The sequence below is a fragment of the Notolabrus celidotus genome, chromosome 19 (assembly GCF_009762535.1).
Source record: "Notolabrus celidotus isolate fNotCel1 chromosome 19, fNotCel1.pri, whole genome shotgun sequence".
NCBI classification, from domain to species: Eukaryota; Metazoa; Chordata; class Actinopteri; order Labriformes; family Labridae; genus Notolabrus; species Notolabrus celidotus.
The window spans coordinates 10,341,806-10,483,202 of NC_048290.1; the positions used below are offsets into that span (position 1 = coordinate 10,341,806).

Consider the following 141,397-nt stretch of genomic DNA (forward strand, 5'->3'; position numbering starts at 1 on the left):
TGTTCTGTACATTACAAGTGTAGCTGGTGTAGCTGGAGTTCTGACCTCTCCACTCACCTGCCTACCAAGCTGCTGTGTGTTTGCTATTAGCCTCAGTCTATACACAGAGGGTCTCAGCCAGGTCCATCAAACTTATGCTGTCCATGGTCTTGTGTTTATGTTGTGGGCTTACTTTCTCTTGAGGGAAGCAACTTAAAAACACAAAAAGTAATATCTAACTTGTGTTTGTAAAAAAGACACTGCAAGTGAAGTGTAGCAGCAATGCTTAGCTAAGTTGAGGACCTAAGCTAAGACCTAAATCTAGCTATGGTGAATACAAGTACAAGTCATTGTTTCAGTTGGATGTTCATTACACAAAGCAATGAAGAGCATGCACAATGTGAGGTAATGAAATCAAAAAGTCTGTTTAAGATGTTTACCTAAATACAAAAAAGAAGTTTGACTATCCTTCCAGCCATACAGTGTAACATAGGTCACACTTTTCCAGAATGAAAAGAAGAAATCAGAATTAAATTAGAGGGTCTAATCCACATTTGGAATTGGTCCAGTAAAATCAGTTGGTTGGACACACTTGAAAAAACATTTCATTTTATTGAAGCTGTGTACTAATTCAAGGGCTGCATCCTTCGGAGGGGGCATTTGAAGACTGACTACATCACAGTGGCACATCGAAGGCTGTGCTATTTTGAAAGCTCCTTGAATGCAATCAACAAATGTGTCCTATTTTTCCAAGGCCGCACAGAATGCATCCTTCACGGCACAAAATATTTTGCAATTCTAAGCACGCCAATTCAAACAAGGTCCTGGATTGTAATACACTTTTAAATGGAAGTGTGTAGTTTCAACTCAATGGAATAGCTGACAATACAAATGTTAAAAAAGAATGCCGCCTCGAAAAATGAAGTTATCTTCAAAATAATATGTGACGGTAGCTATATTAGCTAGATGGCAAGCTGGTTACCCATTGCTAGGTGACAGGGGCGGCGCAAGGTGATGAAAGGTGGGAACAGGTGGTGACCCAAGCATAGACAAGAGTGTCTCAGCCTGAAGAGTCTTTGCATGTTGGCCAGGTCCTTCCAAGGCTGGCTTAATTAGTACAAACTAATTAAAGACCAGCACTGACGGCTAGGAGCTAGCATGGCTCTGTCCAAACCAAACACAATGTAAACACCTCTGAAGCTCATTAATACACATGCTTATTTCCCTTTCGTTAACCTGTACATGTACAGAAATGGGAGCAACAGTTTTAGGACAAGCATCTGGTTGAAACCACCTCTGTTTCTTCCCAACTCAAAGACTAACTTTAATAACTTCTTTAACTTCACTAAGTGCATTCTATAACTTAGCCACAGCAGTCTTTAAAAAGCCTTAGATTTGTAATTCTGGAAACAAATCAAGTGAGAAAGTCAGCTTAGTTGTGTTTTTAAGCTGTGACATGTTGCGTACAATCTGTTAAAGTCTCAAACTGTGTAAAGAAAATTAAAATGAAATCCTGACAATGAGGGACATTTTCTATTACCTGAAATTGAGCAAGTGTGCAATGCATGCAATGCTTTTTAGATATGACTAGATTTGACATATTAAATGACAAGAAAGCGGTGTTGCAGGCTTGAAAGGCAGCTTTGGTGTTCATGGTGCAGCATTTTAATGTTTTATGTTCTGTTTCAGTTCAGCGTGGTTTCATTCACCTGCCAACTCACACTTTAAGCTTTAAGAAAGAGGGTTGAGGTTTTTTTTACATTATAATATCGCCCTTTTAAGAGCATCCTACTTTTTACTCCCAGTCACGCAGACGGTTCACATTTACATAATTAGCCCTAGTTGCTCAGCATCTCATTAGTTCAACCTTGACATGCTTACCGTGGCGGGAAAGTTCAGATTAAGGATGTGGACCTCTGCCTTGTCCTCTGTGATGAAGCTGGTCCAGCAGCCAATTAGCGTCTTGCTCACATGCACCCACGGGTTGTCATTAACCTCCTCTGGAACACATGTTTGACTTGAGGCTGAAAGAAAGAATCAAGAAGGAATGGTGAGGCAGCGTCAGCACAAATAATCTTTTCCTCAGACATTAAAGTGAAAATTCCTGCATTAGCTAATCTTCTGTGTCAAATGCCAGGTATTGTGGGATTATAACTCAATCCTCAAACATCCTGATCATTTGCACATAGATGAAGACCTATAGGTATGAAGGCCAAAGAGCCATTATTTAAGAGACAGATGAGCCGGCTATGTTATAGATACCTTGTCTGAAAGGAGCTAAATTTGGCATTAGTCATTCTGAAAGCTTCCCCCCTGGTCTCAGAGTATGGGTGTTAAATGTGTGGGTAGGACTACATTGTTTAAAAACGAATCTGCGGGTTCACGTTTATCAGACGTGTCAGGACACAGGGCTGCAGTCATCCATCACGCCTGCTCGCTCTGCTCCCTGCTATGAGCCTGCTGTTTAACCTGGGGATCCGTGTCTCTGGAGGCAGAATTAATCAAGCCAAGGCTGTGCGGTCATGGATGAGGTTGGGTATAAATGCTCAGTGTTTGACCTGGGTGATGTGTGTGTGTTCTTTAGAGCTAGATTAGCGTGAATGTGCGTGTACACAGGCTCAAACCTGTCTGAAGTTGGCAGGGATAAAACATTGTCCCGCTTACTTCCTCCTTCCTTAAGAAGAACAGTGGGGAGTGTGGTTTAAGAGGTCAGATGTCTTTTCCAACTCAATCAAGGGTGTCTTTTCTGGCCTATCTCCCACCTTCAGCTCATTAGAGATGAAAGGGTCCAGCTGAGGCATTGTGTGACACGTCTGGTATTGTAATTTTAGTGTTAGGAACCACAGCGGTCAGGGTCACTGGTTTGGATTTACTCCATGACAAAGCCTTAAAGCTATTCACCTCCACTACTGAGGTTTTTACCATTTAAATACATAAAATCAGGGTGTAACTACCATTTTGTAAACTTGCATCTTTGGGGGCCTGGCCATACTGACTACTGTGTACAAACACATTAGTACAAAAACACAGCCTTATTAGTTTGAATAAGGTATGGAAAAAGCAAGTTAGCTAACTTAGCTAGCCAATTAGCTACAGTTTGCTACAATTAGCATCAGTTTCAATGCAATTTATGCAACAAAAACGCTATCTCTGCAACATGGTCATTCAATGAGTGTTGTTTCTCAGCAACAAAGTGACAGACAGCAAACTATAACACTGTAATGATATATATGATTAAATCTCACCTAATACATTTCTAGAAAATGTAAGCCTAAAGCTAGCTTGGTTAGATAGCTAGCTAACTCCTTGAACAAAAAACAGTGCTTCAATTTGTGCTTCTTTACTAGTTAAAACACTCAGAAAACACTTCAAATTGAGCACAGTATATTCAACCCAGATAGACACAGTACCACAAAGTCTGCCAGTTAAAGATGTCGAATTGGTTTGCAGAGTGTGGTCAATGTTAGCAGAGCTAGCACCAATTGCCTTCAGTCCTCCTTGCAAGTTAATGTCCACATGCCTTGGCTAGTTACGTATTGCTCCTGTCCAGTGATTATATGCGAGACACGGACTAACTCAAACATCACCTTCATTCTCTTGATCAAAATACTGACAAACCATCTAGCGGTTACAAGATGCCACCTGTCCTCTGTGCTTGTTTACATCTGGGTAGTAGAGCTTTATAGCAGTAGGCATTTCATATGGGAGCAACAGTCCCCAGGCTAGGCCAGTTTGGACACATCATATAAACTGCATTTTAATTTAAACGCCAAGTAATTCTGGTGACAATATTTAGGTCAGCCTCAGGAAAACTCAGCTTTGGTGCCATCTCAACAGAAATATCTTCCAGCTCAGTGCTACATGTCGTATTTTTCAAGCTACTGTAACTGCCTTACAACCTGGGACGTAATGGATACAAATATAAACATACAAGTTTACATAGTTATGGCTATGAATCTAAATCCCTATTTTCGAGTGCATCTTTTTGAAAGATAAAATATTTCACACTCTCATGAAATCAGTAAGAACTACTCTGTCTGGCACTTAAATATTAGATAAGCATTTCAACAGTAAGACGAATGTCAGTAATATATGCCGAAGCATCTACCAAGCATGCTTCAATCAGCCCTAAAACAGCTGGTGCTGAAGCATATAAGCCGGCAAGAGTGATATCACAGCAGACAAAACTAATTTAGTAAGCAAATGCTGCATGACGTACCGGTCCACTGACTTTTATGATATATTTGGTCTGTTTACCCAGTGGGCTTCAACTGCTCAGAGGGGAGATGTGCTGTAAAAACAAGCCAAACAAGAGGGAAAAAAGAGAGCAGAAGATAGGAAAGGGTTAATAGGAAATTACAAAGTTTGGAAGGTCAACAGGATGTGCTTTATTTAGAAGCGGCACTAATCAAAAACCTTGGCTGTGGCAATGTCATCGCCAGCGGTGGCGGAGAATGGACAGAGATAGAGATAAAATAGGATAGAAAGTGATGAATGCGATGGAGAGTAAAAAGAGAGCGCTAGAACATGTTACACAACCAGCTTTTTCTCCTGCTTTTGTTGTAACCACAATGAAGTGGCTTGGTATGATGGGCTCTTATTGATTACTTCAATGCATTTATTTGTTCATAACATCTCTGACCAACAGCTTTAATGGTAGGAAAAGTGCACCTGATTTTATATCATCCTAATTCACATAAAAAGATCCCTCAGTTCAAGAATAAAATCTTATTCTCATGTCGGAGCACGACTACATTTAGTCCTATTCAAAGGAGCTGTGTTAGGAGCGTTATGACATCTCCTCTCTTTTTTTAGTCAGCTCAGCTTGGACTGCAGCTTTTCTTGCAAAACAAGATGGAGAGCCCTCAACACTCCTTCACCATCCCTTTTCTCTCCCTCACCCCAGAGGTCAAGGCTGGTTTCCTGTTATTCTGGCCCTCAGTGTTAATGTCTGTTGCTCAATATCCACATCCATAAAGTTATTTCACTCTTGTTCTGCGGTGACAGAGTCAACGGCCCATGACTGTCGCCCAAGAGGTTCTGGTATAAATCACACGGACTGTGTAAGACTCTGCGAGCTTGTGCGCTTGTGTGTGTGCATGCCTGTGTCACTGGTTTGCGGTTTTACGAGTCACCATAGGATATGAAGAACATTCATTTTGCCCTCTTGACCCCGGAAATGCCAATGGCTCCGCTAAGCTGTTTGCTGGTAAATGAGGTATAGAAGAGCCGTTCCATTCGCTGTCCTTTTTATCAGCTTATATCAGTCCCCTCCATTTCCTATTCCATGAGAAGACATGTTTATGGATGCTGGTGATTTCCATTTAGATTTTAGGTATGACAGGCAGATGTGAATGGGAAACATTGCAGGACATTAGGAGGAAATGAAAATGAGTTTAATGTCTGATAAGTGCCTGCAATCAGAATTGATCTTAAAGTTAGGTCTAATTCTTGATGAAAACTCCTCTAATGTTATAATAGATATCAAGAGCTTCTATGCCTGCATAGACTTCTTCTAATTACCATTTTAACAACATAATATTGCTCAAATTGCCTAACTTAAAGGCTGCTTTTATTTAACGAGAAACATTAAAAGATGTTATGGCAAACTGATCGAATGCTCATAAAATTAAGACCCACGAGTCTGCAGCCAGGATCAATAAGAGCCAAATTGCTGGTAGCAAGCCAGCCTTTGGAGAAAACCCAGTGTTGTGGACTGTGCCAATATGTGGAAGTGATGAACAACTTACAGTATGATGCACTTTAAATTGCCTTCAGCAATTCTCTGTTTTTCTGCTGCAACTTGAAGTCTACAAAATAACAAGGAGGACTCAACTTTTGATCTGGTACCCTCACACGTCTTAGGTCTGTCTCTTTTTTTCTCCTGTTACAACACTGGCATTCCAAAAAAGCATAGATTTGTTTTCTTACTAAAGACATTAATTTGTGTTCAGCTGTGCAGAGTACTATTGAATCAGTACCACTACTCTGACAATTTTAGAGGATCTTAGGATAGGATTGACAGTTACTATCTTTTGCTAGCATCAGTCTACAGACCTAGATGCTAGGCTCAAAACATGCTTATCTTTTGATTATCGTACATTGGTAGTTAAAGTTAGCTACAACATATATATGTTTATTAAAGAGGTGGTGGTGTGCATTTTGATATATTGAAATATCATTCTATCGTACTGCAGCATACAGTATTGTCTTTGGTGTATGTGCTCCGAACCTCATTACTCCTCGTAGATTATTCAAATGCAGACATTGGGGAGTAATGAGATAGGACTAACCCCCAGAGCCTGCGGGTGGATGCCAGGGAGAAGGTGGGTATGACGTTTGCACACAGCACTGAGCAGGACAGCAGGAGCACTGGCAAAGCAGAGGCAGAGACAGGGAGACTTGCAGCTTAAATAGACCACCAAATGAGAGGATGTTGAGATCAGCTGATAGAGACAATGACATGTCAGTATGAATCAGCGCAGCTCGAGTTGTGTGCCTGAACTAGCTTGCAAGCGGCGGTCCATTTAATGCCAGAAATATTGTTTCATTATTAGTCCATGTAATCACCCAATGTGGCTCCTGGCTGTCTGTTACTCAACAGAAAGCAGAAGGACAAGTAACAGAATCTCTTTTTTAGTTACTGTATATCTGACTGGCTGAATTATCACTTCTTGTTTTGAACATTTTCTTGAGTGTCAGCCTCTCATCACTCAGCAGAAGTAATAGGGAACTCAACTAAACTCCAAAAATGACAGATCTGCTGTGACCACTCAAGTCAAAACAGGCAGGAAGCCTGAATCCTGCCAAACAGAAGTCAGTAATCAAGGAAATAACATGTCTTCATTAAGCTTTTTAGAACATCCATGCACTAATACACTCTTTTGAACGGCTTCAGACCATTTATTTTTTCCAGATTTTTGCTGAGACTGTGGTGGCTTACTGAGAGTACTCTTTTTAGTTTTTCACAACATGTGTGAAAACGGTGGGTTTGTGGAAAAGGTTGAATGTGAGCACTACTGCAAGTGTGGTTTGCGTTAGCTTAATACTTTTAGCAGCAAATTACAGATATCGGTATTTGGTTGGATGGTTTTGGATTTTGTGAAATGTTCAGTAACATCGTCTGGGACAGGGGTGTCCAAACTTTCTTCAAAGAGGGCCACATTTTATGTTGTCAGAATACCTCAGGGCCAGTGGCTCCTACTGAGACTTAGGAAGCCTAAAAGTTATATATGATATCTCTATTTAATACTTATTTTAATTTTTTTCTCAATAAATCAGTAACTAGGAAGTCCTCAGTTCTCCACAAGCCATGTAAAGATAAGCAAACTTTATCTTCTTCTGGAGGAAAATGTTTTTCATTCGGGTCAATGTGGGAAAAATATTGTCTCATTATTTTCCTATGGCAGGATCACAATCTGGATTTCATCACTTCTTTTTCATGTTGTTTTTAAGACCTTTCTGACCAGCAGACAACATTTTCCAATTATTTTCCTGCGTTCTTAACTATTTCTATGCATCAAATTTAGCCTTTTCTGTACGATTTCATAATTTTGATCTTGTCTTGTGTCCTCTTTTGTGTCTTGTGAACTTTTAATGTTCATCAAGAACATTTTCACATCATGATAAAAACATTAATTTGAAAACCTGTCAGCTTTCAGAGTTCTCATGTTTCTTCTTTATTGCTTTCTTGCAGAATTCACAGAGCTTTGGCTTTAGACAGGGAGTCCATATGAAGCTTTTTGAGATGTTTATGGATTGACTTTAGTTTAGTTTGTGCGCTTGAAAGAAACTGCAAATGTTCAGATGATTCAGAATGTGATTAATATCTGTGCTATAAATAACACATTTTAAGATGGAGGTTTGGGGCCATAAATAAATGGACCTTGGGCCGCGATTGGCCCCCGGGCCGTACTTTGGACACGCCTGGTCTGGGACTATCAATATTCTCACAGTTTTGCGGCTAATGTAGAGATGGCCAAAATTTTAAAGCGTAATTCTTTTACTGTTAGCAAGGCTGCTTTTGCTCTTTATGCTAGCCTACTACTTCTATCAGAGAGTCAAGGATACTAGGATTCAGAAAAGTGTGTCCTCTTCTATAAATTGTGTTATCTGTATTCACAGTATTGTACAGAATGTGGGAAATGGTGCATTACGTGGATAAGGTGTTAGTACTTCTGCCATTGCTGTTCATGTTTGCTTTCTACTTTTACCAGCAAATAAAAAAAAATCTGATAAGCCTTTTAAAATTTTATTGCAAAGATTGTTGTTAAATTCCAAGGGTAAGCGCTCAATAATCAGCATGTTTTCCAGACATTTTCAAAAGGTGGAATGTGTGGATGATTTCTGCTGCAATTTAAAGTCACACATTCACAAGCTACCGCAAACAGCTATTGAGTGCTGTATACATTAGCTTGCAATTTCTGCTACTGGACTGAAGGTAACAGGAATTATGTTTTTCAATCTGTTCTCAGATTATTATATGCAGAGAATGTTGTCTATGTTTACAGGGATTTTCTGGACATGTGCAAATAGTGGATTGTGTGGATAAGGTTAGCTGTTCGCTCTGCTGCAAGTGTGGTTTACATCAGCTTGCTACACCAGCCAGTAAATTAAAGATGGAAAGATTTTTTTTTTTCTCTTTGGGTTTTTTTGCAAAATTTATTTTGTCTTATTTAACTTGCCGTGACATGTTTACCATATATATCTTTTTATAATATGTGTAATTGGCAAATTTTGTGTTAAAGGTTCGTTATTAGCACTATTAGTGCAGTTTGTGTGAGGTCGCTGCTTCTGCTTTTAAATTAAAGATCTCAGGAATTCTCCCTGTATGTAACACTGTTGCCTCAGCTTTCAGTTTCCTTGATGTACTGAGATTGCTGAGAACTAACAGGCAGTGGGGAGCCCTTGAATTTTTTATTTTTATCAAACCTGCAGCTAAATGTTGATTTGGATTCAAGGCATTGAGTGCTGACGGTCAAATAACTAGCTGCCTTTTCACTCACCTCAGGCTAGCAAAAGGGCAGACTTGATTTCACACCCTGACTTCATGCCTTCTCTAATTGTGAGTCAATGTGAGGTATGAGCTCAAGTTAGCTGTCTAGAGTTTAGATGCAAAAAGCAGACATGTCAGACATGAAGCTGGAGCACATAGCTGCATTCGAAAGAGAAAGGCGCAAAAGCCAGAAGGGGAAGCCCTGGCAGCAGACAACGTCAAGCCCAACTGTCTCCCTGGCTCCCTCGGGGGGAGAGTAAACTGTTTGTGTCCAGGGTCGGATGGTGGAGTCACGATGGGGGAGGCAAAGCCAGAGGCAGGGAGGGGCCAAAAGTCCTATCAGAGTTAGTTAGAAAGGGAGAGGGAGCGCTTCAAGTTTCTCTCTCTACTCCACATACACACACATATACACACACACCTATTGTCCTGGTGTTTCCGCAGCTGCAGATTGAGGCCTGACCATCCACAGGAAGGTAAACAAGCTCTTATCAGTGCTCTGCAGGGGCCTGCACTGTCCCCTGGCCTCTCACCCCTGCATTACTACACACTACACACTCCATGCAACACATGCTTCCTGACCATCTCACCTCCTTCTGCTGAAGTCCCAACCCCCCCCCCCAAAAAAATGCTGATTAGTCTTGTCAGTTTAATGGCTGAAGATTTTTCGTGTGTCCACTGTTTTCTGAAGAGGATGTGATAGCAGGTTTTGGAGACAGCCTGTCTTCACACTAGGTCTGTTTACACCTCTGGGAGCCATTCGTCCGTCGTCTCGTTGTTGTCGGAAGCTGGCGGAACAACAAGTCCGACAGTGGCGTATGGAAGGTCTATGGCTCACTTCCTCAGTTATTCACTCAATCGCTTTATGTCCTGTCGGCTGCTCATATTCAACTGTATACTAGTCTCTGATGCAGGTTAATCTGATTAAATATATAGCTATTTTACAAAAGATGGACCATCCTTTTCAATTGATGCTGAAACATACCTCCAGATGATGTCATAAGTCTTAGCTCCTGTGAGGAACTTTGATCTGTGTCGATTTTGGCACCGTCAAAGCAGGTGGTCAAAGCAGTGCCTCTCTTTGCTTTCTTTTAAAATGTATCACTCATCAAGAACCTTGGTGAAAAATCTGTGTCTGTATAGTGATGTTATTGGCTTCATGTGACACCTACCTTATGGCAGGATTTTTAGACATTGAAAATAACTTTATAGAAAGTATTCATCTTAATGCTGATGGATTTGTGTGATTTTGTAGCTCATAAAGAGGCATCAATATTCATTTCTGTCTGTTTTATAACCAACTAAAAACTACTCACTGGAGCTTTAGTGTGTAAAGTCCTCTTTTCCACACACTCAGGCTTACTTTTTCCCAAAACTACACAAAAAAAGCCCTAGAAAAACACAATTAATCATCTGGGAGTTAATTGCTGGATGGACAGACTAATTTAGCGAGTTTTATGCTAACTGTGAGCAACCAGAGCAGATTGAAGCGTTAGAGATTCATTGCACGCCAGTTGCTTCCAATCATTCAAGATTAATGTAGCTTTGCACAACATATGCTTGGTGTAGAACCAACAGAGATTAGCTCGTTTTTCTTGACTGGTTTTTGCCAGCAAATATTAATGGTTTCCGATGTGAGGGTGGCATACTAATGAAGGCTGTGTTCTTTTTTTTATAATGTTTTTAGAGTGACTGAAGTCAAGAGGACAATCAATGATCCACTTAGATTTACCATTATGATCCAAGGAACGCAGGTCTGCAACCCAGAAAAGAGAAGCTTTCAGTCCTCTATTCGATTCACCGCTTTTTTTAAAACTTCCACACAAGAGAGAAAAACTAACACTGCTTTCTAGTGCTGCGAAAACCACATGGCAGAAGAAAAATAAAATGTTTTATTTCATTTGATGACATGAAAATGGAACTACATGAACATTAGAGTTTTGAATTATATCCAAGAGAGAGATCTGCGAGCTTCAAGTTTATGATTTCATTTTCACAATTTAGGTAATGGAAGTGTCTGGACCTGGGAGAGTCATTTGACAAGTGTTACTTTATTCCCTCTGCGTGCAAAGAGATTATTAAGTATCCCAAGTTTGACTGTTGGATTTGTTGTAGTTACAGTGTGTGAGCAGATTAAAATAATCTGTCAAACGTCTCTGGGCTTTTACTTTGAGTCGCACATTCTGCTTCTGACATATCACAGAAATAAGAGCAGATGAAAAATCCAATGTCCAAATCCAGCGAGGATAGTCTCATCGCATCAAAGATACACACATATTGAACACACACACACACACAGAGTCAGACATCAGAGAGATATTTCAGCTTTCTAAATACAGATTGACTGGTGTGGCACCTGAATCAACAGGAAAACTACTCACTGAGTGCTTAAATCAAGAGGCTGTGGCGTTATTCAGCGCTCTGTTGCACACTGAAAATTGTTAAGCACTGACTGGTTTTTAAATTAGGGTATGTTTGTGCAAAAAACATCATAAAAAAAGACCTTAAAAGTTTCCATTTTGCTTGAGTGCAATCTTTGGGTTTCTTGGAACTTCCTCTACTTGGAGAGAAAAGTTCAAAGCAATGGATCTTCATTTCTTAAAAAAGATGACATGAAGAATTTCAGAAAAAAATTGTCCAAGAACAATTGTTGGATACGCCAGTGACAGATTAAGTGTCAGCTTCTGCCCTGAGTAACTGTACCCTCATCAATAAAAGTCACCAGCGAAATTAAGTTTCAGCATTAAGAAGACAGATTCCTGCTTTGTCTGACATCGGAAATCCTCCCAGAAGTTCCTCTCACCCTGCCTCATGCACCTTTGACTTCAAGTCATTGGTCACTTCAAGTCAGCCAGGAGTGCCCCCGCCCAATTCCGTCCCACTACACAGGTACGTTTCCTGCGTTTGTGCAAACCTATGTGGGGGCACACCATGGGCAGACAGACCTCAAGATAAGCATACATAATGCCATGCCTTATCTGTGCAGACAGCAGGCATGTTGAAATGAGCACAAGTGGTCGCCATGCTGACGAGGCGTTTATCTCGCCCACTACTAATGAGCCATTCAGAGCTCAAGCTGCTGCAGAGTGAACAGCATGGAGCCTCAGGGTGCCGGACCTTGTAGTCCCACAGTGATGATGGTCATGAGAAGGTCAGACGAGATACAGGCGAGCTATAATCTGGAATCTGTAATGATCTATAATGATGGACATTATGGTGTGCTCTGCTTCTCAGGCATGCTACAGTTTCTGTAGGTGAACTTTAGAACCAAAGCTTGGCTGCTGAACCAAAGCTATAAAGCACTTCTAGAAGAAAAAAAAGACAGTTATATAACACAGAGGTGAAGCTCTGGCATTATATAAGTATAAAAAGGTTATTATTTCATACTTTCAACCAAAAAGGTCAACTTCTTTTAGCTTTTTGTCTGCATGAGGACACAGTTTAACACAATTTACAGAAACCAGGGTCCTCTCTCAGCAAGGGGAGCCTAAAATATGTTTCCGGTAATAGAAAGTGAAAGAAAAATGGGGAGATAACGCTGGAGAGTTGCTGAGTTTGCTACACAGAGCTGCAGCGTTGGTCTGAGTAATAAAAATGAGGGTAAAACTGAAACCAGAGAGTGCACGATTATAATATTTTCTCGTTATTTTTTCATTAGTCAAAAAAAAAAAGTTCAATTTTAAAGATTTTAAATTAAAGAGGGAAAAGTTGAACTATAAGCCCACTTAGAATAAATGACCATGCATAAATGCGAATAAAAAGTTTAAAAAATCGTCATTAATTTCTGTTCCTTTAGTATCCCATAAACATCAACCCACCATACCTATCACTGTATGCAACAGTATTGATAAACAGAGCATTGCAAGCCAGTGGAAAAAGATGTGGGAACTATCAAAGGAGAGGAACAGAGTGTCGTAAGGCTCTCTCACACTGAGTTCTGTATTCAAACAGAGGAAAAGCAGCGCAGTCAGAAATGGATTGTTATTTGGGAGGGGCATAACATTGGAGGAGATTGAAATCGGTCTGAGGCAGCGACAAGTGGTCGCGTCTCCCTGCCACCCAGTCTGACTGCAGGCTGAGCTGGCTCACTACAGTCAAACAGGGGAAGTGGACTGTTTTGACTCTCAACGCCATTTTTAACATGAGGGGCTTTTTTTTTTCCTCTCAACTTATTCTGCTTGAGCATTCCTTGTGGGAAACCTTTGTCATCTCGCACTGATCGTTTGTTCTTCTTAAATCCCTTCTGTCAGCTAACAAATTCGTTTTAGACTCTTTTTCTCCTGTTTTGGTTCAAACCTGAAACCCTTTAGTTTCCTTTTTCCCACTTTTAATTTAAATGGATCTCCATATCGCCCTGCATTCATCCCTGTCTTGTCCTTTTTCTATCCCTCTGCCTTTTTTAATCTCCTTTTTCCTCACATCTCCCCTCTTAACTAACAAAGAGCAGATCTGCTCTTTGACAGTCACACAACTTTGACCCTCCACTCCCTTACTGTCTCCACGAACCAGTCTTTGTGAATTCTGTTATCTCAGTTCGTCTGTCGGTCTGTCTCGCTCTCTTTCCCTCTTTAAGATTCCTCTTCAGACAGACCCCCTTCCCTTGCTCCCTCCTCCCACCAGCGGCTACACTAATCACTTTTGTGCTTTTCCTCCAGCCCGTGGAGGGAGACTCTGGGGTAGGAAGAAAATGCAGCAGGAGGTCTGGCGGCTGACATCATGATGCCCGGCTCCCACTGGGAAAGTTGCTGCAGCGGGGGGCATATTCAACACTACTTCCCCGCCAGGAAATGCCGGGCACACAGCGGATAAAATCGCTAAATACAAAGACTTCAGTCAGACGCATGGATAATTGTTGAAATGACCGACTGCTACAGGCAGCCTAAGTGGCAGCGCTTGTTGTGCTTGCCGTTATAAAGTGGTCTGGAATTGAAGAAATTGAAAATCTCCTCCTATGGAGGTGCTAAACAGCTATTTATCCATTTATTTGCATCTACTGGGAACCCATCATTAACTTAGCATTGCCAGCCAGAAGAAAATATAAGCTACAATTTAAAGATTTTAAAGACTTGGAGGGACACTCAATCAACTTAGCAAATTACAGATAAGTTTACTTTTCAAGGGGGAGTACTTTAAAAAAAAAGGTTGCATAATGCTTGTGTGTGTCTGGAGGAGTTTGAGGGAAATTTACTCTAATGATGTGATAGAGGTTCTATCAATATACTGTTTGAGAAATATACCAGAAGGCTGTGTTACAGACAGAGAGTTATTGGCTAGAAGATCTGATGAAAGAGGATAATGAGGTTGCATTATGGGAAATGTAGTTATTTTAAGAGCAGTTTGGTAGTTAGAACTATGAAACCAACTGAAAATTAGAACATCATGGCCTCTGCAGTTCCAGTTAGGGGCCAATCGATTATTATCCAATTAAGCCAATTATCAGAGCAGATATTTAACATGCGGCTGATTATCAGTATCCGGGTCCCAGGTCTAACTTAATGCCCCTCTTACATCATTATCTGATTGGCTAGACGTCACAGGACTGTGTGACATAAATTGACTTTTAGTGTAACTAGTTAACGGTTAACTCCTGTATATGATGTTTAAGGTTTCGGTTTTGATCAAACATTTGAAAAAAGGAATTTAAACAGTCTTGAGTTGGAATTTGTCAGCCCCATGTTCAAATTGTAACAACTTTCTTGTCTTGAATAGATTAATACCAATTCAGTAAAGTGAAATTCTGACTAACTGGCTACTCTAAAGATAAGAGGAAAGTCAGATAGCCATCAAAATTGGGCCAAATTTATTTGACAAAGCTAAAAGTGGGATCACTGAGTCTTCAAGTAAACAATATCAGGTTGTTCTGCTGAGTGTGGCTAACATTAGCAGAGCTAGCACCACAAGCCTTTGGTCCTCCTTGCAGGTTAAAGTCCACATGCCTGTGTTTGTAACACATAGTTCTCGTAAAATAATGATACAGCCTACATACAACATTTCTAGATACAAATACAGTCATCTGTCATCTGTGCTTGTTTACATTCAGGTAGTAGAGAATCATACCATTGAGTGCTACAGCCCCAGCCAGTGGTGAGTGGCTGCACTACATCTTACACACAACATATCACCAGCATTACGGGCCTACAATTATAAAAGTATTCCTAATTAGTCTAACTGACTTTTAATTATGGTGCCAACTAGAGAGGGTGATGATGCTGTAATTGTTTAGTCAGTTAAAAGCTCACGTCTACAGTCCTATATGAAATATATGACATCTATAAAGACAGATGCATGCCTCAAATCCCTCCGAACAACAAAGTTGCTAGAAAGCGTTTAAACTGCCTAGGAGCAAAAAGAGAGTGAAACAAACAAGATAAACAATAGTGATGTCCAAACAACAAACAATACAACGGAAGGCCTGAGCTGACCAAACACAGACAGAGAATGAATTCCACCATTGCACAAGCAACTTCGCCTGTATGATCTTGGCACAAACAAATACCCCCTGTTAAATGACTAAAGGGATTTAGACAAATCGAGGCACCACAGGCACTCGGAGATAAACCCGCCGTCTGGACCATGTAAGACATTCAAAACAAGCAGCAGAAAATTTTAAACACAATTAACCTCACTGGGAGGCAGTGTGGTGAAACTAAGACCGGTGTGATGCTGTCTGTTTTACTGAAGCCTGACAGAAGTCTGTCCAGAGATTATGGATGAGCTGTAAACAAAAAAACGAGGCCTGACTGATCCCAACACATGAGGAATTTTAATAACAAGGAAGGATGACGTTCTCTGGGTTTGAAGAGAGAGGGAAGCGGTAGATGTTAAGAACAACCTAGAGGTGATGCAAAGAGGTTCTAAGGATGTGTTTGTTCCTTTTTGGGGGCAGAATTAAGAAAAGAAAGTGAGTGTTGGAGGTTAAGTTCTGAAAGCATGTGGATTAAAAAAGAGAAACACGTTTTACTCTTACCAAACAGCCTGCCCCATCATAAGTGATCATGATATAATTTTTCTCAATAAAAAATATGACAAATGTTCAATAAAAATATGTTATATTTAAACCTATAATTACAGCCCCCAACCACTGGAAAGGGGAGGGGCCTTAAATGCTAGTTGCCATCCAACATCAAAGAAAAAATAGATTCTACAAACAAAAACTTCATTAAAATCTCATCTAACACAAAAGATCTGCTTCCTGTTAGCACCGTCATAAATGAGGGTTTCAAGAAGCCTATCAGAGTACTAAATCCCAGACAAGCCAACAAACCATTTGGTTTCTTCAACTTTCACTCAGGGGCAAAAATCTGCCTTTAAATTTTAATGAAATAATGATTTGATATTTATCGTGATAATTATTGATAACACCTGATAAGAAAAATGTTATTGTGATAACATCTTTTTCCACACCGCCCAGCTCTACCCATCATCAATACATTCTTTCACTTTTGCAGGATTGTTCAGATTGTTTTGCAGCAGATGTGCTCATATTTCTATCCCTCAGTGTGAGGAAACTTGGCAGTTCTCCTCAGTAAGAACACCTAAAAGTTACGCAACATGCAGCCATGAAAGAATTCCCAAGCACTGCCGAAGTTGTGCTGCACAACACAATTTTTTACATTAATCGGGCAGTTTATATACTGCATTTTTAAAAGTGTGTAAATACATGATAGCAGAACACCCAGGGGAGTGCTCGAAGGAAGAATTATGTTTCCAGTGGCAGGAAATGAAGTGGGTAAGTAAGCACTTGAGTCCCTGACGAAGACTGAGACATAATCCTCTGACTTTACTGAAGGTTGTGTATCAATCACACATTATACAGGGGAATATCTTTTAAGTAGATCTGGCCTTGGAGGATATTACGTTCCTTTACTTGTCAAAGTTTCACCTTGCTTCAGACGTCACAGATGGATTTAATAAGCCTGATACGGAGGAGTGTACGGAGGGTTAATCATGTAATAAGTTTCAGTGAAGCTGCAGCAAAACTGAGCCCAAGTGAAACTCAATATATTGTCGCCTGCATCTGGCAGAGGGTGTCGTGGGATTTGCTGCAGGCCGCAGGCTGTTTTTGATTCACTTTTTGTGTGTTTACTTCTTCTTTTCAGGAACTTTGACACTGTGGCTACTCCCACGGAGACATGCAGCTGGCAACGGTGCTGTCGAACTAACAGAGCTCAAATCACAATGTAAATATATGGGTGTTGATTTGTTCCGCAGCGCCTTATCCAGTCTGCGATTTCGCAAATCTGACTTATCCGTACTGTTTGCTTCAGCCTGTCACACCTGATTTTTGTGCATCATTTGTTCGACAACACAACAGGACTAAGCCCAGGAGACAATGTCAGAGAAAATGACACATTAATGTGACAATACTGGACAATATGATGATGAATAAACAATGCATTCTATACAGGAAATCCTACATGTCACAGCAATGTTTTCATTAACGCTTCAGCGTTCAGTAAACAAGGTCAGGGTATAAACTAAGAACAAAGTCACAGCTCCTCCTGAAGCTTTTTCTACTAGAGCTGCTGCAGCAGAAATAAGAGGCAGAGAAAATGCTTAGAAAATCCTTCGAAGAAAAAATATAGTGTATTCAGGACTATGTATCACAGAGGCAATTAAGGGCTGAGCTAAACAGCTCCTCACAGACTCCAGCAGCAGACAGAGAGAATGATCCCCTGCAGTGGAAGCTACAAGAGGTCAACTCTGCAAACGTCTGCCATTTGGCCAAAAAACCCACCTCTGTATCCCTGCCACCCGCACCCTGCTGAGAGGCTGTTTAACACTTGTGGCAATATTGTGATTTGTCATACAGAGGGTCAGCGCGGAGGCCAGGAGAAGAGAACAGGCTTGTTTTTCTGGCACAAGTTTTGTTTGCTTGTTAGTTTGGCTGCATTCTAAAAGGAGAATATATTTGTCTGATGAATATGTGTTCACCACAGAGTGAGAAAAAGGTTATCCGGCACTTTAAAGTGCTTCTTTTACCTTCAAGTGCAGCATTATGGAAGTAATGTGGACTCTTATTTCACAGACAGGTCATGTTTAAACTGTATTACATAACAGCGGGGTGCATTATGCTTTCTTATTTGACATTTAGAGCCTCGGGGGGGGGGGGGAGCTGTGCTTTACATATAGTTTGCTGTTACTTAAGCTTTCAATATACAGTATGATCAATTTAACTCTTTCTGATTGTAGCAGCAGTTCATATGAAAAGTCAATGAAGTGCAAGCTCCACTAACTAATAGATATCAAACTTTATCTTTTTACTAATAGAACTACATTACATTTTGATGCTAAAAGCTAACAAATATTACTCTTGATGCTAAGATTTTTTAATAAGATCAGAGGATTTGGAACATTTTGTTTTGAGTAAGAACAAATAAACCATTTTGAGCTATATAAGGTTACTTTTGAGACTTTCTTGTGCAGGTTAAAAGGCAAAAAATGAGCTTCAAACTGAGAAATGTTTAAAACTGAAACCAACACGCAGCTTGCAAAGAGTTTTGATTCCAAGTCAAATATATTTAGGGATATAAATATATGTATGCATGCCTAAAACTTAAGTCCTTTGCGACTCAAAACTTTAGTTTCTGAGTCTTGAGGGTGGCACCTCCGCTGACATATGTCACACATTCATCTAATAGGCAAGTCTCACTTTTCGTGACACCGTGACGACATAAATGGCAAACACCAGGCTCTGACTTGAAGTCCAAAGCCTTTGTTTTGGCATTATAAGTTACTTTATAGTCTATCAGTAATGCCTTTAACTTCCAATACAGAATATTTTGATTGCAGCGTTGATGTTTTGCTCCTTTATCCATCTTTTTATTGTAGTTCTTAAAGTTTTTCTCAGCATCATCAGTAAAAAGTAACCTCAAAGAACGGTTGTTTTAATTCAAAACCATGCGGCCACCCCGTTTGAAAGATAGCTGCAGGGAAGTTAGCCCCCAACACCCCGAAGCAGCAGAGCGGACCAGGAGTCTGGATTATAGCCTGAGGGCGCAGAGAGGGCTTCACATCTTTTTACCATCTTGTATGGATTACAGGTTTGAATTTGTTATACGCAGACACACATAGCTGGACTTACGGGGAGAGGAGAATCACTTCAAATCCAAGAGCACTCCACTTGTTTTCTTCATTTTTCGTGACTGGACTAACTTCAATAAACTCCTCTTTGTTGCAAAATAAACCTACTCAAACAAATGCTTACATAGTGGTGGAATAGTCCTTTCTTGTATGGACATATTTATCTCCCTGCTCTTTAAAAATGTTACAAGCTTCTTATTATTTCACTTGCTGAATGGATAAACTATTTTGTCCAGATCTAACTCCACAAACCAGCCATAAAATCCTGATTTAGAGCGCAGAAACAAAACTCTGGAGGAAACAACATTCTTTTATGTCTTGATAATTAAATGACGTCAGAGCGGAGTACAAGACGAGATTAATATCTGCCTTTGAACTTGCACGAACAGAAAAATGCCCCAGAAGGTCCAGAACCTGCTATTATGGGCAATGAATGCACATTTTTGCATGAAATCCTGCAATAAAAAACCTCAAATCAAAGAAAAATGCTAAACATCAGCTGGTAGACTTACCAGAGGCTGCAACTGCGATGCACAGGAGCAGGACAAACCGCGTCATGTGACTCTCCATCTCTGCTAAGTTTGAGCTGGAAGTTTTGGTGAGAAGAGGCTGAGTCTGGGTCTTTGGGGGGATGTGAGGGTAATCAGGTGGAGCTTGAGCTGTCCCGGTCTGATGGCAGAGCAGCAGTGACTGTGGAAGCCGAAAAGCACACAATTTATACATCTACAGGTCAAGGGTCAGGGAAAGAAGGGGGCGGGGTTGATGAGGAAATGGTTAATGAGGTAGAAAGACGACCCCGAAATCAAGAAGACGCCTATCATTCTGAAGATGTGATATTGAAACACGCTGAAAGTTTATAGCACAAATATATCATCTGATGCTAAATAACAATAGATTGTCATTTATTAACATGACTTTTGAAGGTGGAGTACATCTCATTGATAAAATGGTGCTTCAATCAAACATAAATGCTAACAAAAAAGGCCACCGGTCATTTTGTACCACCCATTTGACAATGCTATGTTGATCAAATTTCTTAAATTCCTACACAGGGATGACAGGATTTTCCTCCAGAGACAGCCCCATAACATTTCTGTCCTTCTTCCTGGTGCACAATGAGGGTCAGCACCCAAGGGTTATCTGCTGGTCACTAACTTCTGGCCGACTCAGTCAGGAAGCACTACAGCATGGCTTTCTTTAAATAATATCACAATGCAGGGATCAGATAAGACAGAGGCTGCTCCTGTTATATGATTCATATAGAGGGAGAGGAAGAGCCTGTGTAAACTGTTTATGCACTTTCAAAGGAAAACAAAAAGTCACGTTATTTCCTTGAACTGCTTACTAAGAGAGGGAATTCTCTTTAATGAGTAATATTATGACTTATTGGGACAGTATTTTCAGTAAATTCGGTTTTCAGTGACAAGCAAAACGGGCTGAATATGTGAAACATGCATGTCAGGGTTAAGTGATGAAAAAAATGTAAAAGTCGGTGTAGAAAAAACTACATCTCCTTTTTGGTCACAACTCTTTGTTGTTAAAACTGAAATAGTTCTCACTCTTCACCGTAATGCGGACAATATAAGCAATAAAACAGTCTGTTCAAGTTCTATGGGAAGTGTTATAAAGCTACCTCTCTATGCCAGGGGTTCCCAAACTTTTCAGCCCACGACCCCCAAAATATAGATGCCAAAGACTCACGACCCCCACTGTCCCTCAAAGTGATAAAATGTGGCTTCATTTAGCTGGTCTGCAGTAAATTAGCCTACCTAGATGAGCATGTGGCCGTGTTTCCTGTGCCTTTCTGAATTAACCTACTGCTGCTGATGCTTTTGATAATTACCTGTTGACTAACCCTAAACTTAGGAGTCGTCTGGCAAAAAGAAAGGCAGAAAACTCATTACATTTTATATTTTCAAGGTTTTATTTCAGCTTCTTATTATTTACTGTAATGGATGAAATTTACTATTTTTAGATAACTTTAAAAAGCAACATTCTGGAAGACATCTCACGACCCCTCATTTGTGTCTGCGGCCCACAAGGGGGTCCCGACCCAGAGTTTGGGAACCCCTGCTCGCTCTATGCTACAAAGGAAATACAATTGAGCCTACCACACGTACATGAGACGACATGAAAGTGAAAATAAAGTATTAAAACACTTACTTCTCCGATCAGATGGCGCTTTTTCTTTTTCAATAACGCAGGCGTTGGGTTATAATCCACGGTACAGGGTTAGACTGCATTCAGCGGCGTAACGGTGTCAGGACTTTCCAAACTTTGTGCGCTGCCTGGGCGGTGCAGATTTACTTTTGTACCCCTCCCACCGGCCCTTTTCTTTTTTCTTTTCCTGCTGCCTCTGTCAAAGCATTGTCTAGATTCGAGGCTATAAATAAAATTAAATAAATTCCCCTTTAATATGATTTGGTTGCTTATTAAAAGTAACCTACAGCGCTGCATTCCCTTTTATTTTAAAATAAGAATCCACTTAATCTAGTTATAATCTATACTGTAGTTGCTTTTTTTTTATATATAAAAAAACTTGTTTTTTCATTTTTAGAGAGCAAATATGTTACCACAAGGGCCACTTAAATGGTCTACCAGAATATAATGAATTTCTCATTTTGTTTTCTATTCAGGGTTCCCACTCTTTTCCAGAGTTCATTTTCCAGAGATCATTTTCCAGGACATTTCCAGGATGATCAAGCTGGTATGACAGGCTAAATTTAGTTCCTAATTTAGTTCCTAAATAGTCTAATATGTTCCTCTCAGTGGAAGTCTACATTGAAAGACGTGCAGTCTATGGCTATCAATGAAATCATCTCTTGCATGCTTAAAAATTATGGCAAATTAATTACAGAATAATGCAACCACAGATGTACAGCAATTTATTAGTGCAACCAAGTAGCAATGATGGCCAACTCTCATCTCAGCTTTCTCTTTTCTCAAAATATATAAATTAGCTAAGTAAAAAACAAAAGAGCCAGCAAAGGAATCTGGAAGCTGCCTTACTGAAATAAATGATAATAATAATAATCAGAGGATCAGTGCATAAATTGACCTTCGTAGAACTGAATGACAAAAATGGCCACACATGTTGAATGGGGATGTGTTTTTTTTTTTTCCAGGTGTTTTCCAGGTTTTCTAGGATACGTGGGAACCCTGTCTATTGTACTGGTGAGTCTGTTTATGTATTCATCAGTCTGCTATCAGGGTTCATTTAAAATTTTATCTTAGCTGTTATGAATAATTAATTGTTTGTTTATTCTGTCTTTGTGCAGGCTGCTCTGAATTACTTGCCCATAATAAATGGTGGGCATTTAAAGCTCCTGTGAGGAGTTTTTGAGTGGTCATGAAATGGACTGAAATGAACATTGATGCCTCTTTATGACCTAGAAAAGTAAACAAGATTGTTAGAAAAGTTATTAATAATTTCTGTTTTGTTATTTTAAAGCCTGAAATCACTGAGAGGGTAGGCGTCAGATGAGGTGATTGACAGCGTGTCAATAAAAATCCTTTATCTGCAGTAAATATTCTTAATGAGTGAAATAGTTGATTGTTAGTTGAACGCAGGAGGCGATAACATAATTTACACATGTACAGGACAAAATAAGCAAGATCACTTGGGCGCCAAAGTCAACACAAACAGAAAGTTCCTCACAGGAGCTTTAATGGAAACGTGTGCTTCGTTTCAAAAGAAACTTAACTTATATCATATTTACCAAACTGTTCCTTACTTTTATACCCAATACTCGTCGGGATATGGTCACAAGCAGAAGATTGACATCAACTGAAATAAGCAATGACCACAACGGGTCTGTCAAACAAATCATTCTAGCAAACACGAGAAATGTTACCTGTCTGCATCAGTTGGAACAGCCCATCTGAGCAGGGGCCACAAGAGCTGAAATTGATAATAAACAGCAGGTGCAGACAACCTTACCACCGTCGTCCCCTCAACGTACCTTCAGGTTGAATCGTCCGTATGATGTAAAATGCAAGCGGGGAAGTCAAACTGAAACAAGGGCTGAATTGAATCACTGATGTCACCTGTTCAAAAAATATAAGTACAAAACAACTCATAAATATTTGTCAAAGTTACCCAGTGTCAGGGGTAAGACAGAGAGGAAAATGTTGCAAAACCACATAATGAAGAGTAGACATACTTACAAAAGGAGCATAATTTAATAGGAGAACCCGGAAGAAGAAGGTTGGTTGCAAGAGAATTATTCTTCACTCCTTGTTTAGATACTGGGTTTTTTTTTTGGGGGGGGGGGGGGGGGGGTTCTAGCTTTCTTGGCTACTCTTGGCTTTAAGTGCTGCTTAAATGTTGATATACTTTCTTGTTTGAGACAGCTGAGTGCTGCTGGCTGCTAGTCTGTGTGGGCTCACTGTTTGAATGTTAAAACGACAGGTGTTTTCATTTATCCTGATTAGCAGTACAGGGAATTATGTAACCCTTCCTTGGTTTTGTTCCAAATCTGTCCTCACTGTGTGTACAGTTAAACCACCCACCCTTGAGTGTTTGCCATGGGGCAATATGACAATTATTCATCAGTGCCAGTAGTTGTGATGTATGTCTCACTTTGGAGTTCACTATTCAGTGTACATAAGAATAAAAAGGGTACAGAGTGACAGCATAGGTGTACATGATTGAAAGCTCTGTTTAGTTCAGCTCTTCCAAGTAAGATATTGGTCGTCATGTTTTCATGAAATCCTGTACATGTTTCTATTATTTTCATAAAATAACAAAAAGGAACTATGGACATTATACTTTATTTAACATACTAAGTACTGAAATATTGAAGTTGATATATCATTGCACCCCTAAATTAGACCATTGAAGAAGTCTGACCAGCAAGACATAAAATGTAAATGTTGGACCTTATACCAATAAAAAAATCTTTAATTAACAAGTATGGATTTGACTGTTTATTTTTACATAAAGAACATTCATTTCTTCTAATTGGTACAGATGTTTTGCCTAGGTGAGCTCAGCCCCTTTAGTGCGATAGAATTCAAGCCATAGGCTTCATGTACTTCAAATGCAATTTTTCTACCGTGTTTTAACCAGCTACTGCTACTCACAGCTACTCACAATTTTCCAACTCAACTAAGTGTAAAGACATTTTCAGCAATGTTTCACAGTTCTTGGCCTGATTTCAAAAATTTCCACTCAGTTTATTTTTTATTGGAAAATTATGAAAAGGACATAAAAATGATCGATGCAGTAAACTTGTGTGAGCGAGCATGCACAATGAACCCTTTTACAACAGACATTTGGAATTGTCACAGCAGGTAAAAGCACAGATGACACAAATTTAATTTACGATGGAGTAAGCAATGCCAGCAAGCCAGCATGCACAATACCAGAAACCTGGAGCTTGATAATCTAAATGCAGTGCAGTTTATGTTATCAATCACACCTGTTCTTTTTCTGCTATGACAGGCCGAGATGTCTGCTGTGAAAAATAACAGGTCCTGAAACAACTAAAGTAGAATCCAGCCATCATTAATTCTATTATTTACACCTGTGCTTTTCCAAAGATGACTTGCCAAAATGTTTTCCTCAAAATAGGTCTATCAAGCCATGTGCCCACACAGTCCTGAGAGGAGGGGTAATAAAACATAATAAGTAAAAACATCTCTGTGGGTGTTCTGTGGGTGTCAAGGCCCAGTAAAGTCAGAGCTACAAATAATTATAAAAGAGATTTATGTAATTTCTGTGACCTCATTTGAAGTTTCTATGTGTATGGGTTGAGAACTGAGCAATCAGTCAAACAGCACCTCACATGGACATTTATAAATTATCATCAACATGGAAGATTGGCAGACAAAAAGATCTGACTTCATTATGAGATATTGAATGATTTATAATGGACTTAATTTATCCAGACATAAACTGAAATTGAGAGAAAAAAATAGAACTTGTCTCTGGAGGAACAGGATTTGTCTGTGCCTTCTGCACCACTGGTACTTTCTCAGGGAAAATAGACTGGCGCAGGGAGTAGACACAACATCCTTTCTGTGCAGACCAGACTCACAGGAGTCATCATTACATCAAATCAACACTCCACACAAAGTCTATTGGTCTGGAGGAGCAGCAGAACGGAAAAACACACATATAGGCTTGAGGATAACAGTACTGGAAGTTTAAGAATAATTGCAAAAGTTCTGTTGCAAGCAAATTTCACAAACAACAACTCAGTCCATTACCCTCTATGTTTCTGCCATATATTATACTGTATTAACACCAATAAGAGAGCAGAAAGAGGCTCTATTCAGTACCATTTGCTCCCAAGTGAAAGAAGCCAGTTAAGCTATTTTTAGTTAAATGTGTCCCCAATCTATTAATCCACTCTATTCTTTTTGAGTTGCAAAGAGACGGATTTTGGATTCACGAACAAGCCTAACCAAAACTAACCACACTCATTTTCCCGAGGTACAACTTCCAGTTTTAGATCTAATAATGCTGTGACACAGTGTCCCAGCATGAACACAGGAAGCCTGTGAAACTGGTAATGTGTGATACATCGCCACCATCACCACACAGGGTTCAACTTATTGTGAAGTATTGGAATCATTTCGATGTAGTTAAAGGGAAAGTTTCAAAGTACAAAAAGCTACCAGCTTTTGGGAAATGTCCCTAATATGGTCATCTGAATGTGAAAAGCCAACTTGTCTAAAGGTGAGAAAACATTAGGACAACAGTCATAATTGAGCAAAATTAATCCAACACAGTTAACACAGTATCACAACTGTCTGCAGGTGTTTGCTGTCGAACTGGTTTGTACACATACCTGTGCTGGTTATGCATTGCTGGTGGTTATGTCAGTATAAGAAGACACAGCCTATTTACAACTTTATTTCAATTGTGTAGATCAAAATACTGCCAAACTGTGCCATGCTATAAGATTAGCTATAAGCATCAGGAAACGCTGGAGAGAGGGGCTATGAAATTGAGGTTGTGGGCGCTGCCAGCACAAAAGCAGCATTGAAGGACACAGCCTCTTTAACCCAAACATTCTTAAATTGCAAAATATCTTAGTAAAGTAAGCAAATTTTTCTATGCAATTAAAACAGTAGGAATTGTGTGAGTGTTTATTACACCTGTAACAGCTGCAAACGTATCCCTTTTTTTGATGGAGTGTAAGAAATACCATAAAGTTTGCCTACACCAGTGCAAAAAAATAAAGTCTTAATATGTGAAATGATGCTAAAGCCTGATTTATGCTTCTGCATAGCTCCCGTACCTATGCCTATGCACGTATCCAACGCGCACCTCCTCCAAAATGTAATTACAGGTTGAATCAACGCGAACCGCAAGCCCTGGGATTGATCCACTCAGCGGCATTATATATCCCGCATTTACAGCACCTTCCGGGATCCTGGACATTGGCCGCACATGGGCCCTGTATTTCATCTCCTCTGACATGTCCTCTCTATTCTTCATGTAATCATTGCTGTATGATAAACAGCAACATGTACCAGCTGTAAATTAACATATTACGCTGGGAATCGCTGGGAAGGGTCGACGCAGAAGTATAAACCAGGCTTAAGAAATTGCTAAAGTGTGTTTGAGAATTGATAAGGTATCACAAAACATAATATAGCACTTGTTGTATATTTTAGAACTCTTAGATGTGTACAGTTCCAGGGCAAACCATGGATAACCTTTAACTCTGAAGACTCACTAAAAAGGATGAATATCAGTCTGTTAATCTATATAACAGACCTGCATTGTAATGTAAAACATCATCACTACTAGCACCACATCTCAGATTTGAACTTTTTGTCATTGTTCTAGAAAACTGATTAAAACTTCTTTTAGCACAGAGTTTAGAATTTCTCCAGCTACAATTATTGAGACCATATCGACACCCACTTGTATTAGAGTTCTAACTTTATTTATTCACTCACAAATTTGCATTCACCAAGCTACTGTTAAATAATAAATATGACTCAATGATTATTTTATGAGTGTATTGGCTTGATTTGCAGCAACTCTAGAGGCCTCATCACTTTTCATCATGACTGCAGATCACAGGTGCTTAATGACTAAATGGACTAATTGACACATCTGAGTGTTAAAATCCCACAGTGCAATCTTCTGACAGAACTACACTCTTACAGGAACACGGCCTTGTTTTCACAGACTATTTGACATTCTGCACATCGACTCTGAACTTGTCTGGACCTCATTCCTTCAGGCAACATAAACAAAGAAATACACACAGGATACCACACTAAGTACAGACAGTTTCACTCTACTTGTTCTCTATGTTACTTAAATGATTGCAATCCTGGAGCAGCTGACACAGCTTGGATTAAGTCGCCGAGGCATTTGTCACACTTGGCATTCATTTCAGGTATTCCATCACATCTGAGGCTGGCCAAAAGACACTCCTACAGTAGCGCTCTCCTTCAATGGCTTTCCTTTTTTTATTGAAGCATAGCCCCGACCCTCTACCCCCGCCCATGAGTAGTGTTTCAATAACAGGAAACAATCGGCCATCGTCTTTCATCATTGGTTGACGTTGGTTCCCGCACGGTGCCACCGGGGTCTCTGTGGTGCCAGCCAGCCAGCCTGACACAGTACACAGCCGAGGAGAGAGAGAGAGAATAACGTGTATGAGGCAGCTTAGTCGTTTCCTTATCGTCCTCCAAGGGGGATCTGACGCATGGCTTTGCAGCACTAATATCCAAGACTGATAGTAGATGAGCATAAGCCTGCCAGCCTTAACATTGTCATATGAAGGCAACCCATTTAAAAAATGTATGTCTTACTTTTAAGTAGAGTTTTTGAAAGTGCTGCACTTAGGAGTTAGTTAAGTGAGTGATCCTTAATGTGATTTAGCATTCAAGTCACAAAGCTCCATCTAATTGTGAGTATGAAGAGGTTCATTTTCTCAGCTTGCCAGCTGTGTGTAAAGCTGTCTGTCCATTCACATATCACCCAGGGGCAGAGCCAGACCTTTTTTACTGGGGTGGTCAAACTGCCGCACTGACCTTTCCTGGGGTGGCATGGAGTATTTTTGCACATATAAATACATTTATTTACCCTTTCTTTCTGGTAATGGCTATTTTAAAGCTGGGGTTAGTAGTCCGATTTAGATACACTTTTTGTTACACTGGTTAAAATGATCTTTATGTCCTGGTGGCAACCAATATATAATGTGTTCTTAAAAAAGAGCGAAAAAAGCCGCTATCTACAGCCGGAGTAAACCTGGGAAAACACCAACCAATCCCTGCCTTTGGGAGCCAAAATATGAAACCAATCAAATTTCCGGTAAATGCTACCTTGAAATTCATGCTAGTTTTCCGTGACTACCAACCCTAGCTTTAACTGCTAACATTTAAGTGAGTACATTTACAACAAAGTGACAGCACACAAATCTTAAGGGACTCAAAATGATCTATGCCCAAAGTCACAAGTATTGACGAAATGGGGAGGTGGAACATTTAAATGCAAGGAAAACTGTAGCAGCATGTTGCCACCAAGCGGCAACGTCCGGCCGCGAAAATAGAAGCCAATGTGGAAGTGCTAAAAACATCAATTTCTCGAGTGTCCGCTTGAGGTTGGCACCGGAAGTACTGGAAACCACTTACACACCCATTCAAAAAGTACGATCTTTACAGCAAAAAATAAACATGTTTACAGCCTAGTACAAAAAAACGAGTGCAGTCTGGATAGCTAATTTCTTGATCGGCACACACTGTACTGGGGGTTGAATTTTTTCATAACGCAGCAATTTCAAAGATATTTATATTACGAGTTTTCCAGGCACAGCTGACTTGTTTGACAGGCAGGAACACTGTAGCTGTTGTCTAGGAGGGTCAAAGCCTGCCTCTTTACCTCACACTAGCTCGAAAGCAGTTAGGTTGAGTGTAGTATTTCCAATATGGCTGCCGCCGACAATTGGCTTCAAAACAGCTTCAGAAACAGATGGGTGACGTCCCCGATACTGCGTCCATTATTTATACAGTCTATGGTTGCCACACAGCCTAAATAGTTGCTTTTAACATAAGTTCTGCCTTCGACAAGGTCATATAGCCAAGCACGATTTATGATACTGGTGTGGCCAACCAGACTTAAGTGCATGGGCCATGGGCACCCTGGGCTTCATATGAGACCCTGCTTGAATAGGTTATATTTCCGGCCTTCAGGCAAACAAGCATTTATTATTTAGCACAGGCCACAATTCAAAATACATTTTTGGTGGTCATAATGTGACCTCATTTAAAAAGAATTCAGAAAAGACAATGCAGCTCATCTCAACACTGACTTAACTAAATGCTCATTGTGTGTATGAGACTTTTCATTGTCTGAGTCACTGCTGGCTATTAAACAAATTGCCCCTCAGGGATATAGTTCACCTTTGAAGTGACGATCTGTGTTATGAGTCATGTGTTTCTAAGTAAGACATTACTGTACATCCACCATTATTTGTGATAATCAGGGGCTTTTCAAATTCTAGTAAAATTATGTTGCAATGACTGAAATTAATTATCCTAAGAAAAATAGTATCACACATAGTAAACGCACACAATGGCTGATGGTCAGGCCTGAACTGTCTGTCTTGTTGGGGGACCAGGATCATTTTTCACTCATCAAGCTAAAGGACAAGATTATTAATGGAGTTGTTGTTTGTGTGCAGGAAGGAAAACTTCATCCACTGCCAAGACTACTAATTCTTATCTCAATTAACTGATAAAAGTATACTTGTTATTTAATCTGTACATAGCAAAAATAGTGTTGTTTTTTAATTCACTCTTCTAAAGGACTTGTAAATCTGTCAAGGCTATAATAATAATTCAAAATGTCAAAAGTTTTAAAAGTTTTTGTCTCTCTGTCATCAGTCAAATTCTATCTTTCATCGTTTTTTGTATAAAAATGATGTGTTTTTGAAGGTTTGGTAGTTTGGGGCCAAACTTGGTGGCCACAGAGGGCTACTGGTTAACTTTTTGTAGCCACTACCCATCAGACCATGGCTAATGTTGAGACCTGTATTTAGATTACCAGCCTTTCTTTAAAAATGAATGGATTTATAGATAATTTATTAGTTGTTTGCAGAAATACTAGTATAACTGGTGCATAGCAGACATGTCTGATTTTCATGGATCCGTACAACCTGTCTGTGAAGTGATTTGGATTTAATGTGCTGCTACACACCGCAGAATGTTTTCAATTTGAGTCAGTTAAGTATTAGCAGCTTGGTATGTGATGCTCATGGCTGATTTCACATGACTATCTTTGTAATTTAGTCACACTCTGTAGCTACAGTAAGTGCACACAGCTACGAAGTGTAATCAGGCACAATTTTAGGTTAATTGGAAGCCTTACATATCTGCAAATTTGCAAATCAACCCATTTGTATGGCTAATAAACCCAGTTCAAGGGTTCACATCTACCGACTTCATAAAGCTTTGTATTTATAGAAAACGATGATTGAATAATTCCGCCCTTGATCTTGTGCAAAGTTATAATGAGCTGATTGTCTAATGTTTATGTTGGATTCAGAATTAATATATATTGCTGTTCCTGTGTTGTCTGGTCCTTGCATTGCTGCTTTATTTTGATGTGATCATACAGACTAGAATATTGAATGTATGGTGAGAATTGAAATGCAGGAGTTGCTTATTGCTGTGTGCTGTCTTACCACAGGGGGTCAGAGCTGTTCCAACATTCAGAGGCTTTAGTAATAGTCTTATGTTTTGAATGCTTAAACAGTCTATACTATCATTTAAATACTTGTCCTTGACCTTAATTCATTACAGGTGAGCTAAAGTTCAGAATTCCTGGATTGCAGGACCTTAGGCTCGTAGTTTCCTCTCTCCCCACACTCACAGACATGTCTCTGTCTTTTTCCCTCTCTGTTGTACGTGATAGAAACCACTGCCACCTCCTTTCTTTCCCTTTGTTTTCTACCTTTATGAAGTCAGCACAGCATTCCAAGCATTCAAGCAGTGTCCTCGATGACTCTATGAAAGTGCTTACAGACGCCTTTTCATGATTGACTTTCCGCTGGACACATCCTGTCCCCCCTCAGGAGCCGCTTTCCTTTCCCTCATCCCTACGGCGCAGAGTCATGATCAGAGCACTCCTTGGAGGGTAGTCCGGATACCTGCAGCCGTGTTTGCTTGGCTAGATGTGAATGTGTGTGTGAGTGTGTGTGTGTGTGTGTTTGTGTGTGTGTGTGTGTGTGTGTGTGTGTGTGTGTGTGTGTGTGTGTGTGTGTGTGGGTGTGTGTGTGTGTGTGTGTGTGAGGAAGGTGAGTGGTAAAGGAAGACCTGTTGGTCATCATGGGCTCAAAGGAAAAAGTTGTAATAACAGGGGTGAACTATGGCTGTAGCCGTGTGTCCTGTATCCTGTTGTGTCTACTGCTCCAGCACCTTGACTGTGTTTTTCTGCATGGAGAAGCGTTTCCTTTTAACTTCACAGCATTGTCAGCATCTCTTGTTTGTTCGTGTGTACGTGGTTGTCCCAGATTGCACACACAATGTATTCAAAACTCTATTTTGGTAGGAAAACAGATTTCCTGTCATTGGATGATGCATCTGTAAAACATCCAAAATTAGTCACCACTGATGAAGAAATTAGAAATGTAAGTTTTCCATATACTTTAATTCTCTTTTAGTTACATAAACCACTTTATGACATGTGCTTACCTCTTGATAAAAAGAACTACATTGTCTCTGTGCTTCAGATACAGATGTATGATATATATTTAAAAATGTAAATTTAAATGTCTGATAATGCACATGGATGCAGAGTTTCCCCAGTTTGTCCACAGCTGGTCATCTCTGCCAATATTCAATGGCACAATCATAAAGATGTCATATTCACATGAACTCAGGACTCTTTATGAGAGGGTTAGAGAAGGGGAAGGATTGTGTAAAGTGCAGTTTTCCCCAAAGTTAGCATGGTGCATGAAAGGTAAGAAAAGCTACAGTGTACATTACTTGAAATGTCACAAATATATCCACATACATGTTGAGCTCAAATACGTGTATAAAGGGACAAATGGTTCTTCATATGCTGCTTTAAGCAGGTTTGTAATTGCTGGAGCTTTTGACTGTAGGTTCATGTTGCTTAGTTGGAGTACGGTTAAGGCGTTGTTAGTCCTTAATGGCCCTCAGTGTTTGAAGAGGGCGCTATTTCTGCTGTTGTTCCTGTTTTTTTTCTCATGAAGTTGGTGCAGAGAAAATAAAATGAAACAGCAAGAACCAGACACAGCTCATCCAGTTACGTTGTTTTACTACAGTGCATCAATAGCCTTTGAGACTTGGCCGAAGACCTCATCGACAGGCAGCTCAGAGTCCACCTAGGCAGAGCAAGGAAACACAATGCAGAAATATGTCAGACTTTGCAGGATTTATATTTTGGTATCAAATCATATCATTTAATATATCTGATCCAGTCACAGTAGTTGAACTCACTTTCCTGACGATGCCACGGCCCTCATAGAAAGCGATGACTGGCTCAGTTGCTTTGTAATACAAGTCCAGACGCTTCTTGATCGTCTCCTCGTTGTCATCAGAGCGGCCGCTTGTCTCACCGCGCTTCAACAACCTCTTGACCATGGTCTCGCCTTTGGCATCGACGTACAGCAGCAGGCAGGGTTTGCCGATCTGTGGTCAAAGACATTTTCATTGGAATTAAATTTTTTCTTCTGTTGACTGTTGAATGAGTTATAGCACAACGTTTCATGCCCTCGCTTACCTTCTTCTCAAACTCCTCGCCTTGCTTCACCTCACGGGGGTAGCCATCAATAAGGAAGCCCTTGGAGACATCAGCCTTGGCGATCATGGCGTCCTTAATCATGTCGAGGACTGTGTCCTGAAAGCAGACCAAAACAGTGTAATCAACCTTCACGATGGCACGGCACATCTACTAGAAAATACACTGGGCTGAGAGTTTTATTACACAGACAGGTGCTTTTGTTATTTTGTCATCCATAAATATCAGGAAGTGCTTGAAAAATTACAACTCTCTGTAAAATGCAATACACTCGAAGAGAACCACAAACTTTACATCCTTCAAAATGATCTTAAAGGTGAATCAGCACGTACCCAAAACAGTTTCATCAAAAGCTTAGCATTGTAACCGTCATAGGAAGTCTTTGATTGGGTAGTTTTAGCTACAGTGTGATTGTACACAATAAACTAAGTACACCCTGTAGCTACTTAAATCTCTCTTTCTCATCCGTGCACACATTCCCAGGTTTATTTGTCTATTTGCATACCCATTGCTCTTTGATGTAAGTTGCAAAAGGTAACTAAACTAAAAACAAACATCTAAAATGAAATTCTTCTTACCAGGGGAACAAGCTCTCCCTTCTGCATGATGGCCTGGAGCTGCTTGCCCCTCTCAGAGCCAGAGCCCACCTCAGCACGGAGCAGATCCCCAGATGACAGGTGGGTGTAACCATACTTTGCAACTATCTTTTCACACTGGGTGCCCTTTCCAGAGCCAGGCCCACCTGAAAATAACACAAAAAGCATCTGTTCAGCACAGGAAGGACTTTGAAAGAATGTGTGGAGGGCCAAAATCCAGACTGAGATTACTCACCCACTACAAAGATGATCTTTGCGTCTTTAATTTTGTCTGAAAAACAAAACAAACAAAGTTAGGAGAGTGTGTATGAAGACAAAGCCTTCCTCTTACCTATGAAAACCAGTTAAAGTCATACACAGTCATTTGTGTAACAAACCTTCTCCACAGACACGTGTTGACTTATCAGCAGTACAAGTATTTCCCATTTTGTGGCTACAAGTGAATGTGTCGCCTGGTCCACTCAGCTGTTTTGACTTTGTATTCTGTGGTGCAGGTTTGTGCTACTTTTCAAACAGTGTTGCCATGAGAACTGTTGTCATGCATTATTGTTATGAAGCAGGTAAAAGTGTTCACTGAACACAAAGTGAAGTGTCACTCACAAATGAGCACTGAAAGAAAAGGGAACATATCTAATCTTAACTTCACTGTATCACAATGAGTGCAGCTACATCATTTGAAAATCACATTGGTGTGTTATCTATTTATTTTGATATCATAATCTATTTATTTAATCTCTTAATGGTCTTGCTCTTTCTTATTTATCAGATTTGCTTTTATCATATGAGCCTGTGAGAGCCCTCAGGTCTTCGGGTAGTGGACTTTTAATGGTACCAAAAGATAGAACAAAGGTCCACAGTGAGGCAGCCTTTTATCATCACGGCTCACACCTGTGGAACACCCTCCCTGAAGATCTGAGGGCTGCACAGAGCATAAACAAAGCAAACTCAAGACCTACCTTTATAGTCTCGCTTTTAACCAAGTTTTGTTCTTATAACGTTTTTATTTCACCTTACTTTATTTATTTATTTATTATCTTGTTCAAATTGTAGTCACTTTTTTAAGAAAAGAATCTTTGTTTCTTTTACTGGTTTAATATTTTAGTGTTTTATTATCTTAGAAATGTATTTTATTTTGGTGAATTTAATTTCCTGTGTTGAGTTTTGACATCTTATCTCCAGCGTTTCCCCATTAATATATCATGACAGGGTTCCCTCAGTTTGTTCAGCAACTTCTATTAATATTTTTCAGTTATCAATTTATTCTATCATGAATTATTATTATTACTATTTTTGCATATATATTGTGTGTGTGTGTGTGTGTGGGGGGGGGGGGGGGGGGGGGGGGGGGTCTTTTTACTTCATTTGTAAAAACAGATAACTCAGTTTTTATATATATTGTTAAAATCATATTTCTTTTTAATATATATTTTAATAAAGTTTTATTTTTAAGATGCCTCTAATTAGTAATGTAATTTGGACTTGGGCAAAGCCACCCAACTTCAGTTGATTGATAATACCTAAAGCTAGTAATAGAAAAAAATTGTTTTTTGAAACATTTTGAAAAATTTTCAAATGTGAGTTATCTGTTTTTGCAAATGAACCCTTCAATTTGTATTTTTATATTTTATAAATATAAAAATGTTTTAAGTTGTTTTTATGTACAGCATTTTGTGTTTCAATGTCCTTGTATAAAAAGTGCTTTATAAATAAAGTCTAATTGATTGATTGATTGATTGATTGATTGATTGATTGATTGATTGATTGATTGATTGATTGATTGATTGATTGATTGATTGATTGTCAGTAGGAAAGAATGTGATATCTCTGCAGCATAAAGACGTGTACAGTAAAATGTAAGACTCCAATTGTATTCTCAAAAACAACCAGAAGAGGGCAGTAGAGAACCACATTTTAACTTCTACTTTTTTGTATTAATACTCAAATTATAACAGCACCCGTAACAATGATAAATCAGACATCAGATTTAAGATGCAATTTATTTACCTGCCATTGTGTTGTGTTAGATGAGGGTTTTCCTTTAACTCTAGGAAAGGACACAGAAAAGTAAATACATTACATCACAGGAGAATGTTCACAAAATCAGAATATCAATAAAACTGAATATTATATTATACAAATAACAAATATATGGTTTTTTGGGGGGAGTTAGTTTGATTCCCATTTTAATTCCCCAAACGACCACTCCAACACTTAAGTATTCCCATGACAGCAGGGTCAAGATCACACCATTATTTTCTCCAGAGCATTTCCTTTGTTACATAACTGTGAAATCTAAATGGGCTTGCCCTGCAATAATCTGCCTCTACAGAGAGATTCACGTCTTCAACAGTGTCCTTCTCTTTGAGGCCTGGGTCCGTTTCAATTTGTGACATTTTGAGCACATAAAAACAACTGTAGAAATACCTGTGATCAAGGGAGCTGCCAGGGCCCCATGATTGAATATAATGTTGTGTATATATAATGTTTTCTACCCCATACAGCATCCTGCCTGTGATAGCAGCAGGACCATATTTATGTGCTGTACATACCAAAGAATGCTCAACAGAAGTAGATCTTGTACCGTACGTGATCACTTATAGAAACGTATCAAACGATGCACATTCTAAATAAGACCATGACTCCTCTGGTGCCTAAAGATTTCATCAGGAACGGAAATGCTCATCGTGTCTGAATATATCTAAAACAGACAACAGCGCATGGTTTCCTGTTTACACTTTTTAAGCTGACAGTAATGACAGAAGAATGAGGAAGCAGGCTGGAGGAGCCTTCTGTGCTGGTATTTGGAAATAGATACCTTCAAGTAGCTGCTAATGCCTCTGGTGGAAAATGGGTTTGAAAGAAGTGACTAAAATAACTTAAAGATTTGGTTAACAGGTGCCTATAAAAAAAAAAAAAAATTAAAAACGCCTACTTTTGCATCTACTTTAACTTTAGAGAAGTTTTCTATCTGCAGAATTCAGTTTGAAAAAAGTCTATCTCTTCATACACTGGATTTCCAGGTGTTTCTGTGGTATTTGCTGGTCCCCTGGTTACTTACATCATTACGCACTGTGGTAATCGAGAAAACTGAGAAGTTGCTGGCCTGAGTTTGTTGAACAAGAGTTATGAGGAAGGGCAAAGGGCCCGTTTATTGAGTTACAAGTTGAGTTCTAAGCTTAGATTTAATTACCCTGGCATCGTCACCAGGGAGGAAAGAACATCCCGATCAGAAAATGAATATATTTTAAAATATCTCAACATTTAGTGGTCTGGGAATTTTGACAGTTTGGGATAAAAACTAATGCTGAAAAGCAAAAAGTTGCGTTAATAAGAAGACATTTATTTAAATTTCTCTCTTTAAAGACTTTTTTTTCAAAGTTATGATGTCTGATCCTGTTACCTGTTGATTTTTGATAAACACTACTTCTCAAAAACTACTTAAAACCAGGGAGATGCATTGGACTACAAGACTTTAATTTGACCTGGTGAGAATGTGGCTGATTGTTTACCTGTACTGGCTTTTTGTTCAAGCAAATCTGTCACTATAGTGCAAAATCAATAAATAAAATGAAGGTACCAAGGGGATCTGAAAGCTGATGTCAGTGGTTTCACTGTAGCTAGAGTGCTGCTGAGTAAAACCAAAAGTTTAGTCATACTGTTTCATACATGTTTCTTCTGAGACACATACAGAGCTAACATGTTTCACCATAGAGATGTTTTTAGAGTATTTAGTAAGGCTGCAAATGCCATTATCTTGTTAACTGATTCTCACATGTGGCAAGCCAGTGCTCCCAGTGCTGCTTCTCAGGTGTCCGTTTTAATGTCAGCAGCCGTTCACCCTGTGGCCTGTGTAAATGTCACAGTGAGGCTGGCGTCTGAGTCAGCACAGAGCAGGTTTAGGAATCCCTCTGTGGCCTATTATGGTGCCTTCATCGGGGTCCCCTGCTTATTTGGCATGTTGGATGTGTTCTTGTTCCAATGTGGTGCAAATGTTGCAGGGCTCTTGTGATGAAGTTGGACTAAACAGTGCATTAAATGATGGAAAAGTCATATGCAGTGAAATGTGACATGGCTACAGTGCAGTGTAACCGGTGACACATGCCCAGCAGAGGCTGTATCAGTCCTGGAGGTGTGGGAACGTGTTGGAACTCGACTTTATCAGATGTGGAAAAGGGCATGTGGAGGCTGAACTAACACTGGATGCATTCTTCCTGTTTTTACCCAATCATGAATTTTAAGATATTCATGCATTCCAGTATGCCACTCTTCATGAAACTAAATGTATAGAGAAAATGTCTAAAATTGAAGTTTGGAGTCTGGACCCACTACAACCTTTATCCCTCTTGCCTGACCCCTCCTCATGTCTTATTCCTTTTTTTTTACCTGCTAAAAAAAGACTCAGTCAGTCTGCAGCTGTTAAGGGATAGCATGTCAACCATTCTCAAACAGCACATGGAGCTGGTGCTTTAACTGCTGGCCTGTTAAGCAGCTGCTGTAAAAACAAACTCCTGAGCACAGGATCTTTTAGTGCATTCTCTCTGTGCAGCATTGGTTACTTAGGCACTCTGCAAATTAATTGTACGCACTGTCCCTTTAAGAGAGAACAGGGGACCCTTTGACGTCAGTGCAGTGGGAGATTTTCCATGTTGTTTGTGAGGATGGAGCTGAAGCTGTAGTGGATGTGTTTGTGTTCCCAAATGCAAGCTTTGGTTCACTAATGTGTATCGTCTACTGACAAGAATCAATAGCACTCAGACTCCAAGCCAGTCCCTAATGACCATTACAGGAGCTGGAAGCATTGGTGTGGAATGGAAAGGCAAGAGCAGCTTGAATGAAAATGGCCTTTAATGGATGTAGGCGGAGGATCATACGTAGTGGAGTGAAGGCGAGACATCTGTAGGGAAGCAAATGTCTGGGGGAATAATAAGATTCAGTGATCATTTTTCAGCAAAACAGTAAAGTCACACTTTGCCATCACTTTGAGTGACACACTAGCTACATGCTTCTGCACCATGCAGAAAATGCATGATCTTCTGGTAGCTTCAGCCACTCTAAACAGACTCCGACCACGGTGTCTGAAGAAACCAGATGACAGCTCACCATTACAGTCTCACTCCCCATCCTATTAAACAGTCCTGCCCACTCTGACTGCCAACGCTCTTTCTCTCTGACATCTCTCCATTCATCCCTCCCTCTAATAGAGCGAAACCCTCACATTTCCTGCTCTCCCCTCCTCTTTGGAGCCTTTGTCCTCTGTACTGACCTCTCTGTCGTGCTGTGGCTCTAGATCCCAGTGCAAGGGGGCTGCTGTCCCTGGATCCCCGTGTGTGTATCTGCACAGTTCCTGCTGCACGGCAGCCCTCCCTCCCCCTTGCTATGCCTTTTTATAGCTCAGCTGAGCCTGCTCAGCCCGCGTTGCACTCTGGGTAAGAGGGAGGAAGAACAGACATGGAGAGGGAGGGAGGGGATGATGGACACGAGGAGGCAGGGGTGAAATTAGAGGCAGAGGGAGAAGGGGAGCAGAATGTACGACTGTAAGATATTACCTTCTTGCTCACTTAAATTTTGTGCTTCACTTGTTGGAGGGTAGGGATCATGGAACTTATGAAGTTTATTTTATAATAATACAAGTAGTTGTCACTATAGTTTGTGATAATAGTAGAATTAATACAAATACATGCATTAGAATTGAGATGTTTTAGAAGGAAATATCACTGATTTCATAAACTGTTATTGTCTGACTAAATCTCTGTTAAGCAACCAAACTCAAAGTTAACCAACAGGTTTGGTTAGGTCTTTGTGCTTTGTTTAACTACAGATTAGTGACCTAGAAAATCAAGCCACTGTTTGTTTAGTTCAGTAGATCCAGGACTCAACGTCTTAATGATTTTTCTACACTTCAGAGTGTTATTCATGAAATGGTTCCATTTAAAAAAAAGAGGACTTCTTTATTTAACCTGAACAAATATAAACAAAGCCCAAAGAAACATCTGAAACATTTTATTAAAAGCATGAAGGGACATATTCATGTCCTCAAATGGAACATAAATACAAAATATATTTATATGTACAAATTATGGCAGAGACAAATAGAAGCGTACCGAGTACTGTCTAAAAATGTTAATTCACACAAAAACAAAAACAAAACTGAAGAAAATATCAACGTTAGCTCCCAATGTCTTGTTTATCAAAGATAGATGAATCAAACAGAGAAACTTGGACCATGATCCATCCTGGTTCAGAATACTAAGGTTAAGAAGCTTAGAGGTACAAAATGAGGTATGCACTACGTCTCATTAAAAAGCAAACCCAAAAGGTTAGGTCAAGTACTTTTTTGTACCGTTCCATTTTACAGAGGCAAGTTTCCTTTCTCATTACAAATAGCTTGACTTGATTTTGATGATGCACTCTAACCTTTACAAAAGAATTCACAAAAATCTCCACAAACGTGGTCCATGTTGGCAAAACTCTGATGCTGAAACCAGACAAAAAAGACAAACTTGTCTTCTTTTCAGTGTGTCATAATACTCTCATGAAGTGTGGCCAAGAGGATGGAATATTTGACCAACTGAATAGTCTGCACGGTGTTTCAGAGGTAATACCATGTTTTGACCACAGGGGGGCAGCACAGCCTAGAATAAGTGGGTCAGTATTGTTCATGATATTAGATTCCACCTGATCCATCTGCTTCTATTTCTATGTTACGTGATAATGGCAGTAAGCAATGGTCTGTTATCAGACGTTGAGAGCATTACGGGCAGCAGTTAGCGTTACTTCAGAAGCTAAGCAGAAACATTAATAGGAGCTTGAAATATCCCAGGACTCTAATCTTGAGTCTAAAAGAAAGCAGCTGTGTTCGTATCGTTTGCTCGGTAACCTTGGATCCCACACACTGTGTGAAGCTCTTCATTTTAATAAAAGCACAGAAATGATCAGATTTCACTGAGTCTGCCAATTTACAGGAATCACATTGTTTTGTCTAAGCTGGAAAACATTGAACGTGATTATCAGTCAGCGGAGAGTTCAACTGATCGGACAGTTAAACACTGAATGGAAATCCCTAATACTGTTACTGCACAAATAACACCAGTTCTATGAGTGGTGGAAACCACGAAATAAAATGATAAAAGCAGCATCAATCAGAATGAACTGATACATTTTTGAATTCAACTTTTTTGATAGAGAGAGACAATTTTTACTAGAGACGCACTGAGTGTGAAAATCAGGGCCGATTACGATTTTTTGGAGTTACAAGTGAGCCAATAGCCAAATCTGACGTAGACTTTTTTCAAATGAGCTATTACATTTGATGTATTTTAAGTGTTGCTAGAAGTCCCTTCTCTTGAAATGTCACTGGGATATCTCACAGACTGCTGATCTTTCTCAGAGACGATATATAGGTCCCACATTGCCCACATCGTCAACAGGGCCAATACCGATGCTCAACTGATTCAGAAATGCATCCCTAGTTTTTACATCATCGATCAAGCTTTTATGAAACTGGTACCGGTTTCAGTCCAACTTTATCTCTCTTAAGTTCTCATCTTTTCTGTTTCTATTATTAAATCCTTGTAAATTTCCACGACTCCAGCACAGGTTTTCAAATCCTCCATCTTTATAACACTGCCCCTTGTGTGCTTTCAGGAAACACGTCTGACTCCAGGGAATACAATCTTGAGTCTGAAAAAAATGCGGATTAAGGCATTAGATTGGAAATGTATGTCGTTTTTGTCGTTATCATGTCCCCTTGAAACTTTCTCTTGTCCTCACACCGCCAAGCTTAAATTCTGTCTGCTTCTCTGTTATATTTACACACATATAGCAGAATACACTGAGCGAACATTTGACAGGGCACAACCTATTGCACATTGAATTTGTCTTGTTATTTAAAATCTTGTTAGTTCACCCTTCAGTGCCATCTTTAAATGTTGGCTCATCCTTCCTTCTTTCCTTTTCTTTCAGCTGTAATTCTCTTTGACATGAAGTTTCGCAGTATTGATTCACAAAGTCCTAGCTGGAGAAGCCACCAGGGGAGTCTGGCTCAGGGGATGGAGGGCTTTCCTGGTCCTCAGGCAGCTGGACCCGCTGCTCATCCATACGCTTTGCTTGCACCCTTTGGATTAGACTGAAGAAGTCTTCATCAGGCACTGTGGGGGCGTGGGGGCCGGCCTCTGGTGGGGAGCACCGCTGATCATCAATCCTTGAGGACTACAGTCAGAAAGATGAACAAATTAATTACCAGGAAACTCCAAGGCTTATTAGATTGATAATTACAAATCTGAGAGGCCTGGAGATCTTGTCATGTGTTTACCTGGCACTTGATTAGCATGTTGAAGAAGTCATCACTGGGTTCTTGATGATCTCCTTCCCCCACCAGGTGTCCAAGGTTGTTAGAAGTAATCCTCAAGCCTGGAAGATTACCAACATTAACCCGCTGATCATCCAAACGGCGGCTCTGAGAGCTGGCAATCAAATCAAAGAGCTCCTCAGTCTGGGGTGAGGTTGTGATCCCAGCATCTAGAAGAAGAGACAAGAGCCTCATGAGTGCAAAGAGAATTGATTCTCTGAGGTTGTTCTAAAGAAGTACAGACACCATTCGACACCAACCTATCCTCTCATTGAGGGAAGGCATGACATTTGCAGCACCTTCTCCATGGTCTCCGTTCTGAGGCTCATCAAGGTCGCAGCGCTGATCATCCATGCGGCTGCTCTGGAATTTACTGAGGAGGTCAAAGAAGCAGTCTTCATCGGAGGGGTCACGGCCCAGCTTCTGAAAGAAAGAACACGGGTTAGAGATGGTTTTAAAAGACTTGACATTTAATTCGAAGGTTATTTACTGGAAATTGGCCTAACAATGCTATATTGTTCCCAGAAACAGAGTCATGATGGTCAGTTAAAAAATAAAAGTTGATGCCAGTAATAGCCGCATGAAGATGACAGAAGAAAAAATAATCTGATCAACCCACAGGGGATGGCCTTCCTGATGAGGCTACTGTGGCCTAGTTACTGAAGGTGGTCCAATGCCATAAAGTGTCAAGTAAAAATAGACCATCATTGTCTTGAAACCCGATTGCAATACATTTTTAGTTTACACAATCTGAACTGGATTTGTTTGTTTTGGTAAACTTATGATTTGTCTTGGGTTTTTTTTTGCATAAAGTGAAGAGTTCTTCAAAGAGCAGGTGAAGGGTTAATCATCAACTGTGTTTACTGCGTGGTATATATTTGATCGGCAGTGCTAAACACGGGCAAATGCATACAGTCTCTAATCAATGATCAGCCAATCAATGATTCAATCATGCTCTCTCTGCATTACATCCTCACTACATGTCACCTACTGACGGGGCTTTGTCCTTTGTTTGCTTTGAGATACCGCCAAGAGGTGTTCTCACTCATCTATCCAAGCATCACAGTCATTATCCCAACATCACAGTCCACTTTATTCTGAAGCTTTGCTACTGACGTTAATAATAACAATATAATAAATGCATGGAAAATGTTAAAGCTACCAATACATGAGCTAGCATAGAAGCTATGGAACTGCTTAGGATAGACCAGATTGATCAACTGGATGCAACAAAGCTAAATATAAATGAAGCTCTGCACACATTCAGAATTGAACATAGAACTTATGGGACTATTAACTATCTCCTTTAACAACACTGACGTATACTTCCTCAACCCTGTAATCACATTTTATCCACTCAAAAAACAACCTAAGATGAAGTTCAGCGCTAAAAATAAATCTGATGGTTTTGTTTTCAACATGGATCTCAAAGCAGGGAGTTAAAATCTACATATCGTTAGCCTCATAGCATAATTGTCTAAGTCATATTATGGCCAAATTGTGAAATCTGCCTAGCTCTACTCTCCTAACACTGCTGATTCACTGTGCCTTAGTGGCTATATCCTCAGCCAATCAGAGCGCTTGTTTACACTCATTGTAGTTACTCTCTGCCTAAGTTATCTATTTGACTTAGGAATTTTGGCTTTAAATACAAGATGGTAGAATCAGAAACACTTTATTTATCCTGGGGGGAAATTCAGTAAATTCAGTAAAGTACCAATTACTTTCAGGGAATTCAACGAGGTGCGGGCAATGAAGCCAGTACTACCACAAGTGGCCCACCAGTACCATGACAATCTCCCTCATCAATAGACGTTGTGAAAATAAGATAATAATAAGTAGGAGAAAAAAGCCTGAGTTGTGGCATATTTTCTGGAAGAGTTGCCAATGTCATTTTTATTTGATATGTAGCCCTTGTTGTGTCTTTTCTTTTTTAAGAAACTTGTTCACACATCTAGTCTAGCTTACTGTTGCAGTATAAAGAAAGAAATCGTATGTGCTTGCAGAAAAAAAATTCTGAAAACCTTAAAAATATGACTTAGGCAATTATGCTATGAGACTAGTGATAATAGGCTATGAACAAAACTTGAAAAACAAACCAATAATGTCTCAGAATTAACTAGAAAAAAGAATCTGCACTGTCTGTAGTCTCTCAATTGTTAAATCATTGATAACTAAGTTAAAGCTGCAGAAAGGACCTTTTGGTTTAGGTAGATTATGGCGCCCCCTGTGAACCATGCCAAAGCCTTCCATCTGCTGATTCTTTCCTTTTCATGCACAAGTCCTGTTTTTTGTTAAATAAATATCATGCTGCTTTCTTAAACACAAATGTTAAATGCCTCACTTATAGAGAAACTTTGTTGTGGGAAAAGTAGAGAGTTGCTGTTCATCACAGTGTCTGACACCTAGCTGGTTGCAGCTGTACCAGGCATTAAATATTAATATAAAGATGCAATCAGACTTAATGCTAATTGCCCTGTTTGCTATTTTAGGTCATAAAGAGGCATCAGTATTGATTTATGTCTATGAAAGCTAAAAATTCCTCACAAGGGGCTTAAAGTAAGAATCTCAGTGTTGTTTTATCAAAGTTATAGGTTGAAAGAGGATAAAAAAAATTATTATTATTTTTGTAATGGATGTCACTGTTCAACAAAGATTTTTTTTAAACACACAAACTTCAAATAAAGTATGTCAGATTAAAGTATTCATATTTGACAAAACATCAATGCTTACTAAGTAGGAACGCATTAGAAAAGAAAACTGAATTGGAGCTAAGAGTACGATCAAAAGTCTGATAAAGTCTCTGATATAAGAGCTCTCTCTTCCTCCCAACACACACCAGCCACAGTCACAATGCACCAAATAAAATTCACGACTTAATGTATGCCCAAGTACCACAAAATCAGAATAAGGTTCATATAACTCCAACTAGTGGATGAAATTAAAATCACTTTGCCTCACAACAAAATGTGAAGTAGGTCACCGTCAGAGAACGCTGAACAACTTTTGTACTCGAAAATCAAACTATACGTCGACGACACTGAACTTTTAACATTTTTACAAAACGTTCTTCACTTCCTCTGCATTTAATCACTAAAGAAAACATTTCTTCACAAACGATAAAAACAGGACGGACAAATTCATAAACATTCCTGCCTGATAAATACTGAAATATGGCACAAGGTAATTGCTTATATCTTTTGCACCATGTTTATATTCAAGCTGTTAAACATAAATGAAACATCTTACCAGCAGCACCTCTTCTATGTCCTCTAGCTATTCCACTCTCTCTCTTTCTCTCATGTCTCCCTGAGCTCTCTTCCCCTCTCGCTCTGTGCACACTCCTGGCTCACACCTCCCTCTCCCCCACCTCGCTTCACTCCCTCTCCCTCCTCCCCAGCTGCACTCAGCTCCCTCCCTCTAATTTCTAATTTCCTCTCCTCTTGTATCCCTTTATTCCTGTCTTCTTTGCATCTCTATCATCTTCTCTGTTCTCCTCCTCCTCTTTTCTCTCTCCGTCTCGGTCTCTCTCTCTCTCTCTCTCTCTCTCTCTCTCTCTCTCTCTCAGCGCGGCTGTCCTGAAGGCCATTTTTGTCCCGTTCGCCCACTGTGGGAAAACAACTCATTATCTGAGGCAGGGGGGTTGACCCTGTGGGGAGGGTAGCAGCTCTGTGATCAAGGTCACATTATCAGCAGAGAAGAAGAGCTGGGGGGAATGATTGGGGGAAAGAGAGTGGAAAGATGGGTGCAGGGCATAGTCATGAGCAAATTGCATGCCAACAGTGGCCGCTGGCAGAGATCTACTACCCTGGAATGACAAGAACCACCAATGTTTAAGCTTGAATCTATGAAAACTCTACTATCTGTAAACCATTTATGCTTGTCGTGGTGTCGTGGGCCTAACCTGACAAAACACCATGGCACTACGGTCTCTTGACAACCCTGTTGATGTGTTGGGTGTAGCTGCCTATCTAGTTCCAAGGTCAGATTTGGGGGCCATTAGGGACCAAGTGGTGTAAGGTAGGTAGTATCAGCATGGTCAATACCAGAAGCTCCTGTGGGCCTGTTAAGGGTGGCATTGTTGTCTGGGTTGCAGTGACCACAGGGCAAAAGCATGAGAGCGCAATGGGGGGAGACTCACTGAGTGTTTATCCCTCTTGTAAGAGCACAAGTATCTTCCATTTATTTCAAATTAATGAACAATGAGCATGTGCACATAAAACCCTCTATATGATTGTTGTTTACTCGCTCTCTGCACATTTCATCAGCTGTCCTCTGTCCTTGGCCTCATGGTCTCTGTGTGGCTCTCCTCACTTCCCTCTCTGTGTTATCCAATTAATCAAGTAGGCCAAAGAGACAGAACAAGAGTGAAAGGAACACGTGATAACGATGACAGAGAGAGAGAGAGAGAGAAGGAGAGAGAGAGAAAGAAAGGAAGTACAGATATCAAGTAGAGTGTGACAGATAGATGGGGAGTGAGTGTGTTAAGGGAGGTAGAACCGATCCTATTTGGCTTTAAGACTTCATTGAGTTGTTTCCGCTTCATCAGAAGTATGGATGTAACAGTAACACTTGCAAGCATATGAAAACGGGTGCACATAAAAGGACAATTCAAATCAGTGAGATAAAAACATTGTGAGACCCAGAGAGCGCTATCTGGCTTTGACTACTCTTGTTCGACATCAACTGGAATAAAACAGTTGGGCTCAAGCTTCACCCTCTAGAATTAGAAATCTGTCACCATTATATAACCAGACCCTGAAAGTGGAAGCCATATTGGAAATGTTGAACGCAACCTAACTTCTGTCGAGCTGGTGTTAGGTAAAGAGGCGGACTTTCTGGCTCCTAGCCAACAGCTACAGTGTTCCCGCCTGTCAATCAAGTCAGCTGTGCCTCATAACAGAACATTTGTAATCGTAATATCTTCTGAACTGAGAAATGAGCTATCCAAGCAACACTCGTTTTTTGAACCAGGCTGTAAACGTGTTTATTTCTGCTGTAAAGATCGGCTTTTTTGAATGGGTGTGTATGTGGTTTCCGGTACTTCCGGAGCCATCCTCAAGTGGACACTCAAGAAACTGCAGTTTTTAACACTTCCTCATTGGCTTCAATTGTCGCGGCCGGAGGTTGCCGCTTGACAACACCACTCCGCTGACATCACTGCCTCATACTAAAGAACAACAAAATACTTAATTTTGAGAGTTTCAAGCATTTATGTAGTCTTAAGCTAGCTTTCAAATGTTTCAGCAATTTAGCCCCTGAATTTCTTTGCAAATACGGACAAGGACAGGGTAGTAACAGAGAAACAAGGAGAATGCTGAATGGAAACTTAACCAAACAACATCTTGAGAGTACAATAAGACAATCAGCTGTCTCTTTAGATGGCTGTTCACTCTGGAACAACTTACAAGCTGGAGTAAAATGTATCAGAACTATTACATCTTTCTCAATAGGTGTTGGCGGAAAGCAAACCTGATATGGTATATAGAATGTGTATTTTATATTATATTAGCTTTATAATATGCTTTATTATTGTCTAAATATCTGTAGCTACATGTGATTTCATGATATTGAATGTTGTATATTTAATTATACTTGGGACAAGAGTTGAAAATTAAAGTAAACTATAAACTCTGTGCAATATCAGAATAAAATCTGTTTCATGCTTTGTATTGGAACCATGTTAAATTACATCATCTCAATCCATCAATTAATTCAACCCATTTCATTTTGTTTATAGCTACATAGATCCGTACAGACATGGTGATTTAAGGATATTCAGTTGAGGATGCATCGCCAGTGTTTCCCACAACCTGGGCGGCCCGCCAAAGTATATTTGCCAACCATTTAAGCATGTTCCTATTTTTATCCATATATGATTGCCATCCGATATAACTAGTGGAATATCTCTCTCTCGCTACCCGTTGTGTATGTGTCACAAGTACTGCCTCAACACCTGCTCTGCAGATAAACGGCAGAGAGAGAGATGTAACTCACAGCGTAAACAGCGCTTTTGTTTTTTCAGAGATAATATATGGAACATTTTTTACTGTTGTTTGGTCTTCATTTACTTTTGTAGCTTTACAATCCAGTGGTAATATTTTTTAGCAGCTTTCAAAATAAAAGCATGTTTGTTGTCAAATACAGTAACCTTGGCTTAAGGCAGTAAAAAAAGGCAACATAAAAGCATATAACAGTTATAAAGAAATATCTTCTCTTAAGACTGGAAATTAACTTGATTACTTTTAACATTAAAAAAATGAAGAGGTAGCCAGATCACTCATACAAAAGTTAATCCATGTAGGGGTATAGACTGAGTTTGGATAAAGATTGTTGCTTGTTTCTGATTTGTCAAAACTCCTTGACAAGGCCTTGAGGATGTTTATTAACTTTCGCCAACATGAGCAACACCAGAGGCAGACTGATTATACATCATGCAAAATCAATCTGTGGAAAAGAGTTCCGGCACATTTTGCCTCTGCTTGTTGACACCATAGACCGTAAGGTTAGGGAAATCCGCTAGCTTCCGTTCGCATCATAACAATGTAGCTAAAAAGTTAGTTTCGTTCGAGCGGCAACCTCCAGTCTCAAAATATTAAGCCCATGAGGAAGTGTGATAAACTGCAGTTCATTGAGTGTCCGCTTGAGGCTGGCTGCTGAAACACCGGACACCACATACAATTTTTTTTTTTAAAAAGCCGATCTTTACTGCAGAAATAAACATGTTTACAGCCTGGTTCCAAAAACAGCTTCGGTCTGAATAGCTAATTTCTCCATCGGCACACACTGTTCGGGGGGTGAATCTTTTTGTAAGGCGACAGTTCAGAAGATATTAAGATTATGAGTTTTGCTCAAATAAGGACATGACAGAATTGACTGACAGGCGGGGACAATGTAGCTGTTGGCTAGGAGGCTCAAAGTCCACCTCTTTACCTCACACTAGCTTAACAGAAGTTAGGTTGCGTTCAACATTTCCAACATGACTCCCGCTGATAATTGGCTTTAAAAACAGCTCTCAGAAACAGATGGGTGACGTCACGGATACTACGTCCATTAATTATACAGTCTATGGTTTCGGTTAGCATGCTAGATCAGCAGTCTATACAACATGGATATGGATATATACATATTGGATCCTGTCCAGCAATACTAGCAATGGCAGCAGAACAAGTGAGTGAAACTTTAGGTTACTGGTCACTACAAAGAAACGAACTATGACCAGTGGTGACGATAGCAGCAGGGTTCAAACTTGTGACATTTGCTTCTATATTTTTAAAGGTGCTCAGAAGAGAAGGAGAGCTGAATGAGGACAGTTTCATGTTAAATTGACCACAACATGTAGATAGGAATCCATCGCCATAAGAATAAAATTATGTTTTAATTCATGTTTTTAAGCCAACATGTTTGTGTTTGAAGCTAGCAGCCAGGTATTAAGCGGGTGCATGGTTAGGAGTCAGGGTTTCCCATAACTACCTGCTAACCACACATTATCCCTTACACGGTATCATAATGCTTTCTTTCTGATTTCCAGCTTTGGGAATAAGTTCCAAAGTTAACAACAAAGTCATCAGGATGTCAAACATCCAGCTCTGGATGCTCTTTCCGTCGTGATTACTACAATTAGGCAGTTCAGTCATTTTTTTGTGCGTCTTCATGTCCGCTTACTGATTACAACAATTATCACTGTCACAGTCAAAAGCAGCACTAAGTGGTGTGAAGCCCGACATCTTAAGGATACACAGCTGTGACATCAGATACTCATTAAGAATCTAGTTCACAGCAAATGGAGCAGCAGTGTAATCTAATGAGAAGACACCTTTACACTGTGTCTGACTTCTTACATCACACCTTATAACCTCATGGGAAATTACAGGATATGTTCCAAATTTAATCTCACTCGTTTCTCATTTTGTCTTTAAAGCTGAAGCCCCGAAGACAGTTTTGATCGGGGATGAACAGACAAGAATGGAGGAGTAGTTATCCAGCAGTCAGCATTTCAGGACCCTTTGATGCTTTCTATGAACAAAATTGAAACCTATCTTCCCTCAGGTTGGCTTTCAGTGGGTGAATTAAAAGGCGACATTTATTAGATATAGGTTTATTACACATCATTTAACACATGATTAATGAAGAAATGGGAAACAGTCTCAGAATGAGCTACAATTAAAAACTTTGACACATGCTGCAGGTGGTCAGAGAGAGAGTGGGAGAGAAAGATCATCAAGTTTGTATCTCCCTGTTAATGCACTGACTGAAATGCGAAGTCTCATGTTTAAATGAACTTTCTCATACCGACATTTTAAAAGTTATGTGCACATTCTGCACTATTCAATCTAGATTGTTGCAAAACTCTGTCATTAACAAGCCTCATCCATGTGTGGATCACCTGTTATGATAAGGAGATAGCTAGTGATAGATAGATAGACATATTAAAAACGAGTTATGCTATGTTACGTAGGTGTGGGTGGGTTGTAGATGGCAGGATGGGACACACGACTGTGTAATAGCTGATAAAAAAATCTATGGTTAGCTTTAGCTTTGAGAAAAAAAATCACTTTTCTGGTGGTTAGCTTATAGCAGACACCACATACATAGCATAACTAGGTCACAATTAGAAGTACTCACTGGCACTGGAGGGGGAACTTGCAAAGTGATGTCATCAGTGTCCAGAGGCGAGTCCAACCACAGCCTTTCGTCTGATGACTGACTGTCTGGATAGCCTTTTCTTTTACCTGGCTGGGACAGCTGACTCTTAGGCCTCCTGGGTATACTCTCCATGTCTTGGTTGTCACCATTCTGCGGTCACAGAACTCAATGTTAGAGTGGGAATCACAACACTTTAAAGAGATTTGTTTGTGTTAATATTTACAGGTTGAAACGTGAGACAGATCTCACCTTGTCTGTAGAGTACTTCCACAGCTCTACACTCTCCATGCTGTTTCTCTTGGTGAATTTTGGTCTCGCTCCTACAGAAAAAAAATACACAAGTAAATAAACATTACTAAGTAGTAAAATATTTCACAACTGTTGAGCTAAACTCAAATCAAGCTTGCAAAGCTCTCTTTGTCTCTTCTGTGCTGCAGCCAGTCATATCGGTGCTGGTCTCATGATGTTCAGTGTGGATACGTGGTTTAGTCAGACAACCAAGCAAACAATCTGAATAAGAGTCTGTTTGCCTTCTCTGCACTGGAGAGGGAAATGTAGGACATGGGTGTGAGTATCTAGCCCTGGAGGAGAGATCGTGACCACAAACATCACACTAAAGCTCGCCTGACTGTACAGATACACTATGTTGTATACGTTTCACATGGTCCCTATACAGAGAGACAAGTATTATCTACAGTAATCACTACTTTGGTTCTTCAGGATCATTTTAAGAACAGACTTTGCTTGTGAAACAAATCTTCCATTGATGAGGAGCAAAGACCTTCATCTTCTTAAATGTACTCCAAAATTGCTCCCACTCTTTGGACATGCTCACATTTAGCCTCAGCTCAGACATAACACGGACATGGTTGGTCTGTGATGTCTCACTCAGGTTGGTTTAACATTTAAATGGCCACCTTGTGTACACAAACAGTATTTCAGTCAGTTTGCTAAAGACCACATGCTAATTTCATCAAACACAGTTAAAGAGCTACATTTTAAACACTCAAAGTCTATTATTTGAAGTTTAAAGATGACGGATACACATTTACATAACCTCTGAGTCAAGTTATTTTATATTAATAAATACTCATGATGTATTAGGATTATTGGAGTGATTTATGGCTGTAATTTAGTCTCTATTTCTGTCAGAGAAGAGGGCACATGCAGCTCAAACTCAGTTTACCCTAACCACAGTTTGCAAAGTGCAAACAGACAGGCAACGTAAAAATAAAATACATGTACATAAATGAAGGCACACCCAAGGAAACACAGCAACTTCCTCACGATATAAAGTAATCGAGTTACCTAAGAAGACAGCAATAACCCAGAATGAATGCTCGAAAACTCAACTTCATTTAGTTAACGTTTAAATTCACAGTAAAGGGGAAATAATTTCTTCTTGTGCTCCCCAGCATGGATATATATCAAAAATTCTATAAATACATTTTTATGAGTAAATCTTTAACTTAAGCACATTTTAGAAGTGTGATTAAATAATTACTCTATAGCTAAGTAATTCCTCCATCAGGGACATTTACTGTATGTTTCCAAGATAGCATCAAAACCTTTTATATGATAACCAATATGCCCTACTAATGAATTAAAACATACTATTAAAAAAGCTTTTGAAATTACAGTTGTGGGATAAAAGCTCTTCATTAGCACCGCCGCACAAAAAACCTCCACTTCCACTTGAACTGACAATTGAAATTACCCTGACACTGCTTCTAACCCCCATTATCTGAACAACTGTAAATGATGGAAAAACAGTGACAATATGTTCTAACTACATAGTTATAATATGAGGCCTCAGAATCATTCCATTAAAAACATTCAACAGAGTATGTGACAAGCATATGTAGTATTCACACATGCACCACACTGCAGACATTTTTCCAAAATATTCAGGGCGGGCTGCATGTGTGAACGCAAATAGCTGAATTTTTCACCGTGACATTTTCCTGCAATCCCCAAGTACAATTATTTCAAGAGGTTTAAATGAGCGAGTAAAAGTTAGGAAAATTCAGAGTGTGTAAGCGTTGCAATTTATTTTACAAATAACAAAGCTGCTTCATACTTTCCCACTCATTCATTGAAACCACAAAAATATATTTTTCTATTCATTTCTTGCGTTTTCTTGCGTTTTAGTTCTGTAAGATTTTTTTTCTTTTACTCCTTTACTTTCTTTATCTCCTGCAATTTGATCTTGCCCCCTTGTAAACTGCCTTTTCCCTCTTTTCTCCCTCTCCTTTTTCCTTGTATCAATAAGGGCTCTCTTCCAAGTTTAAAACCAACAAGCCTGCACATTCAAGAACAATCCTCCCATTCAGCTAATCAGTGTAAATCAACATAGGTGTGTAAACCACTACTGACAATGACCCTGGTGAAATCCTGAGTAGGTTGTAACATGTCTGCTATTTCTAAAAGATGGGGCCCGATAGAGGGGTCCTCCACCTGAGTGCTTATCTTTTTTATAAGGGCACAACGGGGGGTCTTGAGTGTGTTTCAAATTTAGAAAATATGTTTATTTTGGGGGACACATCTACTTTGTTTCTTGCTAAGTGTTAGATGCAACTTTCATGTTGTATGAAGCTCTGCTGAACAGCTGCTAGCTTGGTGTTGTTTAAAGACAACAAAATATGCCTCACAGCTTCAAATTAGCGCAGAATATTCACATTACAAAGGTCAAGATATATATTTTTTTGTCACCTTGCATCTCAAACTCTGAACTAGAGGGTGAAAGGTCACTCTCATTGACTCCAAGAGCCTCCATCAGCTGCTCCACATTCATTCTGGCTGTCAGCTCCCCATGTCTGTCTCCAATCTGAGAAGTAAGACAAAGACACAGGGATAAAGTGACAAACTCAGACATGTGGATCAAATATAAAACCCGTAACCTTTCTTTAAAAGTACTCTTAAAAAAATGTCTCACTTCCTTAGAGATGTCCAAGTGCTTCCGGGAATAATGAAGAGCTTGTTTGTGGTTCCCTAAAGACACATAGGCATTTCCCAGACTCCAGCAGGCACGACCCTCACCAACTCTAATGAGACACAAATCACACAGACAAATGTTCATCAGATATATTCCTATACTCATGCATGTTTATGTCAAAGGAGAATGTTTGTTCTACCTATCAGTGAGCTCCTGGGCGATGTACAGGTGTTTCAGGTGATAGTCTATGGCCCTCTCATACTGCTGCAAAAGGGTGTAGGTGTTTCCGAGGCTGTAACAGGCCTGAGCCTCCATCACCTGATCCCTTAGCTGCCTGGACAGTTGTAAAGTTTTCCTGTAGTAAAGGAAACCCAGAGAAAGTGAGTGAAGGGAAAGAGAAGGGAAAAAGTGGAATAAGAACAATAGAAGAGAACAGGTGAATACAGTTTGAAGGATAAAAGAGAAGGTTAAAAAAAAAAGCATATTTTTAAGAATATTCAGAGCATGCATCACTTTTCATTTTCTCCACTAGATGTCAGGCTCCTCTTTTCTCACCTGTAGTGTTCTGTTGCTGTGCTAAACTGGCCTAGGAATATCAGGGCATTGCCAAGGTTACTGTAGGCTCGCCGTTCTGCAGCTTTGTCCCCAAATTCTTTGGCTATGGATAATCGCTGCAAACAAAAGAAGACAAAGATCACACATAATAACACGTGGTTTTTAATTAGCCTCTGGAATTGCCTCGGTTTGAAGACAGAAAAAAATAAAGCGCATGTTTAATTTGCAAGCTCTTTCTTGCCACCCTACTGCATGAATAAAAAGTGCTGCTGCAGCAGTGGAGCACCAAATCTTATTCCCTTCATAGCAGTGTGCTCCCCTACATTACACACTGGTTTATAATGAGACAGAGGCAAAGGAGCAGCCTCTCCCATGAGGAAACAAGTTGTTTCATGATCTAAAGTGACAAGAATTGTAGGAAGAGAGAGCGCCTTAGGCTACGTTTGCCAGTGATTCACCAAGAAACTAATTTCCGCACTTTTTTTTTTCTGAGTCCCTGCACACTGAGCTTTTTTTATTTTACTGTACTGGGGAAAAGAGGATGAGCTATGTGTGCTAGTAAACTGAAAGAAAATCAAGATTTGATCAAACATGTATTATCTTTGGCTCTCTTCATGTCTCTACACTCTCCGTTGTCCCTTCTGCTCTTCCTATTTTGCATGTAAAATTTGTGCAAACTAAAGTCTGTGCTATCCAAACTAGTTGAGATGTTTTTTATAACCAAATGCTTATAACCTGCTTCTCCACTGAAATCCCATATTTGAATCACTCTGTGTGCTTCTCATACTGTGTGTGCTCATAAAAACCTGGTGCAATTTTATCGTGCACTAACTTGTCTGACTATCAATTCATAAGATAGAAGTGTAGAAGTGTACATAGTGTTTATATCTGTAATATTTGCTATATTTTATTTGATCTTATTTTTTACTGTTTTATTTGCTCTTTATTTATTATGATTATGATTATTATTATTTTATTTTAACTATGTAAGTACATTGTTGTACTCTCCTGGCCCATGTTGTAAGCTGCTGGAGCAAAAACAATTTCCCCCAATTGGGATCAATAAAGTACATCTTATCTTATCTCATCTCTTATGACTGATGGTTCAGTCCGACTGAACCTAAAAGCTCACATCGTTCAAACATGTTCGATCAAATTGTCAGTGAACCACTTGTTTGCCTGTGGCCTGCCCATGACAGACCGACACCCAAGAAGGGAAATATGATGACAACAACTCCCTGCAGATGTTTTCATGTGGCACTGTGGCTTCAGGGCGGACCTTTATAAGATCCCTGACTGAGATTTAAGGGCCACACAACATGTGCAGGAGCCACCAAAACGCCCTAAACCACACTGTGATGTGTATGTAAATGGTCTGGACCAGTTAAACCAAACATATACTGTACATAAATTAGAAAGACATGTTCACATCATATTCATGAAACCTGAGCTGAATAAGAAGAGGTAAGAATTATACTTCCGTTCTATTAAGCACACTGGAAGGGGATATCATGGCAAGCTTCAAATTTTCTGAATAGCTACAAGGTCGACGGCCTACAGTGGAAAAGTCTGCTGCTCTGTTGCTCTGGTGACACAAGGTCACTGCTCTATTCAGGAGCTACAGCAGGGCGGATAACTCTCTTTTCTATGCGCCAGTGATATTACAAGGATGCAGGCAAATGTTTTGAATTTCTCACCTGTCGGTGAAACTTGATAGCTTCAACAAAGTTTCCCAGCAGATAGTGGGTGTTGCCCAGGTTTCCATAGGCCCTTCCCTGTGCAGCTCGGTCTCCAAGTTCTTTCACCAAACACAGATTCATCCTGCAGAGATGCCCACATACGGATTAAGTAAGCAGCAGCATAACGTATAAAGCAACTAAGAAGGATGTCTGACAAATGACAACTCATACATTATATTAAAGATAGAATGAAGTTTCCAATAATATTGTTAAAATGTTGAAAAAACAGTGTTGATCAGTTTTATTGAAGGAACACTATCATGTGACTTGGGTTGTCCTATGTTACCCGTACAGCATTATGGGTAACATAGCACAAGACAAGTCACATGATGGCAGTATTTAAGTTATTCCATATGTTTGATATAATTAGATTAGTTATAACACAAAAAGCTTCTTGTTAATGTGATGGATATTCTCATAAACATGAGTACAAGGTATATCAAAGGCCAGATTATTCATATAATGCTGTGTTGCCTTGGGCTTTAAACAATGTCTAGATAATTGCTCTGTGAAATATGTATTTAGAGTAGATTTATATTGCCTTTATAATCCAGAAAGCACAAATTATTGATGCTTTCTTTAAGCCACAACAAGCTTTGCCCTCGTGTAGGCAAACAATATATAATAATGTGTATTCTGTATATATAATTTAAAGTTTTATGCAGTAATGTCACATTCTGTTCCGTTGTAAACTGAAACGTTTTATAATACAGTCTCACAACATCCCCGTTTTGGCGAATGAAAGCAGCAACATGATCTGCTGTTGATTTTCAGCATTATGAAGCAAGGACACTGTGACAACAAATGGAACAAATTACAGCTGCAAATTCAAGATAATGTTTCGAGTATGACTCAGTCAGGCTTGATCGAATACACTGGCAAAAAGCCACATCATGTCTAGTATACAGCTTGACAAGGACTGTAGTTGAAAAGAAAATGCAGCATAATCCAAGGCTGAATTATCAGCGGAATCTGCGTATTGTCTTTAAGTTAGCATTTTTCACTCTTTTTCTCATCCATGTTTACTTTTACAAATCAGCAGATATGCCACGCAGGCACAGACGTGTTCAAAAAGAACAGAGGGCCTAATATTAACCACAGATGAGACAAAATAGGGCCAGAATAAATACCATAGGCCAGCTGAAACAGGTTTTCTGCGTGCAACTTTGAGAGAATAAAAGGAAAACAGCCTCAACAATATTGCATGTTCTCTATTAAATCCATAAAATCACAAAGGCCTGACTGCATTTTATGGTATTTCCCTGCTGTATCCATGTAATGTGTGTGTGTGTGTTCAGTGTTACACAATACATACTCATAAAATCCAGTAGCCCTTTGCAGTGTGTCTCTGACATCAGGGGGGAGGTCTCCTGGTTCCTGTGAGCAGCCCCATAACTGCTGTTTGCCCTTTGCATGAAACACGTTCCCTATATTATACAAAGCTCTGGCCTCTCCAACCTACAAACAGAAACACAGACAGAGAAAAGGCTTGACAGAGGTACACAATGATTCTTTATTTGATATGTCTCAAACATTCTATCAACTGTTTTGTCTTTGTATTACAGCTTTTTGACTTGTAGGGAGATTCTATAAACAAAAACATTACCTTGTCCCCTTGCTCTTGAGAGATATCCAGATGTCTTTGACAGCACACGACAGCCTCATCAAAGCGCCCCAACACTTTTAATGTGTTACCGAGGTTACCACTGGCTTTCCCTTCTCCAATTCTGTCTCCTATTGTTCTGAGAAGGCAAAGAATCACATTTAGCAACGACAGTAAAGACGACAGTTTCTTTACATCGCTGTCATTTAGGTAAACGACTACCATTACGGTACTGTACACAGATTTAATAGTGAGACGCTGCATAGTGCATTTTTAATTAGCTCCCAGGAGGTTGACAGTCCCTGAGGACCTGCTGAGCCTGTAATGTAACAAGGTAAATCTCCCTGGGGTCTTTGATGGCTTCCCTGCTGAAGAACCAGCTGCACTCACAGTAGGGGACTGGATTACTCGTTCAAGCTAAATAACCAGCTGGTGGTGGAAGACTGTTACTATATGAAAGTCCCCTCACTTTTCTTTGAATTCCATTACCTAATGTAGTGCAACACATTTTGAAATCCCTGCTGCTCTTTGTGTGTCTGATTAAGTCCATAAAACCTGTCAGGGATGATATGTTCAATGATCTTTCTCTTATGAACTGCCTGTACATCAAATAACAGACTCATTAGCACATCATTCCTGCAGACCGCTAAACAGCTCAGCACTGGCTGGAGCTCTGACTCTATAACTTGGCTTGAAAGCTTAGCTTTGTTTTTAATTAAATTGCATTCAGGCTTCATGGGTAGCCACTACAGATTTTCTGTTTTCATTTGGTATGAATTGTATTTTTGGCCGGCTGCAGATCTAGCTTTGCACACTGGCCTCAATAAATACATAAAAAGCATGTAACAGATAACATGAAGAGCTTCTCTTACAGGTGATGATAATCAATTTGGGGTTTTGTTTGTAAATTCAGAAACAAAATACCATTATATTAATCAACCTTTAATTAATTAAAGCTGCTGTTGGTAGGAATGGTGTAAAAAACTGTACTTTTTTTCTGCTGGGTTTACAATGTAATTAAGCAGACGCTAAAGGGTTTGGAGAAAAGGTCATAATACCCATTGGTACTCATCGGTAAATGAAGTAATTTGAGACTATTGCGAAATCTCTGCGTTTTCCAATGCCTTTGTATCAAGCAATGTTATTATTCCCCTTGTTCTCGTTATGAAGGACCAATCACAGCGAATCTCCAATCCTCTGTCCTGATTGGTTAAGGGGCGGCCCCTACTACATCCTCCGATTGGTTATGAGTCCGGCACTATCATGATTGCGCACACCAATCTGTGTGGGTGAGCTAAGAGAGAATCTGGTTGGAAGGGGTAGTGTTGACATTCGAAGTCCCTCTATCTGACAAATATGTTTTAGCTTTAAAATACATTTTATTCCTTTATTTATTAAGTCATTTTAAAAGTTCAGACTTTGTTAAATACTAAATTCTGATAGGTTAAAACCCTTATAACGACAGTAATTCATTGCATATCAGTCACATCAAAAATCATACCAAATCCACAGAAAGGGGTCAGGTGCATTTCACCTCTGCCTGTTGACACTGTGGCAAAAATGTTAGTTTCTGTAAGCATTCCAAATTGTTATCATCGTGGCAAAAAAATGATATTTATACTAAGGCCTTGTTTCATGTGAACGGCTCATTAGACATGGAAATGTCTTTCTTTAGACTTTAGAAAAAAACCTGGGTTCACATGGCAATGCAAAAACAACTGAAAACACTGGAGTATGTCCGCCAGACCAGAACTTGGTGGTATAACTTTGTAATGACACACCAACGAAGAACACGATGCAAACTGCGCACAAAGCCATTCTTCAACAGAGTGGTGAGTACAAACAAAAAGACAGAACACATGATTGAAAATTGTTGCCTTTGTCTGGAGAAGCATTAATAAACTCAGTAGAGTCGGCAGTGCAAACACAGCTTGGCAGTCTATCATTGTTATTATTCGCCGCCTAATTCGCATAGCCACCCATTGACCTTACATTATCCCTTACTTACTTACTTACTTATCCCTACTGTACTACCAGTGCCTATTACATGCTTTTAAATAAAAATAAACAGGCAGTCGGTGCTTAATAACTACGCTTTGTAAAGGGGTTTCATGTGGTTTAGCCGAGGGAAGTGATTCTCAACAGCTCCAAAAAAGTTTTGGCAACTTGACGTCAGCTTTAAAAATTCAATGGGTAGTAACTATGAAAAACTATATTGCTCACCTTGCCAAAGTAAGGTCATGTTTGTGGTACTCCAAGGCCTTTCCATACTCCTTGAGGTAGAAGTAAGCATTGCCCAGCTGGCTGTAGATGGCACTTAGGGTCTTCAGGTCCTCTGTACCGACCTGCACTGCTGCTTCAAAAAACGCTGTTCCCCCTTTAAAGTCCCCGGCCTTGCACAGCCGCTCTCCTTCCAAAGCCAACTCCAAGCAAGAGGCCTCCATCCTTAATGGTACAAACACACAGATTCACACACATATACACACACATGCAGGGAGAGACAGACACACTGTATTAACATAATGAGCACTATAAGAGACAGAACAATGTATAGGATCAGGGACTCCATCACTGTTACACTGGTAAGGAACAAATTTCCAGAATCACCATGACAACAAGATCTATAGCCATATCTGTGGACGGTTGCCTTAGCAACTGAGTCTACGGCTCCAAGATGAGCACCTTGAAAAGGTGTTGCAGTTTTTGCTCATTACTGCTTTTATTAGCCAGTGATTAGCCGTTTTTTTAAAGTCCCAAAATGTGAAGTTCTCTTGCACAAATGTTGACTAGTGTCCATCTTTAAAAAGTGCTCATTCTTCTACCTTACTTTCTTCTCTTTTTGGTTATATGACATTGAAAGCAACTTAGCATTCTGTGCACAGTAACCCTTCCTCTGTAAAAACAAAAAAAACTGTGCTGTAACTCATGGTTTGATTTTGTTGATATTGGGTCAAGGATCCAATTGTTTCTCTGCTTCCCTCCATTGCTACCCTGAATCACAACATTTTCCAGAAATAACTATTAAAAGCCAAGTCAAGAGGAGTCTTCCTACCACTTATACGATGCATTTGTTCCCATGGCAACTGCTGGATCAATGACTGTGTGTGTGCCATCAGGGAATGTAAAAGAAACATTAACTTTGTGTCTGTTGGAAACTACCTTGTCTTTAGGGGAACATATCAATGGATGGAACCATTTGAAGAGTAATCTTATTAGCAGTTTAAGATCTAGTTTGTTGTAAATCAGAAATAAAGTGCTATGTCCAAATACTCACAAATAGAAAATATCGAAGCATCAGGGCAAAAGTGGGATTGGGATCATAGGAAGCCCAGATTCATGATTTAATCCAGAATAAACTCAACCAACTAGGTTGCAGCTCTCAATTCCAGGTAAAGTGTTAGAATAAAGAGTTAAGCAAGGATTATCCTTGAATCTTGTCTGTTTTACAAATAGCCCCATTCAAGAAAGACTTGAGTACCATGTGTAGTTTGCAGGTTAAGCATGAAACTTCAAAGGTAGTTTATTTAGTTCACTTTGAATTTATGAAAAAGTTCTTTACACTCCTCCCTTAGCTTCAGTGCATCATATTTTTATCTTCATTTATTATATACCCTCTACTAGCTTTTGATCTGTGCATTGATTAAAAGCCAGTTGGTCCTTGATTTCTAAAAAATAATGTCAGATGTTGATTCATCAGACCACAGGTCGGTTTTCTACTTTACCTTTGCCCATCTTGAATTTGGCTTAGGCAAAGATAATTCAACCAGTATCTCTGGATCCTGTTTATCTATGGTTACCTCTTCACTTGGTACAGTTTTGACCTGCATTTTTTGGATAGACGAAGATTATTGGAAGTGATTTTGAGGTCATGCAGTGATATCCATGACAGAGTCATGTCTGTTTATCATCCTTGTCCCTTTTGTACCATGATTTATCCTGATTTTCTGAAACTTTTAATGATATCATATACTATAATAAAATCCCCCTTTTTTTCTCCTTGGCATTTCCTTAGTTTTCCAGTGTTTTGTATTCCCTGCCTCAACATTTTTTAAATGTGTTGCTGGCATCAAATTCAAATAAAATATTTTTTAAACAAACAATTACATGTTTCAGTTTCAACATTTGACATCTTGTTTTTGCACTATTTTCAATGATATCACGGGTTTAAATAATTTGCACATCATCAAATTCTGTTTTTATAAACACACTGTCCCAAATTTGGGGAACTGGAGTTGTCAAATCACTACTCAAATGGTCTGGTTTGCAAAATTGTGCATGGCAGTTCAGTAAGTGTTGACAGAGTGGGTCCTTTCAATACCTGTGTTTTTCCTTAGTTCTTGTTTTGTTCACATATGTCTGTAGCTCCAAGCGTAAAGGCCTTAGCATGGCCTGAGGTCGGGGTCCATGGTGGACCAATTTACATACCGCTATCTCAGCTCCAGTCAGAGGGCAAGGCTCGGATTCCATGCCAGTAAGGGATAGCAAGACTAGCTAAGGCAAAAGACACATTGCAGTTAACTCGAGCTGTATAGGTATCGCTGATAATGCAGGGCTAAGACCTTTAGCATTATCAGTTGATCTGGCCAGTTAAAGTGGAAAATCCAGTTAATCGTTGCTCTGGCGTCTCAAATTCCAAGTTCATGTGGCCCATTGAGATTCTACAGAAGAATCCATAATGTCAGCCATGTTGGAGCAAACCTGGACACAATCCACTGGACTTTCTACACACAGTCCAAGAGCAGCCAAGAATCCCATTTGCTTCCCAAGTCCTCGAGAACGTTCCAAAAAATGAATGGTGAGTGAACTCTCTACCCTATTAGCCGAGCAAGACAGAAGGGGGCTGTAAAAAAAAAAGTATTCCACTGTAGTAGAGTAGTTCCAGATACTATTGTATTTCTCAGCAAAAACATGTTGATCTAAAAGTCTACACAGGGCTATTTTCACCGCCTACCAGTCCAAGCCAAGAGAATGAAGCCAGATAGTCGAGATGTCAGTTGTTATTCTGTTATTCAGCTCTTACTGTCCTCAACAGGAATGTGTCCAGTGTCCACCCTTGATCCTCTTCCACATCCTCAGTAATGATCCATTGGTCAGCCTTGCCTTAACAAGTCACATTTTACAAGGGGGTGCTGCTATTCTGGGTAAGCAAGAAGACATCCTATCATTCAAAGGAAGGACATTACTTCTTAACTCAGCCTTTGACCAAATGAGAGTCGGAAAGGAAGGATGAGAGAGAGACAATTACTAATCCAGGGACATGCACCTCCTTGGTTAGAGAGCACGGTGCACTGATTGGCTATCACTAATCCCACTATCTGCTGACATTGGCAGAAACATTTTTAGGTCACCACCAGCCAAGACAAAAGACTTAGTCTAGAAGTGGTAAGGGATCGGTGAACATTGAGACTGTGAGGGTATGAATTTTTAGTTATTTTGTATGAATAGACAGGTATTGATGAAAAAAATCTTAAGTCAATCCAGCAGTCCAGATAGGTCATGATTTTCACCACAACTCGCTTAACTTTAACTCAATGCATGTGCCTTCACTCATGCAGTCCAATGAAGCTTTTGCTACTGCTCTACTATTGTGCTACTATTAAAGTCGCTCCTGTTTGCAGTCATTGTAAGGACATTGAGACATTAATGTATTGAGAGGCTTACCCTAGGTGCATCTAATAACATTACAATTACTCTGTTCCATTAAGGCATGTCAGTAGGCCTCGATGCCATGCACCACAACAAAGTGCCTCCATTGCAATACCTAAATTGAATGCAATGTCTTGTAGACAAAGTGACAACATGACCATGTCTTCAAAGGAGGGCCCTCAAAGTTGTAGATAGTGCTGCTTTCTCCAGTGGCAACAAGAAAAGGAAGCTGGTGCCAAAAGCAGCAGCCAGAGGGAAAGGTACACAGTCAAAGTGGTTACTAAGACCACAAGGGGAATATACAGAGAAGTCAAAAGACAAAACAACATTCATTGTCTTGGTAGATGCTGGGCCACCGGGTGAAACCAGAACACCTTCAGTGGGCCTTGGCAATAATTCCTAAACTCTCTGGGACAGTTGGAGCACCAATCCTCCAAAAAAACACTTCCCCATTTGGTGTGTTTTTGATGATGGCAGTCCAACATGTTGGTCAAATACCTCCAAAAGGTGGTATTAAAAGCTGATGACTGCAAAGGCCACTGTGTAAAATTGACATCATTTTCACACTCTTCTATCATATCCTTTATAAAGACACTGTCATATTTGAAACCAGTCCCTGTGTGAATATTTCATCATAGTATCAAGGTGATGACTTAGAACTAGTTTCGTTGATTTGTAGTTACCCTTCCAATGAGGTTACAAATTGATCCAAACGTTTTTAACAAATTGCCCCCTCATCAGTACAAAGCCACTGGATCTCCTAAAAAGGGTTCAGGAATTCAGGGGGGTTTTCTACTTGTCTCTTGACAACATTGCGCAGTTATTATAATAAGGCAGGCATATCTTTAATGAAACCAACCAGCCAAAATATACTTTGTTACTTTAATTCGCACCAAGGCTTTGGCATTTAGCAAGCCTGATGCTTGATAGAAAAGAGACAAAAATGAGTTTTTCTTTGTTTCCTTTGCTTTTTATCTTCATCTGACAATAAACGAAAAGCCATGGAAAGAATCTTTATGACTGTCACGGACTGTGTCAAAGAGAACAAGATGGATGTTGTATACAATACAATATATAAAAGGCAGAACTGTTTCTGTCAAACAACAAAGCATTAAGGATTAAGGATAGAACGCTGGCATAAATCAATGATGAATGCTTAGGCTTTGCAAAGACTTTGTTGCAGTGTCTGTATGGGAACGTGATAGTGTTAAAGATTAGAGAAGCAACTTCAGAGGTTCTAAATTGTGCTGTTAGAGTGAAAAGACAAAAAAGACAATAAAAAGGGGGAATTCAGCTGCAGATGGTGCAGGGGCTTCTGGAAACCACTGCTGAATTGTAAAACCTTAAACTTTAAAACAGATTGTGGAAAAAGGGAGTAGCCTTAAGAAAGCCAGGCGACATGGTTAAATAACAAAAGCTGTGCAGTTGTAAAGTTGGAGGCCACAACATACCATCACCCATCTTGATCTACGTCTGTAAATTCAAAGTACAGGAAGCAAACTTGGGGGTAACAATAAAAAAATCTACTAAAAGAATGACAACATGAGTGATAGCAGGACACTTATGGACATTCCAATAAAGGAAAAACAAATGGAAAACAATGCAAAGGAAAATAGTACCGCCCACTTAAATAGAGGACTGACACAGTGACTTTCATTCAATGCATGTGGTTGGCGTAACAATGGATCTTTGCAGTACATGAATGTAAAAGTCTTCCATTCTCTCCTCTGGTTGCCACTTTGATTGCTCTGTTTGGAAGACCTTCATCCTATAATAGCCTGCCTGTGGTCAGAGAGACACAGTTCCAAAATGTAGTTACCATGGCATCACAAAGAATAAGTTACATGTTGGAATTCAGGGGGTAAGTATAGCAACATATATAAAATACAAAGAGGTACAAACCAAAGGATAGGGATATTGGAACAGTTGATTTAAAAGCCATAGTATCATCAGACTATACAGGATAAGGGCCTGTATCAGCTAACAGTAGTTTTTCCACTGGCAGCGCCTATTTTCTGTACAAAACCAATGTAGCTCAGCCTTTTTCAGTGCTCAGCATCAGAAGCTTCCTAAGCAAAAACACAACCTCATCAGCATTCGTCACTTTTTGGAGCATGGCCGCACTCGTCAATGTTGCAAAATCAAAAAGGGGTCAGCTTCTGATATTTTTGTCAACAACAATGGCGGAAATCCCAACCGCAAAGAAACTAACCACACTTGTTCAAGGTAACAATTTCAAGTTCAAGCTTCTAATGCTTTGACATGATAACTATTATTTTCATGCTTTCTTTGCAATAGTTCTATCAAATATAAGCAAATACCGTTCAGAGCAGCTCAATTTTCATCACATTGCAACAATAAGCACCAATTGGAAAGGCTCTGAAATTGAGGTTGTTGTGGCCAACAGCACAAAAACACAGAAAAATGCAGTTAGTGAACATAGAAAAATAAAACAAAACTGTCAAAAGATGTAAGCTTGCTCCTTTATGAGACAGGGTTACACCTGGCATAGTTACAATACCAGAGACACTGCACATGAACAGGCACTAACAGGAAGACCTTCAAAGACCACAATTTGGTTCAGTGTACATAGTGCACTGCGCTCATATTCAGATTTTTTGCAAGGACTTTTTGAAACACATTTTCCTAATGAGACAAAAAAGACAAGATTATTGATGATAAATCAAGCCTAGGTCATTTTTCAAGCAAAGCCAGCAATGGTTGGATGTCGCATCTTTAAATTAGAATGATGGTTTTCTTGTCTTTCATGACTTAATAATGGATTATACACCTGCTATGCACTGTATACAAGATACTCCATGACATTTCACAAAAGAAAAAAGTAAGCCAGCTTTGGTTCACCATCTGAGACATTGCTCACTGTTTGAAATACAAACTCATGTAGCTCTAGTGAAAGTTCAGACAGGAAGACTATAAAAGCAATCACAGCAGTTGTTTAACTGTCCTCTCCCTAGTTCAATAGCTCACAGTCCGCTTCCAGCTGCACGCTCCGGAGCTGTCATTGGTTAATCAGCGGTGGTTGTCATCCAATAGCTCAGTGGCACGCCCTTATTGTCAGCCTATCAACTTTCTGCTGTCTTTTTAAATGTGTCCCTCTCTCCCCAGCTAGTTCCTCCTTGCATTGATGGTGTGCACCCCTCCGCCTCCCCATCTTCACCTGGTCTCTGCTAGTCTTCAATTCCTAGAATTCATCAACCACCGCCACCAGTGTCTGGACTCTAGGGGAATTTCTTCTGCTGCCAAATTCATGCATCCTAGGCTCACAACATTATCCCCATAGAGTCCTTACACCAAAGATTTCTGTCAAGTTTCATCATTCATTAAGTTGTAATACATAACCTTTAGTCTTCAAACGGTGTCTCTCCTGATTGAAATAAGATAGTCTGAGTTTTCCATAATGTCACCCTACTGACATTTCTCCTAAGTGCATGTCTATAGCATGTTTGCATGTATATCAAACTATGTGCATGTGCAGCATGATCAAAAAAAGAACATGAGTGAAAAAACTGAATTTCCCCCAAGGGGATTTATAAAGTACATTTACATAACATTCAACTGTGTTATTATATGTTATGTATCTATTACATTTGATTGTATATGATATTTAAAATACTAAAGATATTTTTCAGCCCGTAAAAGGTATAAACATTTAATCAAATACAGTTTTACAGGTTACATTTTGGGGTTTTTTGGATGTTCAGATTTTAAAGTTCAGATAGGTAGTGACTTTAAAATAAGATCCGACCACACAAACTTGATCTGATTTAAGCAACATCTATTTCTTCATTGAAGTAAAATAATAATTCAATTATTGGTCATAAAAATAATGAAATGATGAAGTCTCTACTAGGAGCTCTCCTTTAAATTTATGGATCCTTGTCCCACATTGACAGTTCTACAATACTATCCCCATTATTCTTGGCTTAGCTAACAAACTCTGTGCTCAGAGTAGTAATTCTGGCCATAATTACAGAGTGCCACGGCCAGTTGTCAGGGAAACCAAAGAGAAACTCTCTAGGAATGTTTTCTCCTCTTGCAGCGCATGTCGTTTTCAGTTAGAGCTGAGCTGTGTCCTTTTTTCTTACCTTTGTCTGATTCTCTTGTAGGACCACATCTATGAAAAACACTTCCATATATGTATCATCACTCAGATTGACTTGATCCTGTCTTTTGTAGCACTATTCATGACTAGGGTTGCGAAATCCCAGGAATTTTCAAAATTGGAAACTTTCCAACGGGAATAAACCAGGAATTGACTAAACTGAAGGTTGGCTCTTAATAGGGAACTTAAATATAGTTGGGGAAAATATATTTTAGCGTAATCCTGACTAAAACAACCAGATTTCATGCAAGTACAGTTGAATATCTATGCTATTCCTCCATCACAAGCACATAGCACACCGCTTACAGCAGGGCTATTGAGACCACGCCCCCTACATGCACTGTGCATTCCTCTATCACATGCACACATGATTTCTAGAAACCTGCACATCTATGCTTTTTTATTTGGATGTTGAATGGGACTTTGTTGGGATTGTATTTTTGTTAATTTTTGAATGGGTTGTGTTGGAGGGATGAGTAATATTTAACTCAACATTAATGTTTTGGTTCTTCAATGAAAGAATTGATTGTTCAATAATATATTTAACACTTGATAAAGTTCTACTTACAAATAAATCTGTTTTAATTGTATTATTTTGGATGGATGTCTGCTTACAACAAAACAAATGTTTATGCTTGGATATGATACCTTTCCATTAAATTACCGTTAATTCCCATAAATTCCCATGGAAAGTTTCCAATTTGGAATATTTCCAAAATTCCCCAGCTTAACTTCCCATGGAAATTTTTCATCCCTTTGCTACCCCATTATGCCTATGTAATAAAATGAATATGTCAGGAAAAGTCCCACAGATGTTTTTCAATTGGAGGTGGACTGATCATTTTTAATATTGCTTATTTTTCAGGCTTTTTTACAAACAAAATTTGACCAAAGTAAAAGAACAACAACAGAAGAATAGGTTTAATATTCAGCTGCCATGCTTATTGTTCAATCTACAGTGAACCATTGCACAAGGTACTGTTATTTAAGTTGTTCTGAATGCAATGACACCAAGCATTTTACAGCCATTTCTGTATTAAAGAAAAATACCTGTTGAATATCCCTGTGATACAACGTTTAAAAACTCTTCTAAAAACTTAAAGGCCAGACAGACCAAAGTAAATAAATATATAAAATATAGTTTTCCAATCAATAATAAGGAAGTAACAGAGAGAAACAGGGCTTCATAACCAGACGTTTCTTGCAGGGCTTCCTTTCACTTCAGTCCTCTACCTTGACATGCGTGCGGCTCATAGGCCAATTGAAATGACTGGATTTTGATTAGCCAAAGACCTCTGTTGCCCTTTGAAGTTTCCCAACCACCAATCAACATTTACTCACAAATATGTGAAAAACACAAGGTTGGGTTAGGGTTTCAGAGGGCACTTACAAAGACTGTGTACATTAGTATAGAAAATTGCACAAAGGTCTTCAAAATGTGAATACTAGACCAATAGATCACCATAATTCCTTTTGTATATGGATTTCAAGAGTCCAGACTGTCTGGGAATGAATAACTATGATGAACAGACCCTAACCTTTTGATTTAAAGGTTTTTCTGGCATTTATAGTTGAAAGAAAACACAGAATTTATATATAGGAGAGCAGAATAGCTACTTGTTGCAGCTGTACCTTTGAAATACCTTATTAAAGAGTCATTCTACTGATAGCCTTACATTGTTTACAATTTGGTGACACTGAATAACTAGAATCAATGTCTGTAACCGACAAAACAGCAGCATTTTACTTTAATTGCTAACAAAGACCCTGAGGATAACAGTCTTTTGTGTGGGTCAACAAAAGCACACACAGAAAAACACACACGCATATTCCCAACCCTCATTGCAGAAAGGTCATGTATTCAGGTTATGTGTTAGTTAAATAGAGGGAAAACACTGAGAGGGCAGACCTGGCTATATGATCATGACCAGCACTGTGAGTCACTCCATGTATTTATCTTTGTGTTTGTCTGGGACATAACAACCTTGCAGGGCTCATGAATGTCATTTCACAACTCAACAGTTATTAATATTCTCTGCAGCCACAGACACTGTCTATCAATTACCCACAATACACTATGAGGTCTTTTATATGAGCGAGTAATAAACGGTATGTGCTGGTCTCACAGTATGCAGTATAACAGGGATTTAACTGGTCAACCTGTTGCTTTACACAGCTACAGGACAAATCATTTCCCTAAATTTCTTCTCAATCCGTGGGTTTGATATCTGCTTTATTCTACTTGACTGATAAGCAAAGATGTGGGGGCGCCCTTATATAACCAGTGTTGTTGTGATTAGTAATGTTCAAAATGTCAAAATATAAAACACAGTGACGTCATTTTAACAAGTTCTACAAAAAAAACATGATCAGTGGTGTCAGATATCTGGCTTGACACAAGAATCAGCAAACAGATAAAACTGTCCCACGAGTCAAATGTGCTACTGTGAATATAATATATAAATATGTTGAGCTGAATAGATTAGTCATTAAAGGGGTTAGTTTCATAAGACTAATTATCACACGACTGTATCAACTACTTGATTCTGATTGGTCTATAATCCTTATCGATGGTCTGTTATTTCTCGACAGCACACCCTTGCGCTGGTTATGGCTCTAATCGTGAACTCAAGTTGGCTGACTGTAATGATATCGATTTCTGAACAAAGTCCAGTTAATGTCAATCTCTATGTTTATTTATGATGGGCAAAATAAAAGAGATGAAAATAGAAGAGAACAGGCAGGAGAGGTTAAAGACACAAACCATGAAGCCTTTGACAGAGAAATCAAGAAAAGTCTCTACAGAACACTGCATGGGATTTAAAATGTAGAATGCAGAGTAAGTAGGCGGCTATGCAAAATTAGAATCCTGACAGGGTGAGCAGGACCTTGATGCAAAGCGGATGTGTCTCATCTCAACAATTTGGTATACCAATGTAATGGATGTTTTTGCATAACTGTCAGCAAGCAGAGTTGAAATGTGACGTAACTCTTTTCTGCTGAATAATAGACCCTTCTAGTGTTTGTAAATAGTATGGTATGTTTTTGTAGACAGAGCTTAGGAAGAGACAAAACAATCCTCTAGACCTGTTAACCAGCGCTAGCTTATAGCAAGCTGTTTTTGGCTTGTTTTTCAGGGCCAAGTGTTACTTCAATAAGTTAACAAAGACGAACAGGAGTAGACTACATTTAAATTTAACTGTTTGAAAAAAACTACCGTGTACAGTGAAGACTAGGGATGTACACACTTAATCAATTATCGATTAATTGATTGTTAAGAAATTACTCGAAACACGCATTTTTGTTTTCAATTTCCCATCACGTGGAACAAACATCATGTGGTCTCATATTACACTCAGCTATCAGGCAGGTGTTTTAATTTTAAAGCATGTTTCGATGTGAAACAGCTGTTAAAAGGTGTTGTGTACAGCGGAGACGCTCAGCTGACGGCTGTGCAACAGGTGTCCACGTTCACTTTTTAAAGAGGATCAATGCGCAACTGCTGCAACAACGACACGGACACAAAGGCTGAAAACTTCAAACAGGACATATCCCCACCTTTGGATACAAAGCCAGCAGACTGGTGGGAATTGCTAGTACGCCAAGTTTGCAGAACAGCAACATCAGAGCCGTCTGAGCTTTTCTGCCGCTGGACTGATTATGACCCGTTTGCGCTCCCAGCTGACAGCTGACCCAATACACACGTTTATTTTTCTCAATAAGAACAAGTAGACTGAAAACTGGACTCTGTGAGTCTTAAATACTTTTCTGTTATTATCATGAGCCTTCACATGATAAGACTATGTCCGCGGAGAATATTTTTATGAGCCTGATCGTTGATAATCAGTGTCAAACACGTACCTGTATTAAATACCGTCAGTTATATGCACTTTGTTGCAGTAGAAAATATAACCTAGGGGGAAAAAAACACATTTGGCCTTGTTTTTGACATAAGAATAATAATGTTTTTTATTGTTGACTAATCGATAATTGCTCGTTAACATTTCCAAAAATCGATCGCGGAAAATACTTAAAATGTACATCCCTAGTAAAAACCAATTGAAGGTATACAAGTCCTAAAGGTATCTATTAGTGTTTGATAGTTATGGCACAAATTTGGAAGACTAATAAACGGGTTCCTTCATTTTGTTTTGCTAAAGAAGTCAACGTTAGCATGTGCTGACCTACAACCTGTAGCGGTGGTTCGTGTTTGCCTCCAGTTTTCCCTTGTTTTGCCTCCAACTAATACCGTGACATCATCGAGATGTTGGCCCGAAAAAGGTCTATTTGATATGACGTGTATGATGTGGTTGTACCTGGTGTCGGTCTTGTTATTCAGAATTGATTATCATTGTCATGGGGTTTTGACCAATCAGAGTCAGGTTAACACAGCCAGGTGATAAGAAGGACAAATAAGAAAGCTGGGTAATAATGACATTTAATAACATTTACTAAGCAAAAGAAACAAATGTTTGAGAAGGAAAAGACGATGAAATGTGAGTATTAGTCGCAATGCTAGTAAAAAGTATTATCTCTAATGTTAACTTCAGGGTTCCCACTCTTTTCCAGAGATCATTTTCCAGAGATCATTTTCCAGGACATTTTCAGTGATGATCAAGCTGGTATGACAGTCTAAAATGAGTTCCTGATTTAGTTCCTAAATAGTCTAATATGTTCCTCTCAGTGGAAGTCTACATTGAAGACATGCAGTCTATGGCTGTCCATGAAATCATCTCTTACATGCTTAAAAATTATGGCAAATTAATTACAGAACAATGCAACCACAGATGTACAGCACTTTATTAGTGCAACCAAGAAACAATGATGGCCAACTCTCATCTCATCTTTCTCTTTTCTCAAAAAATATAAAATTAGCTAAGTAAAAATCAAAAGCACAAGCAAAGGACTCTGGAAGCTGCCTTACTGAAATAAATAAACAATAATAATAATCAGAGGATCAGTGCATTAATGACCAAAGTAGAACTGAATGACAAAAATGGCCACAAATGTTGAATGGGGATGTGTTTTTTTTAACCATGTCAAGTCGCACACAGTCATGTTGGAATAATTTTCCAGGACAATCTGTGATTTTCCAGGACTTTTTACTTTTTCTCCCATTTTCCAGGTGTTTTCCAGTACTGTAAAACTGGTCAACTGTTTTTCCAGGTTTTCCAGGACATGTGGGAACCCTGAAACTTGCTGACATTTTTACATTCATTCTGAATAATTGATGGAAGGAAACTTGAAGTTAAAACAGTTTTATAACATGCGAACAGTCTGATAAAAATGAAAATAGTGAGGTAAGGAAAATTGTAAATGAGTGGGAGCATGCTTATCAGATAAACACTGACTATGCAAATGACAGGGCTGAAAGAGAGTTATGACAGCTACTGTTAACAGTTCTAACTACACAATATGCATCTGTGTTCACGTGATCATATATTCAAGTATGGAGTGATTTTACACCCACATGGCACGTTTTAAACCCAATCCATGTGTCAGACTTGCACACTTTAACACTCCTCGCTGTATCCCTCCTACGTCCACATCTCATGAGGCTCCTCTCAGTCTGTACTTCCAGCCACAGCAGCTCAATGACCCGAGCCAGGAATGAGGCTTGGAACCGGGCTTTGGCTGCAGCTGTGGCTGGGTCTTGAGCTTTAAAATCAGTGAAAGCTGTGATGGTCAAGTTCCGCCTGCCTGGCTCCTCCTCGGTGAGAGAAAACCCCCGAGCTGGCAGCCTTTTTCTACCCTCTCTGTCCCTTCAGCCGCTCCCTACTGTGACTTTTTTCCTCTTTATCCCGGACAGCCATCCAAGGACACATTACCAGACTGACCCCCCATGTTTAGTGATGTACCCCCCCTCGGGTCATACCTTGAGTGTAGCCTCTTGCTGGCCAGATCCTGCTCCACACCGTTGGAAGCCGACTGAGCCATAGAACCGCTGCTAGTCTGGCTGCTTCCACCCGCTACGAAGCCCCTTTCACAGTTTCTCTCCTCCAGAGACAGCTATTTTTCTTTTCTTCTTCCTTAAGCCGTTCCGCCTTTCTGTCACTCCCTCCCCCTTTTTATTCTCTCCTTCTCCACTACTGTCTCTTATTCCCCTCCCCTCTTTCCTCATATGCCACAGCAATGGCAGCTGCCGAGGAAGTGAGGTATTGTGCAAATAAACCATAAAAAAACACACGGCCCCGCCCACAAAAATGACGTCACTGTTCGGGGAGTTGCGCGAGAGCATTGATTGCGCTTCCTCGTGGGGAGGTTTACGATTATATGTTTAATACTTGATGATAACACATTTTATACATACTGAAGATTATTTTTTTCTGCTGCATGTTCCTGGGTCAACTTGACCTGGGGCATATGATCCAAAAGTGTCAGACCCCCAAAAAAATCCCAATAAACATTTTTTTAAATCTCACTATTAATTTCATTACTAACCTTTTAAATCAATAATCAATCGAGCTTTATTTATATAGCACATTTCCTACAAATCAAATGCAACTTAAAGTGCTTTGCAGCGATGGAAAAACACGAAAGAAGCAGAAGTAAAACAACGGCAAGACATATTAAGGGATAATAATAATAATAATAATAATAATAATAATAATAATAATAATAATAATAATAATAATAAAAATAGTATTCATAAAATAAAAATAAAAATAGAATTCATATTGTTAGAATAGTTTTTAAAAGGGTAAGGATAAGAGTTGAAAATAAAACTAAGGCTACAAATATCAATAAAAACTGAGTAGATAAATAAAATAAATATATGAGTGAATAGATAAATAAAAATAGAATAAAATTACAGTTAAAATTGCTAAAATAATAAAGCAGCATTTAAATCAATATTACAGTAAAAGGTAAGTAATACAATTGTTAAACCCTACATAAAAGCCAGACTGAATAAATATGTTTTTAGTTTACGTTTAAAAGTTTTACATTACATAGAATTTTGTTTGTTTTGTTTCACATTTTGAATTTTTTTTTTTAAAGGCACTATGAGGAGTTTTTCACCATCTGAGAAACAGACTGAAACCAACACTGATGCCTCTTTATGACCTTCACAAGCAAACAAAACAATAAACAACAACACTGATACCTTCTCTGTTGTCATTTTTAATGTCTTAAACCACACAGTGGGGTTAGGTGTCAGACCACATGATTGACATTTGGCTTTAGAAGCATCCTTTTTCGTCTGTTTTCATGGCAAATGATCACATTGAGTGATAAATCTGGCTGTGAAAAGACAGCAGGGTGAGGTTTTTGTTGAAAAACTTTTGCATGTACAGAACAAGAGATAAGAGGTATCATTTTGTCCACAATGGAGCGCCAAAATTGATATAAGTCAAAAGTTCCTCAAGGCAGCTTTAATGTAGTGATGTTGATAAATTAACATGAGACATTTCTTCTGTCACATGCTGCCCAGATTTTTATGCTGTGTTTAGCTGGTTTGGAAGGCATATATTACCTAAGATGGATGGAACCTCTGAATACCACTAGCCTTTTATCCACTGTGACATAAGAAATCCAAAATAATACTTTGAACATTTTTTTTTAGATTTCTGAACTTTAGAATGGGTCAATTTGACCTGCAACATAACAGGAGGGTTAAAAAGTAATATCTAAAAACTCTCTCACTGCCCTTTTGGATTTTGCTGTGGGGCCTGTTCGACCATGGATGGGATGTATAGTAGTTGGGTGTAGCCAGATGTGGTCGATATTATTCAAGAGTTAAGGTGTTCATATACAAGTAGTAGAAGACAGTAACACATATAAATCAAGTGAAGACAGATTAAATAAAATAAACATATCATACATACAGAAGACAGGACAACTATACAATATATATAAAGTAAATACACTTATGACAACAACAACTATGTATATATAAAGTAAATACACCCATATAATAGTTCATGAATTTGATGCATTTTTATGTCATTGACTAAAATAAATGATTTAGTAAAGGACTTGAATTCTAGAAAGAAAATTGAAAAATTCAGAAGTGACTGAGAATTTCTGTTTGTGAATGAAAAACTTGGCATACAGTATAACAAAGTTTATGATATGTTCAAGAGCAATATTTTAGTAACAAACAACATCTTTGACTTTTAGAGAATAAACATAATTAGCAGCCGAGAAAAAATGAGATTCAATGTCTTTCCAGAATCTTTTGGATAGTTCACATTAAAACAAAAAGGTGAGAAATTGTTCCTGTATCGTTTTTGCAAAGGTTGCACTCATCTTTAAACTTAGCAATGAGGCTGTTAACAGGGCAAATTTGATGTATTTTGAAGTGTACCTCCTTAGCTTTGTTTGTTATACAGTATCTATAAGGTTAAAGCCAGGCCCTCCTCCAGTTTATGTTCTCAATCTCAGATCTCCAGAAAAATTTGGTGGTCAATATTACACCTTTACCCACAGTTGACAATGATGTCACAGGATCCTAGAGTAGCCTACACCTGTGCATCAGTACAGCGGGGGGCACTTCAGGTCAGCAAAAACTAGACTTTCAGAGGGTGTTGGTTACTTTATGGTAACCTTTAATAATACATTAAAGTGCGCCCAGTCTCTTTTTTCCCCCTTCAAGTACCCACTCATAAGTACTATAAGTTACTTTGGCTAAAACTAGAGCCTACTCAAATACTTTGATCAATACAACTCTAACCAGAGGAAGAATATGACTTTGTCCCTTGCCTTTAAAGTCATCTTTATTTCAATTGTAAGTCAGGTAGGTTTTTTTTATTTTATTTACTTTTCAAATATATAACTCAATATTTTACATTTTCGGAGGACTGGTTCTTCTTAATGGTCTGTTGCGTTTGTTATTATTTTTATGCTGCCTTCAAATGGAGTCCATTAAGTGATGTAGTCGTGTTGTGAAGTTGTGTGTAAGGCGTTCAAGTGGTAAATGAATGGGAACACCTTTGCCAGGCAACAGCAACATGGACACCTAAAGATCGATTGTCCACCTTGCTTTTTATGTGGAAATGCTAAAATTCCCATTTTTACTTTGCGCTGAAATTCCACATGGAGGGAAAAAAGACAAGTTAATAATATATATTAACACTTATCATAATTCCTTTCAGTCCCACACATGGCTAACATCAATCAAACTATGTTGTATAGGCTGCACTCTTGCCAAAGTTGGCTAACTTAGGTCCTCTAACTACAGACCCTGTCAGTTACACAATAACACAATGGATTTGTATATGAAACTGGATTCCATGAGTTCTACCTTTTCTGGGAACATCATCAGACACATCACAACTCAAGAACCGGAAGCTTTAAGAAAAATTCAACTTACGATGTCGCTGTGGTCTCTTCTCGTGAACACTGTAAACATGATCCCATTTGAAGGCACCATTAGTCTGTGTCATACAACTGAAAAATTCCTGACAGGAGCTTTGAAATCGTAACAATATTTCAAAAACCTCTGGTACCTTAAACTCTTTGACCTTTAAAGCTCCTGTGAGGAACTTTCTGTTTGTGTTGACTTTGGTGCCCCCCTGTGCACTAAGTGATCTTGCTTATTTTGTCCTGTACATGTGTAAATTATGTTATCTCCTCCTGCTTTCAACTAACAGTCAACTATTTCACTCATTTCACTCATTAAGAACATTTAATGCAGAAACAGGGTTTTTCTTGACGTGCTCTCAATCACCTCATCTGACACCTACCCTCTCACAGCGATTTTAGTCTTTAAAAATAACAAAACAGAAATGATCAATACCTTTCCTAACAATCTTGTTTACTTTTCTAGGTCATAAAGAGGCATCACTTTTCATTTCAGCCCATTTCATGACCACTCAAAAACTCCTCACAGGAGCTTTAAGGAAAACACCCAAAACATTGTTCTTGATCGTTTCACTATTTTTAGAGTCTCTCAAAAAATGTGCTTATCTGCTTCTTATTTTATTCATATTGATTGATTTTGGTATTTTAATAATTGCAGTACTAAAATGTCAGTCGTATGTTGTGTCTGAGCTGTTAATGCAGCCAACCACCACTAGCTGGAGCTGTAGCTCCAGTTGCTAAAGAATGCCTTAATGCTATAATGCTGTATGGTTGTAAACAAGTCCAGATGACAGATGGCATCCTGGAGCGCTACGCTGTTTGGTAATTTGATTTAGAATGGAGATAAAGTTGTAGGCTGGTTAACTCAATCAGAGGTTAAGAAACACATGCATGTATCTGTAACCTGCATGGAGGACTGAAACTGGTCGTATTAGCTAACGTATGCCACACTCAGCAAAACCATTAACATCATTTAGACCCATGTTAAATAAATTGTGATCAATTTTGACTCTTTTTTTTTTTTTTTTTACTTTAGATTAGTTAGCTAGTTGTAATTTAAATTAGTTAGTCTCTTTGGAGCATCCCTAATAGAAAATGATCACAATTTCAGAAAAAAATCACACATTTCTTTCTCCTACTCAACCACGGGCCCTATATTGAGAGCGAAGCTCGTATCAAGGGAAAATACAGAAATAAAGAAAAACTTCTGGATATAAGAAAATTATCATAATAAGAAACTTAGTCCAAAAGAAGGTTTGTATGTGTTAATCCTCTGAGAATCAACTAAAGAGTGTATAGCTTTATTCAAATATCAACTGCTTTACAATGGCTTCTTTGTACTTTACAATTTATTTGAGTTGAACCTTTAATTATGATTAATTTTCTCCTGATTCACTCACAAAAGTTGGGTTCTACTCTAAAGTAACAACAGAAGAGAAACAAAATCCTCTTAAGGTTTTTCTTTGTGTAAGAGAGGACATAATTTTAGCTTGTCCAGAAACAGAAACTAAAATAAACAGTGTTTAAATTCTATTATTCTTCTTCTTTCAAAGCCAAACAAACTGCATACATGTAACAGCATTCCTCACCGCGCTTTTGAGATATTGTCAACACAAAGCTGTCCAGCTACTGTCGCATGCCCCTCCAGTAGCATTCTGCATACACACTTACTCTCTGTCATTCAAATTTAAAACACACCTTAATACAACATGAATCTCAAAATACACTGTTGGAGGGTGTTTAGTCTGAACTCCATTTAATTCAGAGGTATCTGCAGTACCTCAGGTTCTCCATAGGAGAGCAGCATTGTATTAATGAATGACAAGCCTCAAGGAACAACATTTGTTTCCCCATGATGGAGGGTCTCGGACACACGGGGAATCATGACAGTTAGATACTATAGGGTTGGATGCCATTGCATAAACACCTAATATGAAAATACAAATAAATTAATAGAAAGGTAATAATGATAATGTGACTGCATAAAGTCAAATTTTAGTTGATGGTCAATTTTGCAACCCGACCTGGAAAGAATATTCAAACAGGGTCACTATTTCTATCTTTATAATGTTCAAATTACTTTTATTGATAGTAATTATTGTGTCATTTGCCTCATTGTTCTAATTTTCTCAATGTAATGCTGTCACATCCTTCAGTTTAGTAAGTAATCCTGTGTTTGAATGATCAAAACCAAACACTTTCCAGTATTTATTTATTTACACTTTAATTTATACCCAACATCATCTGCCTCATGCTGCATTTCTTTTATATGTTTATATTGTCACTTAAACATGGCACACAAAACAAGCACAATACAATTCTCCTATTTAGAAAATGCAATGTTAGTCCTTTTTAGAATGCATGTATGTAATCAAATTAGTGTATAATATACCCCCTCTTTAAAATGATATCATATTCTTTCCTCAGACTTCTTATCAGAGGATTGTCTGTCACTCTGATCTGCAGCACAGTTGTACAGCGAGGCTGCAAGCTGTTGATGTTTACAACCCTGCTGGATGTTGACAATCCTGTTGTTTTGGTTGCAGTGTATCAGGTCTTTTGGCTTTTCAGGACTCCTTAATGCTTCACTTAAATGGCATTAATATTCATCACTTCTCCAGCATTATTATGTGCATCACCATATGACAATGTTTAATGAGATTCAGATGCGTGAAAATGCTTTTAATGTACAGGGCCACACACCCATGTGGTCCCCAGCCTCTTTATTCTTGCAGAGCAGAAAATCAGGTGTGTACTATATTAGAATAAAGATAATGCAAGAATATGCAAGGTAGACTGTCTGTTCAAGCAGGTCTTCTGGAAATTTTGCAAGTACATTAAATATATGAAGATAGACAGTTGCGAGAATTCCCTTAAATCTGCATGTCTTCATCCACTTCACATCATACAGTTTTTGCTATGATCTAACCTCTTTTACATTAATTCTACTGCTAATTTCAATGATAAACATTCACTTTTATTGTTTATATCATATATATATTAGTTAAGTTGTTTAATTTAATAGCATATCTTTGTTATTTCAACCTGCAGATGAAGGATAATAAGAGAAATGTTCCTGTAGGACAAAGGACCAGCCACTAATCTCCAGAGTACTGTATGCTTATACTGTATTTGTTTTGTATTGCTACTATATCATTGAAATGGAAACCACTTATTTTAATGGTATTGTACTCCTACATTTGAAATAATGAGCTCTTCAAACCATATTATATTCTCAAATTCAGCTGTTGTCTTTCACAATAAAAGCGTGTTTTTCCCTTGCTTTACGTTTTGTTGTGTTTTTGCCTTAATCCTCCAGCCGTATATCCTGTGCATCGCAACGGCTCATTACAGACAACAAGGAGCAACAAAAAAGCAAAATGAGATTGAGGTAAGCTGATTTCAGATTTAGACTGAGCAACCAGTTAGAAAACAAAACCATCTGCCTGCAGCTGAAAGGTACTCTTAAAATTGTTTTTCACATGGTTAAAAGGAACTGCAGCCAAAATGTATGTTATAGAGGTATATGCATTTTTTCACTATGTGGATTTTTCTGTATTTATGCAGACAATATGCTGAATATATCCTTCTTCATCAGTTTTACAGCATAAATTAAATTTAAAAAAACATGGTGCATTTTTTTTTGCATAACTTACAATGGTCACATTTCAACCTCTTTTGAAAAAGTAAAACCAGTTCTATATTTTTATATCATGTGAAAAAGTAATATATTATTTCTAAAGAAAGGTATGTTGCAATTCTATTAAAATCAGGAATATATTTTTCGTATTCCTACCTTTTGCAAACTCAAAAGATTACAAAGAATGATTATCTAGAAATTTCTGATTGTCACTAGAAAGTGTGCAAAAGCACAGTTGGGCAGATGTCCTCTCTGCTTAAAGCACTGAAGAGTATGGCTAATGTTTAGTATTCCTTTTTCTTACTTTGGCTTACATTTTTTAAAAGTGTGAGGAATTTCTGTGTGGCAACAATTCTGTAAAGACACAGAGACAATATTGAGAATTTAGGAGTTAGTCTAGCCCGTGACTTAAACTCTGCACTGGTCTGTTTTCTGCTGCTGTCCTCAAGGGAACAAACAGTCCTGCCTCTGTTGGTGCTGATAATCCAGAGGTGGAAACATCCTTGTCATCTTATCACAGCTTTGACTGCATAAGCTCTTGTTATAAGTGAGACAGGAGGATAAAATGAAGTGTTTGTGATGCTGTTGTTTTGATCATGGTCTGCATGCACATTAAGAACTGCAAAAAAAAAAAAAAAAAAAAAAAAAAGACAGAGTGTTGCAGGTTAACAGTTCTCTGGTTCATAGTGTTTATATCATCAGCCACAGAAGAGAAAGGTTATTTTCTCGTGAGACCTTTTTGTTTGTTTTAAAAAATGTTGGTTAAAAAAACGCTTGGATAGTGATGGGATTTTCATTTGGAGTTGGTTTAATTGACCAAGACCTTTAACAACTAGCTACTGGTAAATTGTCTTGACTTGAGTCTGAGATTCAAGGTTGTTATTTGTCATCTGCTCATACAGAGGTGCAGTGACATGCAATGACTGTACTCAAAGCCTGGGCAATGAGAACGCTTAGCATAAATTCTAAAAACACATAAATACAGTTACAATGTAAAACATAAAAAAATAAAAAATAATTGAAACATTTAAAAAAGAAACTGCTCCTCAGAGCCTAAGCTCCTTTCTTGACACTGGCAAAATGTTTGATAAACTGCAACAGTCTACTTTCTCAGAGAACAGTGTTGGAAATAAGAAGATCCAGTCCCCATTTGATTCTACCCATACATAAACTTAATGAAGACAGAGGGAAACACTGCTGAGTTACACACATCCAGGTGGGTATTATCCACATCAAATGAGAAGCTGTGCTTTGGCTTCCAACTGAATGTGCTTCTGTTGTGCAATGATACCAAGAGAAAACATCCATCTGCTTATTTTAGTTCATAAATAATCAATAACTTGTAGGTTGTTGAAACCAAAGGATTTTTGCCATGAGAAATTAAAGATTTCTTCATTCAGGTGGTTACAGGAATACAGTACGTGTATGAAATAGGGATGTGTCTGTCTAAACAACTCAACAATTAAACATTTTCAACCTCACTAGACAGCATCAGAATTACTAATTGGTTTAACTCAATATTAAAGGTCCATTCATATGTTGTGTCTAAGCTGTAATGCAGCCCCCTGCCACTAGCTTGGGCTGGAGCTCTGGTTAACAGCTACTGCTTTAATGCTATAATGCTCTACAACCCAGATGTAAACAAGCACAGATGAAAGTTGGAATCTTTTGATCTAGAAAATGAGGTTGAAGTTGTATGGAGGCTGTGTTTGGTTAAACTGGCATATAAACACTCAATCGGAGCAATGTGTAACCATCACAGGTTTGTGGGTCTTAACTTGCAAGGAGGACCAAAAGGTGGTGGTGCTAGCTCTGCTTTTGTTAGCCACACTTGACAAATCCATTTGACATTGTTAAGTTGCAGACTCTGTGGTCTCGTGTTTTGCTCTAGAACATCTAGAGAATTAAATAGTAAATTGAAGGTCCACACGAAGAAGAAGTCAGGCAAATGGGGACAAAAACATGTCCCAATTTTGGTAATGAACAAAGTAAAATAAGGATTTTAAAGACTACAAACTTAAACCAATGCCCTCTGCCCTTAAGGGCTGCAATTGAAGTTCCAAACAGTTAATCTGAACAGGTACCAAATGGCGTAAATAATTAATAGTTCAGTAAGTGTAACATGTGCCCCTCATTATGTGCAAACTGCTAAATATGTAAAGCTCGAGCTTATGTCCTTTACATATATTAAGCCTGTTTGAGAACACTTGACCTCTCATGTGTGACAGTCTGAAGATTACTTTTAATCTGTGCCCTCACTGATGTAACCAAAGAGATTTACACTTTTCTGAAGACATGTATTTTAAACCTTTTATATTTATATCCATTTAAAACTAGTTGTTTTTCCATTGCATACATTTGCTCCCATGCGATCGACTTTCGGTTACTTCGGGGGGCTTAAATAAACCCCCTTTGACAGAGTTTATTTTATGAATACCATCTTTATAATCATATCTGTCATAGTTTAGAAATAACAAGACATGCATGGTGAACAATACAAAGGGAAATCTGTACAATTGGATTCAAAAATCCTGCAGTAACTGCAATATGTCAATAAAAGGAGGCCTACACACCCAAGAAAGGGTTTCTACAGGCATATTTTACTGTGCCCATATGAAACAATACTCTGAAATTTCATTAGAACATTTTGAAAGTCTACATTATTTCAACAGATTACATTTTTTTTTTATTAGTGTTATTTGGTAAAATATATCAATGAACTGTAAATGCAGGATTAGCCTGTGACCACTTTATGAATTCATTACCGTGACTATTATAGTGTCGCTTCTCCTCGTTTTATGACTACCTGCGAAAACATCCGGGTTTCTGAAAGCAGAGCATCATGTCTATGTCTCTCTTTGTAATACACTACCAAAAAAAAGAGGGGTTCATTTTTGTCCAGTTCTGTACTAACAATAAAACAATCTAAGTGATGACACTGAGCTGGGATGGAGAAAACAATTTGCATAATGGAAAAATCTGACCTAATCTTCTCCAGATCTCAGCTTGAGGGCTTGTAGAGAAGATGAAGGGAGGAAGGGCAATGGGAAGAGGCAGATGAGCCTTTAAATCTGAGAATCCAACAAGAGCTGAAGCATCTCAGCTCTGTCCTTAAACCTCTTTGGATGCTGGTTATCTTACAGCAATCCCTAAGACAATGCTCGACCTCCGACAATCCCCTCATTATAGAAGCAGAGTTGTGTGGCCTCAGTTTTCCAGGTTATGGAGGCCTGATTCTGTTATGTGAGGTGTGGTTTCCAGGAAATGATGTAACAATGAACAGTAAATCTACACTAAGCTGTATCCGATGTACCTATTGATAACAGTAATGCAGACTGGATTGAATATTTTTACAGTTGTTTATTTTCTTTACTGAATATATTCAGGGTGAATATGTTCTGTATATCTTATCTCTATACTGAAACCTCAACATGTGAGGGTTTATTCTCTCCTGATGTCCAAAGGGGGGCAGTGTTGTGTACCCCTCATAAGTGAACACAACACTGAGGTTTCGGGTGCAGATGATACATTAACAGCTTGCAGACAGTAAGCAAATGAAGACGAATTCTAAAACTGAACTCACCAGTGCACACATTAATTTTATTTTTTATTTCAGGGTCAAAATAATTTGTCTGACTCTTTTATTTACTGACTCTATAAATCTCTAGTGTGAAAATAATTCTAGGTTTTGAGGGATTCAATCCTCGGTTCTGTGAAATGCCCTCCTTTATTTTCTAAAGACAGTGATCTGATAGAGGGCGACACTGCAAAAACTCAAGCCTACTTTTAAATACACCTGTGTTAAGGAGTACAATTTTGAGCAAACATGTGGGTTTTCTCATGAATTTGGAAGACATCACGTGGACAGAACAATAAGAACAGCAACCAAAAATGGTGTCTGTGTGGATTACCATCTGAATGAAGCTTTATGGCAGCTTTGTAGAAATACAAACCTTTCTTTTAAGAAGCAGACTGTGAAGATTTAATGGAAACACCTGCAACTTTTCATTTGATATGCTTTGATCGCCAAGCCATTGGTCTGGCATTAGCATGAGTTTGCAAGATGCATTCATAAACAAGTCCATGTCTGATTAGTTTATAATAGATTTAAGAAAGTTCAACTGTCCTTTTACAAATGTTGTCCAACTTAGGGGTTCACTGTCCATATGGGATGGGTGATACCAAACAGTTGAAATCTAATATCACAGATTTTCTATGATGCATTTTATCTATACCAATAGCAGTAGTGATACCAATTCTTCTTAAATATCTTGATTATTCTCATGTTAAAGCAGAATGTAAAGTACAGCCCCAATTGATAACAATGTGAGTGGACAACATATCAGATGTTGAAATTGAAAAATTGTATTGCTTTCTGAAAAACATATTTACATTTTAAATTTGATGCCAGCAGGACGTTTCAGAAAAGTTGTGACAACGACAACAACTATCTGAAGAAGTTGTGTGATACTGAAAGGTCGAGGCTGAAACCTGTCCTCTGGTTTGACCAATCAATATTTGACATTTTAAGAAATCATGGACGCCATGTCCTCCGCCCCAAAGAGGAGATGGACTACCTGGCTACTTATCAGTGCATAGTTAAAATGCCAGCATGCACGATGTTATGGGGATGCATGAGTGCTCATGGAATGGATGCACATCCGGGACAGCACCATCAGTGCCTTTTTAAGGGAACACCCTGCATATATCAGGAAAACAATGCCAAACAGTACTCTGCACAAATGACAACAGCATGGCTCCGTAGTAGAAGAGTCCAGATACTAAACTAGCCTGCAGTCCCAACTTGTCACCCCTTGAAAACCTTAGACGCATCATGATATAAAGAAGACGTTATACAACAAAGGAGACCCTAAACTGTTGAGATGATGAATTCTATGTCAGGCAAGAGTGGGACAATATTTCACATTCACAATGCCAGAAATTGGTCTCCTCAGTTGCCAAACATTTACAGAGTGTTGTTAAGAAAAGAGGTAATGCAGCACAATGGTAAATATGCTTCTGTACCAACTTTTTTGAAACATTTTGCTGGAATCAAATTTAAAGATATATTATACTAATTTTACTTTCTTATCAGTGGCAAAGGATGCAATTGGATAATTTACTTTAATAAAAGTTCTACTAACAAGCTGAAAAATACCTCTAGTCATTCTAAGTCTTGCATTTGAAATGTTAAATTAACAAAAGAGATGATTAGTTTGCAGTGATGAGAAGACTGAGGTGGAAGTGTCACTCAGTGCTCGTTTCTCATGTCTGATTGGTCTCCAGAGTGTGAAACGATCGTCTCCACAATAATGACAGACAGTGCCTGAAAACAGTGTTTCATATATGTTCCTCTAGAGCTTTTTGACCTCCTTATTATCTGAGCAGGCTCACAGGTTGCTGTAAACAGCATATGGGAGTGCGACTTAGAAAATTATTGATTTGTGTTCACAGCTTATACTCAGTGCCTCCCACCATAGTGGCAACAGTTTATCTCCTGTTAAGCTGCTGAACAATCAAAGAAAGTTATCTGTACACACCAGAGTGAGGCTGAGTTTCCCCGTTGAGTGACCAAGTGAAACAGTGACTGCAGAATAATAGGAAAGGAGGCTATGGCTTAAGTCAAGTATTGCATGAGACGGTACATATGTTACTCAGCATTGTGTAATGAGTGTTGGAGACAAGCCATGGAAGCAAGTATGTGCAGCTCAAGTTGTGTCTGTATGTCAGCTTGTCTTATGTGCGTCTATACTGTACTGTATATCAGCTTATGCATCATCTGTCCATGCGTCCGTCAGTCCGTCTGGAAGCATGATAATGCTGAGCCCTCATGAAGCCGCTTGCATCTCTGTTGTGGCTCCTTGTTCTTGGCCTACTTTGGGAGGAGGTGAATTGAGGGCAACTCGAGTCTATGGGTAAGGGGATTAGGTCTCCAAACATGCTCCTCTCCAGTTTGGGATTTTGCCCTGATGCCAGACACTTAAAGTCTGCCAGGGATTAAGATAAAGAGAGAAGTAAGAGCGGCGTGCATTGTGCTGTGCGTGGGGAGATGTTTTGAACAACAAAAAAAGGAAGAGGAGGGGTGGGTGGTGGTTAATAAAAAAAAAATAAGATGTGTGGTGGTAATATGATCTCATTCATTAATGTAGCATTTGTTGACCTATTTGCATGTGGCTCGTGCCATGATGTCGGTCAGTATGTTTTCAAGGGATAAGACATTATAATGGAAGCTGTTCTTTTCATTTCCTTTGTATTAGTGGATGATCTCTGCTTAATTCAATGGTTTAATTAGGAAATGGCTCAAATCTTTGTTCAATATTGTGTCCTCACAGTGTCTTTAGTAAAGAAACAAAGCACAGTCTGTGTAGCACAAATGTATCCAATATCCAAAAGTAACTTTGCATTCATCAGTTAATCTTAGTCGATTTGACATAAAAGCAAAGCTTACAAAAAAATGATTGTTTTCTACTTAGTTCCACTCATTCAATTTTGAATTCTCTTGTAAAGTAAAACATTGTCTGCATGAAGTAGTATTTTGGCAAATTTAGGTTTTGCTGAATACTCTTTCTATGCTGAATCCCCGGCACAAGTACAGGTGAAATCGAAAGGAAATGAAACCTTTATACTAGCACAATATTAAAGTCTGCCATTACATCCATCTTTGATAAGAGTCCCAAGAAAAAATCTTAGTCGGTTGGCATAAAGGCCAAGCTTTAACACAGGTAGTTTTGTCTTATTCTTCTATAGCTCAATCATTCAGTAACATAAAACATCTTCTGCAAAAAATATGTGTTTTAGTAAATCTGAGGTTTTATGAATATTTTTTCTTTGAGGAATCTTATAATGCCATTTCCATTTTCTAGACGAAATAACAACCAAATGATGCAGTGCTAAGAGATACCATCTACAATCTGTGCTGGTTTACATCCAGGTAGTAGACCATTATAGCATTGTAACTGTAGCCATTAACTAGAGCTACAGCCCAAGCTAGTGTTGGGTGGCTTTGCTACAACTTATGACCGGGATTTCAGGGCACAAATAATAAAAAAAACATGAATCAAATCAAATTCAGTGTAAAGATATACTTTTAATATCCTTTTGGTATCAAAAGAGTGAGCTACGTCCTGAACATCAGTGCCACCAATACACAAGTATAAAATGCAGAGAGGGGTATTCTATCCTGTTACAGTATTTTACCTAGAATATGGCACTCGGTCACTTCAATGCACAAAGCATGCTGAATACATAGCAAGGTAGACCTGTATTTTCAGTGTGTTTCTTCCTCATTAGGCAGTTATCATGCATTTAAAGAAGACTGGGACTTACTATTAAGTAAACAGACATATCAATTTAGGACAAACGTGACCAGCGGAGGGGGAGTGGCTCCATTCTTTTGAATTGGTCATAGGCAGTGGGCCTGCCTGTACCTCGAAACTATCAACAGTACCGTAGGCTGAGCTTCACCAGCATAGGGTAGCTGGCAGGGTGGCAATAACAGATGTACAAGAAAAACTACACATCTGCATACAAACTGCACATTGCTGAACGCAAGGAAAGTCTTCAAGCAGAACCCCAGTTTAAACTATTTTCTGTCTCAGAGCCCCACAAAATAAAACTTTGTCATATAATGTGTGACGTATATTGCAGATTTTATGGTCATTTGTTCAGCAGACAAGGAGTTCTGGTGCCAACTTCTGGGTGATGATGATGTTTAATCATTTAGTCGTCTAAATGTGCTCAATCTTACTCTCCATTAACTTAAAAGCAAAGTCCACCATTTCTGTAGGGCATCTGGTGTTCATGAGAAACCCCTAAAAATCTTTGTCAATGCAGAATAAAGGGCAATCTTACAATTTTTCAGTAATATAGAACATCATCTGCATAGAATTACACTTTTGTAAGTTGGTTGTTTGCTGAATACTCAAACTATAAGGAATCCGAAACACAACAACAGGTAAAATCATGAATAAATGACACCCTGGACTAACCTTCATATATTTTGCACTGAGAACAAAGTGGCACAGCCCCTGAATTATTTATTAGATACAATGATAAGAGCATCAGCTTGAGGTATTAGTGTCCCTGAACCTCTTATTTGGCTTTCTGGAGTCTTTACAAGAGTCTGTCTTTTCCTTTGTCTTGACAGAGCAGGGGGGTTCCTCCACCCCACCACCCTGCGTCTGGAGGCTCCTCCAGAGTAAGAGGCTGCTGCTCCATCCTGCTCCTCCAAGAAAGTGGGTCATGAGTCTGAGACTGTGGGATTACCGACCGTCAGGCAGGCGTGTGCCGGGCTGCCTCTTATCCGTAATGTTTAGACCCCCCTCCCTCCGCAACACCATCACACCAAATCGCCCCCTCCCTTTGGTGGAAAGACAGGCAGAAAAAAAACAACTACACATGCCCTCCACCAGCCACTGGTACTCAAACATACAAACATCCATCTTTAGCCATAAGCCTGTTAGTTTACGATAAATCAGAACTGACTCCCTTGCACCATCTCTCATGGTATAATTTGGCTTAAAGAACATCTTGTGGAAACTGCCAAACTTTTTAAACTCATTATAATACATATTCACAACAATCCAAACAAGGACTGATACTTGAAAATTTAACCAACTGAAAAAACCTCTTGAACTGTCACCCTTGGCTGTGTGATTTGCACAGTGTTCCTAATAAACCGTTATATAATTTACAGAATCCCAACCAGCTCAGCAATAATGACATATAATAGCGACACCATGATAAATGCCAGCTTTTAAACAGCTGACCCTGTGATATTAATGGCAGGCTGGTTGTCTGCTTTGCTCTGACATGGAGTATGATTAATTAGCAAATAAATTACTAATAATAAATACATTCATTTTGCAGCAGAATGGTAACATCCATCATTCGAGGTCACTGCTGCCTTGTACAGTCGCTAATCAGTGTCTGTCTCTCTACTTTCTAACTACTGAAAGCAAAAGAAAGGGATACAAAGAGTTGCTTCGAAGATTCTGGAAAGATAGAAGTGAAAGGTTAGAGTTTGGAAAGAGAGATGATGTAGGGGAGTAAATGTAAGAAAAGGATTTAGATTAAGGAGAAAAGAGATAAAAACAGCTGTGTGTTGACGTTTCATGCAACAGAGAGAGAACCACATTTTTTTTTATTAATTTACAAGACAGACCTGGCCAAGGTAGTAGTCATACAGAATCAATCAAAACACACAAGCAAGGACACAAAGGAACTCCCTGCACATTAAAAAAGGTATTCGAATACACAGTCCTCTTTCAAGAAAAAAATACCACATGCCTCTGTCACCACATTCTCTACAATATTCTTACATTTAAGTGATATTAATATGTCTAATTTGAGCTCTTTTTGAGGATTGTTCCATGCTCAAGGTTTTCTATGTATCACTTTGTAAATTAAAATATACAATTGTTGTTGTATTCCAGTTGTTAATAATTTCCAACCCACCAAATCATAAAGTAGACAATCTTGAGTAAAGGTTTTGCATTAGTGATGAAGTGAGCAGATGGATTATACAATGAATCAAGGTCCAGTAGATAGGCAGAGGATGCATGCCTATACTACACTGTTTCCAAAAACAGGTTGGGATGTGGTGTAAAATGTTGATAAAAAAAAAGCCTCCAGAGTTTTGAAATTGAAATATTGTCCCATTGTTGCCTGACATAGGATTCCAGCAGCTAAACAGTTCTGGGCCTCCTTTGTTGTGTTTTGGTTTCATGATGTGCCAAATATTTTCACTGGTTGACATTTTGGGACTGCAAGCTGGCCAGTTTGGCAGCCGGACTCTTTTACTACGGAGCCATGCTGGCTTTTGAACTGTGTGCTGATAACAAGCCAGAAAGTCTCCTTCCTCTTGAGAGTACAGGACGTGATGTCCATGATTTCCAAAAAGAATGTCAAATTTAGATTTGCCAAGACCACTGGTAGTTTTCCAGCCTATTCCATTTTGTACAGAGATGTCTCCAAATTCTCTGAATCTTTGATATATCTTTGATACTCAATCTTTGATATGTCACATGGTAATATGTGATGTAATACAATCCCCAAATTCTTTGCAATTTAATCCTAAGGAACATTTCTCTGAATCTACTATGTCTACTTTTTTCCCTTGGTTTTACCACAAAATTCAACATCCAATACACTTTCTAGACTGGAGAAAATCCAGTTAGCGTTGACATTATTATTAAAATGCTGCAATTTTCACTAATTGAATTTCCTTTTGTCTGCAAAAGAAAAGCCTTGGCAATGTTCAGCCTCCCTGTTTCATGGATGCTTCATTCTTTAACCAAAACAAGTCATCACATTCTCCAAAGCTGATTAGATCAACTTACTAGAACACCGTCTTTAGGTGCAAAGCTTATATCACTGCTAAGCTCTTATAAAGATCTTTATTTTTTCTTGAACCTATACCGAAACATACCACCTACAAAACCGATAGACCCCACAGCAGGCCAACATCTGTAATGACAAGCTAGGTCAAGCCTCAGCTCTGCCTGAATGGTTTGAACTCTGACCTCCTGCACATTATGACTCTGGGGTGGCTTATCATTGAGCTTAAAAGCTGATATTTCCCACCCTGGACAAAGACGGCCAAAACACAACGCTAACCAGTCAGGTCTCCAGACGGAGCGTCAGCTCTGAGCAACAGCATCCCCTCCTCCATATAAATGGATGGACAGTTGTTGGCCTTTATTGTCCGAGCATGAAACCAGGGACACATGTTGGGTGGTAAAAGTGTCAGGGTCTGACTGAAGGGCTATTGTATCGCTCTCCAGTAGTAGCAGTCAGGCTTTGTTTCCTGTGTTGTTCATCATTAGCATATCAATATTCAAAGGGTCTGATGCTAGGCAGAGGTGGCAGCCTTTTTAGCCTGGAGTAGACCCTTGTGCATTAAGAATGAAACCTGCATTTGAGTCTGAAGGGCCAGCTGTTGAGTTAAGCCCATAATGATAAGAAGTGTAATGAATCATATCGCATCCAAAAGGACATTTTGCTATTTTGCCATTTTCTATTACTATCCACAGATTGTTTTAATGTTCCTTCTGTGTAGATGAAACACTACTGAACCATGCCTCCACTTCTCCTTGGTCAAAAACAAAGACCTAAATGGTGTCACCCATTCCATCCCTCACAATACCCCTCCAGCTTTTAGCCCCCCTTCCTCCACTCAGGCCAGCTGACCCCAAGACTGGCAGGCCGGGGGACAGTTAGCCTCATGTGTTATTGTATGTGAGGGGCAAAGCCAGCAGAGAGTGTCGGTTACTCCAAGGGCCAAGCGGAAAAGCGGTTGGGCAGTTTAGCCAGCTGCTGGGGGAGCGAGCGGCGGCAGGCCTGGTCAGTGAAACCTTGCCAGATGGAGCCATTTCAAAACAATGAGAGCCGCTCACTATGGTTGGAAACCATGGACGCAGAGGGTGGGCCTTTATCTGCAGTAAATGACTGCTGCCTGGGTTGGAAAGATGTTTAAATATTTCTTGGGTCAGCAACTTGTTCCTGGAGTTAGTTCTCTTTCAGTATTCCAGTCGTAGTACCTTTTGGACGTTCTGCTGCTGATTGAGACCCTCCTGAATATTTAGATACCACTTTTAACAAGCATTTTCATTATCTATTTTGAAAGACTGATTTCAGTTTTAAACGACATCCTTTGATTTTTCATCTCTTTATCTCTCTCTATATCACGCACTTGCTCTTTTCCTCTTTCCCTCCAGACAGCAACAGGCCGAGGTGTCCGAGGAATACTCCACTGAAGAGTAACCAAGCCTGGGTAATGAGGCGTGTGATTGGTCCCCTCCCTCCCAAACAAGGCCAGTCTTTTGGAGAACATGATTGATCATGACAGGAGCACAATGGCAGCCTGGTGTCAGAGGGGTGGTATGGGTGCACACGGACCCCCCGCGGCCGCACTCGCTCACCCAACTTAGTTCTTACATGTATGTGCATATTCATATATGAGCAGGCATGTAGAAGACACACACAAACAAAGCAGGGGAGTATGAAGCAATATGTGCATGTAAAAACATTGACAGCTAGTCTGAATACATTTCAAATGTAATGATATGACCATTTTAAAATCTCCCTTCAGAGAAAAGCAATATTATGAGGACTTTACTCTCAAAATATTCATTTCCCTTTTATTCTTTTTGTCAATTTTAGTGACACTTTTAAAATTTTACCAGTTTGGGTGTTTCAAAAAATTATGTATGCAAAATCTAATTTGTGCATAACTGTAAAAACAAGTTTATTTTAAGTCTTTGTTTTCGGGGCTGATTTTTCTTAAACTGACTCTATCTATGAAGGAAATAATGCCAAATTTGAGTTTTTATTGCATCTGCAAAAAAGGTAGTAGCATAGGTATGTCTGATTCTGTGCATGTGCAAAAATGCAAATACAAGCTAAGATCATTTTCTGTTATATATGAAAACCCAAGAGATCTAGTGAAGAACTGTTCTCATAAAACAATGAGTTTCTCTCCTCAGGTGAAGGGCCTTCACTTAAAGGGGAAAAAATGTCACATATGCGGTGTGCTGTTTGTTCTTTTGAAGCAATTCTTCAAGTACTGTTGCTCTTCTTACCCCCATACTCAAGAGCCTGTTGAACCTGCTCATATTCAGGGTTAAAAATCAAATCCTGAATGTGCAAGAGGTTGGGCATTTACGCAGGAGGACCATGAGAGGCTAAGTGCGCCTGCTTGCTCAAGGGGGACCCAGGTGTGTTGACGCTTTACCAATTTCCTGCAATATAGAAGGTTTCAATGAAGACAAACAAAACAGGATAAAAGCTTGAAGAGGTTTGCTCATTGTAGTATTCATGCATGGGAGGGAAGGATTTTTCTGATAAAAAAGAAAAGGGTTGTTAAAATATGGCAGAAACATCACTGTCTTTTTATTGTCTTGGTTTTTCATCAGGATCTATTTTGTTACATTTACATAGTTGATTCAAGCAAACATTTTCTTTTTAAAATATATCAAAATATGAAAAAAATGAAATGAATCATCACTAATGCTTCATACTTTCCCTTGTTTGATCCTAATTCAAAATCTGCGCTCTCAGAACTTCACCATGCACAGAGTTACAGCATTACAGGAATCTGCAGACTCTGTTCACACAGTGCATGGGGGGGAAAGGAAAGCAGGCCTGTTGTTGTGTAGTGCTTGTAGTCTAAGCTCCTTTGATGCTGCATTGGCTTAAGGTTACTGTGTACAGCTTCTTCCAGATCTACCAACAGTTCTCCCTTAATCTGCATAAAGATCCACACTGACTTGCTGACCAGAGATTACAGCCGCTTAAAACACAAAAACTTGCTTCTCAATCATAAAAACAAACAACCTCTGAATATTGTTTCTTGAAACCCTGTTGTCTTCAGAATGCAGTAACACAGCTAATGCTGAGAGACAGGAATTTAATACAGTGAAGTATGACAAGATAAGAAAGAAGAGAGGGTTGATTTCTTTCCAACTTTGGGAAGCTAATTGCCCTGGGTGGACTAATGAACAGCATAGGTCTAATTGGCTTACACCACTTGTGGGCTGGCGTGCTGGGCGAGTAAAATTGAATCAAAGCTGTAGGACTACGTCAGAGTAGTTTTGTGCTGTGGTGGTGGTAATTGGCACAAGCTCAAAGGAATGAGGCATGGCACTCAGCCAAATAACTGAGCATCTCTGCGCAGGCGCATATATCTTAGCTTGAAAATGTACATGAAAGTATGAATTAGCAACCTTTTAAAACCAAGAAAGATGCAACTTATAAAAAAAATGTAGCCCCTCTGCAGACAAATATATATTTTTTAAATTAAATGTGTTCTCCCTTTACCTTATATTTCTCTGACTGTATGTATTTTTCGTTAAAAACTTGTAAACACCAATGAATGAAGCTAGCACAGATGTCCTCTTAGAATAACTTAGTTTAATTTTTTTTAGCAGGAAGAACAAGTTGCTATTAATTATTAAACCTCTTTGAAGTTAAATATAATAATACTAATAATAATAATAATAACAATAACAATAATAATAATAATAATAATAATAATGAACAACTTTATTTATATAGCACTTTTCTAAACAGAGTTACAAAGTGCTTCACAGAAAGTAAATAATAATAATAATAAATATAATCCCAACCCTTTTTCATACACATATACACATGCACATACATATACATACATACACACAAACATACACACACACATACACACATGCATACATACATACATACACACACACATACACACATACATAATAACATGTTACAAAGTTATGAAGGCCTTTTTGAAAAAGAAAGTTTTAAGAAGTGATTTAAAATTAAGAACAGAAGTAGCACGCTTTAAAATATTATTCTTTTAACATATTTTTTGCTTGTCTTATTTATAATTTCGACTATATATTTCTAAGACTTGTAAATGTGTTGAAATTTAAACTTTTAACGATACACCTGTTATATTTAAGCATTGATCACCCGTAGCTCTATATAAGCTAACATAACGGTATGTACGCTCTGTCCACTTGTATGATTAATGCGATGCGGTCTATTTTTAACCAAACAAAAGAGAGACGCAGCGATGGAAACGCACGACAACAATGTCCAGAGCAATGCCAAATTGCTCCATTGTGCGCCTTGAAAGACAGACACGTGCACCACAACAGAGATAACCAGAAAGAGGGGAGGGTAAGTGTGTGTACCAGTGTGTATATGTGTATGTGTGTGTGGGCGCTTAAAGAAAGCCACGGGGTATACAGGAGCAGCACACACGCCTCCTGCCCCCGCTTAGAGAAACTCCCCCTTCAGCACCCTGGACAGAGACACCGCTGATGACCGCACATCACTTCAGTTTCAAGTGAAGCCGCAGCTCACACAAGTCGAGCTCCTCAACACGGAATCTAAGAGCAACTTGATGCATATTCAAACTTTCTGTCCTCGGTGGCTGACGACAGGAGAGAGGTCTGGGGGCTTTCTTTTCAACTATTTTCTAAAGTCAAGCTTCAGTCAATGTGGACAGGATAAGATCTCCGGGGAAGTTCCAGTCTGAACACTTCATCCAAAGCCTGTATAGCAGCCTACTTTATTTAGCTATAGGCTCTATGTTATTTAGACTTTAAGGAGGTCGCTGCTTTCTTCCTGTTGGATCATCGAGAAAAGCTCCAAAATGTTGCTTGAGCACCCGGGGTCAAGCTGTCAAAACACCGGAAATTTCTCCCGTTACAGTTCGGGTCAAGGTAAGAACAAAATAATTGCACTTTTTAATGAATTTAAAGTTGGGTTGTCGGTGCTTTTATTGGTGTCCTGGGATGCGATAATGACGTACAATTAGGCGTGAAATGGAGGATAATAAAGTGAGCTAAATCAGCACAGCAGGACCCAAGGCGTCATTTGTGAACTGTGACAAGCGTGCAATTGAGTTAAAGTGTTCTTATGTTGATTGTTAATTTTGAGAAGCAATCTCGACTTATTTTGAGGATGCATACTTTAGTGCGTCACGTTTGATCTCTTTTTTTCTTGATTCAGATGCATCCAAATATAGCCCTACAATTTAAGACGTTAGAATTAAGATGCAACAGTTGCAGAAACGCCTCCATCATTATTCACCAGTTCATGCTGGTGAACACAGACTGTTTAGAGGCGCTTCTCCTGCGTTGTTGCGTGCGGGAGACGTTATGAATCTGTAATGAGTCTTCATTGTTGGAGAATCACTCGAACAGATGTTATGCGCGTGCTGTCATTTCACACCGCCGCCCGCGGTTGTAACGGGAGCGGATACGGAGCAAGCACAGTGTGGGCTCCTCTGTGTGTGTGTGTGTGTGTGTGTGTGTGTGTGTGTGTGTGTGTGTGTGTGTGTGTGTGTGTGTGTGTGCATGACAGACTGCCAGTAGGCTCCGAGCTGCTTCCACCCGCTGCCCACCGACTCAAAAAATGCTCAACAGGTGTCACATTCCTGCCCTGACAGGTGGGACACCTGAGTTTAAAGTGGAGGTGGTGATGGAGGTGGGTTGGTGACGCATGTTTTATGAGTTCGGCCTGTTCCTGCGATAATGTTTTGTGTTCTTGTGATCATATCAATGTTTTACTCAAAACAATCAATATTATTTGGATGAAATAAATATTGCATTCATGGATAATTTAAAAAAGACATATATTGGAGCAGGTGATTTTAACCAAATTTAATAATACAAATTGGCGCATGAACGGCACAAAAAAAAGCAAAATTAATCTATTATCTCTGAATTCATCTGACCCCACTGACCATTCCTCTGATGGTCATTTCATCGCTTTGTTATCACATTACAGTCGGGCCCAACCTCCTCAAAAGTGAGCGATCAATACAACATCAAAATTATTATAAGGCTGAAAGGTAAGAGGAGCACCCATGAACCCCTCAGCTTTCTCCAAAAAGAAAAAAAACATTTCATATACTTGTGGAAATCCAAGCAAATAGGACATTGATTTTAGATTCATCAGCGGCGCGCGCGGCTGTGGCACTCCCCGTGATTTCCCCAGGCGCTCTTTTGTGCCAAAGATCAGTGTCAATAAAATTCATTGGGGTGTTGGCCCGATCAACATGTTATTGAACAGCCAATCTCTCCCCTAAATAAACACTTGTCTTTGAGCACTCAACGCACGAGATCAAGACTGTGTTTGTGAACACGGTATTTAAAATCCCGTACTGGAAATCTGGTTGGATACAAAGCTGGTAGCACACACCCAGCAAGTTTATCAGACTACCAAAGATGCATTTTTGTTGACTTGAAAAATAATTATTTGACTAACATTCCAGTGATCAATAGTTCTGTGATATTTATTTATTTATTTAAGGTTGAAAATTTGTTGCATTTGTTTGTAAAAGTAGTAATTATCCGAAAACCATTTGTAGAGGATTTTTCACTGCTCTATATGCTGATGAAAAACTCATACATTTAATTCATAGTCTCTCCAAGACAAGATTGTAGTGTTCCATAGGGTCCAGTTTACTTTACGCATGGGAGCACTGGAATCTAAATTATGGTGGGGAAGATAGCTATAGCAAAATCTCGCGAGAAAAATGCTTGGGTCGATTTACATAAATCACCAATATTGCTGGCCAGGCGTTTTTTGTTTGTTTATTTGTTTGTTTTTTTGATTTGTTTTTCAAGGCAATATGAGGTATTTCCTTTTTGTGACCTTTTGAGGTTGTTTTCTTTTCTCTTCAAGTGTTACAATGTTACAATGTTACAATGTTACAACAATGTTACAATGTCATTTAGCAGACGCTTTTATCCAAAGCGACGTGCATACGAGAACAAGAACACAAGCAAAGATCTAGACAAGAGGAAACAAGATCAGTAAGAGTAACAAAGTGCTTCAAGTCAATTTGGGTGCAGGTACTGCCAAGCTGTGTAAAGGCAATGCACAAAACTAAGTAAGGAATTGTATTTATTATTATTATTATTATTATTTTTTATATTTTATATTTATTTTTTAATATATAATAGAATAAGGAACATCTACATACAATGAAGCAACCAAACCAAACCAAAGTGCTCATTAAGCCAGCTATCAACTTGGCATTTTTAATGTTTCATTCAATACTTTTCCACAAAAACGATTGCCCTTTGTGACACTGTCAAACTTGAGTATTGCGCCCTATACACGAAAAGAAACATTATGGAAATAAATGCTCCTTTATGCCAGCTGCTGCAGCAAGAACACGTGCCATTTTTTCGTTTTTTCCTCATGTTTGAACATGATCCAAATAAGAAACTAAAAGATTCCACTAATTTATTAAAGTACAGAACGAAATCATCTGAACATAACAAAAGCTTTTTTATGGATGTTGTTTTTTAGTGTAGCTGGCCTCTGAGTATTAACATTTGGTTCCCACACCACTCTGAAACACCATTGGCCTCCTCCCTCAGCCCCTCTCCATCTTCTTCCGGGTTTGGTCGCCGCTCCGTAGGTGATGTTAATCTATCTCCCTGTCGCCCAGGAAACGGCGCAGCGTAATCCTGCACAGGCTTCAACACACAGCACACACCAAACTCCAGCACCGTAGCACAGTCGCGCGCTTGTGTCTGCATTAGGACTCGTGCTACATAAAATTCGACAACACCTGCTCGGTTTACGCTCGTGCTTGGTTGAAATTAGGCTAGGGTTGCATTAATGTGAGCTTAAAACATGAGCAATGGATGGACAGGGTGAACAAAACTCTCCAAGAGAGGCTCCAAATAAGACGGAGATGCTGCTGGCTCTGCTGTCGCACAGTGAGGAGCTACGGAAAGGTAACCTGAAGCCGAATATTTTTTAGATGTAGTCGCTTTAAGACTTTTCAATACCACTGATTATTTTGTGAGCATGTAATAATACCCTTTAAAACTGCTTGAATGGGCCTTTATTTTTGGCTGTAGACTTCCTTTCAGTACTTTCTTATTTATAGGTGCTATAATAACTGGTAGCAATATGAATGAGTGATGCAACAGCTGTGCATTCGTTTCCTTTCTGCACATTTTACAGCTGTTGAACCAGACAACAAGTGCCATTTTTGTTGCACCACATCTCGGCAATAATGCAACTTTTACGCATAAGGCTTTAAACGTTTGATTTATCAGGAACATTATATTGGTACATTTTATATTGTCTGCAGTGTTCCAGCTGATAAATCAAATGGTTCCCCTGCTATTTTTTCATTTTAAATTGGTTTTACGCAGTTCGATTCAAACATAAACCCCTTCAGATTTAGTCTCACAGTTTATTTTTGTCATGCTTCCACATTTTATGCACGCCTCATCCGTCTGTAACTGTTATGAGAATGGCGTGCAATATATGCAACCTCAGCTGTTCAAATTATATATTTCAAACTCACATTAGTGGTTTGTTTTGGGATTCGCAGGCTTCTATATTCTTATATCCCAAGTGCTGACCACAATGTGAGCAAACAGCTCACTGGTTTGTACCGTGAGACTAATAGGCCTCAGTTCTCTACTTTTACAGAGCGCGTTGAATAAAAGATGACCTGTATACACCTGTTCCTGACGTGGCAGGGCCCACCACACTTGTGCTGGTGATGCTAGAAGAAAACGTTCATGAAACTTGCATGAATGTCCACAGCAGAACAAAAGGAACGCGAGTCCTTGCACGGATGGAATATGAAGTGGTTGAGTTGAGCCTCTTTTAATTAGTAATAAAGAGGCCTGGTAGCGTCTTACCTGGCATTTGAGTTGTCCTCATTTGTACTTTGGTTGCTTTTGTGCTTTTAATAATAGGCTATTAAGAAGTGTCAGAAAGCTGTGGTCTGATGAGTCTCTGCTGCTGTAGGGGACATTGTTAAAATACCTCAAAAGGGCTTTTTTAATGTCACTTGGCCTACTGTCCGCCTGTCCGTCATGAATTAATTTTACGTGCGCGTGGTGTCTTGATAACTAAATAATCGCCTGCTGACCTGTCGTTGTGTTTTAATCGACTACTCGATTACTCAACGAATTCCCAAGATGTTGATCTAGATTGCGTCATTTAGTAAATAAGCCTCTGGAGATTTTTATTTTGTTTATTTAATTTTAGATTTTTATGTATAAGTCTGAACTGTCCATTTTTATCATGAATATCTTAAATAATTTTGTCGTATTTATGTTGCCACATTTTTTATGTTTTAGGAATTTATCAAGGCTAATAGGCCAACACATTAATTATCTACCAATACACCATCAGGTTTGAGACTTTTACATTAAAACTTTATTTTATTTCAACTATCCATCGTTTGATATTTAAGTGTAAATACACTCATGATTTAAAGTCACGTTTAACATTTAATATGACCGTTAAATAAGCTACAGGCCTTGAGAAGAATTGAGCTTCTTTCATTGGAGTCCAGTCCCTAACACGAGACTCTCCAATTCACACAAAAGTCAAGGAATACCTCCTGCATGTACGATAATGTCTATATAGCCTACATTTGAACAGGCCATTTTGTGACACAGTGACTCAGTTTTGTAGGCTATTTTTTTTTATTCCTCCACATTAGACTGAAGGCTTCCCTTTTATTCCAACATACATGTTGAGGACAGACGCAGCAGGGGCACACTCACAATACACCGTCATGTCTTAATCATACAGTTTATGTTTTATTAAATGTTTAATTTTATTCGTTTCACATTATTTTGTATTTTTGTTCTACAGAGAATCGTATTTTTGGGAGATGTGGCAAAGGCTAATATTGTGCGTCACTAACGCCACATCTTTTCATCAATAATGTGTTGTTTCAGCAAGAAGGACAACTGCATTAGGCACAGTTTGATCTGATTTCAGTTAAATCTTGGCCTGATTGAGGAAAAAATATTTTGTTATATTAAGACTCATGTCAGTTTGGTTTTAAATATGTGCAAAGAAATAGAGGGATGAAATGAAATAGGCCAGAAGATAAGATAATTTGTTCCTCTGCTTAAAGCTGTTTTTAAAATAGTTATACAAATTAAAAAACAAATTCACAAGAAAGATATCTAAAAAAATAAATAAAAAAAAAGAGCCTATTATAAGAAAACAGTGAAATACTTAAAATAATATTCTCTGGAGTAATACATTAATATGTTTTCCGAAAAAAAATAACCACAACGCTGTAGGTCTGTCAAAGTTCCCTTCTTTACAACGATGGTGTTCAATGTTTCCTTCCAAAGCCTCGTGCACATGTTATGCACACATGCATGTTGTCTATCCGTATTTGTAATAGTTCAAATTCTGAGTTGACTAAAGTGTTTCCCCCCCCTTGTGCCCTGCAGATATCCCAGTGTGTGCGGGCTGTAACCAGCACATCGTGGACCGGTTCATCCTCAAAGTGTTGGACCGTCACTGGCACAGCAAGTGTCTGAAGTGCAGCGACTGTCAGGCTCAGCTGGCAGAGAAATGCTTCAGCAGAGGAGACAGCGTCTACTGCAAGGACGACTTCTTCAAGTGAGCATCACCCCTATTTATGACGTTTAACAGCTTATATGTGTCTCTGAAATAATATCTACATTTCACCGAGACAAAAGGAGTCATTATGTATTGATGAAACTGTCTAATTTCCCAAAAGGAGATTCGGGACCAAGTGCGCAGCGTGTCAGCAGGGGATCCCGCCCACACAGGTGGTGAGGAGGGCGCAAGACTTCGTCTATCACCTGCACTGCTTCGCCTGCATCGTGTGTAAGAGGCAGCTGGCCACAGGAGACGAGTATTATCTGATGGAGGACAGCAGGCTGGTGTGTAAAGCAGACTACGAGACCGCCAAGCAGAGAGGTGAGAAACGAAATATCACTTTCTCTTTTTTTTTTTTTTTGTTGTTCATATGATGGAGTCATTTGCTGCTCTTACTTGGTAAAATACGATGCGTTGTCTGCAGAGTTGTTTTTAAGTAGGGGCTTTTATTTTGACGCGACAATGAGGTCACCCATAAACTCTGACCCACCTAGCGCTAATTGCGTCGTTTCCCGCAAACCAATCGATAGCAAACTGTATAAAGTGCAGGCCTGCAGCCTCAAGCACACGTGCACTGTGCTGCTACTTGTGTGTGTGCAGAGACACAGGAAGAGAGAGAGTGAGAGAGGGATATGTGTGTGTGTATGAGAGAGGGCAATAGAGAGAAAGATTATGGTGCAAAAGATTGCATCAGGCCATTTTGGAAAGATGAGTTGTATTATATCTCAGCTCAGACATAACGCTCTTCAAATGTTTTAAAATGAAATGGGATGTCTTCTAGAAACTCTGTTGATTTGTATTCCTGTGTATTACTTACAGCAATTAATTCTGAGCATAAAATTATTCCTTAAATTGTTGTTCAACAATTTGCATTATTACAATTCCCACAGACTGTTGCTTTCCTAAAGAACATATTAGTAAATCCTAAATCTGATTTTCTATAAATGATTCTCACATTGTTAATGGTAACTATTAATCTATACACCTTTAAGGAATTTGCAACTAATAAGAAAAAATATGAATAAAGGAGGAAAAAAATCTGCAATTTGGATAGAAAATAAAAATGCAGTATTGTACATTTTCTAAATGGGGATTTGCTACAAACAAGGTTAAGATAACTAAAAATATAATTGCAGAAATATATGATTCTGTACCTCTAGTACATTAATAGTTTAGATGCAAGGAGCAATAAATAATCATATAGTCTTTTACATTCATACCTTTTACCAGTTAAAGCATGTCTACTGTTGTGAAATGCTTTATTTAAAGCACTGAAGTAGTGTATTATAAAATGTGCAATCAGGAAATAATAAAAAAAGCATTTCAAATCGTCCACCTACTTTATTTATATTACCCAGAAACCCTGGCATTAGATACCCTCATAATACCAACAGACACCACATAAACTCCACCGGATCTCCCAGCATGCTCTGCTCCTGCCAGGGCAGACTGTGCATGGTCGAGTTTTATCTCCCCATCTGTTTGTTTGAATTTACTACCCCACACCAAGTGTGGATTTATGCAGCAAGTTTTCACTAAAAACACACACGTTTATTTTGCTAATGAGAGGGCGCAATTACTTGGGCGGCGTCCATTTGGATGATAGTTTAGTATTTGCTGTGCTGGCCAACAGATGCGCTGACATGATGCAATTATGCACAGGTTGCTGGTCTTTAGTTTATGGGCGAAGGAGAAGTTATCCATTTATGTTGAATTAGAAAGTTGTATGTTTAATGGAATTAGGTGCTTGGGTCACATCTTTTCATGATTCAGACCCAAAATATGTGCATGCAGTGATAAACAGGGGCTATTTATGGGGTGATCCTTCACTCGTATGATAGTAATATTTTCATGATATTATTGTTTGTATATGTATAAAAGCATTTGACACAGCAATACATCACCAATACACAAACACTGATCACATTCAGACTGTGACAGTCTGTATTTTATATATGTTAACTGTCTATTTGTCTGATTTCTGATTTTGCAAAACTCTTTGACCCTACCTCATAATTAAGACCCAGAACATTCAAAGAAACCACTTTTTTTTTTTGCTGGAGTAACTTTCCAGCATTTGCTTACATTTTTTAAATTTCTCTATTCTCCAGAGGCGGACTCGACTGCAAAAAGGCCAAGAACAACCATCACAGCTAAACAGCTGGAAACGCTGAAGAACGCATATAATAACTCTCCCAAACCGGCCCGCCACGTCCGAGAACAGCTCTCATCAGAGACAGGCCTGGATATGCGGGTTGTTCAGGTAAAGTATATTATTATCCATTAAGGGCTATTCCATTAGTGGACTATTGTGGCTGAACTGGCACGAGCCCACTGTAGAAAGAAGTGTGTGAGTGTGTGTTGGGCTGGAATTTACGGCGAGATGGAGTAAAATGAAGTCCACATGAAAGTCAGCACGGTTTAAGTGCGAGCTCGTTAACAATGCTAAGAGGGGCCCCTCGCATATTGTCTGCGGCCGAGGAGCCGCGCGCTGGATGCTGAGGGTGTTGGGTGCTGGTGGTCATATATATTGTTTTATTTGCAAGGACAAAAGTAGAGACGGAAGCCACTAAAATGCTTCTCATTATTCAGAGAAAGGGACGGGGTGAAGAGGGTTCACTCAGGGCGGAATATCATTAAGGAGAATGTAAAACTGCTTCTTGTGCTTGTAGGGGATGAATTAATGTATGAGTATGATGGAATTATTAAAAACAGGGCATTTATTTATCTGCATCTGCAAGCAGAGAGGTTATAAACAGTTTATGTTTATGGCTTTGTATTGTGTTTGTGTTTAAGTGCAAACCTAAATTTATAGATCCGATCAAAAGTTGGTGGAGAAATTTGAATAATTTAAAGCCGAAACACACTAACCTGTCTGCTCCTTGGGGTGAGGACAACTTGTAGCTGTCAGGAAGTTAATTAAATGTGAGATAAATCAGGTGCAAGGGACGCTGGTCCCAGGATTACAGGTCAGTGTCACTGTTTAAGTGTCTTACTTAGAGTAAGCTGTGACCAGACAGTCCTTGAAAATTAATTTAGTTTTAATCCTTAAAAGTGTAATATGTGCAGCAAGGAAAAAGCAGAGGGTGTTGGATGAAGAGGACTTTGACTGGGGTGTATGATGGCTTTAAAACGTAATGAGGTACTTGTGTAGTTATGCTCCTTGAGATTAAGAGGGTTACATAAATTAGGTGGCTTGCTTTTAATTTCAAATGAGTCTTTATCTGTATTTAATAAAATTAAGAAACAAAGTATTGTGCTTGTAAGTGCTGTTTCAGACAATGTGCTATACATCAGAATTATTTTATTAAGACGTCTTTTCTCCCGACCCTCCAGGTTTGGTTCCAGAACAGGCGAGCTAAAGAGAAAAGGCTGAAGAAAGACGCCGGGCGGCAGAGGTGGGGGCAGTACTTCCGCAACATGAAAAGGTCGCGGGGAAGCTCCAAGTCTGACAAGGATAGCATCCAGGAGGAGGGCATGGACAGTGACGCTGAAGTGTCTTTTACAGGTAGAGGCCAGCACACAACATGAAGACAGTATATGCATGAACAACAGCTCTTGTTCAGTCAAGGGTCCCAGTGAGCCTTAACAGACAATTGGACACCATGCACAACACAAGGGCCCTGACAAAAGCAGAAAAATGCAATTCAGCCTTCATTTATTTTACTGATTATACTTGTGCTTCTCTTCCATAAATACGACTGTCATGCCAGTACATATAATTCAGAACAAATAGTGTTTGTGTTAGTGTTTGCCATTCTGGAAAATTACAGTTTAACAGGGGTGGATCCAGAGTCTAATCGGCCACCCAAGTGGCCAGGACTAGACCAGTAGTTTGGGCTGTGTTTCGACGGACAGCTAGTAGCTCTCTTGGGAATTTAAATTGTGACTTCCCACATACGTCTTTATAAGTCCTGAAAGATTTAAGCTAAGAAGATTGAAATGCTGCCAATCTGTAACCCTAACCCAGTTTGGTCATCCCGTTTAAAAAAGAAGTCTGCCTCCGCTCCTGCAGTTTAATCAGACTAACGATTAACATCTTTGTCTTTTTGTGTTTGTTCCTCAGATGAACCACCCATGTCAGAGCTCGGCCTCACAAACGGCATCTACAGCAGCCTGAGCGAGTCTTCTCCAACCATGGGGAGCCGCCAGGGGGGCAACAATCACGGCTCCTTCCCCTTGGAGCATGGCGTCCTGCCTTCTCAGGACCAGTTCCACGACATCCGATCCAACAGTCCCTACGGCCTCCCTCAGTCGCCGGGGTCCCTGCAGGCGCTACCCAGACACCAACCTCTTATCTCAAGTCTGGTCTACCCTGACTCTGGCCTGTCAGTCATGACCCAGGGTGGCGGGCCTGGGATGAACCCCACCGTGAGAGTCTCTATGGGGGCTGCTAATGGCCCCAGCTCTGACCTGTCCACCGGAAGCAGTGGAGGATACCCAGACTTTCCTGCCAGTCCTGCATCCTGGTTGGATGAAGTTGACCATGGGCAGTTTTAACCAGTCATTGCTCAGACATCAGACTTTTTTTGTTCATTTTCTGTGTCTTCTTTTGGAATTTAGGACTTGAAAATAGTCAAACTGGCCAATAATAGTGTAACGGACAAGCTGTACCTTGAAACTCACCAATACCTGATTAAAAGGTCCAATATTTATCTGTGATGGACAAACGCAACATCCTTCACTTAAAGCACTTGGCCTGATAATCGACCTTCAGTAGTAAAACTGTATTCAAAGCAAGAAATCTGTGAAAAAAGTGACATTATAAACGCTCTTTCAGGACATTGCAGAGACTGACAGAGACTCAGACAGTTTGGAACAAGATTTTTTGGAATTTTCACCAAATCCTGCCCTTTATTCTCATGATCTTTTTTTCTACACTGTGTTCAGGTGCATAATTGAGTTCTCACAATGTCTGGTTGTTGCCAAATGTCTATATATAAATATAAATATAATGGTTTATCATTGTGGAGACTTTATTTTTATACAAGCCCCTTCTTGGACAGAAAGAAGAAACCCAGATACGAGGACTTTGTACATTCTTAAACAGGGATATAGGCATAAACATAGATGTTGTCTTAAATGGTACCTAGGGGTCCAATTACTTCTATGCATTTGTGTGTTTCTCAGATGTATCTCGTTCGTTTTGTTCTGCCTAAAAAACAACAACCCCAGAGGAAGAAAAAGCTGTAGCATTTGGGGTGTGATGTATATGTTTGTTTATGTGGAGATGTTTTATGTCTTATTTATTCCTTCTGGTAATGATGATTCCTGATGAAATGACAGGACTTTAATAAATTTGTCACCTAAATCAAGACAGGAGTTCATTGCTTTTTGGTTGGACTACAAAATAACATATAAGATTAAAGAAACCATGAGTGGTCTTAACCATTCATTCATATTTTAAATTAGTTTAGCGCCAAGTGATAACAAAAGTTATCTAATGACGCTTCACACAAAGACTGGTCAAGATTGTACTCTTTTTTTTTTTTTTTTTTTTTTGATACTTACAGAGGCTTGACATCAGTTTACCAATGACCAAGCACTACCAAGAAAATCTCCCTTTTAACACACATACAATTAGCACAGAACTGGACTCATTGGTGAACAGTCTTCTGCCGCAACTGCATGGGTGGAGAAAGTGGGATAGAGGAGATGCAGAGAGTAAGAAGAGAACCGGATGGTTGGGAGACGGCAACCAATAAGAGAGACTTGTAGTAGCGATGCCAGAATAATGGTGGAACTTTGTCTAATATTGACAACAAAAACAATCATAATGAAAATGTTAGTATAAGTCAGTAAAGGTAGTTAGAGTCACAGGTGATGATCCACGGAAACCTGTTAGACAAAAGAAACAAAAATATTGGGAAAGATTCAAAAACAGTCATCGTGGAACCCATGGGCAATAATCATCTAGCATTTTGTGTTTGCTGTGCGAGTTCCACCTGCTTTTGTTCTCCACATTAACTGTTGTTCCTACATAAACCAAAGCCTGTTGTAACGTGACCAGTCAATTGTACTCAGACTCCAAATGTACCAGACAGGAGGAAGAGACAGGAGCTCTGTGAGTCAAGATCCCAGGCAGTCTAAGCCTATAGCAGCATAACTAGGAACTGGTCTAAGCCTGAGTCATCCCTAATAATATGCTATGATAAAAAAGAGTTTTGTTTTACGACTAGAGGATATGTCTGCCTCACAGACTCAAACCGATACATGATTTTAGCAAGGAGGGGCCTGAAAAATTTAAGTCTGCACCTCCCGTATTACCATTGGAGACTTAAAAGCAGACCGATATTCTGGAGGGGTAATTGGGTACTTTAAAATAGTGGTGCCTCACCACTTGGAGCTTTGTCTAGAAACTACTTGTGTTTTAAAAATAATGATACGGGTATGTTGGTCATACTTTGATTTCTAACTCATTATTTTTGTACAAACATGTGCCAAGAAACTAGGTTATCCCTCAGCATTGATCCTATATATTTACCTCTCTTAGCGTATGACCGCACTGATAGTGAAACCTGAGCAAGCCTAGAGTCTGCAAATTGAGTCTCTGGCTAACTACCAACACATCAGGGGTTCAACAGCTCTTTAGTGGAGAAATTTGATGCAGACAGAGAGTCAACTCATCAATTCAGAGATTACTGGCTCTTGTTTGCCCAAATGCTCCGATGGGAAAGGAATCTCCAATCCATTAGCCGAGAAGGGATCAAGTGCCCCTTGTGAATTTCCTCATTTGTTTAGTTATTCAAAGTCAGGTTCAATTAAGTAGATTAAACAGTATATGTGGAGGTGGGCGCGTGCATGAACGTGTAAGTGTGTACACAGATGCGTGTTTATGTATTTGCCTCGTCAATGGCTTGTGATATGGGTGAGTGCAAATACACTTGCATGGTTGTATGTGACTATGAAGTGATACATACACTTTTCTCTGTTATTGCTAACATTTTGCTTAACATTCAACATTTATGTATTTACATAAGAAGCTTGTTTCTGAGCTACATCACTGTTGACCAGGATCATTTGAACAATAGTGCTGATCAGCTGATTGTGCTGATCAATACCTATATGGCAGTATGTGGGCCAATACATCATTTTAAAAAGTAGTTTTAGAGATAGTCTTAATATTTAAGCATTTCATCTTTTCCTCAAAACATTAACATTTTTGATGACTCATCCCCAACCTTGTATAGTGAAATATACGCTAATTTTGCAAGCTAGCTAGCAATTATGGTTCATGTCAGAACTACGCTCCCATTCATATGGTGAATAATATGGTATGGCTCTGTGTTTGTGTTGGCAAGTTCTTACATATTGCATTATTTGGTACATTTACATGAATCAACACCTGGAACAGTTTCCTACCAAGCCTGTTTTTAAAGGTAAAGCATATGTTGAAAACAAATTGCGAAGTTAGCAGTCAGCTAGAAGAATACTTGCCACGAGAAGAGTTCTGACGGATTCTTGCGGACTCAAAACATACGGTCAAGGTGTCATTTTGTATATTTTTGTGATAAGAATCTTTTCACTTTTGTTGCTTTTTTAGTAGCCTAAATATGATATTAGTTCTGTACACTTGGTTTTGCTACTGAGGATGTCAACACTTTTCCTGCCATCCAAACACTGTTTTGATGCATGCGTTGGTTTCTGGGTGGTTGTGTGTGTTTGTGTGTTTATGTGTTCAAATGTAGAAGTATGACATGCATGAAGTTAATAGCCATCTGTCCTCAAACCTTTTCTGGCAGAGTTCAACCTTTAAGCCCCATGCCCCCATCCCTTTGCTGCTCAGGTTCCCAGAACAAGAAAAGGAACACCGGACAGGAAATTCGGCACAATCCTACCAGCTGAGTCGCAGGTATCACTGTTGCCCCGCAAAAGCTAAAGGTGTGTAACTTGACCCAAAGAGTGTTTGGCAAAGACAGAACGGCGAGAGTGAAGTGTGAAAGGGTGTGTTAATCTCCTATAGAGACCTGCCTTGGTCAGTTTACCAGGTTGTTTGTATCTAGGGTTAGAGTGGGCAGTTTGTTGCATAGCAGAGAAGTATTCAATTTCTTATTTAACCATCTACTCTCATGTAAACCTGCTTAATATGTTTAAATTGTTATAAATTGTACATTTATAGAGGTCTGTTGAGAAAGCACGAGAAAGTTGCACAGCTGGAGTACTGTAGCTAGAAGGCTAACTGCTGACTCAATAGCTAGGAGTAGACTAACACTAAAAAGTCACAATACCTCACCAAAACTCTCGCTATACTACTATTATTTAATTCAATTTCAGTGTTACAGATGAAGTGGGGAGCTCTCCAAGCTAGCAAAACAATTAGCTCACTCAAGAACAGGAAAGTTGACAGCTAATTCAGAAGGATTAGTACCATCAAATACAGGATGGTAAAATAAGTTTTATACATAAGCAATAAATGTTATTCACCAGGTAATGACAGGAAGTACTTTACTTCATGGCTATTTTGATCATTTATGGAACTAATTAGCTCACAAGCTAGCAACATGTTATGTTATGTTGATTATTTTCCAAGTGAATGTTCACGCTTACCTTCACCTGTGAAATGTCTGTCGTTCAGCAGGTGTGGGATTTAGGAGACCATGGAATGAACTCCTCTAAGCAAACAGTGTGGATTATCCCACCCCACTCTTTCCAATTGAGTTCAAATCCAGCACTTTATGCAGAAAGAATTAGATTAAGTTGGGTATGCAATTTGTCAGATGGGTTGTAGTCTGGCAGGAGGTGAGAAAGAAGTTTTGAGCGAGGTGTTAGAGACAACAATATGAACGTAGGTGGAGCTAAAAAATAATTAAGTAAATGGTTGGGGAAAAGAGGGGAATAGAGATTAATCTAACAAAGCATGACATTAAGGGTGCTTTCATTCTTGGATCTTTTGGATACGTCATTCAGAAATGGGGCGTTTTCCTCAACTAGAAGGAGAGGTCCGAGCTCCCTTGCATTCGAACCCTTGAGCGGTTTGTTGTGAGAACGCAAACAACACAGCAACTGTAACAAACAGCAACTTGACTCAACCCACTGCAGTAATAGGTGAGGTAGTTGGCATAAAAATAGCGATAGCCCAACAACGTCCAGCTCATTGAACCAGAGGAATTTGTCCTTCTTATCAGTGGAACATCCACCTTTATAGTCAGAGTTTCTTGGCCTTTGCGTGACACTGCTTGGCAGAGCAATAAGTGGTGTGTCCAACATTTGACAAATATGCTCATCTGCCCAAATGCCGATAAAGTATTGACCTCCTCGCTGCTTCAAGTCGACCCACGACTCATGTTGTTGGTAGGTTAACTGGCAATTTGGAAGTTGACCATGGGTTAATTTGGCATCCAAGGATGCAAAGTGTGACCAGTATGCAGGGCATTTGCTTATCTAGCAGTGGGAAATGAAGGCTGTGACATAAGGGCAGCCCTGCGATGGTGTGTGCTGTGGCCGGCTTTACAATTTTGCAGTGTAAACACAAAAGGAGCGCAGGGAAAAATGCCCTGTCACTAACACTATCATTTCATCATCTGAAAAGCAATGAAGCAAATGAGCTACGGGTGCGAAAGCACCCTTAGTTGATGTTATTTTGCTGCCTATATTTATTCTTTTAGAAGTTAATGGATTGATAAAACTATGACTCATGGGCTCTCATATGAAATACAATGAATAGAGGTGATAGGCAGTAATTTCTGTAGCAGGAAAAGCTAAAAACTTTCAATAATGATAATAATAATAATAATAATTTAAAGTGATAAATCACATAGTTATGATATTGGTTGCTATTATTTACCCAGAATTAGGTGGAATTTTAAATTCTGTTCATTTTTTAAAGATCATGCAGGTGTTGGCGACACAAGGATGAGGGGAATATTCTGTCCCAACCACTTCTGTCATCTTACTCTTAAGTCCTAAATGTGTCCCCTTCGACTTTCAACTCCATGCATTGTTCTCAGAATTCTAATATCTTTAATATGCAAAAAATCATGATGCAGGGACATTATTCGCCCTAATGCAGTCTATCAAAATGACTATCACAATATTTTTTAAGTATCTGATGTTATTTGGACACAAAATTATTGCATGCCTTTATTATTATTATCATCATGAATCCAATCATATATAAATGAAAAATGACCTGATAATCACTTTGAGGTCTGGACACCATATTGCTTTACTTCTCATAAAGATTACAGTGAAGAAAAGAGAACTGTGATTGGTTCTCCCTGTAAAAAAAAGTTTGTGATTGGATTAGCAATCAAATCCACCATGCAAATAAAGAGACTTTTGTTTTGAAATGTCTAATCCCTAAATGATTAAAGAATATGTGGATTTGTCTAAAACCAAATACGAACCCTGAATTTAGGTATTCTTATGGCTTAAATGTTCTTAAAATTTTAGAATTAAACAAAATGGGCTTAAGTTTGGGTTAAACACAGACATTCCTTTAAGTATGTTGTGGGATATCTTTGTGTGGATATCATATAACACATAGTAAAAAAATAAATATATATTTCTCACAACAGCACCTGCTCTTATCATTGAGAAATATTACATGGTGATAACAACTCATTTCTATTCCATTGACTGTAAAGGTTGCCCTTTGCATTGCAGCAACTGTTAAACTGTTGCTATGACTGTTGCCATGTCCTCTCTGTAAAGGACTCCAAGCCTGGCCATACGCCTGTTGTCTCTCTATCTCTCTCTCTCTCTCTCTCTCTCTATCTCTCTCTCTCTCTCCCTCACTCACACACACACACACACACACACACACACACACACACACACACTCCAGAGCCCCCCCCAGCTCTGTGTCAGATGGTGCTGAGTAAATCAGCTCTGACAATAACACCTCCCCTGGGTCCCACACATCACAGCTACAATTCAGACCTAATGGAGCAGCAGCAGAGGGGAGGCCGCTTGGTGCGTGCATGTGTGTATGTGGTTGTGTGTGAGTGTGTGTATGTGTGTGAATGTTTGCAAATGTATGCATGCATGGAGGAAGCGGGGTGCTCTTCTTTTTATTTTTTTGGACGTCAGAAAGATGAGAGGGATGAGGAGAGAGAGGAGGGTGGATTATCTGTGAAGATGTCAATCAATTAAAGCAGCATGTTAATGAAAGAGATCCTGCAGTGGTCTGGAATTTGTGGGTGTGAAGTGGCGTGAACAGATGGGAAAGATAAATGTGCTCCAAAAGGAAGAGAAAAAAAAGAATTTTCATGAAACTTAAAAAAAAAAGATATGTTTTTAATATATTTAATAAAGTATGATATTTTTTTTAAATATCCCTTTATGTGAGAAAAAGAAAGTTCACTTAAACTGCATATTAATGCATATCAAACTGAATATTAATGATTGGTCTGAAAAGGTTTAATGTTGCACCCACCCACCCACACACACATGAATACAAACAAACTGCACACCCAGCACTGACCAGCAGTACACTTTTGTTTCAGTGTGTAGATTAACGGCAGCAGCCGCATTAAAGCAATCTAACTAATCAACACGGTCATTAGCGTGTGTTTCTACTGACAACTTTAATCAAATCCATCACAGCTCCACCTCTCCATCACCCGTTCGGCTGCATAATTATCTCTTCATTTCACTCATAGACGGGAATGCAATATCCTGTAATCTGTCCGCAATGGCTGACAGAGATGCATTCAGGGACATTGGTATTAGAAATGTATCGGCTAATGCATCACTCCTTGCTTCTTCTCATTGCTGGCATGAAGATGTTTGTCATTTTTTATGCAATCTTTAATGCACACTTCATACAGGCATTAACCCAGGAGGGTGTACATGAGATGCATACTGATTTTCAGACAGCGCGTGTGTTCATGTAAGATCGTGTGCAACTGTTTTGCAGTTTTGTTTGAGACATTTGTGAACCTGAGGCCTTCAAATTTGACATGGAAAGCTATTATTTTTCATTTATCTATTTATCAGTGACAACAAGAACAGTATGAAATGTAAATCAAATATACAATGCTGTAAAAATGATCAGTCAAAAATGTTCTCTAATGACAAAAAAATTTAACTTATTATGACAAATATTAAAAAGTACTGACTGTAAAGCAAGTGATATGTTTAAACAGTATGACACATTAACACAGTTCTTACAGTTTTTAATCCTCTTAACAAAAATTAGATGAAACATCTAAAATAATACAAACAACGTGCAACATATAAATGCCAAAAATTACTTCTAATGGTAATACTTTACTTTATATGGTCAAAGGATGAAAAATAAAAAAATGTTATTTTTTCCTCTTTTTTTGTTTTTATCAATTTTAACCTTTTTATAAACAACAAATAACAAACAACTGCTGGCATTATATTTCTTCAAACAACAAAAAGTATGACATCAAAACTATATGAATAATTATTATTGTTATACAGCCAACTATTGTGTTCTTTTTTCCTTTTTTATTTTTTTTGTAGTGAGTTTATTTTTTTTAAACCACATTTTAATAATAGAAAGCAAAGAAAAGAAACCAGCTTGCTCAGTATGACTGTTTTGATGAATGGTTACTGAATTTGGGTTTAATTAATTTTCCATGTAGCTTCTGAATAATTGAGCAATCATTACAGCATTAATTGATTTTTTATAGGTAATAAATCTTTTATCTACAATGCTGCTGGTTTATCGCAAACTAATTCCTCTGAAAAATCTAAAGGCAATGATTTAGCTGGGTTTGTAAAGGCACTACACATGAAGCATTTTCAATTACAATGTTTTAACTTTGTTTCTTTTGGGTTTGCTGTCTTATCTCTGATGTCAGGATTGTTAACAGCACGTGTTTACTGTATATTCACCTCACAGAGGGTTAATCACCCGCTTTCTCATTAGGAGCCTGGGCTCAGCAAAGGGCCGGCCCAGGGCCTTTTTGGCTTCTATGAGGTGTTAACTGCTCCCCACGGGCGTCTGTCTGGCTCTCACATAACCCTCGACCTTCCCGCCCACGAATGCAACACTCACCAAACCACTCAGACTCACAGATGGTCGCTTCAGCAGCGGGCCCAGCCATCACGCTTTTCAATTATCGCTACAACCAGGAGAGGCCATTGCTCAGCTGTCAGTGCTGGGCGACACAGGGAAGAAGGGGAGGAGTGGTAGAGGGATGGGAAGTGGAGAATTCCTGCATCCTGAAAGTTAGAACCCAAATACAGACCCCAGCATCCAGAGGCACTGGAATCAGGCGGCGAAGCAGCTTTAACACGTGCTGTGAGCTTCAAAGAGGGTCTTCTTGGTTCAGAATCTGCTCTGATCTCTGGCTGAAGGAGGCAATAAATCACTCTGTATAATTGTTGTTTTGAAGCCGGCAGATGAATTGGCAAAGCAAGGAGAGGAACCCTCTTTTGAAATGGAGGGAGGGAAGGGAAGGGGAGACAGGGAGGACAAGCCCTCCATGTTTGCTTGTTGGTGTTTTAATTTGAATATTGCTTCATAGAGGGCAGGATGTTGAGGTTTATGAGTGTTTTTTCCCCCACTGCCAATCTAAAGACAAGAATGTGAATGCCAGTGCTTTCAGTCTTATTACAGTAGTTCTCTGTTTGGGGAATGATTGTATTTTAAGATTGGATTGCAGGCTTTTAAATGAGCAAACTTCTATTAGATCTGAATACACTGTATATCACTTCACCATATATATTCTCAATAACCTGGGAACATACCAATATCCACAACAAACAATTACAATGGGTTTTCTATCAGATGTAAAATTTTTTGTCATCTGTTGGATCTAATTTAAGTACATCTCTTGGTGGCTTCAAATCCGCCTCTGTTGTGATACTCGATAGAGTACATTTGACTACAGAGTAACACTTGGTGTTATCCTTTGTCAACCAACTTCAATTTTATGCTATGGATTTCAGACCTGCCCTTATAAGGCATTGGGAAAAAGAGAAAACAGATTGTGAGCATGTAGCAACCACTAAAACCTTCTTATCATAGGAATGGTAAAAGCCTTTTCCAAAGAGTAGTAGGGGAGGACTGACATATATCTATTGGGTTGAGTATGAAAGTTACAACAAGACGTTACCAAACTTCTGTAAGTGTACGTATCTGAGTCATACAGTAAACAAAGCCCCCCCCCCTTTTGACATTTTTCCACTCTCCCTCCATGCAAAAATGGTTTGGCCCATTGCACTGTGTTAATTAAAGCAATGTATTTGGTTAACCTCCATTGGTTAGCCAGTCTCCAAAAAGCAGGTGCTCAAAAAAGACAGGAATGAAAAGAGAGGTGTAATGGATGTGAATTGGGCAATGAAGAAGAAGAGGAAGAGACAAAGGATAAAAGTGTTCAACACACACACGCAGCCACTGATGACTTAATTTCATCCTGGCTTTAATGTTAAAGTCCAGGGTCTCCTTGTTCCAGGCACAGGCAAACCCGTCAGCTGGCACCAACACTACTCAGTTCTTTCAAGGCACAATACATCCAGTAAAGCACACCCATTTGGCTAACATTGTGTGTGTTTTTAGGGAGACCTGTTGTCCACCTGTCAACCAGATGTCCAAGCACTTTAACACATATCCAGGTCACCCGACTCCCACATCCACCTGTTCACCTGATCATCAAATCATCCCCACTTGCTGACACACCTGTCTTTTTTATCCCATTGGACTTTCAGTGTATATAATCTGCTCTGCTGCTCTCTCTCTCTCTTTAGGTTACTTCTTTACATCTTGCATATACGCTTGCTTTGTTCCTGTTACTCATGTTTTGCTGATGACTTGATGAATTTAGCATTATAAACCCATTTTTCAGGTGATCTGCAATAATGCCTGCACTTGGGTCTTCACTCATATACACTATTTTCCAACAATTTGACATAGTTCAACTGTATTCACAATTGTAGAAACTCAATAGCCCTTCTATTTATGGATTTTTCTGTCAAATAAAGCCCTGTTTGGTGAGTTCTGCATAGTAGTATACAACATGTATTTCATTACAGCTGAAGTATATTCGATAATACGACCTGATGCTGTAATTTTAGAACTTGTGGGATTTGCTGAATTTCTGAGATATGAGCATGCTGCAACAATTCGAAAAAATAGATACCTGAGAATTCTCAATTCTCACTATGCTGCGTCTACTCCCTCATGTTTCAAGCCATGCTATTTGTTTCCCAGAGAGTATGCGTAATCCTGCCTCAGCCCGAGGACCCCCCCAAGGTTGCATCACCATCAGTCGCACAACCCTCAATCCAGGGATGAACAGTCGGTCCAGCCGCTCTCTCCCTCAACGCTTTGCTGTTGTTTTCTTTCATTTTTTTCATAATTCATGTCAGAGGATCTCTGGAGAGATGAGTGAGTGAGGGTTGTGTGTGTTGGGGAAGGAGGGGTGGTAGTGGTGGTGGTGGTGGGTGGTGGAGAGGACAAGGGGGTGGAGAGGGCATACACTTAATCCCTGGGTCAAGATGTATTTATTGAAGATTAATAACCGAGCAGCAATCTCATCATGCTCTCGATGATTTTATAATTTGGTTTCTGGGGGAAGGAAGGGAGGGAGGGGGGGAGATCAGGGACAAAAGCAAGAGGGAGACGCTGAAATATTGTGAACACAGGAGCAGAATACAGTACAGAGGGTGACATGCATGTTGTGATTTTAAGCTTAGACAATGTATTTGACATGGTGTAACTTTGATTGTAACCCACATACAGACAAATTCATACAAAGCTGAATTCTTCCCATGGTACTTAAACGGTTTTTTGATAGAAACCACCATCAATGCTTTATCAGAATGAATCTCTACCAAAGTCTGTTTAAACCATGGCAAATTATATATCAGTGGGTGTAGGGCAGCATTGAGGCATTTGGTCTCACAGTCTGTCCAGTGATAGTGGACTCTCAAATGTGTTAATTTCAAACCATCAACCATTGCTACTTAGAGGTTATTGGTGTTTTATTCTTAATAATTAAAATAACAAGAATAAGAATATGATATGTAACTAATGTAACAACGTAATTAATGCAGGACGACTGTGGTAATAGTTCAGTTCCAATTTTCCCTCTTTGTGTGTACCTGTTAGGAGAGATACACCTGAAAGGGGGGATTATGGACACAGTTGGAAAATGTGAAAAAATTAACATATGGCCTGAAATATGTGGGATGTAACAATAGGATCAAGGACCCAAATGCAGACAGGGTGGCAAAAAGGCCAAAAACAAAGAATGAAAATGTTAAAAAAGAATAATAATAAAATACTGAATTAAATTATAATTGGGAAAGGACTGTTGAAGCATTGTAAGTGATCAACATAAGAAGCAAAATTGGCAAAGAATATACGAATTTCTAACATTTCTTAACCTAGAAAAAGTGTGTTGTTCTTTGATCTATAAATCCACACAGTAAAAGTGCCACTACAGTCTGACTCTATCTTAGAAAAAAGGTATTTTTCTGTATAGAACTGTATCTTTGAATATTGCATATGCAAAGTGGCATCCATCTCATTCTCTTAATGGATTTGTTGCACATTTGGACCTCCAGAGAGGTAGAGGAGGAGGCACCTTTGTCGCCAAGCAACAGGGGGAAAAAATGGTAAAAAGATAAATTTGAGCAAAGGGTAAAGGATCAGAGTTCAAGGTGCAGTCTCCCATCCTAAATTTATTTATATCCCTAATAATGATGAGTGGGTTGAATAGATTGTTTGTCCCTGACCTTGGTGATCAGGCAAACCTGATGCTACTATATCAAAGCAGACAGGCAGACACGTCTGCGCAGTGTGACGGCTGCCACAGTCGGCCTGCAGATGAAGGGAAGGATTGAGGGAAGGAGGTAAAGAGGAAGTAGATGTGGAGGGAAGGAGGAAGGGAGGGAGGTATGTAGAGCAGAAGCGATCAGAGGTGAAGGGGCAATGTGTTTGCATTTTGTATGGAATAAGAATCAGGCTGAAGGATGTGTGAAGGACACTAAGGAAGGGCAAATGTGCAGTGTATTTTTGTTTTACATAGGTGTGTGTGTTTGTGTACCTATGGACAGTGATGTGGATGAATATGTTGTGTGTGTGCAGGGGTGGGTAGTTGTTAGATGGTTTCATTAGACATTAAAAGGAGGGCTTTTATCTATTTAACAATGACAAGTTAAGACTCTAACTTTGTCTGCATTTGGGTCCACAACTTGTTTTCATTTGCTTTAGGTCAAACATATACAACGAAAATGCTACAGTTATAACTTGTGAAAAATTGGCAGCTAAGTTTGCTTAAATTAAACATTGATTAAAACATCATTGTATACAACTGTAATGTTTTGGTCCCATCTGGGGTTTCTTAGCTAATGAAAGTGGTGTAATTTCTGGTAGAGAATGAGTATCACAGAATGATTATGGTCATGGTTCACTGTGAAATTTCCCACTTTTGCAACTAGAATAAAAATGGGCTCATTTTGATATTATGGGGACCAATAGAATAAAGTCCATGACCTTGCAGCATTTATTGGAATATTATTGGGTTTTCAAATTGAGCACAAATAAAGTCATTTAAAGCTTTGATTATTTTTTGTATTTTGAGTATATTTTGGTTCGTACTAAGATCTGATGTCACTGATTGCCTTCTAGTGCTTTTGCATACATCAACTTTTCTGCTGCTGTTGTGTTTTAGTCAATTGGTAAAACATCCAAACAAAAATATTTCTGTTCTAGATTGTAAAACTGTTAAATGTGAAAATGTCCAAAGGTGGTAAACAATTATGCAAGACACACTGCTTGTAGAGATGTGTGTATGAAAGAATGGGAGTGTGGACCCAAATGCAGACACAATGGAAAAAAAGGCGAAGGGGTTGAAGGGGTTTTAAAAAAAAATCAAGTGTAAAAGTAACAGGTTGTAAAGAGGCAGGAGGTTAAACTCTGGTAGCAGATACAAGGTTGAAAGTTCTATTGCGACCACTTCTTCCTGTTTATCGTCTCAAAACATCAAAACCCCTTTTCAACTTTCCCCTCACACAAACTGAGTCGTCATCTCTCCTGAGACAAGACCATCGCTTGAATCTAAGAGCGTTAGGCCATCAAAGGGCCATCCTTGGGTACATTAAATGTATTTAGATCTTACAAAGTGCTCCCCATTGAATCTATCACTTCTTTCAATGACTTAAGACGCAAAAAAAGAAAAAGAGGAGGCGGTGGTCAACATGAGAAAAAGGAGCTCTGGGATTTACGGTGACAAAATGCTGGGGTCAGGCAGGGTGTGTGGCAGCAGTATTGATCAGTGAAGCATGCAGCACGCACGTGGCCCGAACCCTGACCCTTAAATAGCGAATGAATCTCAATCCAATAGACTGGAGTGTCTGGTACAGCTTACACACAGAGAGTAAGACACATAAAAACACACACACACCACAACTATATGTATAAATACACCCGTGGTCTCCCCAGCATTGCTGCTGAACTGCACACCAACCCCAGAAACCAGGATCAATATCAGGAGAGCATGATTTCCACATTATAGATTGGCCTCTCCTTAATAAAAGAGCTGTTGTGATCCTGTGTATGAGCAAGTTTTTTTATCTGAAAGGTGAGTATTTTTTCAAATGCTTAAGAAAATCCAGAAAGGACACTCAGGCAAAACTCTGGGGTCAGTATCCTTCAGTGTACAAATGCACGGACAATCATCTGCTCGTGTATTCAGTGGATTATTTTACTTGCATGGATGAAAAATATAAAAAAGGTAAAAAAAAAAAAAAACAGGTTAAAAATACACAAGCAAATTCCACTTTTGTGTAAACTTACGGAAGAAATTCCTTGGAGGGCATACAGTATGAGTTTATGGTGCAAACAGAGCAGCAAGAGGCGGTGTTAACATGCTCCTACAAGAACAAATGACATGATTAAAACACACAGAGGCACAGTGAGAGACGCATTCATATGCATACACAAAGAAAGTGCTTCTTCGTCATATGACAATTCCTACTGTTTTTTTTAGAAAATAGTTTTTTAATTAAATCATTTAACAAACTGAGATAATAAATAATGTATTTTATAAACATTTCACAAAACAGATTTTTGAAAATAGACATAATGCCATAATTATGCAATGTTTTTACAGTGTACTTTTTGTCTCAACTATTGTGCAAAACAGCTTAGATGTATATGGCATAATGTATACATTAAAGTACATGATATAATAATATATGTAAAGAATATGCTGCAAACATTTATAAAATGTTACATTTAAGACAACAATGAAATGTTAAATATAAATCACATATTTTCTTATTGGATTCCTCCTGTTGGTTGTGCTTCTGAATAACATGCTAAAACACACTTAATATAATAAAAGCACATATCTAATCTTCACTCATTGTCCCTCATAAGGTTTATCAAAATTGAGATTACCCTGTTTAATATTACTTAGAATATTAAAAATTATTGGAATCTGACCTTATTCAATTCAGTCTCATATGTAGATTGCCCACCTACATAAGTGCATGGTAAAATCTGCAAACAAAAAACTGCCTGGATTATTCTAATGTCAATGAAAGGCTCTCCTCTTTATTTAATGCCCTCTGCCCACTTTGCATTTCTGGGATCTTGATGCTGACACACTTTCAACCCTCGACCCTAAGCAGTACGCGCAGGCATGACACAAACATAAGGCTTTACTTATAATCACTTCTTCTATCTTCTTAGCCCCCCCACACACACCACACCACATACATGTACCACACACACACACACGCATGCACAAGCACACATGTACCTCCTGCTCTCCAACAAACACAAAACCCTTTTACGTAATGAAATTACATTGAGTCATATGTTACATGGTGGACTAGAGTTATGGGTACATTTTACATAAAATTCACATTGGCCGCATTGTGCGGGATGCATGTGTGCATACGAATTTACATTTTAGAGCGTATTAAAGAAATGAGCAGGGTGCAGTAAAAAAGGAAGAGGGAAAAAAAAGGAAAAAGCGGCCTAGTTTCCTGTTCTATCATCTCAAATCCTGGCAGTCATAAATAACATGAGCACACACACACACACCCACACTGTCTCTATGGATCACACACACAAATTTGCATAAGAAACATCTGTGCACAAGGAAATGTTCAAATTCCTGTTGGCCTTACACACATTTCCAAACCAAATTACTGAAAATAAATGTGTTATTTAATTGTTTTTTACACATATTTTGCCGGGTTCCAATCATTGCTACAGATGAAGAAACATTTCTCTTGAGAGTTAGTATTACACCATCCAAACTTGCCCTTCTCACACATTACCCCCATCTCTTCATTCGTCCACGACCATGATCACCAGGGGACGCAGACCCACCTCCTCAGGGCCAGCCCGGGCCATTCTTAATCCAACATGGCTCCCTGGATTGCAACAAGTAAATCTCATATTTCTAAACACTGGATTATGCTTTTCTTTTATTACTGCTGGAGCTGCAGGAGAGTTGTGGGGTTAGTGGGGGTAAGGCCGAACTGATAGGATTACCAGAAAAGCCTGTGGACTTAAATATGAAGGGAGGAATAATAAAAAAAAATACATATACGTGTTCATTAAAATGATGACAGAATGAAAAAAATCTGAATAGAGGAAGGGTAAAAATACTGATAAAAGGTAAAAGTAGGTCTGACACAGAATATTAATCCCGAGATAAGCTCAAAAGCAGTTCAACAATGAGGCTGAAGACAGTTGTGCAAACACACTTGATTACACTGAAAGCAGAAACTTAAAGCACACACATCTCAGATTATCTCTCCAAAGCAGAAATGTGCATATCGGCCGAGCCAAACAAAAAAGAAAAAAACAAAACAGGCATGACCCAAAGACAGGTATCAAACATTCCTCATAACATTCCAATGTAGGCCTAGGTATTCCAGCATGTTATCTTCCCCATGTTTACAACTTTTGGTAAAATACTGCTATCTTTTGTTGATGTGCAAACACGTGATTACACACAAAGATGAATCTAAAAGCAGATATGTTTGATAATCTACCAAATAAAGCCAGAGGAAAAAAAGTTGATTTACAGGTAGGACCCAAACACAGATTCAAAGAGAAATCACTATTTAGAGTGTCGGGTCAGATGCATTGATGCAGCAAAGAAAAAGTCAGATTAAAGCATTCTTATATTCCTACAAATGGATACACAGGTAGGACCCAAATACAAAATAACACATAAACAATTGCTCTTGAATGTTGGGCAGGACACTATGATAATTGTGTCATGATGCAGCTCTCTGCTAATCCTACATGTGTATATCTTCCCCATGTTCACAACTTTATGGTAAAATAATGTCATCTTTTGTTGATGCGCAAAGACGTGATTACACACAACCATGAATCTTAAAGCAGATATGTTTGATAATCTACCAAATAAAGCCAGAGAAAAAAAAGTTGATTTCCAGGTAGGAACCAAATTCAGATTCACAGATAAACCACTGCTTTTGAGTGTTGGGCTGGATGTGATAACGGTGCAAAGAAAAGTCAGAATAAAGCCCTCTTATATTTCTACAAACGGAAACACAGGTAGAACCCAAATACAGACAAACACATAAACCATTGCTCTTGAATGTGGGCCAGGATACTATGATAATCTTGTCATTATGCATCCCTCTGCTATTCCTACATGAGTATATCTTCCCCATGTTCACAACTTTATGGTAAAGTAATGCAATCTTTTGTTGATGTGCAAACACGTGTGATTACACACAACAATTAATCTTAAAGTAGATATCTTTGATAATCTACCAAATAAAGGAATTAGCTAAGCTAGAGGGGGAAAAAGTGGATTTACAGTTAGGACCCAAACACAGACGCACAGATAAACCACTGCTTTCAAGTGTTGGGCTGGATGTAATAATGGTGCAAAGAAAAGCCAGAAGAAAGCCCTCTTATATTTCTACGAATTGAAACACGGGCAGGACCCAAATACTGACAAACACATAAACCATTGCTCTTGAATGTGGGGCAGGATGCTACAGATAACCTTGTCATGATACAGCCCTCTGCTATTACTACATGTGTATATTTTCCCCATGTTCCCACCTTTATGAGTATAATAACACTATCATGCCTCGTTGTCACTGCGTGCAAAGAAAAGCAAAGAGGGGAGAAGAAGAAAGAGAGGGGAAGGGAGAGGGAGAGAGACATTGATGTTGAATATAAGACGTAGGGGAAGGGGGCAAAAATGACCTTGCTGGAAATAACAACAGCAACCCTTAATGTGTTGCATTACAAGATATGTGATAAAACACTTTTATGGGGAGTGCTGTAAATGTGGCGGTCTCATCCCACACTGTGCCCACTCAGCGGCCTATTTTGTCTACTGTGTGTACGTGTGTGTGTGTGTGTGTGTGTGCGCATTGGTGGGTGTGTGACTGGGGAGGGGTTGGTGTCCAGTGTCCTGATCCTAATGAAGGGACAGCAGCTCTGACTAACTGTCTTTGTGCTCACCTTGTTCTAGGTTCCTTTTGAGAAATAAATTTGTCCCCTCTACTTTAAGTCAGGCAAACACTTTAATTTTCATATTTGTGTATTTCTTGCAGTTTGAAAGCAGCTGAGCATCATTACTTTCATGAGTTTTCACTTGAGGCATTTTATCATAATGAGAACTCTATTGTACTGTGCAGACAAGTGATGCATATATGGGTTTCACAAGTCGACTTGAAGAGGTGTTTCTCATGTCTTCGGCAGTGTGTGTGTGTTAGTGTGTGGGCTTGTGCATCAACATAAAGGTTATGGACTTAAACTCAGCATTGCCCCCTGATGGAAGTGTTAGAGAACAACAGCACTGTAATATGAGGAATGATTGGTGTACTATAACTGCAATGAGAAACTGACCATGAATCAACTGATGATCATTTTCTCCATAAAAATATGTTTTTTTTTGGTATATTGTAGCATTTCAAAATGACCTTATCCCTAAGATGTGATCTTTAATTGATGTGCTTTTATTAAAAACACAAATGCATTGATGATGCAGTTGCATAAGAAAAAGAAAAGCAACAACCTACCTACTTAGACAACATTTTGTTTCATAAATTACTTAAAGGATTAATCAATTACCTATGGATTTACAGATCATGTTTCCTTTAATTGATTAATCAATTTGTTGACAAGATTAGAACAAAAATGCAAAGAGAACAGACATACAGTAGGCATGTAGCCATCTACTTTTAAAGCATGATGCAAATGATCTGTATAGCCTCAAATATTGCAAATATTTGGTGTAATATAAGGGACTACCTGTGGTTTTTTTTTTTAAATGAATGATATTTCCTCTCTGGTAGTTTAATTTCAAGTGTTAGAAAAGAGCTGTAAATGTAAGGAGGAGTTCGCCACTTTCATTTTTCTATACAGGTTAATTTTAATGAGGTTGTTTTTATATGGTTGATGTCATCCATTCTCTCTCTTCAGTCTACTTTCCTTTATTTTAGCACCCTAACAAGCTATTGCTTTACATTTTATTAGGTTTTCAGTCTCTGCAAATATGACTCCCATACTACTCTCTCTCTCTCTCTCTCTCTCTCTCTCTCTCTCTCTCTCTCTCTCTCTCTCTCTCTCATGGCCTCTGTCTGTCTCCATGTCTGTCTCTGCCCTCCTCCATCAATCTTTCTCTCTCTGTCACTCTGTTCTTTTCCACCGCTCACCTTCTTCCCTGTTTGTGGACCCTGACACTCCTCCCGGCCCTCATATCCAGCCAGTGTAGATGTTAGGCCAGGACTTATCGATCGGACTATAAATTACCCATGCATCACCTCTCCTCTCCTCATTGCGTGTCTCACGAGTAGTCTGAGGCCTTATAGAGAGAAGAAGAGAGGGGTGGGACGGGGTGTAAAGCGGGGAGGGAGAGGGAGAGAGAGTCTACGGCAAATTGTTAATTAAATACGAATCAATCGTCTGCCATTTATCAGGCCGTGCGTCCAGCTCACCTTTAAGAGGAGGGGTAGGAAAGGTGGGGGGAGAGAGGGACGGGGAAAATCAATAAGGCGGACTGAGGGGAGGGATAAGTGTTTAATCCAGCAATCAAACTATATCATGGCCATTATAGAGACACAACTAGACATTATAGGGTGAACAGGGTGGTTCACATTTCAGCATATTTTAGCCTACTACGGTATGACAAATTCAGAGAGTGTCGTCCAGTTCCACTGGATTGTGGCACGCACAAAACAATTACGAATGATATGTCTTGCTAATGAAATATCAACCGTCAAAGGATGTTTGTTCATCACAGAGAAAAAGTAAAATCCATATGAAGTGAGAGGACCAGCATTTGTACAGTTCAACCCTGATCACACAGTTTTGTACGAAATTCTAGAAATCTGTAAGCTGAAAAAAATTGGGGACCCCCTCTCGGAAGCAATAACAAGTTATGAACACAGCGTTGACACACACAGTACCACCTGTTTTGTTGCTATGAGATAGCATTGTTAGCAAAAAAAGCTGCATACACATCTAAAAGTTACAGTGTAACATTTCAATTCATTTCAAGTTGCCTAATCAATGTAGCCCCAATACTCACTCCCTTTTAGCTCTGTTTTTGGTCCCTACCAGCTTCTGAAGAAAAGAGCTGACAAATGTTCTTTTTTCCCTAGCTGGCCTTTAATAATAATGATAAATAATAATACATTTTATTTTGGGCGCCTTTCAGATCACCCAAGGTCACCTTACCTCACATGGCTGTTTAGAGTTAAACAGGTAATGCCAATCTCTTTAACTCAACTTGGTTTTTTTCCAGCACCGTAGACCTTCCAATGATTTAACGTGAACCCTTACCTCAACCATGAAGGATAAAATGGCTGGCATACTTTAAAGAAGGGAGGGGCAAACACTGTTGTCTGTTGATATCTATGTCATGCTTAGTGATGAAGTACAGAGTGAATTTGTAACTTTGTGTAATTAATATGCTTAAGGTGCTTATGGGTAAATCTGTAACATTGTCTACATGTGCCTTGTCATTTTGTTGTCAGTATAACAATCGTCTGTGTGATGTGTGTGTTGGTGGATGTGAGTATGTGAGTATGCTCAGTGATGTGTTAATTATTTTGTAGCCAAGTGGCTGATCAGGAAGACTCCGCCACAGTCCATAAATCTGGGCAGACTGAGAATAACAAGAGATCTGACCCCCCCAACTGTAAATCTGGAGGAGAGTGCTAAAGTTAACAGAGGCAGGAAAACGATCGTGATAGGAGTTTTAACACGTTTAAATTGACTGAATGAGTTACACAGTGAATCCCTCTGTGGTTAGAAATCAGCCCTCTCACATCAGGGTGGGTTTGATGAAGCAGCAGAGATGTTTTTTTCTGAGCTGAAATCCTTGAGTGAACTTGTTCGCACTTAAAATGCAAGGAACAGCAACAATTTTTGAAGAATATTAAAAAACAAGTTCAAAAGAGAGCTTCAAAGGCTTTAATTTGACCAATATTTAAACAAACCTTTTATTTCAGTTTAATACTGCCTACTAAACCACTTTGAAGTTTGTCTGGCCCATCTTCTTTTAAAAACCCCTTTGAAGATTCATCTATTGAAATTGGTTGATTTATTTACACTTTTCAGAGTTTTATCAAAACATTCCTTTGTGAATGATTTATCTAGAAGTTATCCTACTTTTATCTGTTCCATCAATTTGCTTTGATCTTGTTTTGATTAAAAAACAACAACAACAAAAGTAATTTTGTCCTTTATATTGTGCAGTGAGCCGGAACATGGCACATATACAATGATTCTACCTTCGAGTTACACTCAGTTTTAGGTCTAATTTTAATGCGTTTCTGATGTTTTGGCAATTTACCTTTAAGATATCATTGAGAATTCTTTATCCAACCTAAGGGGCAGATTAAAATTCAAAATAATACCAAATAAGATCCTTTTGTTTCAGTCAACAATGAAAAAACTCCAACACGTTTTCAACATCAAGAGGCAGAAAGAAATGCTGACATCTACTAGCAGGAAAGCTAAACTTGTCTGAGTGGTTGTTACCATAACAATGGATTTCATACTGCATTCAAGTTTAAGGGATCAGTTGTACCTCTTTAACCTTTAAAATGACACTTTATGTAACCATTTGTTTCCATTACTATGACTAAGGGTCTAAAAGCCGTGCTAGCAGCTCTTTGAGATAGTCAGAAATGGGTATCTGTTGCTGTTATGCTAGCAGCAAAGCTAAACTCGTCTGTGTTGATGAGAAAACATGGAATCAGAGAGTTTCTTAAAACTATTAATGGTACAAACAGAGAAAGAACTAAGAAACTCGTCAAATCTTGAAAGATACATTCTGAAGTAATTGATTTAATTCAGAGACGGAGTGCTTATCAAACCATTTGGCCATTATATCCAGAGACAATCCGCTAGCACGTAAATTTGGACATAATCCCAAATTACAAGAAATAGAAACAAAGATCATAACCTTGGTGACCTTCATATAAATTATTGCTCTCTAACTCTTAAGGAAGTGCTCCAAGCAGTTTAAGGCCAAATTTTAAAATCATAAATGATGGAATAAATCCAAAAGAAAGTTCCCCACATCACATCTAATCTTCAATGTAGCTTCAGACGATAAGACATCCTCAGCATCTACAAACCTTTAGATGCTCTTACATGCCCAATTGACACAGAGCTATTTGATAACTTCTGTCAAACCACAGTCAACTGTCACTTCTCTTTTCCTAAGAACCCTGGGAGCTTAACAATCATCCAACATCTGTCTGGAGCCCAGAGAAAGGCAGAGGCCCAGATGTCGGATAGATTGGTCTTATGGGAGTAGGCTTCTTGGCCCCTTCACTGGGCAGCCCAGTTAGTGAACTAGGATTAGAGTTACGACATATCCTGGAGCCAAACGTAGCCGGACTCTATATCCTCAGATTAAGAGTAACTGGAAGAAAAACTCCATGGTTGGTCTATTTTTTGCTTTTTGCAACATAAAAAACAGACATATACATAAATATTTTTGTAAATATCAAGATTTTCAAGGCATTTGCAAATAATGTAACTGATGTTTAGATTATTGATGATAGCTCAACAACAACATCCACATAAAAGACACATTAACAAGGTGTTCCAGTTACAGAACAGCCAGGGTGAGGAATAATGAGTCTGATCTATGATTTCAGCGAACACAAATATTTATTACGTGTCTTCCAAATATTGCTCTTGGCTCATTGCCTTGTTGCTGTTGATCCAAGAAAATCAAATATCAGTGTAAGTATGTGTTTTTTAGAGTCAAGTATTCCTCTTTCTTCCTTTTCTCTTGCTGATGCATCTCCCTGGCTGGGTGGCAGAACTTGTTCCAGGCTGCTGGATTGTCTTCTGTTAGTGTTGCTTCTGTTTCGCAGGCGTAATCCCCTCTGCTGGAGCCTCGCCTCGCTCCTAATCTGAGGCACAATCTCTCCTGCAGATGGTTCTCTTCTTAAGCACCGCAAAAGAAGTGAGCTCATCCCCATCTCTCTTGTTATCCCCCTGTTATCTCTCAAGTCTCTCATCCCTTTCTCCCAACATTACTCCCTCATTTCTCAGCGTGAACACTTTATTTTCCCAACTATTGCAAAGCATAGAGGACTTTCAATTGTGCTGTTTGATGGTGTGACTCCAGCAGCTATACTGTACTTCTTCCCTTTCGACCCATGAGCACTGAAATATAAGCTAAATAAAAACCTTCAAAGATTGCTGCTGAATATTCCACTTTGTTACAACAGGGACGAATTTTTTTGCAGTCCCCTATTTCATAAACTTAGAAAAGTTCCAACACAAGTAGTATCAGCAAGAATTTCACTGGTAAAAGAAAATTCTACGGATCCCTTTGTTATTTTTCCCTCATTTTTTTACAAAAAAAATGCAATAGAAACTATTTTTTATTAATTTCTCTATATTTTCGACATGTCTGTACAGACTTGTTAAGTGCAATGCTATTAGAGCATCAAAATAGTTTAAACAAGTGCAACGATTATACAAAAGGATGTATTAAACTGAAATGTATCTTTAAATATAAATATTTCATTTACTATATTATTGTGAGGAATAATAATCCTGATGGTTTTATCACTTTATTTACATCAGGTGAACACCTGCACAAGAAGACCATATCAGAGAAACGTTTGCAATTTCATTATAGAAGTATTCATTTCCTTTTTCATGATTTTGTGAACAATGCTGCCACGTTTTTCAATTTGACTACCTTTGCTTTCCATTCATTTTTGTACGCATTAAAAGGTATCAGCAAAATTCTATTGTAGGGTGCTAATGATGACCTCATTTAACTGTGATGGATTACAGAAATGAAACAAGTTTTAGCAGTTGAACACCATACTGTACATGCAAGGGTAGCAGACATAGGTACAGTATAGCCTCGGAACATAGTCTAGAAAAGGTTGTTAAAAAATCTAAAAATAATATTATTTAAAGCTCCTGTGGAAGTTCTTCTCTGGTTATGAAACAGACTGAAATTAATACTGATGCCTCTTATGGCTCGTTTCCACCAAGCGGCCTGGTATGGATCAGTACAGTCGGATCGGTAGCGCCTGATCCTGTTTGCGTTTCCACAGCCAACCGTGTCCTACTTGGTGGGCACAGTGTAAGCCGGATGCCGATAGCCGTGCCAGCTACGTAATAGCGTGACGTCATGGCAGTGCGACACAGTGTATCCCGCTAATAAATGCATTAAAGAAGAAAAACGTGAGGAAAGTCTGCACCTCCGCGGTCAACTATGGAAGGCTGTTTCTTGATGCCAATTTCCAATCAAAAAAAGTTATCTTCCCGAAGTCCACTGGAGATTTAAACATGGCAGGGTTATGTGTTGTCCTTTATTACCGCTGTTGCACGGGAAGTGATGATTCTTTCGACCAATCAACTGACAGTTGATGCAGTGTTTCTAGCTCCACCTTCTGGGGTCGGATCGGTATATCTGGCACCCCAACAGAAGGGTACCAAAAAGTGGGACGGTACAGCTCGGTAATTTGGGGACCTGTCCCGGTTTTAGTCAATGGGAACGCCACAAAATGCGTGCCGTACCCAGACGAACCGAACTGAACCGCTTGGTGGAAACGGGGCTTTAGTGACCTATAAAAGCAAACCAGACCATCAGCGACAATTTGGACTTTTTCTGTACAACTATTTCAAGTGTCTAAAACTGCTGCCACAGGGTAGGTGACAGGAGAAGTAAGCTATGAAAACAGGCTTTGGTTGTATTTTCTATGGCAGAAATTCTGAATGTGTGATGCACCTGACTTTTTTCAGCATAGGGGGGAATCACTATCATAAAATGTATAGAACACATATCATTGAAGAGGTTTGAGTTATCACTTTGTCCACAGGGTGCACCAAAATTAACATGAACCTAAAATTCTCTAATGGAGCTTTAAGAGCTCAAATTTGCTGACACGTGAAAATTGAATATCTTTGATCAATTATGTCATACCATTTATAATTTCTTGAAGTAAAATCTTTATTCACACTATTTGGTTATTACTTTTAAAAATATGAGTTTAGAGGTGAGTTAAACCATCCTGCAATTCCAAAAAGCTTTATTTCTCACAGAGTATCTGATTAATCTTTAAAGTATACCTTTTCTCAACTGTATGGCTCTATTACTAAACTTCCACATCATCCCACTCAATTACTGATCCAGCCTCCATCTCCCAGGAGGACTTTTACTTTTTCTTCCTCTTCCTCCTCCCCAACAGCTACACTAATAGTCCACCACTGATAGTCCGCTCTGATAGGTCGTTTGGTTAAATGCAGTGCCAGGAAGGGCAAGGCAGAGAAAGGGAGGATAAATGATGAGGGGTAAGAAAACAATAATCAAAAGCTGGTTTCTATGGCAACGAGGAAATGAGAGCCAGGTATACAAAGCCAGGAGGTGATCAGGTGCTGTCAGGATTCTGGGAAGGGGGACGTAAAGCTTTTTCGGTGTTAGAAATGGATTGCAGGGTGTGATTCACTGCAAAGAGAGAAACCTGAAGAAAGAGCGAAGAGGGGGGGGTGGAGGAAGAGGAAGAAGAGGAGGAGAGTGGTGGAGGTGGAGAGGGGGGGCAGTGGAGATGAGAGTTGCGGCACCATTTTTCACAGCAGACAAAAACATTTGCTGGGATATCAATTTGAAGCTACGGAGCAGTCTTCCCCTCCTGCCCCATCATCCATCATCTTTTCGTACGAACAACCACTTGGGCACTCCACCCCTCCCTCCTGTTCCACCACCGCCCACGCACATGCATACACCCCCTACCCTCAATTTTTTTTTCCTTTCCTCATGAGCACTTTCTGCAACTTGATGCAATCACACAAAACATACATGCACAAACACAAGCTGAATACAACGCCTGTTTAAAACCGGACAGAAAAAGCGTGACCCGTGGGAGAAAATGCAATGCAGAACTGAAACGCAGCATTTCTCTCGATTTGGGTGGAGAAGGCGGGGCCGTGTGGTTGCCACAAGCGGCTGTCTCCCCCCTAGTCTTCTCCCATTAGCGCCAGTAGGGGAGACCCCACCCTCTGGCTGCCCCCTTATTGGCACCTTTGCCTGCACCCCATCACTCATCTCCCAGCCATCATCCATCACCCATCGCGATCAATAGGAGGCCACGCATTCATCAGCCCCTGGGTGCTGATGGGAAAGAGGAGGGTCGGCCGGGGGAGAGAGAGAGAGCGAGGGATCACATGGTGAGAGAGGGAGCAGGTATAAAGCGGTGAATATGTGAAAGTGGGTATAAAAGTAGAAATGAAGGAGGAGGAGATTTGAGAATAAGAGCTACTCTAAGATGCAAAGATACAGATAAAGCAGTGGGATGACAGCAAATTTTTAACTTTTTTATAGCTTTCAGTGTCACTAAAAGGGAAATTGATATATTTTTGAGTATAAGATAGAAGTAAATCACACTAAAGGTAAGAATGAACACCATTTCTGTAGCAGGAAGCAAAAAACGACTTGCCTTATTTGCCACAGTCACATTCCTTCATGACAGCGTAGGAGTTAACGGAATGATAAGTGAGGGTTCTGTGTATCACCTTTACATAAAAGTGATAAAAGAAACTGAGAAATCTTTGCAGGCAAAGACTGAAATCTCACCAAGAGAAGGTTTAATATGCACGATTATACACACAAGCATAAACACATGCACACACACATATAAGGGAACATAATGGTGCAATGTCCCTGTCAGTCATTCAGTGGTTGTCAGTTTCCGGCAAGGCTCTGCACTTTGCGCTGACAGCCCATAAGTTCTGCCAACACACACACACACTAACACACACACAAATGCACGCTGGCTCAGGCTTTTCTCCTCCCGACTGAAGGTGGACCGGAATAGATCGCACTTTAAGATGATGGATGCGCCCTCTGCCCAGAAAGGTTAGGGACGGGGCGATAAGTTACTGAGCACGGCGTTCAGGGCGAGTCATAGAGGTGGCCAACAAATATACAGTAATTGTGATTGCTTGACAGCTGGGACATGAACCTCTGTGATGGCTGGACCGTACCATGCAGGAACTTGATGGGAAATGTACATAGACTATGAAAGTGGACGTCACCATTTCGACATCACAGATTGGTTCGTGGACTGCTGTTTAAGTTTCACAGGCCAGTGCCTTTTGTGTATTTTGGGAGTCAGAAGAGACCAAATTTTGAGGGGAATTGGCAATCTAATTTATGAGTTACAGAGTCATCCAGTATATCGGAGGGTAATTCATTAACTGGCCATGACAGGACCTCCCACAGAGTCTTTGTGATGTTAGTTTATCAGGATTGTTTATTTTTAAGACAAAGAGTGTGCATGCACGATATGGATTTTTTTGAGCCACTGCCAATGATTGATCATAACCTGCTCCTTATGGCCAGTACTGATAAGAATACCAATATAAATACACTTTATAGATTTCTTTTTTTTTTTACATTTTTTTAATTTTACATCTATAGTTTATGCACATGTGAAGGAAAGCCAGCTATAGCACTCCAGTCCATGAAATATTGTACATTTCATGTTTAAGCCTTTGTGCAGCCACTGGACCATCGAACTAAGCTGGACTCACTGGACTAAGGGGTCAACTAAAACTTGTCATTGACATTGTTGTTGATCAGACTGCGAATGTGTGGAGGGATCTCATCATACAGGGCAGGTAGCGACTCATCTGCAAAGTAGCTGCAACTCCGGTTTCTGTTCCAAATACGCCATTAGCCTGTGAAATCTTTGCTCCTCTACTTCAGAAAAAGGCTGATCATCAAGTGCTGTAAATTCAGTGATTTTGTCATTGATTGCTTTAGCTTTCGGTTGTCTCTTGCTATTTTGTTGGTGCTACTTCATATTTCTTCAACATGTCCCCATGTGCTTATGACATTCCATGTGACTTGATTCTTTGTAATAAAACTTCAGGACATTTTCCACCATTCGTAATACATGTGGAGCATGATTTGCAAGTTGCAATCATGTTATTCTCTTCTTAAGAAGTGAAAAAACGTCAACACCGGTGATGCCATTTTTGCTTGTCAGCTTGTTGCAGCTGCGCTTGTTCTTCTCTGTATGTAGCGGTTGTCTGCACATCACTGCCTTGTTAAAAAAAAAAAATTAAAACAACTTTTAGAATTTTTTTTTATGGATAAAAATGTCTAATCAAGATATCAAAAAAGAAAAATACTCCCTTTGTTGGCCCAATACACTGTAGATTGTGCATAGAGAGACCTATAATGTAGCCAACTATGTGCTCTTTGGTGGAGCCAACAATAATTCTGAATCTCATGTACTAGCTACTTTATATTTAATCAATTTGATGGAAACTATGAGTGTGAGTGAAAATTAACAACACAGAGAGCCATGTGTCCACTATTTTCATGTAAAATTATCAAACAGGAACCAACACCACAAAGTGTTGGAAATCGGGAAAAAATCAAGCAAATCCCCAGAAGAAACATCCAAACCAGACATGAGACTGAGTAGTTGAAACTCGACCCTCAAGGCCAGGTGAGAGAGTGTTTATTCCAACCACAACCCACTCTGCCCCATTTAGGTTTCACTAAGAGAACTAAAAGATAAGGGGGTAGAGAGCTGTGGGTCAGGTGTCATGTCAGGAGGCACACCCCCTCCACCACCACCACCACCACATCCAACCACCTGAAGTCATGTAGTCCCCAAGTCCCCTCTGTTTCTGTGTCAAATGTCGCTCTCAGGTTTCAAACCCCAGATCTCCATCTACCGGATGCTGTCATTGGATTATTCAGGAGAGGCTGAACATGCTTTGTAGGGAGTACACTGGGACAAAAACCCACCTGGGCTGCTTAAGACCCCACAAGCCCCCAGACAGGTCTGCTCCTGTAAGTAAGAAATGTTGGCTGTTATAATAGGCAAACCAATCACAAGAGGAAAAATGTTGTTTATTTTGTACACTACCATACCACTCGTACCAAGTATAGTTTAACATTTTAAAATTCAGTATTTAGTGTGTGGATTTTGTGCTGGTGAGATTAGCCTGGAATTAAAAATATTTGGAAATATTTTTTTTTGTTTAAAACAGGAGCTCACTGGACAAATATTACTGCCCTGAAATACATTGCAGATGTTTGGATCCTACAATAACAAGGTTATTTATGAATGATGCCTCTAGTGTCCAGGCAAGTAAGTGCATTTATTTACGGATAGATAGAAACCTGACTGAAACTCATGGACTGTATAAATAATGGACGTGGTAACCGTGACGTCACCCATCTGTTCCTGAGCACTGTTTTGAAGCCAGTCGACGGTGGCAGCCATATTGGAAATGCAGAACTCAACCAGGCATAGTGTGACGTAAAGAGGCGGAGTTTGAGCCTCCTAGCCAACAGCTATGTGTCCCCGCCTGGGAGTCAAGTCAGTCATGTCCTTAGCAAAAACTCATAATCTTAATATCTTCTGAACCGTTGCGTTAGAAAAAAAATCTCCCCCCTGTACAGTGTGTGCCGATAGAGAAATTAGCTATGTAGAGCCAAGCCGTTTTTTGAACCAGGCTTTAAACATGTTTATTAATGCTGCAAAGATCGTCTTTTTTTTTAAATTGGTGTCTTTGTGGTTTCCAGTGTTTCTGCAGCCAGCCTCAAGCGGATTCTCGATGTATTGCAGTTTATAACACTTCCGCATGGACTTCATAGTTTGAGACCGGAGGTTGCCGCTTGCTGAAAATATGCTAGAGGCTAATTTCGTCTGTTTTCACTATCCAGGAAAATGTGTTTGGAAGATTACTGGTCCTAAAATAGGACCCATATTCCACAGCAAAACGGATACAAATTTGATTCACAATGTGTTAAAATGTAAGAAGTTTATTTAATCATAAAAACTTACATCCCAGTCAACATAGGCAACTGAATTGAAGGAATTGCCTGTAAGCTAGTTTTCTGCCCGTTAGCTAGCACACATTTCAGTTTCTCTGAAATTCACTGCAAAGGTTAAATTTTATGAACATTCAAAAATACTACATATTATGGAGGGGAGGAGTTTTGCAGACACAAAGATATCATGGGGGTTCCCATAGGAATGAATGGACTCCAGGTTGACTCGCCTCTGTGCACTTACGTTAGTGGAAACAAGGCAGGGTTTCTGATGTACCATTAGTAGCCATAATGTGGCTTGATTGTGAACAAAATATATCAAAAAGGTGACCTAGATTGAATTAGTAATAAATGTAAGTTTATTGTTTATGAACTTGTTTGCAGTAAATTGGTTAAAGCTAGCTTGTTAGTGTGTCTACTCACTAGCCTCCTTAGTCTAAAAATAGGTAAGCAAGTTGCCGATAAATACAATATTGATTCATACATCATGTGTAGTCCCCAGCTTTAAATTTACAACTGTAATAAGTAAATGAGTACAAACACAGTCTGCCTGTGAAGCTTAAGCACATTTGCTAAAAGCTTTTGAGCTAACATCAGGGATTTCAACAGAGGCAGGACAACTACAGAAAAAAGGAAGTGAGTGTTGTCAGGAGCGCTCCAGTTTCAAACACATAACCACAAAGTCTGATACCTGCGTCTTCTTCTTTCTCCTGATGACGTAGCTTCTAAGACCTCACACGTTTATGTGCTGCTCTTTCTAAATATTTAATTATGAGCCCATCTATTGTCCTTAGCTAACACACATCCCACACACAAGCACACAACGCAACCAAACAAACCACGTATGCTTACATCACAGTGAATACTTGTGTATGTGCGTGCATGTGAGTCTCTGAGTGTGTCCCTGTGTAAAGGGAGACCAGTTGCAGATAATAGATGGCTGTGTTTAATATTGAAGGAGTTTGAAGTAACCGCAAACCTGCAAACCTGGGGTCACTGTGTGTGAAGCTGGACATCTGATCTCCTGCACTGCTGAACACAGCTATTGTAAAAAACTGCAAATTTAAGGTCTGATATTGCCTGATTTAGTACAATTTGCTCCTCTTATTGATTTATTTTTTAGATATTAGAGGATTCAGGAGACATAACAGTTCCATCTGAAAGCTGGAATCACTTTTTTTGTATACATTTGTGAAGTTGAAAAAAAATAAAAATATGCAAAGGGTAAAAAATAGATGTTAATCAAATCTGGCTCTTTCTTGTTGTGAAGACAGTTCCAGGAATACGTAAACACATATTGACACTGGTAAACTCCTGTCAGCTAGAAAAGAAATATGAGGTACAAAAGCAATCAATCAGATACTTAAAGCCCTCTGCTGACGTTTGCAGTAAAGATAGGAAAAAGAGGGGAAGCATCAGAGGAAGGTGTGGACAGCCACACAGAGTTAACTCTTATTGCCAGTCTAAGGTCTAGCGGAGAGAGGAAGGTAGAGAAACAGGGATGAACAGCATTAAAAAGAAAAGAGTGAAAAATTAACTATATAAATGTTCAAAGTAAATTAGCTTCTATCATTTAGCATTCTTAGAGATTACTCTTCATAATCTGTTAAGTCACAAACCGCCACAGCAAGTTATTTGAAAACGTATGCACCCTTGAAACTGCTATAATGTTTTTTTTAATGATGCCAGAAATATGTTGAAAAGCAACCTTTTCACCTATAACTCCTTACCTTGTCTCTAACTGCTTAGAATCTTTTTTTAGTCTAGGTAGATCTCTTGGTGTTTTGTTAAATTTTTAAATTGTGTGTTCTGAGATTGAAGCCCTTCTCCCAAATTACCAAAAAAGAAAGAAAGAGAAACAGCTATACATGTAACAAAGTTAAAATCGAACACTGGTGTTTCTTGATAGCTACTGTATTTAGGATTCCCACTGTTTTGTCAGGCTTCCAGACTTACCCACAAACTAGCCTCCCCATCAAACTGCTAACATGTATCTCAAATAACCCAGCTGTGTGAAATACTTGGTAATGGTTGGTGAAAACCCCATCATGACAGCAGTTTATTCTCAACAAAAGTAATCTACAAACCAATCTGCAGAGAGAGATCTGGCACGTTTCTCCTCTACCTGTTGACACTGTGGCAAAAATGTTGGTTCCCATTAGCATTATTAATTGGAACAATAAACATAAGTTTGAGTTGGGAAATAATGACAGTCTCCAGGCACAGATGTGAGAGAAGCCTGAGGAGCAACAGGGCCTGAACCATCTCTGATAAAGTAAAGTGGAGCAAGTGGCTGCCCTCAAATCAAGGAATATGCAGCAGAGCTGGTGAGTGCATCTCAAAGTTGCTGAACTCTACAAAGTAACTTAAATATTAAGTAGTAGTGATAAACGCAACCATGTTAAAGCTGTGACATTTGCATTATATATATCTAAAGGAGTGTCATCTAGAAAGCCCTAAATAGAAGGTCCAACACTTGGCTGGGTAATAAGATGGATCATGTACCTTCAAGGTGAGACAAAATTCACTCACTTCGCATTGGGGTCCTGCTCACCCTGTTGGGATTCTAATTTGCATAACCACCTGCTCACTATACAGGTGGGGTGCTAATGGGAAGTAATAAAAGACAGCCTAAACCACATGAAATACTGTTAAGTTTTGCATTCCATGTGTGTGATTCTTGAAATGATTTTGTTAGTTATGTAAATGGGATAACATTTTGCTTTGACTTTGGTTTTCTATGCAGTCAGACAGCAAGCAGAGGAAACATACGGACACATCAAATAGCAAGAAACTCAGTTAAACAAGTTCAGAATTTCCTTTTCACAATGATGGCACAATTCAATGACATGACGCCACCTGCTTTTCTGACCTGGTAACCTCTTGAACCCTGACATCATGTGGCTCGGAGCAGCATGTGGAGGTATTTATTTCTTGTGGCTCAGGCGGATCTGGATCTGGCAGGTTAAAGAAAGAGTGGTATCCAATCTGCTGTATGTTTGTACTTGCTGTATCATTAATGGCACGGAGATAAAGAGACGCAGGTACTGTTCGCACTTTGCTGCAGATTAGGAGACGGGCTTCGAAAACTGATGCGTTTATCTTGTGTTTTCTATCTAGGCCACGTTTTGGTTCAAACCACATGTCGGTCTGGCTTTTTTAAAATTGATGGCTGTAATTGAGACAAGATGGTTTGCAACAAGAGGGATGATGATGTAAAGACACAACGTATCAAATATCCTCCTCCTTTTTTTCTTTCTGGTTTCAAAACATCCAACACAAACTCACTGTTAAAGGAGACGACGGGCCTCATGCTCACATATTTTACCACTGTGGCATAAATCTCCTCGCATTAAAAATGCTCTCTTTAGCTGGTCAGGAGGGTTGACGGGGCAATGCAGTGCAAGCATAAATCAGCATAAGTGATCAGATAGATTTTTCCGTGTTAATGTAACGTAGCTTTGGCATGCACATAACTCAAAGGACAGTGGGGAGAGAGGAGTGTGTCCAGCGTCCGGCCCGCTATTTGCCGAAACCAGTGTGGCGGGGTCATCAAATCGACAATGTGATTGACCTGCCAATTGACCCCTGCTGACCTCTCCGGCCAATCAGGCTAATGGCGGCTAAAGGTTCAAGCTTTACCTCGCTTGTATCCTTTCACTTGCACTGCTTACACACAAACAAACACAGACTGACACCCAGTCGTATCTCACACCCTGGGTTTCTAACCCGTCTCACTTTTAACTGCTTGTATTGGCACTGGCTTTACAGACAGACTCTCGTTAGCACTGACCTTTCTATCACTGCATGCTAGTTAAAATCAACAGGCCTGAGATCAGTTAGTTAGATATAATAACATACCATGACTGCTGGCCTGTTGTGGACTGTAACTGACTGTTTTTGTCAAAGTTCCTGGTTTTGTCTGGAATGTTAAAAATAGCACATTTGGGGCCAGTTGGTGATATGAATCATAAAAATGCTGAATCACAATATTCCATCACAGCTGCTTTAGTTGGGTCAATATGTTTTGGCAGTCTAAATCTCCATAAATCAATTACATAGTAAACTGCTGTGTGTATGTGTGTGTGAAGATGGAAGGCAGGTGTATTGATCAGGTCCGGGATGTGGCAACTGTATCATGTTTCTAGTTATTTGATGTAATGGTAGTGTATGGATCCTTAATCGACAGAGTGTTTACCTTATACACCGTGGAACTGACTCCAACTGACTGGACACCAGGTTGCTCATTGAGCATAGCATCTGTTAATATAATGATATAATATGAATATGCGAGGCGACTGGACAAACTAGTGAAAAAAGCTGGCACTGTGATTGGAACCAGGTTGGACTCACTGGGGGCTGTGGTGGAGAGATGCACACAGAAGAAGCTAGAGGCCATTCTAAATTACACAGATCATCCACTGCACAACTTCTTTGTGGACCAGAGAAACAGTGGCAGTGGATGGCTCAGCTCTCCGTGCTGCAGGACTGAGAGATACAGAAAATCCAGCCATTAGGCTTCATAACTCTGTAGTCAATGGGAGATGAGCTGACAGACACCTGTATTACTTGTTTTATGTGATTTTTTATAATTGTATCTGCCAAACACCTGAATTTACCCTTTCGGGGATTAATAAAGTACATTCTATTCTTCTATCTTCTATCTTTCTAATGATGCAGTGGCTGAAATGATCCAAACAGAGAGGTGAACACAACACATCAGAAGCTTTTCCAAGAGTTTCCACTTCGCACAGGTGTTATGAAGAAAGTGCCTGCTTTTCATAGAATGATGAAGGCCACAAGCTGAACCATATTGGTCTTAGAATAAAGTTGTTCTTTATACTAGTGTCACAGAAGTTTAGACCCTTTTAGTCTTCCATTTCCTCAGCGTGCACCTTGGAAGAAGGTGAAGTTGTGCCAGAGTCCTCCACTCTGCTTCATAGAAAAGTAATAGGAGCTAATGATAATACGCTTTTATACGCCGATACCAGCACTAAGTTGAAAATATTGTGCATCCCTATTTAAAAATGCACATTTTCTCATGTCACCTTCAGGGGATTCCTCAGCTTTTGTAGCCAGCCTCAAGTGGACACTTGCGGAACTGCAGGGTTTTTTTTGCACCTCCGCATTGGCTTAATTTTTCCATACCAGAAGTTGCTGCGTTGTGGTGACACAGCTGCACGAAGCTGTGTGTGCCATTCCATATTTTATCTTTGACACCAGCATAAAAATGTTTCCACCAAAGATCATAAAAGATCAGATAAAAAGAAGTGGAAACAAAGCACATCACTCTGGTTTATCATATTTTTTGTTCATTTAAAATCCTTCTAAATTCTTAAGGAAGAATTCAGCACCACTTATTTCCCATTGCTCAATAAGAGAACATTTCCCCCTACCAGTCTGAGTGAAACTTCATCTCAGCTCTCTTTCCCTGCAACGATCAATCCTCTCCCTCTCCCTCTCCCTCTCCCTCTCCCTCTCCCTCTCCCTCTCCCTCTCCCTCTCTTCATTTCATTCTCTGTGTCTACAATATGAACTGAAATAAATTGCACATCTTTTACAAACAGAGCAATTTCTCCGCCATCTGTTCACAGACGTAAATCAGGGCCTGTTGATGTAAACCTCCTCCTTTCTCAAACTCCCCCCAGTGAGGACTGAATCAGGCCTAATCCCCCCCGGTCTCCCCTGCCCTCTAAATCATCTCTGCATATTAATTCCTCTATGCAAATATAGAAATTAGTGTGTATGCAAAATATGCAAAACACAGGTCTTTGTCTTTTTGGAAATCATGATAAGGAAAAGGGAAACAGAATTTTTTAACAGCTGTGTGCTGAAAAAGTGATACAAATGTGACCAAGGAGAGATTTTATGTTGATTTACAGATACTTTACTTTAATATCTCTGTATAAACCTTTGATGTTATATTTCCACTTTTTTCTCATGTCAAAAAACACAACCTGAATGTGATGTTTTCTTGATTAAAATAAAAACACTCTTACTTCAGCAGCTGCCTGGTGTGTCAATGTGCACGTGGGCACAGTCCTGCACAAACACCTCCTCCTCCATTCCTAGGCCCAAGCCTCATCCTGAGCCCTCTCATTCCTCCATACAGATGTTTCCACATCCGTCTTTAATCCAGCCTAGCCCCCTTATGCCAGGGATTAACACTTGACCAAGGCCCAATCCAGCCTCATGTGGGTTTTGGGGCGAGGAGGGGGCAAGAAAAAAGACAGGATGGACCAAAAAGAAAACAACTGTATCAATGACCCCTGTGAAGTTCTTGATTTGCTTTTCTAGTCAAATTTTGCAGAAAAAACAAACTGAAATGAA

General features: G+C 39.2%; 4 protein-coding genes and 1 long non-coding RNA gene across 13 annotated transcripts in view; 2 read left to right on the top strand and 3 right to left on the bottom strand.

Annotated features, from left to right (window-relative positions):
- Positions 1 to 21,418, bottom strand: part of eng (endoglin) — a 57,775-nt gene extending 36,357 nt beyond the window's left edge. The window contains exons 1-3 of one of the 2 annotated variants that reach the window (XM_034709846.1): positions 21,218 to 21,415; positions 19,567 to 19,744; positions 1,861 to 2,003 (exon numbers count right to left, since the gene is read on the bottom strand). In XM_034709846.1, coding sequence (XP_034565737.1) covers positions 1,861 to 2,003; positions 19,567 to 19,624 — 201 coding nt within the window. In that variant the 5' untranslated portion in view covers positions 19,625 to 19,744; positions 21,218 to 21,415. Of the gene's footprint in view, positions 1 to 1,860; positions 2,004 to 19,566; positions 19,745 to 21,217 lie in introns of both variants that reach the window. The other variant, XM_034709847.1, reaches the window with a different exon arrangement.
- A 10,874-nt stretch (positions 21,419 to 32,292) lies between these two features.
- Positions 32,293 to 38,757, bottom strand: ak1 (adenylate kinase 1). 2 transcript variants are annotated; one of them, XM_034708870.1, is made up of 7 exons: positions 38,652 to 38,757; positions 35,393 to 35,432; positions 33,624 to 33,659; positions 33,371 to 33,534; positions 32,775 to 32,891; positions 32,492 to 32,683; positions 32,293 to 32,376 (listed from the first exon to the last, which is right to left on the bottom strand). In XM_034708870.1, exons 2-7 carry the CDS (start codon positions 35,397 to 35,399, stop codon positions 32,311 to 32,313), a joined length of 582 nt encoding a protein of 193 aa, XP_034564761.1. In that variant the 5' UTR covers positions 35,400 to 35,432; positions 38,652 to 38,757; the 3' UTR covers positions 32,293 to 32,310. The 2 variants fall into 2 exon arrangements, with proteins under 2 accessions (XP_034564761.1, XP_034564760.1); XM_034708869.1 differs by lacking the exons at positions 35,393 to 35,432; positions 38,652 to 38,757 and adding an exon at positions 33,766 to 33,903.
- A 615-nt stretch (positions 38,758 to 39,372) lies between these two features.
- gpsm1b (G protein signaling modulator 1b) lies at positions 39,373 to 73,134 on the bottom strand. Of its 6 annotated transcripts, none has more exons than XR_004634962.1 (15): positions 72,858 to 73,134; positions 59,437 to 59,658; positions 57,217 to 57,352; positions 56,926 to 57,068; positions 55,569 to 55,692; positions 53,872 to 53,987; positions 53,516 to 53,671; positions 53,317 to 53,425; positions 53,094 to 53,208; positions 50,631 to 50,701; positions 50,361 to 50,531; positions 42,035 to 42,158; positions 41,700 to 41,905; positions 41,295 to 41,596; positions 39,373 to 41,068 (listed from the first exon to the last, which is right to left on the bottom strand). XR_004634962.1 is itself a non-coding variant. In XM_034709835.1 (14 exons), the coding sequence occupies exons 1-14, from the start codon at positions 72,917 to 72,919 to the stop codon at positions 41,399 to 41,401; spliced, it is 1,953 nt and encodes a 650-aa protein (XP_034565726.1). In that variant the 5' UTR covers positions 72,920 to 73,134; the 3' UTR covers positions 39,373 to 41,398. The 6 variants fall into 6 exon arrangements, 4 of the variants coding, with proteins under 4 accessions (XP_034565726.1, XP_034565724.1, XP_034565725.1 ...); XR_004634961.1 differs by having other exon boundaries at positions 41,996 to 42,158; positions 72,858 to 73,094; XM_034709835.1 differs by having other exon boundaries at positions 39,373 to 41,596.
- Positions 73,135 to 79,334: 6,200 nt separating this feature from the next.
- LOC117830754 lies at positions 79,335 to 88,175 on the top strand. Its single transcript, XR_004634833.1, has 3 exons — positions 79,335 to 79,400; positions 79,605 to 79,676; positions 88,072 to 88,175. It is a non-coding gene; the product is annotated as an uncharacterized LOC117830754 (long non-coding RNA).
- Positions 88,176 to 94,880: 6,705 nt separating this feature from the next.
- lhx3 (LIM homeobox 3) lies at positions 94,881 to 106,158 on the top strand. Of its 2 annotated transcripts, none has more exons than XM_034709840.1 (6): positions 94,881 to 95,143; positions 100,667 to 100,838; positions 100,960 to 101,162; positions 102,953 to 103,104; positions 104,178 to 104,349; positions 104,908 to 106,158. In XM_034709840.1, the coding sequence occupies exons 1-6, from the start codon at positions 95,074 to 95,076 to the stop codon at positions 105,339 to 105,341; spliced, it is 1,203 nt and encodes a 400-aa protein (XP_034565731.1). In that variant the 5' UTR covers positions 94,881 to 95,073; the 3' UTR covers positions 105,342 to 106,158. The 2 variants fall into 2 exon arrangements, with proteins under 2 accessions (XP_034565731.1, XP_034565730.1); XM_034709839.1 differs by lacking the exon at positions 94,881 to 95,143 and adding an exon at positions 97,900 to 98,179.
- The last annotated feature ends 35,239 nt before the right edge of the window (positions 106,159 to 141,397 follow it).

Coding starts and splice junctions, on each gene's coding strand:
- ak1 (XM_034708869.1), bottom strand. CDS start 33,814: ATGGGAAATACTTGTACTGCTGATAAGTCAACACGTGTCTGTGGAGAA. Junction 32,892..33,370: donor AGGGAGAGCTTGTTCCCCTG/GTAAGAAGAATT, acceptor GTCTGCTTTCAG/GACACAGTCCTCGACATGAT. Junction 32,377..32,491: donor GCCGTGGCATCGTCAGGAAA/GTGAGTTCAACT, acceptor TGCTCTGCCTAG/GTGGACTCTGAGCTGCCTGT.
- gpsm1b (XM_034709833.1), bottom strand. CDS start 72,919: ATGGCTCAGTCGGCTTCCAACGGTGTGGAGCAGGATCTGGCCAGCAAG. Junction 53,672..53,871: donor ACAGCAACAGAACACTACAG/GTGAGAAAAGAG, acceptor CCTTTACTACAG/GAAAACTTTACAACTGTCCA. Junction 41,906..41,995: donor TTCCCTCAATGAGAGGATAG/GTTGGTGTCGAA, acceptor CTCTTCTTCTAG/ATGCTGGGATCACAACCTCA.
- lhx3 (XM_034709839.1), top strand. CDS start 98,083: ATGGATGGACAGGGTGAACAAAACTCTCCAAGAGAGGCTCCAAATAAG. Junction 100,839..100,959: donor TGCAAGGACGACTTCTTCAA/GTGAGCATCACC, acceptor ATTTCCCAAAAG/GAGATTCGGGACCAAGTGCG. Junction 101,163..102,952: donor CGAGACCGCCAAGCAGAGAG/GTGAGAAACGAA, acceptor TCTATTCTCCAG/AGGCGGACTCGACTGCAAAA.